Here is a 121,896-nt window from a genome sequence, read left to right as displayed (position 1 = left end):
GAGTAGAGGACAGGGGAGACCTAAAACTAATACATTCTTGTCCTTTTATCCTCGTGGGGGTGTCTGCTTCTCTCAGAGGCCACTTGAAGAAAAAGTTGGCAACCCTCGCAACTTCAGTCCCTTCCCTGGGACGCCTGAAGCCCGCTTAGAGCCGAGTCGCTCACTTTTGGCGCCCAAACCTGCCCAGTTATAAGCCCAGCGCCCGCATTACCTTGGCTAGTTTTAGCATTGCTTAGCCGGGCTCTTGGGCTGGGGCAATCCGCAGTCCGTGCCCGGAGCAAAATCCCACCGGGGCGCCGCGGGGGGGCAGCGGCTAGTGGGGCCGACGCGCGCCCCAGCCCCCGCCCGCGGAGACCAGCGCCTCCGACTCCGTTCCAGTCCCGCCCAGCCGGCAGCCTGGGTTCCAGGCCTGGTTTCCCGGCCGCCGCGCGGGCGGTGTTTCCTCCTCCTGCGGTCGACTCAACTGGGTCTCCTGCCCAGCCTGCCTCGGCGGCGCCTCGCTGAGAAAACCCAGCCCGGCCGGGCGAACCAGGCGCGCTTCTAAGAGCGGGCTTCGCTTCTCCTAGGAAAGAGCCCCAGCCAGCCAGCCAGCCGCCCTGCTCGCCTCGCCTCGCCTCGCCGCCCGCGACTGGGGCTTGCAGAAAGGGAGGGACCCCACCTGGCCAGGTAACGCGCGCGCTCTCCTTGCGCTTTCCCCACCTGTTGGCCCAAAGTTGGCGGGTTTGGCGAGGCGCAGAAAACTCGCCGGTTTGGAACATATGGCTGGGCTGGGCTGGGCGCGGAAAGCGAGCCAAGAGGAAGCCGTTGGCGGGCTGGCGCCCTGTCCTTGGGCTCTGCTGGCTGGCGGGTCCTGCTCCACTGTGCACACCTGGTGGGGCAGTGTCCAGCGGAAGGGGGCGTCTGGGTGTGTGTGCGTGTGCGCTTGTTTGGGGAGCGGTACGTGTGGGCACCCCATACGGACGCCAGGGCTTCCTGAACCAGCCACTCTTGGCTGGGCTGGTGCAACGCGCTGCGCCGCGAAGCTCCTGCTGGCTCAGCTGGCAAACCCAGCCTGAAGGGCCCTGGCAGCTTCTCCGGAGCTGCCAAGTCCGCGCCCCGCTCTCTTCTGCGGACCCCCCGCCGGCGCTTGCTGCGGGAGAGAGCGAGCGGCGCCCTTCCTGGGGATGCCTCCGCGGCGGGCCGCTCTGCAGCTCAGACCGAGCGAGCTTCGCGCTTCAGCGTTAGAGTCAGTAGCTGCCTTCGCTGCGCGCGTGGAACTTGGTTCCTCTGTACCTTGGTCAGGTGGCGCGAACTCAGTTCGGTCAGTTGGCGATTCAGTGTATAGATGAATTTCGTAACTAGGTCAATGCATCCGTCGGGGTCTTACGCATGCACCCGCACGCAAGCCTACCTACTCTTCAGGTGCCCAGGTGTGTTCTAGACAGCCAGCTCTGACCTTGACCCTCTCCTGCTCCTTCTGCACCAGAATGGCCCACTAAAAGTGCCCTGGCCAGGTTGTGCCAGGCCCCGTGTCAGCACCGTTAAAACCCAAGAGGAAGTAGAAGTTTGCTTGTAACTACTGTAAAGAAGATCAGAAACGGCTTCTTTAACTTTCTTTTTTCTTTTTTCTCTTTCACGGTTTCTAGCACTTTTTCTTTGATCTTTTTCTACTTTTTTATACATCTGTTCTTGTTTATCTTGCAAAAACTTTCAGTAAAAATTATTTTTAAAAACCCCAAAGGGAAGTTGCAAAGATGTGCAATAGAAAGGTTTTTCTTTTCTTTCACTGTGCTTGCCAAGTGACCTTCTTACAGGAGGATATTAAACAGGGAGAGTGGGCTGCCTCTCAGTGCAGGTACTGTCTGCTTCTGATGAATTTCTACCTGTCACAGCACAATTTTGCAGGATGCCCCTTATTTCTGAGAAAAGGTAGAACTACTTCTGTCTTGGGTACAAACACTTCCTCCTGTTTTCTTTCTGTTTCTTTCCTGTTTTCTTTCTGGAGGAACTTGACTTGTGTTTTGTAAACCCAAAACAAATCTGTCTTTCAAAAGGAAAATATTTTTTCTTTTTTTAAAAAACCTCTTTGCCATGCTAAACAAACCTATTAAAGGTAGAGCAACCCTTTTTCAACTCAGGACTTGCAGCTACATAATTGTAGGCTTTGAGCTTAATGTTGTTACTAGAGCTTCCTTTTTATATGTATATTACTTCAAAATGTGATACGCCCTGGAGGGGGAGGAGGGAGAAACTACCTGCACAATTTGCCTAAAGGGAACCTATTCTTTACTTATATCCAGAATTTGCATTTTTAATTTAAAATATGTATACCCTTTCTACTGTCCCAAGGCTCTTGTAGCTGGTTAAGAAAAAAAGAGAAAGGCATTCTTGAGTGGTGGGCTACATACAGGCCGTTTAAAAAGGAAGATAAGCCCAAGCACATAATAATTAAAAACAGTCATCAACATAGCAACCCCTGCAGAGAGGCATTTGAAGGCAAGAGGCTGAAGATGCTATGTCCCAAATGCAGGAGTGCAAAAAATAGGTGGTTTCTTGATGGCAAAAGTTGAAGAATAATGGAGTCAGTCTGACTTCCAGGGAAAGGTCATTCCATCTCCATCCCCATATAAAGCTGTCTGGAGGACCATTGGAAGCTAAAATTGCTTTGCTTCCTTTAAAGCATGACTGCTTTGCCCACTTAAAAAGCTTGATTTTACTCCAGAATCAGCTGTTATTAAGAGAAAGTACAAGGCCATTGCAGAAGCTGGTCAGCTCATCCGAAACATTTTTATTTCTTCACCTTTGCTTTTTATTTCTGAAGTTGCTTTTAGGAATTTTGTTTAGATGGTTATATTATCTTGTCTTTAACTGGGGGTGGGATCATGCACAGCTATCGTTTCTTTTTGAACAGTTCCTTTTTCAAAAAATGCTCTCATCTTTACTCGGTTGATAAAAACCTCAAAAGCAAAATAGATACCCAAAGTAAACAAAGGTGCCCTTTAGCATAGTTTCTTTGCTTAAGTCACCCCTCCTATTAAGCTACCAAAGTTTTAAACCCATTTGATACATGCATTGAAGTGGGCAGTCCTCAGTTTTAACAGCGGGTGCTCAGTTGCATGATATGTGCATGCAAATAAATCCATGTGGTCAAGGGGTTTTATTTGTTTAGAAAGGGAGTGTCTATGTGTAAATTTACAATTTACACTTGCAAATATATAAAGAGGAACTTTCAATGTATCACCAGGATATTTACAGATTTTTCATCACTTTTTCCGCCCCCCACAATTTGGGTTTCTCTGTGTTCTTATACACTTTGGGCAGCATGCTCTTTCTTTCTTTCTTTCTTTCTTTCTTTCTTTCTTTCTTTCTTTCTTTCTTTCTTTCTTTCTTTCTTTCTTTCTTTCTTTCTTCCTTCCTTCCTTCCTTCCTTCCTTCCTTCCTTCCTTCCTTCCTTCCTTTCTTCCATCCATCCATCCATCCATCCATCCATCCATCCCACAACTCCAGTCATGGTACTTTTGGGGAGTTCCAGTGGGGCCACAATTAGCACAGGGTGGAAGCCACACTGAACCTCTGTCAACACTTTGGTTCTGTGTTTGAAGGTGGAAGAGGTGTGTGCATGAAGGCCTTAATTGTATTAAAGCAGAACATGGGCGTTGGTAGCATCTCACCTTGCTCTGAAGGTTATGTAAGAGTATCTTGCAGTGTCACCGAAAAAGATGGTCTAACTGGACAACCAGCTTCTCACAGTGGTCATCCAGAAGCCTCAGGGAAATCAGAGAGCAGGAGATGTTCTAACAGCACTTTCCCGGTTGGGTTGCTCAGATCTGGTGTTTGGTACTATCATTGCATTAGTCAATATTCTTCTTTTCCATGAATTTATCCAATCCCTTTCTAAAGATAGCCATTTTCACCTCTTCAGATGGTGTACCTCACTATCACAAATGATTAGACTTACAATTCTTTCTCCACACTTTTGTTGTGATATTGCCATCCCTGTTTTGGAAGGTAGTTTTCCATAGGGTCATGTGATGGTATGTGGGAATGACCTTGGGAGACAGGGGGAAGAGCTGCAGACTAGGCAATGGTCAGATAAGCTGAGTCCACAGAAGGAATGGGGACGTGACAAATGTCTCAAAAGGGACCCTCCCTAGTTTCTTGGACTGTAAAGGTGAGGGGGGAGAGATGTCCTTTCAGACTTGCAAGATTCTGTTAATGTAACCTTACAATAAAGATAGAGCTAGTAGTCCTGGTTGTGCTTCTTATCTGGACTACCTTGAAGGGCTGACAGTACAAGACATGCTTTGCTTCTTAAGCTCAAGTATATAAATACAAAGGTATGAAAACTAAAATATGCTAAAGTAAACACTGCCTAGTTGTTGCTTTTAAATCAGGGTTCCTCAACCTTAGCAACATTAAGATGGGTGGACTTCAACTCCCAGAATTCCCCAGCCAACCGGCTGGCTGAGGAATTCTGGGAGTTGAAGTCCATCCATCTTAACGTTGCTGAGGTTGAGGAACTCTGTTTTAAATCATGTGATTACCATAATGTGGCTGAGTGGATTTTTTAAAAATGAGCTATTTTTTGAGAATGCTTTTATCTCCCCAAAAAGTCTCTGTGTTGAAACTCAACATTCCTTTAATGTTTTGAGTTGCATTAGAACTGATACAGCCATATCTATTTTGTGATTAGAACTGCAGTCCTGTATCTAGACATCAGTTCCCGTGAACAGAGAGGGACTTGGTCCCTGCAGATTCGTGGAGGATTGCTAAAGATGCTTGCATTTCTAGTGGTGAAGGCACCAGGCAACTTTAAGGAGGCTGTGAGTTCTAGTCCCGCCTTGGGCACGAAAGCCGGCTGGGTGACTTTGGGCCAGTCCCTCTCTTTCAGCCCAACTCACCTCACAGGGTTGTTGTGGGGAAAATAGGAGGAGGAGGGAGTGTTAGGCACTCTATGTTTGCTGCCTTGAGTTATTTATAAAAAACAATAGAGGCAGGATAAAAGGATCTAAAAAGTTTTTCTTGAACGATCTGTGATAAGCCAGCTTCAGAAGCCAAGGTAAACCAAGACCTGCCAGAGGAGTTGCAGGCAGCTTGAAGTTTTTTGCAAACAAGCTGCTGGTAGTCAATATGCATGGAGGAAGTAAAGGTGTGAAGATGAAGATAGAGCTGTTACAAATATAGAAGCTTGTCCATATTTTTGCTCTGGGACATATGAGGGTATAGGATATCTGAGAATACAAAACCTTGTTCTGCAGCTTTATGGCAATAATATTGTTTCCCTGATGCCTAGCACAAATTTCTGTTGCCGTTCCCCGTGATCGGTCATTTGTGTGCGGTAGTACTCAAATAAGCAATTCTCGTAGTGTTTGGGGGAGGACTGAGCCCAGGATATTTTGGACAGTAGATGCTCCTATATTGAAGAGGCTGGTCAACAGGTGTTCTGATACTGACGGAAGTATAGTTGGGCTCATATTTTTCCTGCTACCCATCTGACCTGAAGCCAGCATGATGTAGTGGTTAAGGCAGTGTTTCTTAATCTCAGCCGCTTTAAGATGTGTGCACTTCAACTCCCAGAATTCCCTAGCCAGCACTGACTGGGGAATTCTGGGAGTTGAAGCCCACACATCTTCAAGGTGCTGAGATTGAGAAACACTGGGTTAAGGGGGTGGACTTGAACTAGGTCAGCTGGGTTTGTCCCCACTCAGCCATATTACTCAATTGATGACTTTGAGCTATGCACTCTCTCTCACTCTCTGAACCCATTCCTACCTTACAGGATAGCTGTTGTGGAAATAAAAGCAGGGGGGATCCCCGTGTGCACCACTTTGAGTTCTCAGAACAACACAGGATATCAGTGCAGTCCTCAAGGTACTTCCTGCTGTCCTCCCCCTCACAGCACACTTCAAAGTCCAGTACGCACATTGTCTCTGCAGCACGCCTTCGGCTTCTAGTCTGCGACAGAGTGCGTGTTTTATTTATTCATTATTTTATTTATTTATTCAGGCAGTGCAGCCGTCTATCGCACGTTTGGGTATTTGATTGCAGATTAGTGGTCCGGTGGACTTGCTCTTTTGTTCCACGCATTTTGCTATTCGGGTTGAAGGCAGGGTTGGAACGCTTCTGAATGAATACAATGGCTTTATTTCATTTATTTATTTATTTCACTAGATTTATAAGGCCGCCCGACTCAAACTACGTGACTGGGGGGTGTACAACAGGAAAAAAAAGCAATGAACCAGAAAAAAACCCCAAATAACATAAGACAAACAGGTTACATAAATATGTAAATACAAATTATAAAACAGCAACGAAGCCCAGTAGTAAAACAACCGAAAGGGTTATTTTTTGCTCCTCTGAGCAACTACTGAACATTCCTTGATCAAGAACTCAGACTTCTCAGAATGCATCTGCTTGGCTTGAAAGTTTCAAAACGAGAAGCTGATTGGCGCGCGATGGGACTGTCCTCTACCCACGGCCTTGGAAAACTGCTCCCTGTCTCTGGTGGACAACGCTCTGACTAGGGTTGCTTCTGGGTGGTGCCTCTCTTGATCAGCAAATATCTTGGATTTGTTCCACGTTAATGAGCCAAACGTGCATTACTGGAATATTCCAGCCTGGAGAGGCCCATGTAGCAGTTGAGATACAGTGCTGCCATTGGGAAAAATCTGAAGGCACTGGAAGTCAAGCACCCATGTTTCAGATGGCTGGCTTGGAAGCCTCTGGAGCAGTGTTTCTCAACCTTGGCCACTTTAAGAGGTGTGGACTTCAACTCCCAGAATTCCCCAGCCAGCATGGCTGGCTGGGGAATTCTGGGAGTTGAAGTCCACACCTCTTAAAGTGGCCAAGGTTGAGAAACACTGCTCTGGAGGAAGCAACCTGGCAGCTGTCACATCTGATAACCCAGCAAGGTGGGAATTTCTCTCTTTTTCTCCCCGATAAAAGAATATCCAAGATGGGAGGGAGCATTGGCTTGGTTGAAGCTGATTCTAAGTTCCAACCTCCTTTTTTCAGAGCATATTGGGGAAATCCTGGGCTGGATTTTTGAGCTGGAGTAATGTACTATACCTATACTGTACTATACAGATGCTACTTCCTGCATTCATAAAACTGTCTGTCATTGCATCCTGGTGTTTGATATTGTACATCTCCTTGTTCTTTTGTTATGCTTCTCCGTTTTCAAACAACACAAGGAAGAGGAGCACCTTCTTTTAACTTTTTTTCACAGACCACAACCAGTCTGTGTGCCTGCTTGCGATAGGTGTTTGCAAAGTGAGATGCATGTCAGAGAATCCTACAGCTGGAAGCCCACTAAGACCAACCCCAGTGCTCAGGGCCAGAATCCGGATTAAAGCTTTCCTAATGGGTGGTTGTCCAGCTTGGGCATGAACGTTTCCTGCAAGAAAAACCCACCATCTCCTCCTGTCATTGCTTCTTCTGCCAAACAGATGGGATGTCTTCTTGTTCAACAGGAATCTCCCTTCCCATAACATAATCATTTATTCAGGGGTTTGCGTGCATTTTTTTTAATTTATTTTTTAAAACGTTTGATTGCAAAAAGAAGAAGAAAAAATACAAAAAAGGGCTTTACCAAAAATACAACAAATAGGAAAAAAGTGTTAATCTATCATTACATTATAACAATAATCAGTTACAGTTCTATATATATGCGGGGGTTTGCATGCACGAGGGCCCTTGTACTGCACGAGCTTTGCAGATTTTGAATTTTGCACCGAGAACAAGCTAGAAACACAGCAGCTTGAACTCTGAAGTAGCAGGAGATAACAGGGATGCGAGGGGAGACCAAAAGGGGCAACCTGATTGAATGATTGATTGATTAAATTTATATGCTGCAACTAACTTCCAGCAAATCTGGGCAGTTTACAACTTGTTAACAAAATTAAAACAAGAAAAAGACACGAAGCAGAAGGTGGCGGAGATAACAAACTCAGGTGGGAGCAAAGGAAAAGAAGAAAAGGGGGCTTCAGTCACCCTTGCCAAAGGCCTGGGGGAAGAGCCAGGTCTTCAGGGCCCTTTGAAACACCAGTAGGGTGGGAGCTGTTCAAATCTCGGGGAGCCTCATTCCAGAGGGCAGGCGCTGCAACAAAGAAGGTGCACTTCCAGGGTCCCAATCGATGACAGTGTTTAATAGATCAGCCTGGATTGTTGGAAAAGGAAGAAAGGGACTGAAAAATGTGGTCTGTCCATTGGTTCCCAATTTCCCTGCTCATTGAAAGGGGCAAAGACTGATTCCTTCCTTGATGGAAAACTAAGGAGTTTTCAAGCTTAGCCAAGATAACGTCTTTGGCAAACTAAAGGACGTCCCAGAAGGGACAACTCGGTACAGTAATAAATTTGGAAAGTAAATCAGTTGATTGGGTTATCAGTCTCTGTGGCACTTGTGGTTTCCAGCCTCCCTCCCTTTTTTGGGGGGGGCGGAGTTCCTAGACCCCCTCCCCCAGCAGCTGAAATCTGGCACAATCTGCCAGATTTAAAGCAAATTTAAATCACATTTAAAGGATAGGAAGCAGCATAGTAGGTATGCAGAATGAATGAACTTATTTTACTTACCCCCCCCACCCCCCGACAACATCACACATTTCAACTCTGCTCCCTCCAACAAAATCAATGTATCACTGCAGTGCAATTTTGCAGCTCCTGATAATGGGAAAAGTTGGCAAGGGGGTTGGGGAGGTGGTCGACTTGTGTCAAACGAGGAACAACTGAAAGAACCCAGAGAAGAGAAAGTTACGGCGCAGCATAATGGTTGCGTTCGTCTACATCCGTGTTTCTTAAACTTTTTTCTCTCAGGACCCCTTTCCAGTTTTAAAAATTATGGAGGCCCCCAAAAGAGCTTTTGTTTGTACGGGTTATATCGATCAATATTTACTGTATTAAAAATTAAGATTGACACATTTGCTGCTGGTACTGCTTCTCATGAGGGTTTGATGGGATTTTAGTATGCATAAGTGTTCAACGTAGGCTGGCAAATAATTCTGATTCCACAGACCCCTGAAAGGGACTTGGGGGACCCACAGGGGTGCTCAGACCACACGTCAAGAAATGCTGGTTTATGTTAAAGTGTGGTTGACAAACTGGAGTTACTCTGGCAGGCAACCAACCAAAATGTCCTTTTCTGGACCAATTTTTAATGTTTGTCTTGTCTGCCATTGACCAGATAGCAGTTATATTACCCCAACCTCAGGAAAGAACTCCTCCACTTGTAGATTTGCAAAAGTTGTGTTTCCTGTTCATTATGAGGTATGTGTTGTGCTTGTGGGTTTGAAGGTTAGCTGTTGCTTTTTATTGAGAGGGGAATTTATGTAGGTAGATGACAGATAACCTCTTTACGTCTTTAGGAGCTAGCTGTTTTCTTTTGGGGTGTACTTACTTTGTTTTTGTTTGGTATGGGATTGTGTGGGATGGTTGTGAGGCTTTGTGGTAGGGTGTCTCTATTTTTTGAAGGGTTACCAATTTCCTTTCGTTGAAGTTCTTTTTGGGGGCAGGTATGTGGCTTGGCGTTTAGAGTCCCATTCTAACTTCTGCTGCATACTCCAGGAGACAAGGGTCCAGGTTGGGGAGGGTCCAAACCAGTGTTTCTCAACTTTGGCAACTTTAAGACATGTGGACTTCAACTCCCAGAATTCATCAGCCAGCAGGCTGGCTGGGGAATTCTGGGAGTTGAAGTCCACATGTCTTAAAGTTGACAAGGTGGAGAGACACTGGTCCAAACAGTCAAAATGGTGACTGCCACCATGCTCTCAAAGCCCCCTCCCATGATGCATGTTGTGATGCACATCAAAAAGGTATAGTTATGGCTGCCACCTTGACTTTTGGGAGCCCTCCATTGTGGTCACCCCTACAGGGGTGTTTGGGCAGGCAAGAGGTGCTGAGACCCCATCTCTTGGAATTCCCCAGCAGTTTGGCCCTTGTCTGGAAATTTCAACAGTTGTGGTTGCGAGTGGGAAGAATCTTGCTAGTCCTGTGAGATGGCTTTTAGAGCACTTCAGGGCTGTGGAGCAGTCGGCTTCATGCTCTCACACCATTCTGTTGCTTCACACTGCAGATCAAATCTTTCTAGCTGTTTCTTTGGCTGCAGTCTTCCTCCACAGATTGCCCAAGTATCTGTGTCTTTCCCAATCAAAGTTGCAAAAGGCAATGCAACCGAGTTGCTTACAGTAAGGTGTGTATGAACTGGCTGACAAGTAGGGAAACTATGTCACTTTTTATCCAGAGATGCCTTTTCAAACCTGGCACCTTTCAGATGTGTGGAACCATTGCTCTTGTAGGATCATTCTCCTACTGGAACAGAATCATTCTCCATCTGGAACAGATGATGGGACTTGTATTCCACTATGGATTTGTAAGACCCCAGGCTGAGGAAGTCTTCTCCAGATAAAATTCAGTTTATTTTGTCCCACTTTCCCATACTTGGTGCCATCCAGATGTGGTGGCCTGAGACACCGCCCCCCCCCCCGAATTCCTAGCCAATGGCCATACTAACTCCAGCTTTTAGACATTGCAGTCCCCTTCTAAATCTCTAATAGAACAAGATAGCAAATTAGTCAACGTAATTCAATAAGAAATGTGGTATTTTTATATTGCTTTCATATCAGCCAAAACACTCAATGCTGACTCCAGGCAGTTTGCTTCTTGAAGCTGAGAACTGCATCAACCCCTTCACGTGGCTCTTATTGCATCTTATTGCACCCTTCAGATTTCATTGCATTTAGATACTGATTAATTTTTCAGTTGAAGTAACAGAAAAATAACTTGCTCTATGTTATCTTGTTCTTGCATTAAAGCCCTTGATGATCATTGTTGATCCCAAGGGAATGTAGCTTCTCTAAACTGTTAGCATCTTGTGATCTGAGACTAAAAATCAAGTCTTCTGTAAGTTGCCCTGGACTCTTTGTGAATTTATGGATGTGTCACATGGTTTTCTTGACAACAACACAGAAGTGGTTTGCCATGTCTTGTCTGGAAATTTTGCTCAATTCCCCAGTCTAGACTACAGCCCTGGGATTTCCTGGTAACCTCCCTTCCACGTACTAACCAGACCTGACTTTGGTTAACTTTCGAAGGTCAACCAAGTTCCTTGGGCAGAAACTGAGCTTGCTGGAATCCTTGGTTGTGGCTAGCAGAGGCTTCCAAAAATTGTGGCTAAATTTTAATTTCTAATGTCATAGGAGAAGTGATTAAAGATATGATTGAAGAGTAATCATAGAAACTATACTGAACTGTAATTTGATTTCCATGTAAAGAAAAGGTTTTATGGTACACTCGTTTTTGGAACGCTGCTCCCAGCAAAACACTCAAAGCAAACATGGTCTTTGGTTCAGAAAGAAGGTGTTTCTAAGCTGGGATTGCTCCTCCTCAAACATCAGGTTTTGCCTTCACGAGCCCTCCCCTCCAAACGGCATTGTTTGAAGCAGCCTGTTTCAGTTTGTTTCACGGGTGTGGCACCCCGTCTGGAAAAGTTGGGCTTTGTAGTTAGCATTTGTGGCCCAGGTGCTCCAATTAGAGCAGCGTCTGAAGTTGCAGCAATACCTTCTCACTCTTTTAACATGCCTCTCTCTTAAAAATTCTTGCTGGAATCACTTTAGCCTCCACCTTCAAGTGGTAACAAGCATGGATACACCTATAGTTTAGTGCCTAAAAATGTGTTTTAATAGTGAAACGTCATGGCAGTTTTAAAACATGGTTTCAGGGTAAGCAACCAGGCACAAAATAATTCTGGGAATTCTTTAATTATCCGGTAACAGTATGTCATCCACAGATTATGCTTAAATGTTGCCACTGGATTGATGTGAGAATGTGTCATTTCATAAAGGCAGGGAAAATGTAGAATGAATTTAGCTATGCAGGAAAAATTAAACTCCTTCATCATCGATACAAAGTGGCCCCTGCAATCAAAATATTACAGTGCTCAGTTGAGGTCCCACTCATTTTGTTCTTTCTCCTTTGTACTTTTCTGCTCTATTCCTTATACTGGTAGTCCTCGCTTAACAACCATTTGTTTAGTGACCGTTCAAAGTTACGAACGAAGGTACTAAAAAAGTGACGACCAGTGCCCGAAGTTCCCACTGCCCCAGCACCCCCATGGTCATGTGATCACGAACTGGGTTCTTGGGAAACAGCTCACACAACAGTTGCAGTGTCCCAGGGTCACGTGATCTCCATTTGTGACCTACCCAGCTGGCTTCCGGCAAGCAAAATCAATGGGGAAACACGTGATTCGCTTAATGACCACGGTGAATTGCTTAACGACCACCGCAAAAAAGGTCATAAAATCAGGTCCAATTTGCTTAACAATTGCCCCACTTAACCAATTTTCTGGTCCCTATTGTGATTGTTAAGCAAGGTCTACCTGTACCAGTGTTTCTCAGTTCCCTGGTACTGGCTGGGGAATTCTGGGAATTGAAGTCCACACATCTTCAAGCTGCCAAGGTTGAGAAACACTGTCTTATAGTCTGCATTTTGGAGCCTCTGAGCATAATTGCTCAGCTGTTGGCCAGGTCCTGTCCACCTGAAGGTTTTTTCCCCTAAAGGTTTTATTTTGTTTTAGTCATTTCTGCAAATCATAAACCTGCTGATCCTGGATGGTGGTCACATGTTGGCTACATGAAAGTTGGGATTCAAAGCCTGAACACTAGAAAAAGAGGGAAGGGTGATGAATTGATATTGAATGTTCAAACCTTTATCTTGATGACTCTGTTACATAGATCAGCATTATCACCAGTCTTCCTAAAGGCGTGTCTTATGTTCATGGTGGAGGTGAGGTTTATAAGAAAGTCTCCCTCACGTTGGGCTTACCTCCTGCAGACGTCAGGACACATCCATGCTGTTTTCTTGTCAACAGTACCCCACTGGCTTGCCATTGTCTTCTTCCAGGATGGTTTTTCACTTCTTCACTCTAGCCTACAGTTCTGATATTTCCTGGAGGGCTCCCATCCAGGTACTAACCGGACTGGATCCTGCTTAGCTTCCGTGCCCAAACAAGACCATCCATACATGGCCACTTGCTGAGATGAGGATCAACTTAGGCAGGAGCTTTTAGAACCAAAGCTCAGCCTTTCAGTTGCCTACCAACCTGATCTTCTGTCCTCCATCCATTCATCCACTCCTTTCACCCAGAAGCTCAAAGTAGCATCTATGGCTTACCCCATCCCATTTTATCCTTGCAGCAGTCATCTGAGGTAGGCTAGACTACTGAGTTTATCCTGTGTGCATCATGGCTGTGAGCAAATTTGAACCCCAAACTGTGAAGGTCCTAGCCCAATGCACCATTCACTTTACTGCAGTGCCAAACAGTTTTTTTGGTAGTTCTTCTAGGACTGGCCACTTTCCAAAGTTGGCACCTTCCCCAACAAAATGCTGATTGGTGGAGTTTGGTGTGTTTTCATCCCTCCTGCTAACTATAGGTTTAGAGAAGGGACCTTGGAATGATTTAGTCCCCCTTGTTCAGTATACAATTGATAATACAACATTAACTTTAATTAATTAAGATCTCACTGGATCTCCTTTGCTGGAGGATAGGCAGACTAAGGGAAACCATGTTTGGATGTCTGTCCCCAGTTGGATCCAGCTGGACTAAATGTTCAGCTTACTATTAAAAAAAAGCACCCTTGTTAAAATTCCCCTTAGGAAGTAAGCATGTGTTTTGCAAGGAAGAATGTCCTGGAACTCTCTCCAGCGTGATGACCAGGCAGTAAATGAAGAACGATGCTTCTGGCCAGGTGTCCATCCACAATTTGGCTGTGCTATATTTAGACATAGATAACTGTATCCCGTTTTGCTCAATTAACTTGGTTTGTATGGATTAGATTTCATAGCACAGCAGAATAAATTGTGGCTGCTTGCTTTGTGATGCAAGGTGTTGCGTGGACACAACTTTTGGGAGTTAAGAAACAACAGCCTGGTTGTGATGGAGTGGTTTGGTGAAGGCCGCGCTTGGGGAGATAAGCATTTCCTTAGCCCCCAGCAGGAGCGTGGGAAGGTGAGGAGGATGAGGCTGGCACCACCCGAAGGAATTCGCAGTGTTTGCTCGCTGGCTTGGGAAGTTTAGATTCAGTCTGGCGAGATTGATGTCAGGTTCAGCCCAAAGAACTCACCGAGACAGTACAGATACAGTTTTATTGCATTTATTAGCTTCCACCTACAGGACAGAATCTCGCCAGACTGAATCTAAACTTCCCAAGCCAGCGAGCAAACACTGCGAATTCCTTCGGGTGGTGCCAGCCTCATCCTCCTCACCTTCCCACGCTCCTGCTGGGGGCTAAGGAAATGCTTATCTCCCCAAGCGCGGCCTTCCCCAAACCATTCCATCACACTGGTTGAGATTTACCTGCTTTCTGGAATGTTTTCTCCCCAGAGAAGACAAGACCTTGAATCTGACACAGGCTACTATAAATATATTTGAGCAAACCACACCACTTCCTGAGAGCTGTCAAACCAGTTTTATTCATGTAGCCCTCCCCGATTTTTTCTTTCCTTTTCTTTCTTTCTTTTCTGGGTTTGAGTGTAGAAGGGTGACACAATTCTTCACCCAAGCTTTTTTTCAGCGAAGTGGCACGTCTTTCCTGTTGCTGATAGATGGGTAGCTATCTTAGTTTGTTGCAAAGCTTTTCGGCACCTAAGATGCTATATTTATTTGAGTCTCAGCTTTAGATTGGACCAGAGTTTGTTGAGTGCTGAAGTTTCCCATTTTTTAAAAATACTGAGTCTTTTGAAAGATTAGCTGCTTAATGCGGCTTGAGATATACAGTGGTATTAGACACAACCTCGATTAACAGACAGTATTTGATCACTAATGCGCATTAGTGTAAAACTGATTGGGATATCTCCTATTTTCATCCTGGAGGTCTGGACAACTTGGCCATGGGCCCAATTCCTCTTTTTTAAAAAAATGTTAAAAATGAAATAAACAGTATAAATCACTGAAGTGTCTTCATTATATCCCTTTGCCATTGACATGGCAGTATTTTACTGAATGTATGCTTTGCAAGGAACAGATTTGCCTGCTTAGGATTCATACATTTTAAAAGGAATGTAGGTCTCCAAGGTTGCACAGGGTCATTGAAAATCTTGGCGCAGCCCTTCCCTCCAAAGGTTGACCTGCAATTTTTAATATGACAGAAGATAATGATAAATAGCATCACGGGAGTAGAGTCATATGAACAGCTAGTCTGATGTAGTGGTGGAGGAGCTGACTAGGAACGGGGAGACCCAGGTTGGCATCTATCTCCAGCCATGAAAACGCATTGAGGACTTTGGGCCAGTTATCCTCCCTCACCCGGGCCTCCCTCACAGGGTTGCTAATGAGCAGGCAAATCATTATAAATAGCTACATCTATTGAGTATATTATTACGTCCATTTTAATTCCAGTGAAATGAAATAAAAATGAGTTTTTATCCTGGCCCCACTTTTTTTGGGGGGGAATGTGACCCCGACCCACTCAGGCTAGAAGGTTCTGTAGGCACCAGATTAATCAATTGGGGAGCTGTTGAGAGATGGCAGTCTTGTTAAGAAGAACGGACTTGTTCCAGGTTCCCTTTGCTTATCTAAAGCAGCAAGAGTTTCCCACAAACCTCAGCACGAACAAGACTGCAAGGTGCATATAGACATGTAAGTAAAAAAAAAAAAATCTTAAGCACACTGCACCAGCCTACTATATGTGTGCTTGACATATGTGCACGTGTGTAAGTGCATGATAATACATTTAAATGAATAAATAAGTGAATTATTATTTTATGGTAACATCTGAGGAAGATCAAACTTCTAAGGAAGGCTTGTCTTGTGTATCAGGGCAGGCCCACTGCCTGGCTGAAATGAACTGGGACATCGGCAGGATACTTGGAGTAGCCTTCAGAAGTGGTTATATTGGTATAGGTGGCACAGGGACTGCTAATATTGTTTGCGAAAAAAAGCTCCTGGATTATTGTGACACAAGCACTGGTTGCTCAAAGTCTCTTTCATCATCTGCAGGAAGTCCACTAAGAAACTGGTAGGTTGTGGGATCCTGCCCAAAAACAGTCGACAAGGAGAGGAATTGACATAGCAGGAATGCAAAAGCTGTACACTGCCTTTTTTTTTTAAGTACTTTAATTTTGTATTTTTGCATTTCTGTTAATCTTTTGATTCTAAAAGGCATCTTTACCTTTCACGAACAGTGTCGGTCTCTGAGTTTTGTAATACCATGCCAAAGCATTTTAGCAGGTAGAGTAGGAAGTCTATTGATCATCAAAACAAACAAGAGTTTTTCAGAACTTTCATTCATTCTTTTGAAGTGTGCATGAAAGAACCTTTTAAGGGATTGCCAAGTTATTCAAGCTTATTTCTCTTCTCTTCTTGAGTAATCACTCTGTTGAAAGGGGATTTGCAACAGACATCAGTACAATTTTCCATAATGATGAGAAGTCTTTACAAAACGAACACAGAATTAAAGATGAACAAAATACAATTGTGTAGCCAAACAGCCATTTATTGTACTGAAATAAAAAATGTTATGGTGGAACTGAGTGTTAGCAACTCACAATTGTTCCTACCTTTTAAGGATGAATTCAGATGGTGTGAGCTACACAGACCAGGAGCAAAACAGGATGCTTGAGAAACAAGAGTAAGGCTTTGACATGTTCAGGGAAATGTTGAGATTGACTGAAATACAATAAAAATCTTTTTCTAGAAATATAGTCTCACAGGTTCCAAAATAAGCAAAGCTTTCCCCAAACTACCTCTCTGTTGTGCATACTCTGTAGTCACAGTAAGTTGAATGTTTGCTATAAAAGAAGAATAAATATGAAGGGAGAGGCAGTCTTCCTTTACAGCTGATAGAGGAATGGGCAACCCCAGCTATTCATGTGCAGCTCCCCCCCAAAGCTGCTGGTGTGGCAAGCATGTCTCGTAGTGCCCACCTCAATGTAGCTGAAGATGGCTGGGTTCCTGCTTCTCATTGGGAAGAAGTTTGAAGCTTCATTATGGCTTCTCCATTTCTCCCAGTGTGAGATGCATTATCTCCATTGGACATTGCCTGATCTTGGAAGCTAAGCATGGTTGGTCTCGGTTAGCTCTTGGCTGGGGAACCATCTGGAAAAGCCAGAGCTGTAGGCTAACTTGAGAAGATGAAAAAACATCCTGGAAGAAGGAAAAAGGTATGGAGTTGAGCTCCAAGGTATCTTCCCCTTTACTAGAGTGGGGAATGGGGTGGGGAGGGAGAAGGATAGACACTTCTATTTTGCAGAGCCTTATATTGCTTTCATAACCTTTTTTTTCCTCTCAGGAATAACTGGGAATTATAGTTCTGTGGGAAAAAACCTAGGAAGTCTCTAGCAACATCATACAAAGTGCAGTAAGAAAAAGAAAGCCAAAGAAATTAAAGGTGTGAGAAAAGAAAAGAAAGCATAGCTAAATCTAGCTTATACCAATGCTATTTGCTCTACCTTTCCATTATTTTTTGTTCTTACAAATCATCCTTGCTTCCATGATATCCATCCACCACCTCATCCATTGACTTTTGTTCTTTAAACTTTTCATCTTTCTTTTTGAGGCTCTTATCAGCTCCATCCATCCATGGCTTCCTTGGTGTTCCTCTTCCTCTTGACCCGTTCACTCTTATTTCATAGATTGGTTTTGCAATAGGATTCCCATGTATTCTCTCTATATGACCATACCACTTTCTCTAGTTGTTTCTGCTTGTCCCACTAGATCTTGCAAGTTGGGCATACTCCAGGTCCCAACTATTAAACAGTGCCATCTGGCGGGACCCAGGAAGCATGCCTTCTCTTTTCCAGGTCCTGCCTTGTGGAACATCATACCCCCTGATATTTGCTTGGCACTGACCCCGCTGGCATTTCATAAATCCTTGAAGAACTGGTTGTTCCTTCAACTGTGAGGTCTGGAGTTTGGGTGAGCCCATCGATATAATGTTTCTTACTATGATTATTGTTGTATAGATTGAGTCAGATTGTTCTTGGGTGCCATTATGATGATGATGTACTGTTGTTATCATTACTTTCTTACGTTGTTTCTGTTGTTTTGTGATTCTGTGTTCACCACTCAAAGTTGCAATTGTGAGATAGGCAGCTATATAATTGATATTATAATAAAGAATAAATAATAATGTAGTCCTTTCAAACTAGTCACACACTTTTGGATTCAATCCACATTTATTCAGCAACAATTTATTTGAACCCTTTCTCTCATGCTTTATCACATGCACTTCTTAAATATCACATTCCTATTGGATTCGACATGGTTTTCTTGACAAATTCAACCCTCATATAGCAAAATGAACAGAAGCACACAGCAATTTTTGCATCTTTCAATAAGCATCATTTTTACAATAGACCATATGTTAACCACTACCTTTCTGCCAACATTTACACATCATAAAAATTATCTATCCATTTCCCCACTTTCGTAAACTACTTTTTACTAAAGTAGTCACCTACTAGTTTTTCATCATATCTATCAATCTGCCTGTCTGTCTGTCTCCATCGTCCCTGTCAAACACAACCGTCTTCCTCTTTGGTGCATTAATTTTCAAATCCATACTCCTTTTTTAAATTATATTTTCATTAAACATTTTTGAGAAAGGCAAAGGCAAACAAGGAAAGAGAAAAAAAGAGGCAAAAAATAAAAATAAAACACCAAGCAAAGGGATAGGGAAATGACAACCATGATAGAATTAGACTGGACTAAATTTTTTAGGTTAGACTTCACTATTTCATTAGTTAATTGTACATGCAGAATATCTTATACCATTATAAAAACTGCAAGTCATTATTAAAATATAAGTAATATATAAATACCAACAGCAGTAGTCAGCACAGTATAAATCATAGAGTAAAATGAAGAATTACAATAATTTCTTTCTGAACAGTGAAAGATCCATCCAGATTCATGCAACTCATTACATCATACAATCTAACATTCAGTGCAGATTATTCAGAGTCTCAGCCAGTACCTCCGCTACATCTCTTAACCCTGCAAGAATTCCTTAAACTACATTTATCCATCGATACGTTAAATGACCAAGTGAAGATCAGACATGCACCAATATGACCAGTGAGGTACATACACACACACAAATAATAAATAAAATCTTGGGTCGGTCTTGACTCCTGGCGTCTGCCTAGATAAGTCCATGCAGTTTTCTTGGCAACATTTTTGGTCATAGTTTGCCCTTGCCTTCTTCTTCTTCCCAGGGCTGAGAGAGAGGGACTGGCCCAAGGTCACCCAGCTGGCTTTCATGCCTAAGGCGGGACTAGAGCTCACCATCTCCCAGTTTCTAGCCTGGTGCCTTCACCACTACACCAAATTGGTTCTCACAGCCAGTTATTAAGCATTTATTCTCATGCAGCCGTTACTTCCATCATCTACTGTTCTTTACTGGATTGAGCTACTGACCTTCAGTTCAATAATCATTTAGAACTTTCCATACTGGCCAAAGTGGACCCAAACTGTCCAGTACTGCCCTTCCCATGAGCAAGGAATGCTGCATGTGGCAAGACTACAGTACAAATAGGGCTGGTAAGCCTACTGTACACCATTGCTGAATTACTAAAAAGCATCATATGAAAATGATCAAACTACAGTTTCTAAGGCTTTGGGGGAAGATCCATGAGAGTTAGTGTCTTTGTCTTTTCTTTTTTTTAAAAAAGCTATCTAGATGTGCATCAATTTGAGTGGGCCATGGGCCCACTTCTTAGCTTCTGTGATTGGGTTTGAAGTAAAAATCTTTCCTTTATTTTTCCCCCACTAGGTTGCACCTTCTCTGAAGGCAACCTGAATGGAGAATCATCACCCATGGCTCATCAGGTAGAACTGGGTACTTCCTTCTTCAGAATTGTTTCTGTACCTATGGCAACAAGGAGAACAATAACATTTGTCTGCTGGCTGGACCTTCCAGTTCCACAATGAGGATGTATCGCCAGGAAGACATTAATGTTTAGCCAACACTGGTGGGATTAGAACTGGATGGTGTTGATTTGAAATATTCTTACCAAGTACTTTCCATGGATCAAGACATTGGCATTGAGGCCCTGCTGGACTTCAGCTTCCTGACCGAGGAGGAGCAGAATGCAATTGTGGAAGTTTTGCAGAGAGACTTGCAGCTCCAGATGTCCGAGGAGGGGCGGATCAAGTGAGAACCTGCTCTGTGGTTGTTGTTCCAATAGGCTGAATAACACTGGAAGCTTGCTTAAAGTGGCCAGATTAGGATTATCTCTTTTTCTGATGGGGCTTCTCACCAAGATGTTTTTCATGGTTTCATTCATTGAAGCCATAGATAGGCGATCCATGGTCATCAGGCCACATGTGGGACCTGGTACGCCTTTTGTATTGGCCAAGCCATTCTGGAGTGGGCAGGGCAACATCTGGGTGGGACATCTTCCTGCCCACACACAAATGGAGCAGCTCAGGAGGGTGTCCAAGACATTATTCTCCCTTTCATTTTTGTCTTGCCATACCCCACCCTGGGGATTAGCAAGTAAGTCAGAGCCATTGCTGCTTAGACTTGGGCTGCTTTGGCGTCCATCCGCAATATTTTTTTTTTTTTAAGCTTTTACAGGCATTGGCATCTCTTACAAATCATGATGATGTCATGTACAGCATAATTTATTGATTTGATTTGATTCAAGTTATATGACCACCCATCTCACCAAGGGTGCTCTGGGCAGTGAACAGTTAAAAACATCAATATAAGAATAAAAAGATACATATACAGTACATTCTCTCTCTCTCTCTCTTTCTCTCTCTCTCTCTCTCTCTCACACACACACACACACACACACACAAACAAAAGACAGAAAAATGGAAATTGAGGATATACCCATCAACAGTAGACTAATAATACCTCACAGGTTCAACTAATCTCCCGACCCCTATGCCTGGGTGAAGAGCCAAGTCTTAAAAGACCAGCAGGGACGGGGCATAATGACAGTATGCAAAAAGATCCAAATGATAAAATTGCAGCAATATCACCAGAAATTGCATGTTTTGCACCACAACATCTAATGTCCCTTGTCCTCCCTTGCTACCTCATGAATGCAGATGTGTACGGGGATCCTTAACCAACCTTGAGGCTCCTCCTGGTTGATAATGCCTCCTTACAAAGCAATAATGCAGGTTTGGTTGTGTAACAATCTGCACAGAGTATTAAGTATGCTATTAGTATGTATTTGAGTTGGGAGGAGGTATATCCCTCCTAGATTATGTTAGCTGAAGACTTTCAGCTTCTCAACCTTGGTCATGCCAGCTGTGATTTATGTGAGTCTGACAGACAATACATTTCCTCCCTGGCATATGGATTACTGACTAGTCCAGTGTTTCTCAACCTTGGCAACTTCAAGATATATGGACTTCAACTCCCAGAATTCCCCAGCTAGCCAGGAATTCTGGGAGTTGAAGTCCACACATCTTGAAGTTGCCAAGGTAGAGAAACACTGGACTAGTCTTATGCCTACTCAGAAAGTAGTCACCTTGAGTTCAGTTGGATTTACTTCCAGGTAACCAAACATAAGGTTGCATTTAGCTACCATGGTTTCAGCTTTTCAGAGAGGCATTGGAATCTCCTTTTCCCAGTTCCTTGTTGGGTTGAATTAGTAGTTTTAACTGTTTTGATTCACTTTTAACTATCTGTGTTTTGTTAGCTGCCTTGAAAGCTTTATGGGCAAAACAGTTGGATTCCAAATAGATGATAATGAGGAGGAAGAGGAAGAGGAGCTTCTGGCACAGGGAAGCTTTCCAACTTGTCTGTTTCTCTTTCCCTCTTTCTACTGCCTCAAGCCAACTGCGCAAGTCTATCTCTGACCCAAACTGGCTGAAGCTCTTGTCCGGCGAATGGTTTCGTGATGTCCGTTCCAAACGGCACCAGCGCAATCTCTTCGGGGCAGACATTGTCCGAGCTTCGATCCGGCGGAGAAAGAAGCCCAAAGGTAAGAGGAGAATACAGTACTTGGCTTGACTGTTCTCTATTCCTTAGGTTCCAAGACTAAGGAAAAAGAAACAAGAGAATCAATCTTTTGGGAGCTAACTAACTTACGAAGATGCTCCTCAAATCATCACAGAATCCTAGGATTGGAAGAACCTTGGTGGTCTTCTAGTCTAACCCCCTGCCCAGTGCAGGGATCCTCATCCCATTCTGGACAAAAGGCTGTCCCATCTTTTTTTGAAGTCCTCCAGTGATGGAGCACCCACCGCTCCTGGAGGCAGGCCGTTCCGTTGCTTAACAACTCTCACAGTCTTTTAATCTAGCTTTTAATGTAGCTTTTAGATGGGAGGATTGTCTCAGATTGCTCAGAATGTCATGAGGATGGTGGATTTTTTTTTTCTGTCTGATCTCCCTTTTTTGAGGTGGTGGGGAGAATTGTCTTCAGTTCAGGGTTCTCATCCTTTTGGATTCATGTAGTACTGTTCCTGAAAAGAAAGGTACCTTTAGTTAATGTTGACTTTGTGATGATGCATAATGCCAGGCAGTAAAAGAGTTACTACTTTCACCCTATCAAAGCACATGAACAGGAATTCAAACAACAAAGCAGCCTGGAGAATATAGATGTGATCCATGAACCTGTGCCAGAGGATGAGAACACGATGGAGGCTCTGGATGTGCCAGAGGATGAGAACACGATGGAGGCTCTGGGTGTGCCAGAGGATGAGAAGACAACAGAGGCTATGGATGTGTAAGCAGCTTTCATATTCAGGTGGAAGGAAGGTCTGTCTTTGCTCTGAAAATGCAAGCTTCTCCAAAAGTGTTCCAAACAGCTAAAATTTCATTCTTAGAGCAGAAAACAGTCCCTAAATGATCAAGGAAGAAGAGTTATTTGAGAAAGCTGTAGACATTTTTCTAAGGGTGATGACATAACAAGGTCTTGCAACAGAAGCTCCAGCAAAGAGCTAGAGCTAGGAAATGTGCCTAAAATGTGCCTTGCAAACAAGTTTGGTTCAGCAAAAAGAAATGTCAATCCAGGCATTGTAATCCAATCCCTGGATTGAACACGTGGTTTGAAGAATTTCAGGACAAGGTATTTCTTCTGAGCCCAACTCAGGAATTAGAGCTGCTAGAATTGGAGCTTGATCTAGATCCTTTCACAAGTAAATCTGTTCCTTTCTTTGATTTAACTAGATAGAATTATTTCTGCTACTGTTAAACTTTTGGGTATCAGAAATCTTGCTGATCATCTGTGTATCACCTGGGGCTCTGCTTTCCCCCATTCATAATCCAGCGTTTTTGAGAAAATCCAAAAGTACAACATTCCCAGGACAGAGTAGTCCAACCTCTTCTCGAAGGCCTCTACTGAGAGGAAAGTCCCTGAATCCCTTATATTGGAGAGGGGATCCTGTGTCCTCCAGATGAACTACAGCTCTCAGGAGCTCCCACTGGCATGGTCAATAATGAGGGAAGCTGGGAAAGTTAGTTTAGCATCACCTGCAGAGCCATGTGATCTCCACTCCACTCTTAACTGCTTTTATCATCTACACTTTTCAGTTGAAATTTACCCTTATCTGGGGCAGTAGAAGACAGGTTGCCCTCTGGAAGGAGCTCTCTTATGAGCAGCTTCTGGAAGGCAGTCCAGGTGGAACCCAACCAGATGTCTCCTGGGGACTGAACCAGCAAGCTTGCTATGAAATTATAATTATAATCACATCTCCATTTCCTCATAGGCTGCTCCCTGAGACCATCATGCCTCAGTCACCCCAGCTAACAGAGACCCTGGTAAGTGGTTTATTGTGGCTAAGGAATCCATCATCCAGAGTAGATGGTGGTTGTGAACATTTGTGCCAGTTGTAGATGACAGTGATACCAAGGAGGTGGAACAGTAGAGTCCAGATGCTGGAGCTGAAGAAGGGCCAGGTCAGCTGCCAACATACTCATTTCTAGTGCTATCCCTGCCAATATCGCACTGGGAGCAGAAAGGGCATAGCTGAGTATCACTCCTAAAATGGAGGAACATTAATTTGGCTCCGGAAACCAAAATGGGCAACCTCTAGATGCTTCTGAACTTCCAGTTCCTTCTTAGCCGTCCAATAATGAAGGATGCTGAGAGCTGCCGTGTGGCAACATCTGGAAGGCCACCATTTGCCAAATTTGCCCTTTGGTGTTAAAAGTGCCCCCTTTGAAAATCTCGATTCTTCATTTTGAGAGCAAGAACCTTCCCAAACTACAGGGTGACATTTGTGCAAATAACATTTGTAAAATCCAAAGTAGAAGATTTTAATGTTAGAAATCTCCAAATAGCCCTGGAGACTTGTGGATCCAGAGTATTTTGCTGTTGTTAACTCCAGGCTGCTTTGACAAACGGCTTGGGCTGTGTAGCTCTGGATGCAGTTATGGTCACTGATGCAGTTTGCTTATGGTGAGAAGGATCTGAAGATACGTTTGGGCTCCGATCACCTACATCCAGGTCACGTCTCTCTCTCTCTCTTTTAGGAGGTCGATTTGACGTCCAAGGATGCAGTCTGTTCCCAAGAGTTGATAGTTGAAAACATTCTAGGTAAAAACACCTAAGAAATGTGCATCTGTGCCAGGATGTGAAGCCTGGGGCAGCTACAAGACATGGTGTGAAATGTATTCAATGGTGTTAGTGTGCGGGTATTTCTTTTTAGTGTAATTAACCACGTAGGTTCCCTCTATGTAACCCTAGAGCAATGTTTGTCAACTTTAAGATGGGTGGACTTCAACTCCCAGAATTCCCCAGCCAGCCATGCTGGCTGGGGAATTCTGGGAGTTGAAGTCCACCCATCTTAAAGTTACCAAGGTTGAGAAATACTGCCCTAGAAGAAGAGTTGGGGCTGCAGGGGTCAGAGGGAGGCAGCACACTCTATTTCCCCATAGCCATTATTCTGATGAAAATTCACTCCTTCTCCCAATGAGGGTTCTTATTTCTACAGGGAGAATTCCCATTAGTACTCCAGAAGCTATTTCCCAGTGCAAAGATCAGTGCTGGGAAGGGAAGAATAGCTAAGGTCCCGGGAAGGACAAAGATTAATTCAGCTCTCCCATCCCACTTGGGGTTGTCCTCGGACCTCCCCTCCTCTATCAGCTGTTTATTTGTTTCCACAGCATAAAGCAAACCATGTACCAGAAGCAATAACCCAGCTTCTTCCTCTCCATCTCCAGGGTGCGTTAGACCCATCAGCTCCCACCCTCATTTCTCCCCACCCCTCCCTCCTCTTCTGCTCTTCGTAATAGCAAATCATGCCATCCACCTAAAGAGGTAATCTGCTGCTCCCCAAAGCTTTTGCCCCCATAATTTGGTTAGTCTTGAAGTGCTTCCACACTGTGCCTACTTTTTAATTTTCATTTTATTTATTTATTTATTCAATTTAAATGTATTAAATTTATATGCCCTCCATCTCCCCCAGAGGGCGACTTTAAGTTGAAGTTGAGGCCAAAGTAGGATATTTCTGCAAGTGGCATGTATATTCTCTGCAGTGGTTAGGGATCACCTTCTAGGCTGTGGCTTCTGCCTTCCTTGTATAGACTTTTTCGGCCACTTGAGGTGCAAAGGCTCAATTTCCACTTCTGCGTGTCCTTCCTGGTTCAAGGGATGTGCCTTTGAGATTAGATGGGATAGGCATCTTGTATTTGCTCTAAGGGCAGTGTCATCTTTTGTAGTAATTGGTGACCTTAGATCAGTGTTTCTCAACCTTGGCAACTTTAAGATACGTGGACTTCAACTCCCAGAATTCCCCAGCCAGCATGGCTGGCTGGGGAATTCTGGGAGTTGAAGTCCACGTATCTTAAAGTTGCCAAGGTTGAGAAACATTGGCTTCGAGGAACCCACTGTGCTCATTTGTCATTGTTATTTCTTTGGAAAGATAAGCAAGGAAGTTGTTAAATTCTACTTCAAGCCTGGAGAACACTTGCAAATAGGCTGTGAAAACAATTTTAGCAATGTGTGCATGTTTGTTTATGTTATTCAATGTTACTCAACATTGCTTCTGTTGGTCCTTTAAACGGGACAAACAAGAACATTGAAAATCCTGTTCCACTGGCACTTTGGAGATTTTGGAAGATATTTTCCAGTGATTCCTGAACTTTAGTCATGAGGACTTGAAGTCTGCCTTTAAAGCACTCTAGCACAAGCCATGAACTTTGGATTCTCAAGCGCCTGGACATTTTTCCTCATGCCATTAAGTGTACTAAGACCCTGAGCCAAAAATCAGGAGGAACTTGGTTTGAATCTCACTTTCTTGCTGGTTGATGACCTCAATAAAGTTTGACTGATTGCATCTCACTTTGATGCAGTCATGGCAATGTGGCTCACCTTCATGCATTCAAGACCACGTTCTTTTAGTTCCCCCCACCCCCACAAGTTACCTCTACTGAATGGAGATGTTTAAATTATTCAACTGGACTGTTGACAGAATTACTGGATAATAAATGTAAAACCCTGTGAGCCTTAATATTCCATGGTCTTCTATACTAATAGCTGACTGATCTTCTGATGTCTGTCACTCACCCAAAAGCAGACTTGGGGGAATTCCAAGGTCAGTGGTAGTACAAAATTGCTTTAGGAAAACAATCTTCGAAGATTGGGGGAAGGGCTCCAAAATCACCTAATGAGGAATGAGCCTGCTTGCTGCCTCTTGAGTGGGTGTCTGGGTGGGTGGGTGGGTGCGAATGAGATGGAATTGGCTGGCTGGCATTTTGAGCAGGAACACCCCATGCTGTGACATTTTGAGGCAGTTCTCATTTGTGCTGCATGTTATGACTTGATGCCAGCATTAAATCTTGCACGGAATTGCTGGGTTTCCAAGTCTCATGACTCATTTTGTCCTTACCCATTAACCCCGCTGCCCATTGTAGAGAGAAGCAGCTCATTTAGCAGCCTGAGTTCTGAGACGGGGGAAGTGGAACAAGAAGAACAACCTGGATCTGACCCAGCCCTCAAGGACGTGGTCCAGGTAGGAAGGCAGCGAAGGCCCCTTGACCCCACTCCAAATGAGGGCCTGAAGAAATGCATGCTCAAGGGAAAAACACGTGTCTTCTTGGGAAAGGGACTTGGGACCTTTAGCTGAAATTCTTGCTTTATTCCAGACAGACTGGGTGATTGCGCATCCTTGAAGACATTATTCTTGAGGATCTATCTCTTTTAGTGACTGCAGTTTATATGGCCCTCGTATCCAATCAAAGTTCTAAGCAGCTTCCAAAATAATATAAACTTTACAGTTAAAACAGTGGTAAAACAGAAAGCGAAGTATCTTGAGGTACAACAGCATCCAGAGCCTGAGCTATTCCTAGGCTTACTAGAATAGATTTGAATCCAAAAAACCCCAACAGAGTTGAAAATGATGACATCTTTTCATCTGAATCTACACAAATGGCATAAATTAATTGTCCAGACCAGTGTTTCTCCACCTTGGCAATTTGAAGTTGTGTGGACTTCACCTCCCAGAAATCCCCAGCCAGCATGGCTGGCTGGGGAATTCTGGGAGGTGAAGTCCACACATCCTCAAGCTGTCAAGGTGGAGAAACTCTGGTCCAGACTGTGCCTGAGATAATGGACTTTACCTTTTATTCAGAAGTAAAGTCCAAACTAAAATTTTGTCTGTTGTGTCTTCACTCCCTGAATGGGGATCCATAACATTGAAGTTTTACTGTGTAACCCTGAACTGGGAGTTCACATCCAGAAGGACATACTGAAGCTTTGAAGTAGGATCTCCCTTTTGTACGTGTCCTTCTGCAGCTGGAATTTCAGGGATTGATTTTCAGGTTTGGCGATTACCATGTTGCCGGCAGGTTATGAGAACAATTTTTCCTCTTTTCTTCCCCTGATTATTTTGAAACCTTAGAATAACAAAGGCTTGGAAAATGGACAAAGGTCCACTTTGACTTCATTACCATCAAAGGAGAATCCAGTGAGCCCCCAGTCTAAAGGGGTGAATGCTAGTTCCTCTGCCTCCAGTTTGAGTTCATCCACGGTATGTGATTTCACGGCTGGAATCAGAGCATAACGGGGGAAGCTGGGAAGCTAAAAGCTGCATTATACAGGGTTGGGGTGCAAAGCATGGTGCTGGGGTTGTCTGATTTTCCCCCGATTTATGGTTAGAACTTCTTTTCCCTTCCCCCCTTATTTTTATCTTTTATCTTTTTTATATTCTATTGATTGTATTGTAATGTCTTTGACTGTCATGAGCCTCCGAGAATTGTTGAAAGTCGAGCAGCATGCAAGTGTTATAAATTATTATTATATTTGTATTAGACTTAGAGGTATAGTCAGAGGGAAAACAAGAGAAAAATAGACTGGACAAATAGGATATAGAAAGGAGATTTACAAGCATTTTAAAATTAATGGAAACAATTCCTAATGGCATTGATTAGAAATCTGCATTTTTCTGCCGATCCCCTATTAGAGTATGTTATATCAATTGCAAGTTTTAAGTCAATATGAAAATAGATCACTATTAAAATCAGGTTATTTTGCAGCCGTTCACAACTGTAACCAGTATGATTCAAATTCTAAGTTAGAAACTGAAATAAAAAATTATAATTTCTGCCTAATCTAAGGAATTTGGTGAATTTAAAAGATCATAAAGAGTTCAATATTGTAATCTTAATTACTGATCTTAGGAAAACACCAAATTTTGGCTACAGCACAAACCTGTTCACAAGTTTATAGTCGAAAAACGGATTCCACATTGAATTAAATTCTATGTCAGATTTATTTTTTCAAATATGAAATTAGGTTTGATTTCAGTGCATATATTTTGGGGTGAAACCTAAGGGTTGTCTTGGCGTTTAAAAAAATGGGCTAAACCTAGTTTAGGGCTTCCATTTCTCTGTATTTCTTCTCCAAATGGCAGGAAATGGTGTCATCAGTTTTTAACAGTTATGGTCAAAGCAGGTTCCAAGAATTGCAAAAATGGTCCTGGGGTGAAAGCAGTCCTAGAGTTGCAGGCTGCTTCAGCAGAAAATGCCCTTCCCTGATATCCTTCCCTGAATAGTTCTGAATCCTAGAATCCTAGGGTTGGAATGAATGTTGGGGGTTTTCTAGTCCAACCATCTGCCCAGGATGGGTATCTTCAGACCATCCCAGACAAATGCCTGCCTAACCTTTGTCTGAAAAGCTCCAGTGATGGAGCGCTCATAACTCCAGGAGGCAGGCTGTGCCACTGCTTAATAGCTCTCAGCTCAGGACGTTCCTCCTTACTTCAAGTTTGAATCTCTGCATGCAAATCTTCCAGTTGTTGGTTCTTGTCCTACCCTCTGGCACTGCAGAGAATAAATCCACACCCTCTTCCTTGTGGCAGCCCTCTAAGTATTGGAAGACTGCTCTATCATGTTTCCCCTTAGCCTTCTCTTCTTTAAGCTAAACATACCCAGTTTTTTTTTAACCATTCTGCTTAGGATTTAGCCTCCAAGTCCCTCACCATTTTTGTTGCTCTTCTTTGCACTTTTTCTAGCCTCTTTACATGGTATGTCCACCCGTAAGTGGAGGGAATGACTTAGATGCAGGAAAACTTCTCTGGGTCCCCCAGCTTATTTGGAACTTCTCCCTTCCCTTCCCTTCCCTTCCCTTCCCTTCCCTTCCCTTCCCTTCCCTTCCCTTCCCTTCCCTTCCCTTCCCTTCCCTTCCCTTCCCTTCCCTTCCCTTCCCTTCCCTTCCCTTCCCTTCCCTTCCCTTCCCTTCCCTTCCCTTCCCTTCCCTGATGATGAGGGAAACAATTTCAGTAAAGCAATTCTTTGGTTTGGGCTGGGTGTAGCATGGCTATTGAACAGCTTTTGCTTTTTTTTTTTCTTTCAAATTTCCATGAAAGATTTCACACTCTTGAGGACCAAAATTTTGTCCTTGCCCTGTATTGAGATTCTCTCCCTTCCTTCCTTGATTCTTGACTGTTCTTATCTCACTGCAGATGAGTGGGAGTATGATGAGCATGTTCAGTGACAATGACATTGGGAGCATAGATGTCCGTGGTTGCATCCAGTTCTCCCTGCGCTATGACTCCTCCAGGAAGGAACTGCATGTCCAGATCGTTCAATGCCGAGACCTTGCTGAAGCTAAAAAGCAGCGGTCAGACCCGTACGTTTGGGGAAGGGGCTGGCTCTGCAGACCACCAGTTTCCACATCCTTGAACTGTCTGAAGGGCACCTGGGTGTGTGAATCACAATTTCGAGACAACAAGCTTTCAAGGGACTTGTGGCCACCACTAGCATGATGATACCATAATCAAACTTTGGTTTAATGGAGCTTCCTTTAGTAGATTTTTATTAAAGGAAATCTGGATTTGGACATCCCAACAATAATGAATTAAATCTGGATAGTCTGATAGCTTTTGCACTGCTATAAAACTGCAGGGGTTGTTATTTGCATAAATTGAAATCATTTGCATAACCATGTAATATAAATTTACATAATTATATCCTTATGCAAATGATGTCAATTTATACAAATCCTGTGAACTGATTGCTTTTCTGTAAATTTATATAATTCGTGATTGGCCAAAGGCCATAATAAAAATCTGTTTGTACATTATTTGGGACAGGAATGGTGTACATTATAGAAATGTCTCAGATGATGTAAAATCTCATTCCAGTGCATCAAGGTGTCAAATTAGGGCATCACTCTCATAGTGAGTTACACTGACTCTGTAACGTCTTTCTCACCCACCCAGGTATGTCAAAACCTACCTGCTTCCTGACAGATCCAATCACAGCAAGAGGAAAACTGCTGTCAAGAAGAGAAGTCTAGATCCTATTTTTAATGAGTCCCTTAAGGTGAGAGAGAAGAAGCAACTTCTGACATTAGTACCTAGTAATCAAAAGCAAAGTTGTGCAAAATTCGCCATTCCAAGGACAGAGCCTTCCAGCATTCTCAAGACGTTCCTTCTTTCTCCTGGAATTGCTAATTCAGCCATTCCCTAGAACACTGATTTGGTAGTTGTTCAGAAGTAAGCTCTCTCTGGCACACCCTAGAACTCAGTTTCTGTCCCAGACAATTTACTTCTAGAAAACTATTGAATCCCTCCTGCTTAGTGTGGTTCTGAAAGGAGAACAGAACATTCCAGGGAACATCAGAAATATTCTCTTAGGAATGGTCAACTTGAAACCCAACTAGTCTAAAGCGTTGTACATAAATGGATGGAGACAGAATGAAGCCGGCGCAGAGGAAGGTGGCATAGAGGTCTGGAATACAAATCCTATGGTAGGGATGAGCGGCCTACGGGGTTCCTTTGTCTCCCAAGTCCTAATTTGCAGTCCTCCTATATTGCCACCAATATTCAGCAATCTCATCCCACAATAAAGGTGAAAATGAGAATGGGAAGACATGGTCTTTCAGATGTTACTGAACAGTGGCTCTACATGAATGTGGGTTGGACCATTGGACTGAACCCCTAAAGTCGTTCATATTTTCTCTTTCCTTTTTCTCCTCTTTTCCCATCAATCTTGATCTGTAGTATAAGATTGAGAAGGCTGAACTCCAGGGCCGGGTCCTGAACCTGTCTGTTTGGCATCATGATACTTTGGGCCGAAACCTTTTCATGGGAGAGGTGGAGATTGCCTTGAATGCCTGGGACTGGAGTGACACAAGTCCAAAGTGGTTCAACCTGCAGCCCAAGGTAAATGACCCTGGTTTGTACCAGATTATGGGAAAATTGTGTGTACTGGTATTAGTTTCCTTCAAACATCTGTAGCATTGCATCCTGTGTAACAACAGAAAAGAAACTCTTGTCTGTGGGTGATGGAGATTAGCTGTATTAGATACCTAATTCTCCATGAAGGTGGGCATTTGCATGATCAAAATTTCCTCCACGTAGAAAATTAGATGCTAGCTTTCTCCTCAATGTTTTAGTTCAGCTTTATAAAGCTAACGGATTTTGTATGGAGAGCAGTTGAATTCTTTGAGTTCTTTCTTGAATTACTTGATAGAATTCAAGAAAGGTCAGGTATAGACCTACTATCTTGATGCCAAGTAAATGCTTTATTTTGCAAACTCTGGAAATATCACTACCCCAAAGTATTTCCGCCTCTTCTTCTGATTAGCTCCACACATTGCTTAGGTCCTGTTTTTTTAACCATGGTTAATTGAATAAATGCTTGGACTCGGTGCTTGGACTCACTCTGCCAGCTATGCCAAAACCATGGTTTCAGCCAGATTTGTTTGTTTAATAGCACTTCAGTCCCACTGCTGAATCTGAAAAGTTCCCAGAGCTGCTTATAATAAAAACCAACAATGTGCCAGTCCTCAGGTCTAAATCTAAACAAGGCTTAACATGAAAGGAAAAAGGGATGAGGAGGGAAATAAAGTGAGTCAGGCACCACTCCTTTTTTTTTTAAAATAGTTTTTATTAAAAGATTTTACATGTATAATAAGAAATACATTCAAAGAAAAAAATATAGTAAATGTGAAAAAGGAAAAGAAAGGAAGAAGCAAAGAAAAATGGAGATAGAGATAAGAAAAAGAAAATAAAAGAACAGAAAACATGAAAATATATATATAAAGAACACCAGAGAAATTATCTAGAACATATAAAGGCATTCCAAATGTATGTTGGAAATGTGAACAACATGAAGGGACATTTTACCATGCTTGGTGGACATGTAAAAAAACTAAAAAAAATTGGATTCAAATACAAACATTGATACAGAGGATTTTAAAAATTAATATTCAATTGAAGCCAGAACTTTTCCTTTTAGGACTGATGGATACACAGTGAGAAAAAAGTCATGGAAAATTATTTCAGTATATTATTACTGCAGCGACATTATTATATACACAAAGATGGAAAGATTTGGCATTACCCACCATGGTGGAATGGTTGGTGAAATTGACAGAACTTGCTGAGATGGCCAAATCGACTTCTTTGATTAGAGAAAGGTCATTATTGACATTCATCAATGACTGTAAACCTCTTATGGGCTTTTTGCATAACAAAGAAAATGATTGTGTGACGTATGGTTTTGATGGTTAGAAAGAATAGGTTATAGAAAGAAGGGAATTATGATGTAATCTTAGAGAGAGAGGTTTGATCGGAATTATATGTATAACTGCTGAGAGGAAGATCAGAAGCCACTTATTTATATTTTACTCAGGCGCCACTCTTAATGTTTTGTCATTTCTATAACGGCCAGCTATGTTGGAAGTGGACTGCTCAGATCACATTGTCATCCAGAGTGGGCAATCCTTTTGCTCATCCTCAGAGAATCATTGGTTCGGTTAACCTTTGAATCTGATCTCCAATTAAGATCAGCTGATAACCATAGGAACTAGTGCTGATGACAATGCCATCTTCTCTGCTTCTGTGGAAGGTCACGCAGTGCTGAGACAGGAATCAATTTTCTGTAGGCGTATAGGCACATGTGGCTCTTTGAAGTGGAAAAGTCCACTGTGTCATAGAGCCACTGCAAATTGTTAAGGAGGGTCTGTGGTTCAATGCAGAGTGCAAGTTATATGTGGTGAAAACTCCCAGCCTCAATATCTTACCATAGAAGCCAACCATTGCCATGCTTTGTAGTCTTACTCCTTGAGGGCAGTGAAATAGAATCACTTTAGGTATATGCTGAATCTGAAATACAGAGAAAGGCCGCAAAAGATCTCTTATAGTTTGGTAACTAGTTAAAAAGAGAAGAGGGAGCAAAGGCAAATGTTGGTTCTCACAGTAGGGGGGACGTGGAGTCTCCCCAGACATCTTTCTGCTGGCTGATGCTCTTTTTAAGAGTTTGGGGTGAGCAGTGAGAGGGCCAACATTGCTAATTAATGGTGGTCAAAATAAAAAGGAAGGGTCCTCCAAAAGCTATCTTCAAATTGCTGGATTTGGCATAAAATGGCAAATGCAGTTCAGAATAAGCAGATGTAAATAATTAATACACATTGAGGCAAATAGGCTACTGCCTTGGTATTCTGACTGACCAAGAAAAAAACCTTGTGTTTGTGGAGATGTCCTTGGTTTAGCACAGCTGACTTTTATAACCCAAGGGACTGTGTGGTTCCATAGCCTAAAGGAATATTATCTTCATGAGTGTGACAGAATAGAGAAGGTACACACTGTTTGCCATCTTGTTACATGTTCTCCTAGACAGACATACTATACTTGTGGTGATAATTGAAGCTGGGAAAGAACTAGGAGAGAGGTTTTTCACACAGAGAGAATCTCTCACAGGGAAGGGAAGTTGAAATGTGTTAAGAAGCTAACAGTAATGTTGAAGTTGGATTCGGAGAGGGAGGAGAATGACTAGCAAGCAAAGATGGAATTAGGCAGTCCTGAGCTGCTGAACAGAAGCAATTTCCAGGGCAATTCAAGATCACTGAAAAGGAGTTGACATCGAAATCAGGAGGAGAATGACACGGCATGGGATCTGTCTATTTGGCACAGATGCCCAGCAGGAGAAGAAGATTTGAAGACAGTGAAAAGAAGATCAAGGTTGCCTAGCCAACGGAAGGTGCTAATTTTTATCTGAAGCCCTTGATTAACTCTTTGGGGAATGTAATAATGGCTAGGTATTTAGCTTAGCTTAGGATAGGCATGCTTTCATATTAGGAGAAGCAATTCTAATGCAGGCAGGAAGATAGTTAATCTTAAAATGGTAAAGGAATTAGGCCATAAAGTGGGGGGGGGGGGGTAGAGGTCTCTTTGTGTGCATTAGCTGAATGCTGCTTGCATAGTTATCTGACTGAATGAGTCAGTCTCATATAGAGAAACTTAATATCTTCTATCCTTGATGTGTTATGAATTAAGAAAATGTTACCCGGTTCACAAGAAGGGCCTTGCATAAGAGGGGCATATGTTGCAATTGATCCTAGAGAAATATTGCACACACACCCCTACATGTGACTGTTGTAATCTTCTCCCACTATGTAAAGCTGCTTCTTGAGCATTTCACAATCTGCTTGTGAAGAGACCAGAGAACAAGGGAGGAATCTGCAGTTAAACCTCACCGTTGCATCTTTCGACAGAAGGAAATTATACTGTGTAGGTGCCACACAGCTGGAATTCTGCCTGCTAACTTTAACACAACACAGTTCCACAAAATTCCATTTTTCCCCATTGCTTTTAGCAATTTGCTATCATGGGGCCTTCCAGGATTAGATGGCAAGGCATATTGCCTCATTTGCTAGGGACAACATAGGGCAATATAGTAGCGTAGAATGAAGGGTAAGAGGACTTGTAGACAAGGCATTCTCTAGGGCAAAAAACACAGAAGACTGGCTTATGTACCAGATCAGTCCTATAGCTGCCAAGCATCTAGGCAGGAAGTCTGTCCACCACCACTAATGCAGTCCTTTTAACTGAAGAAGCCTAGGTGTGAATCTGGGTCTCCCCACATGCAAAGCTAATGCTTTACTACTGAGCCTCAGGCTCTCCCTCTGAGGAATGGAATGGAGTAGAATGAAGCTCTAGGTTTTTGCCTTCCATTCTTCACTAAGGTTGCTATTTTTCTTAGGGTTTATCCTGGATGGCTGCAGACTCCGTTTCTTTTTGCACTGCACTCACCTAGTTTTTACAGGAAAGCTATTAATGCATGATGTGACAAGGGAGGTTGTTTTTCAGAGAGCTTCTTGCAGAGCCTGGTGCTGATTAGGATTGAGAGGGAGGGACTGGCCCAAAGTCACCCAGCTGGCTTCTGTGCCTAAGAAAGGACTGGAACCTGAGCCTCCCTGTTCCACCTTCATCACTATATCATGCTGACTCTTGCTCTCAGCCAGCGTATCGTCCAGGAATTCTGGTTATTGAAGAATTGTTTTAGTTTATCTGTTAAAATGATTTCTATATGATGCTTCTCATAGTGGATCTGGTGCTTTTTCTTCAGCATATTTCCCTTTCCGATCCATCTTAAGAATGTGTTAATATGTCTGGGCAGTTGTATTGTTTCTCACTTTGGTAACTATTGTGATGTGTTATACGTATCTGATGTTCTGCAGGCCAGCTGCTGGGAGAGCACTATATAGGTGTTTTGAATCTAAACTGCTAAGTTTGCAGTGCAGGATTCTCCTTTGTGGATGATGTTGTGTGTCAGAAAGAGATACACGCACGTCATTGCTCTCCTGCTCCAGGTTTGCATCAGCACCAGGGACAGCTCCCAGACCGCCGGCTTTCCAGCCTACCCATTAGGGCTTCCCATAGAGTCCCTGTTCAATTTCCCATCATATTCCACAGCAGCCTTTCCCCAAACTCTCACCCTGCTCAGAAATACTAGGATTGCAGCTCCCAAAATTCCTGTGCTGGGTAGTGATTCTGGGAATACAATTCCAACATTTTCAGTGAATGCCTGGTTGAATAAAATTACCCTATAAGCAATGCAATGTTGTGGACATTGCCTATATCATGCTATTTAGAGGCCACCAGTAGAGAAGTGTACAATTCGCCTGGAGTCCCTTCAAACCTACAACCATTCTTTGGAGCAGGGTTCTCCTAGAATCGTATAGTGGGAAGGGACCTTGGAACTCATGGTCCCATTCCTGCTGTTGGCTGAATCTCTCTTTCCTGCTTTTTCAGACTCCTGCTACACCAGATACTGTCCCCGACCATGGCAAACTCAACCTGGCACTGAAATTCATTCCAGCTGGATCAGAAGGTGAGATTTAAGGAGCCCTGCTTCTTTTGGGGCCTTCTCCCTTGCCTGCCATGGATTGGGGTTGGAAGGGAAATTTCCATTCATACTGCGACACCCATCATGATGACTCCCAGAGAAAATATATCCTTAATGAACCTCAAACAGGGCCATGAAAATGAATGAAACTAGTATTTCAAATGGTATAACCCAGTTTTATTGGGGGGCAGGATTTTTTAATTTGATTTTAAACTATCCTATATAGGCAGAAATATTGTGATAAGAGGATTCTAAGACTTACTGTGGGGGATGGGTACTCTAAATCAGAATGGGAACATGAAAAAAATAGAATCAAAGAGACCATTCTTACTAGTAGGTGGGGGTGGGTGAAATTCAGCTGATCCATCACTTAAAATTCTGATACTTGGGGAGAAGGGGAAACAGTTCTATTTGGCTGGATCGGGGGTCTTTCTCCCCAATGGCTTTAAAGGGGAGGAAACCCCTCTCCCAGTTCCAGGACAGTGCAAGAAATGGCTGATTCTGGGGCTTCTTAGAGCAACAGGTTTCAGAGATGTAGCTGTGAAAAAAAATCAAACAATAACTTCTGGCACTTGAAGACCAACACATTTATTACTGCAAAAGCTTTTGCAGACTACAGACCACTGTCACTGGCAGACATTTATGCCAGAATAAACTTGTTTTATGATACCTTAAAGAATAACAGTTCATTGTTTTGGGAGGAATCCAAGGGACTTTGACTCCAGAAGTCATTAGTTAATCAACTGTGGGCGACAGAAGCAGCTGAAGTCTTAAGTCAGACAGAAATTGGGCTGAATCTTTTGATGATTTTGGCTAACAGGGGTATTGAACTAGAGGTTGGTATTATGTTGGGGGTGGATGCCCCCTTTCTTAACATAGCTTTATTTCAGAGCGTGGACTCCCTCCCACTGGAGAGCTCCATATGTGGGTCAAGAATGCAGAGAACCTTGTGCCTCGGTGGGGGACCACGGTAGATGCCTTCGTTCAATGGTAACTATCAGTGGTTGTAAGACTCTTGTAATGGGGGAAGACTTGGGTTGGCTGAGCAACCGAAGGTCAAGCTGGTTCAAGTATTACGTAGCTTGATGTATATCTAGATGTTCCTTGCTTCTCTCAGCAGAGTGATCAGAATTATTATTTGTCCTGTCTGTCTTTCTCTCCCTCCCTCCCTTGCCAGAAAGACCTGCAATAGATTTTCTTTTCACCTTGTTGTTCTTTCTGCAGAAACTCCTTTTGCTGACAGGGAAATACATGTATTTAAAATGAATCTACTATCTGTACTTTGAAGGGTTTCAGTCCATTATAGAGATAGAAGGTTTTGCTCATGATGGTTTATTCAGAGGTTCCTTAAAAAAAAAAAAAAAGAATGGATGTCACACTGGCTATGTTTGCATGATACAACTGGCCAGGTTTGTTGCTTCCCCAGGATAAACACCATAGTGAGTGGCATCAAACAGCCATGGATGCCCTGATGATAGGTAGCATCTGGTTTCTTATGGCTTCCTAACAGCCATAAATGTTGTTTGCAGGCTAGCTGTTTTTGTTTTTCTATTTTTTATATATATATTTTTTGGGGGGGGGGGGAGAATCCATGGTGACCCAGTCAGAGTCATAGGACAGAAGTGGAGGAGCATAGGACCATAGGAGCATTCTGACCATAGGACAGAAGAGGAGGTCTCATCCCCACCATTTTTCTGCCCAGTTTAACCCCCATATGCCTGCAAAAGGGAAGGTAAAAACTTAAAAAAGAAGGAATTTCTAGAGTGACCTTATTCTATTGTACCAGCACCTGAAAGAGGGTTAACTGTGGAGTCCTTGGGGTTTTCTGAGCTTGGTTGTTTTCTTGCAGATGTTTTGTTACCTGGCTAGGTAACATCTTCAGTGCTAATAACTACAAAAGTCTTGTAGAAGAAAAAGAACTCCCAGATCATGACACAGTTGTTAATTGGTTTTTTCCCCAGTGTCATGGACGCACAAAAAAATCCCCCATTCATTTGGGCCTAAATGGAAAAGAAAAAAAAAGCATATGGACACACCGGGTTGTGTCCTTATAATTTGCTTGTGTGTATCTGATGGGCTGCTGCATGACATAGAATGCTAGTCTCGATGGGTCTTTGCCCAGATCCAGCTACTGGTACACTTGGGTAATTTCAAACTCTAGACTCAATGATCCAGATGGAATTCAAACACCCTTGCCAGTGGATGGGCCCTTCTCTTTAGATGTGATGTGTGTTGCCTCACTAGTTCCAAAATATGGATGGGCTACATGGTCTGCAAATGGAGGCCCTGCTCAATCCGTTGATTGGACTTCTGGACTTTTATCTTAAGTGTCTTCCCCTGAAGACACTTCATTCAGGAAGATTCCTTCTATCATTTTATAAGGTTTCCTCCACAACCTAGTAGCAGCTCTGGAAAGCCAGATGACTTTTTAGGCAGAAGGAGCCTGGGGAGAAAGGCGTAATCCCTCCCTGCCACAGTTCCAGCTCATACACATCTCCCAACATGCAGCTGCTTTTTGTTAAATAAAAGACGTGATTACTTTGGATCACAGCTAGTTTGATCCCTGATTTTTCAGTGTTCAGCCCTCCCTGAAAAAGGCTGCTGTAGTCAATGGACTAAATATCCCTGGAGAGGGGTCAGTTTGCACTGTCCTGGTTTGATAACAGCAAACCAGGAATTCGGGGCTTAGCCATTATCAAAAGGATAGCTGAGCTGAAGTCCTTCCTGTCCAGTTCAGGACAAAACTTCAAAAATATCCATCTTGTTGCCTTAACTTCTTCCAGCTACATCCTCCCTGATGACACCAAGTTGAGCCGCCAGAAGACCCGAACTGTGAAAAAGACTCTCAACCCCACTTTCAATCACACTATGGTCTATGATGGCTTTGAGGTTAAGGACTTAGCAGAGGCATGTGCTGAATTCACTGTCTGGCACCGTGAAACCTTCTCGAAGCAGCGGCTTGGAGGCATCCGATTGAGTCTTGGCACAGGTGAAACACTAAAGCACTAAGAGAATGAAGGATGGATGTACAAAACCTATTGTTCTGGAAATGGAGTACTGGAGAACTTCATTATGTTCCATTCCTCCTCTGACCCATGTCAATTTGCAGTAATCTGTCAGTTTTCCAGAAATCAATTCTCCAACTTCTTCAAGATGTTCTAGAGCAGTAATCCAACCCCAAAGCAGGTGTCATCTAGTACCTAATGTCTGGAATACCTCAAACCACAGGGTTTGGAGGATTAACTTCTGGAAAACTGGTAAAGGCCTCCCACCCCAAAGTCAAGGTGACCCAAAGGGGGAACAGTAGGTTTTCCACATCCCTAGGGGGTACTTAGTCAAATAAGAGGAGGCCTACAGCTCCTTCATGAAGAGTGAATAGACAGTGCTCCATACACCCAGGTTTATGTCCGAGGCTGCAGTTGTATGCACAGGTCCTAGGAATAATGTAGACATTCTGTATTGTGTTCTTCTAGTTCTTGTCTAGAGAATTTGTTTTAGAAATCAGATAGCCTGCCTGCAAAAGACCCTGCTGTCTCTTGCTTATCATAGACAAGGTGACCTCTGACTGAAGACTATGTTTTTTAATGCAGGGAACAGCTATGGTCTACCAGTCCCATGGATGGATTCATCAGAGGAAGAGCGCCACACTTGGGAGATGGTGTTCAAGCACCCACGTGAGTGGGTGGAAGCTACTCTTCCCTTGAGGACCAATCTGAACCCAAGGACTTCATCCTAGCCTTTAGTTCAACAACAGTAGGATGCCTCTGCTATGAGGAAGAATTAGTCTGGTGGCAAATTGATGACTGTACATTATGGAGGCCCTCATTACAACCCCCTTGGTTTGCAGAGGTTAGTCTGCCTAAGAACAAGTTCCTGGTGCTGGGAGGAGCCATGGCCACTGGGACTCCTCTTACCGACTTAAGGAGAACATAGCATGGCTTCTAGAGAGACCTCTTGTGAAAACTCTGCACTGGGATGACTAGGTCACCCACTTCATTTTAAGGAAATAAACTGCCCTATGGTTACCTTTGCCCACCTCCGGTCTTCTCCATGTACACTGTCATCGATTTATAGTTTCCTCTATTTTTTTTAAATAACCATTTTTATTAAACTTCTCTGCACCCCACCTTCATTCCTTGTAGATATCCAGAGAAAGTTAAACAGTCCCTTTAAGTAAGTCCTCCATACTTTCTATAGGTCCCTTAAAGCACGGCTTGCAGTGTCTCTCACCACTGCACCACCAATGCCTACAGCTGCATCACTTGGTTTGTGCTAAAGACTGCAGGGTTGGATGGGGGAAGAAGAAGAGCTGTCCAAACTTGCTGAATTGATTTTAGTAGCCAAGATGGGGCTCCAGCAGGGAACTTCTAATCCTGGAGCAGCCTCTCTTGTAATAATTGCAGGGTATCACAACATTCTTCAGTCTCTTTTTGTGACATGCAGCAAGAAGAGAGAACGTTTTCCGCTTCCTCGTAGTCCATAATGCGTGCTGCTAAATTTAGCAGAAGTCTTCCATGGAAACTGCCTCTGTGAGGTTCTCCCCAAATTTATTTGCTGTGAAGATGATTTTTGGTCACTTTCCTGGACAAAGGAAAGATGAAAAGCCAGTATCTGACCTCAATATGAGGACTGATAAGTTAGAAATTCTTTCCAGTCTTCTTTCAACTGCTGGTGAGAAGATGGGCCAAATGGACCAGACCCTGTTGCCTTGCAAAGAAATCTGAGGCTTCCTTTCCTCTTTCTTCTCATGGTTCCTGGTGTAGCTGCTGCTGGGACAGGTTTTGTCGGTGGTCTATGATGGCTTTCCAAATACGGCACACCATTCCCCCTCTGCCAAGAGAAGACAATCAATCGATAACTATGGCTATGGGGATGAACCTTTTCGGTAGGTCAAAGTAACAGGTCATGATCCAGAACAGAACAATAGATAGCTTCCTCCTTATTGATATGTAACAAGCCCACAGAGGAATTGTTTGACTTGCAAGTTTTTTTTCCCTTTCTATTCTAGAGTCACCCGTTGGGGGATATAGGCAGCATACAAATTTAATAAATAAATAAATAAATAATTACAGGATCACAAGTTCAAGCCCCAGGAATTCCCCAATAAGGGGGAAGAGAAACAACACACGCTTTGAAATTTTAGAGATATTCTGCTAAATATGTATTTTTTCTTAGTCACCAGGACCAACATGGTACTAAGGATAACACCATGTTATCTGTAGCAACTCTAACTGGCATCTGCATGTTGATTATGATGATACTCAAATCTTACATGCATAATAACAGTACCCCAACTTTTCAGGATTTTAAATCATTTTTTAAAAATGAAATTATTTTTGGAGCCTTGCTACCATGCAAAATTACATGCTGATCCCTGAAATGATTGCCACCCTCCACCCTACCTGATGCATGTGTATCGGAGGTCATCGATTGTAGCCAAGTTCAGCAAATCATTCAGGGTGAATCCATGGTGCAAGAACTGAAGAGAGGAGGGCAGTGTCAATTATTGCATGATTTACATCCCAGGTTTCCTCCAAACTCAAGTGTTGAATGTGGCATTTCCTTTGTCTAATTGTTTCTTAAAACCACCATCATCCACCATCAAATAGGTTGAGTTGCAAGCAAGAGAGGATGAAGGGCCCCAGAGTCATCTTAATAAGCTCCACAGTTGAGTGGAGTCTTGACTCCAGGCCTCTCTTGGTCTTTGTCTAACCCTTATGCCACCCATCCAGGGAAACAGAACCTCTGCCTCAAAATGTGGGCATCAGTAGAGGCAAGTTTTCTGCTGCTACTTTGAGGCTAGAGTGGCCTTTTGCTTGAAAAACTAAAGTTTAGCTCAGGGTGGTCTTTTCTTCCCCACCAGTCCCACTGAAGCAGAGGCAGATGCTGATACCTTCTGCTGAATCAGACCTACCTCTGCCACCGTGGCTTTGTCTGCACCATGTTTTTCTAACCATTCTGCAAGGAGGGGATCTCCACCATCTTCTTGCTCCCAGGAAGTTGGAGAAGGAGGGATTTCTAGCAAAGCAGATGGAAAAGAACCAAGTCAAAGCTTCTTATTGGACCAATTCTGTTTTCTAAAACTATACTCTACAGGTTCCCCACAATTCCTTGCTTCAGGTGGTTTTTTTGTTGTTGATGCACCAGTCCGAATATGATCCTGAATGCAGAAGAATTCAGCTGACGGCCAATCTCTTGCTTCAAAGAGAAGCTTCTGATTCTTCTGTCCTCAAGGGTGCATAACATGAAGGATTCCAGAGCCACATGTAGACCCCCCTCCTATTTGCTACTGAATTCTAATTTTAATGTTATCATACAATAATATTAAATATATGGAGTTCTCACAACACACTTCAAGCTGGAAAGTTCAAGACTGAGGAGACACATTGGCCCAACATGATGGGCTTGATCAATTTTAACTACGAAGGGTTTTTGTGGGTTGCTGTGTTCTATGAACCTACCTGAAGAGTTATATTAAACTGTATATAAAAGTAAATCAACATTCATTTGTTGCAGCTTGAAACGAAGAGGAGAATCCTGTTTTGGGGAAAGACCATAGCAGAAGGGCAAAGCGTATATTTTGCATACAAAAGGTCCCATGAGCCACTGCATGGCAACTGTAACTTGAAAACAAGCAGATGGCTGTGGATATGGAACCCTCCTGGTGCAGAATTTGTCCTGATCTAAGACAACTTTCCACAAAGAAGTATCTGAAAATGTACAGATTCTACTTTTAGAAATCTCACAGAATAGAGATTCCCAAGGAACAAATGATAGGACTTTACTGCCTGAACTAAGTCCTTTGTCTCTTGCAAAATTGGAATTATGTAAATTAAGTTGACCTCCATGCAGGAGCATCTGCAAGGGGAAAAGGGGGGTCAAAAAAATCAAGATGGCAGGCATGACTATGCAGTTGAAGCTCTGCAGTGCATATAAAAAAGGGCCAAGGCTTTGATCTTGGAGTCGTAGTCACATCTTGATTTTTTTTGACCCCCGCAGATGCCTTTGTCTCCGTGCCGATCTACTCAGCTTTTCTTGGCATATGAATAAAATATGCTGATGCAGAATTACTCCTCTCAGCCACTGGTTCTACTTTAAGCTTGCTGCTGTCTGGAAACCCACCTATTATCTTTGGCCTTCTCAGAGACCAGGTATCCTGTTCCATGTTCTTCAGGGCTTCTTGTAGGAGCCTCTGACATTCCTGTTGCTTCTCCAACAATTTCCACTGCAGCCTGCCAGAGCCAAAAAGATCAGGGTAAGCTGGCCGTGTTCCTAAATTTAAAAACTGATTAGTGAGTAGACTTAAACCAGGGCTTGGTTTGTACCTGTTGCTAAGCCATAATGTGGCTTGATTCTTTCTGACCTAGCATGATGGATGAGCCCACCCATGACGTTTTAGTGTTATGTGCACACCACCCACCGTACCTTGTTCAACAAACTAGGATTTAAGACTCCTGTCTTAATGTCATGTGTGGCTACAGCTTAATGAAAAATAAACAGGAAAGAGTCATGCCCCAAGCAGCCAATGGTGGTATCTCTCTCCTGGAAAACCTAATAAAAGTATCAACAGCCCCTCTCTAAACAATGTGGTACAACAACCCTATTTCTGAGCCCCACCTAACCCCTATGTCTCACAGCCGCTCACTTTCAATGGACCCTTTTGGTTCAGCTTCTACATAAACATTTCTGCCTCTGAGCCCAACAAATTGTACATGTTGTGCACTAGGGCTTGCTACAGTGTGAGGCACATGCCCATCACATCTTCAGTGTTAAGAAAAAGAAGGGCGGAAATGGGAATTTCATGAGACACTACACAGCTTCCCTAGCCCAGTTTTGCAGGATGGAACTTCTATGAGCCAAGCTGACAATGGTGTGGTGCAGCTGGGTCTTCTTGTCAGCCCCTACAAGTTAGACCAGATCGGGAAACTGACTCTTCAGGAAGACTAGAATTATATTTGATTGACGTAGGTGATGGTAATAGAAACAGCGAGAGCCAGGTTGGTGGAGTGGTTAAGGCACCAGGCTAGAAACCAGGAGACCGTGAGTTCTAGTCCCGCCTAGGCACAAAGCCAGCTGGGTGGCCTTGGGCCAGTCCCTCTCTCTCAGCCCTAGGAAGCAGGCAATGGTCCACCACTTCCAAAATCTTGCCAGGAAAACTGCAGGGACTTGTCCAGGCAGTTGCCAGGAGTCAATACTGACTCAAAGGCGCACACACACAAAGCACCCACAAAAAAACAGAATGAGCCACTCTGATTGTGCTTCTTCTCCCCTCCCCCTTACACCCCAGTGAGTCGGGGAGATATCAGCCTGAGTCTTCTTAATACTTTCCCCCTTCCAGGACTTAAGAAATGCTTCTAAAATGCCTTTTTGCTTATGTAATGGATTCTGAACACCTGCCTCAGGGCCATCCCCCTGGCTCTCTATGCCTGTAGCCAGGAGGATCCCCACCATCCACCAGGCTGATGACAGAGGCCTGAGCACACAGACATAGGCTGACATAAACATGGGGGTGCTCTGCTCCCCGGGATCTGCTATGCTTTTAAAAAGAAAAAAATGGCTGGCTGGCTTGGGATGCAGAGGCTCACATCAGATGCTTACTTGCTTTAAAGGCTCTATACTCAACCAGCTGCACCACTGTGCAGTGGCTTAGCGTGGCTCCAACCCGACTGCTTGTCCCAGCCCGCCCAGCTTCTCAGACACAATCCGGGAAGAGCTGACCTTCTCGTCTCCTCCTGCAGATGGTTGAGTTGAGTCATGAGGGGCAAATGGCTCTTGAAGGGAGGCTGGGAATCCAGCCAACTGTTGGTGTCGGTGCCAATTCCGGAACTTGGCGTATCCGCACTGTCCTTGAGGTCGCTCTCCTCCTTTTTCAAAGACGGGGGCTGCTGAGGCAAAAGTCCCTCCTCGTCTTCTGTGCTGGTCAGGGGACCATGTCCTTCCTCCTGCGAATTCTGCAGCTTCACGAGTTCTGGAAGAGCGAGAGAGGCTTGTGAGCAAGGCAAGAACCCAGAACTGCAGGAAGAGGCAGTGGTTGCTAGCTGACAGGCATGTAGTAACTGGAAGCCTGGGATGGATAATCTCGCAAAATGGCTGCCAATGAAGGGGGATTATGGCTCCACAAAATGGCTGCCAGGAAGGGGATAACAGGAGAGGCGGTCTCCCGTCACTTCCTCAGAGGCTTTTAACCCTAAGAGTTTACCTTTATTTGGGCAGATGGCACCGAGCTGCATTCCCCCACCATTTTAATTCTTTTCTATAGAATTCTATAGAATTTGGGCAGGGGGAGGCACAGAGGCCCCCTCAAAAATAAGTTGTTGGAAACAGCGCCTGTGCTTTGCACCAAGCAGCATTCCACCACTATCACCACCCCCCTTTTTTTCAAATTAAATGCTTCTAAAAATGAATGAACAGAGGCAGGAAACCTGGCAGAGGCCAAAAGAGGTGTCTGCTGATACACCAGTGCCCATAGAAACATTTTGTTTACTCCTACAATCTAGGAACAAGTGAACAATCTATTCTGCCATAAAGGAAATATTCCAGGATCAATCCAGGCATCTCCAATTCAAGGAGCAGAGCAGCCAAAAATGGGGAGGGGGGGGAGCCTCCAAGATTTTAGATATACTTTTTGCACATTGATCCTAAATGCTCTTGGTGAATTGGGTGGCTGGAATCGCAGGAAAAAACAGTCCTTAAGATATGCAGAAGAAGGAATTTTAGAAGATAGCAGTTCTTCCTACAGAGATAGAAGCCAAACTCCTCTCCTTGGCAGACTAAGCTACGTGCATCTTCTCACCCAATCTGTTTTCCTAAAAGAAAAATCCTTCAACGTAACAAAGTGACTTGCTGTAAGTCCCACATTCATCAACCAAAGACCAGTATTATTTTTTAAAAAATAAGCAGTGTTCTACACCTTATAATTACAGGAAAAGTTTGTCCTATCAGCTATCCTCCAGAAATTCCCTTTAATTCATGTATGTCTCCTGTCAATAATGGTTTCAGCCTTACTTTAACAGACTCTTTGTTCTGCATTTAGCATTTAACAAGCTTCATTTCTCTAGTTATGCATCTAGATCAGCTTTTCTCAATCTTAGCATGGCTGGCTGGGAAATTCTGAGAGTTGAAGTCTGCACATCTTAAAATTGCTAAGGTTGAGAAATGCTGATCTAGAGAAAAGCGCATAACCTCATATAAAATGTCCTAGATCAGAATCATGTCACCTGACCAAAGAAACTGAAGACCTTGGGTGTTTCTGAAAGGTGATGGATTTTAGACATCATCATTTGTGGCCAGAGCACAGCTTCTTCTCTCCACTTCTCAGCTCCAATGGCTCTTGTCCTTGTATTCATGACTAAGCCAACCTTCTTCTCCCTCCCATTCATCCTACCTGGTAAGAGGACGGTCAAGGCTGCCTGGACTGCTTGACCCATGAGATTATCCAGGGCGAACACCCAGTGAGGCTTAATTTGGAGCTTCCGCAGCGTGTGCTTTACCTAGAGAGGTGGGACAGGACAAGTGTGAGATGGATGGGGCATCCTCACGTGATGCAGCACCAGTCAGTTTCTCATTAAAGATGAAAGGGACTGAAACAGCCCCCTAGGGCTAGATCCCCATATTTCACAGAGAGTGAGTTCACACACTGCCCTGAATCACAGCATGGGCGATAGGAGCACAACCACTGTACCTTTCAAAAGGCATGGTTGCTCATTTGGATTTTCTGTGAACTTAGCCAATTGAACTTTCTCCAATAAACCATCATTAAACAAGTCATGATTCAGAGCCGTGAACTGAATCCCAGAGAGAGACCAGATCATCTGTATCGGTTTTTCAGAAATCTTCCAGTTTGAGAAGAGATCCCAGTTGTAGCAAATGTTAAGGGAGCTAAGGACTATGTGGCATGCTAATTGTAAGGCGCTCACCGTGTCTTGGAAGGTGAAGAGCGGAGCTTGCACCTGACAAAAGCTCAGCCCATCGGCCTTCAAGCGAACCTGCAGCTGGAGCAGACTGTGGGCCAGCTGTTTGCGGCTGGGAGAACGGATGTAGCTCTTGAGACAGGATACCAGTTCAGCAATGTGCTCCAATGACAGCACTTTCTGTGGAGGAGAGGAAGAGAAAGACAAGGCCCACATGGAAGATCGGTCCAGGAGTAGCTGCAGCAAGGTTGCCATAGCATATGCACAAAAATGGAAGGACAGTGAAATACCCACAGGGGAAGATGGGATTATAAAATTGACAGAAAGGGCAGAAAAGGCGAAGCTGACCAGTTTGGGCAGGGAAAAAATGATAAAGACTTGTTAAAAGACTGGAAACCTTATACGGACTTTCTGTTGAAAGAGGAAAAGACTGAATGGATGATTTCTGGATTTGGTGGCTAAAGCCCAAATCCATAAATCGTCAATTCAGTCTTTTCCTCTTTCAACAGAAAAGAGGGGGAAAAAAGAGAGAGGCGAATGAGTAAGATGGTATTTACTCGATAGAAAGAAGGCCAGAAGTCATAATACTACCTTTTTTCTTTCTTTTTTCCCCTATCTTTCTTTTGGTTCTTTATACTTTTATTGTATGTAAAATTGTAATAAAATACATTAAAAAAGAAAAAGAATATACATCCAGGAAGAACAGAAAGCGGGCCTTACAGCCTGGTCCACCAACTCTGCCCGAGTTCATTCAATGGCAATAGGTTCCCTGGGATGTGGGTTTGTAACCAATATTAAAAATAGGGGACGCTTCTCTTGGTTTTAAATAAATGCCCCATATAAGAACTGAGTAATGAAGATGAACCAATGAATACGGGGAAGTGGATTTCTTTTTTCATTATCCCTTTTCTACCCGTTTTGTTTCAAAAGCCACCTTTTGCTTTTCCTTAACATCTACCTTGATCCAATAATGCTTAACATTCTAAATAATGTATCATGTTGGAAAGTGGCTAGTTTTTGTTTAGAAACATACTGAACTATTTAATTTATAATGCTGCAATTTAGGAATGGAAGCTGGGTTGGGAAGCTAGAATGCAGCCAAAGATCCTCCCTTACGGACGGTATTCCTTTATAAGTGTCAGATAAGCGGGGCTTGACCTGGACCAAGAAAATAACTCAAGAAAACATCTCGGACAAGCCCCTCCCTAATTCACAAAGAGATAAAATGAGGATGGGGGAAGCATATTCAGACTGGCAAGTTTCTGTTCCTATAGCTGTTACAATAAGAGTAGTCCTGACCTGTATGACATGGGTTTCTTAGTCTGGTCTACCTTGTTGGGCTGGCACACTGTGAGGAGAACAGGAAGGGAAGGGAAGGTACAGCCAATCCCATCTTCCCTCTGAGCTCAGGATTTCATAGCACAGTACTTGAGAGCTGGAGGAGATCACTCTCAGCCTTCACCTGTCCACCTTCAAGCCACATCTCCAAGACCCAAGTAGGTCTTACCTCTTCCTGGGCCTCATGTATGGCCGCTGAAATATTTGGCAGTTCCTCCGTCAGGACTTTGTGCAAGGTAGCTCGCCTCTCGCTGTCTTTCTTTAGCAAGAACAAGCAACTGCTCTCTTCGTGGGAGGAAGCAGAGAGGTTGAGATCGACATTGGTCAGTCCTTCAGGAGTCCTGTGCACATATATTGGAGGAGTTGGACTCAAGCATAACAATGGTTGGGTGACAGTAATTTACTCCCCCCCCCTCAAAAAAGCACAATGGGTGACATTCGGTTGGGAAACTCTCCGTTTAATAACAATCTTCTTGTACATGACAAAGTGAGGAGAAGGGTAACGCAATCAGTGTCTCGTGGATGATTGCAAAAATCATAAGAGTATGACCAATTTGACAAAGGACATCAGGTCATATATATATATTCTCTCCAAAAAGAGCAATATTGGAGATTCCCTGTACATGTGAGCAATGGTTGGCACTAGGTGGCAATCAAACCCTTTCTTACTTTCCCAGACCGTAATGCATTCTGGACAGATCAGTGCAGATCTAGAAGCAAACACCAACCAATAATTTAGATTGGCCACGCTCAGCTCTTCTTCGTTTGTGGTCACTACTGTCAAAACGAACAAGAAGAAATCCTTCCCCTCTCTCCCTCCTTCAAAATTAATTTGTTATGGTAACTTTTTTTCAAAAAAATTCAGCATCATGTTACCTTAGATAGTTGGTCTGGTTCACTTCGCTGGCGCTCCGGGCTAGAAAGATGTTTTCCACTTGTGTTTTCAAGGGCTGCAAGGAAGAAGAACGATTCCTGGGTTCTACTACACTTTCCGATGAAGTGGACCTTTTGGGCTTGTCGGGCACTGACAGATCATCTGAACAAAGGAGAGAAAAAGAGGCTGGTAGCTGAGAAGAGAAGCTAAACTATCAGGAATCTCAGCCTGGATTGGCCTCTCCCCTCACCTGGCACTGCTGGGCTTCTGCATTTCTTCCTGCTCCTCAAAAAGGGTTCCTGAAGCAAGGCAGCAGCAGTTGCCCGCTTGTCTGGATTGGCTTCAAAACATCTCAGAATAAAATCCTTGGCTTCATCAGACATGGAACTGGGCACCTCCGGATGGATCTTGAACATGCCCACCTGGAGAAAACAAACTGACTAGCAATAGTGCACCAACCTTTACCAGAACACCCACCATGAAGTATCTAGAAATTCGCCACCTTTCTTGAGTTCAAAGGAAGATGGGAAGCAGAACCCTTTGCCTGCTTTGGCTGGAGATGGTGGGGACTGAACTCAACAGCTTCCACAGCCAAAGTAGATGCTCATCAAGTCAGTTCAGGACCTTAACCCAAGAGCAGTTGCAACCTTGCCTTGGCAGCAGCTCTAATGATGGACTGGAAGAAGCAATCAGCTATTGAAAGAGCTCAGCAAGAATGTTGTTTTATTTATGGACTTGCAGGAAAGGTGGAATTCAGTAAAGTGCATGAATATTTAGAATAATTATCACAGTATTTTCTGGCTTGTTCTTTGTTCATAGAATTCCAAGCAATATGCATGGTCATACCCTCCCATTTTTCTTGACTTCACTAATCTGTAAAGTAGGTCGGGCTGAGAGGCAGTATGACCAGCGGGCCCACAGATACTACTCATTTGAGGATGAGTAGGGATTTGAAGCTTTCATGAAAGTTTTCATTCATTCTCGCTCCCTTACAGACCCTAATCCATTGGTTAAAGGAAGGAAGCAGCTATGTTTGGTCTCAGATACCGTCCCAGACTGACTGCCCCCCCGCCCCCCCCTTTCTTGCATTCCCACCCATTCCAATCTTGAGGAAGAGACCCAAGGCAGGGCCAGTCAAGAGTACTGACCATCTGCATTAATCTGAGGGACCAAAGAAGATTTCTCATCACCTGCCCAGCCTCACCTTGAACATTGCAGCCTGTGGGCTGCCCAGCTCGAAGAAAGGGGGCTTGCCTGTGGCCATCTCAATGATGGTGCACCCCAGAGACCAGATGTCAGCAGGCTTGCCATAACCTTTGGGCCCCTGGTCAATGATTTCTGGGGCCATGTACTGCAGGGTACCTATGGGAGGAAAGTCAGGGGAGGCAAGAGTGAGCACGCAACAGCCACACAACGTCCCTTTCCTGTAGCAGTGCAAGTAGACAATATTGGGCTGTCTTTCGATGGTGTTGTGTATGATTGCATTCCTTTCCAATTTTGGTAAGCTAGCTAGCTGTCAGCAGCTAGAAGCAGCTTCTGCTCATTCTCCTGAGCGAGACCCTGGAAATCTGCTTGCTGGTCACAACGGTTCTTGCCCTGGGGCAGCTCGTAAATCTACCCAAGGCTGATTTCTCTTTTTGCTAGCTCCCAATTATTGATTGCCCAGACCACTCTGACACGCTGATCTGAACTTAATTATTTTACCCTGTTCTCTCTCCTATTCTTCCTGCTCTTCCTAGCTGTTCCTCCTCATCTGCCTGGTGAGCTGAAAACAGCTGCCAGGGTTTTTTAAATGCAAAATTGGATCCGACTTCAGAACACAGCAGAGGCGTCTGCAGAAAGTTTGGTTCTAATCTGTATCTTCAAAGATGAAGACAAACATTCTCTGATCTTAGGCTTATGGATTGCTGGAATTTTTAATATAGTTGTTCAGCTGATTATATTGCTCCCTCTAATGGTGGATTCAACTGGCAGGTGCCGAGAGAAATGGAACTAAATGGGGCTATTGACAAACAAGAGGCTGCTGTCAGCAACCCAGGGCAATTAAAATGTTTGCAAAGCAAATACTATTCACATGGAATGTTGAATGGCAGTTGAAATAAAAACCGTGTGCAAGTGTGCACATGCACGCTCACATGCATATGTAGAAATATGTGTGCATGTATGTGTGGGTTTATGCACATGAATGTTCTTGGGTAAACTCCAATGCAGTTGGAGATGGCGTACAAATTGCTAATAACCTGCACTTGGATAAGAGCAATTAAAATGTTCATTCACAGACCCAAATCCCTTACCTGTGAACGTCTCAGTGCTTGGGCTGATCCCAGCCAGCCTTTTGGAAGTGCCAAAGTCTGAAATTTTTAATACTCCACTATATGTGTTGATCAAGACGTTATCTCCCTGTCAATCACAGAAATTGCTGCTTTAGAGGACCGGAAGGTGTCCAAGATCTCCAGAGCAGAAAACATGGGGCAGCAATACCAAACCATCCCCAATGTGGGGTGGTTCTCACCTTGATGTCTCGGTGGATAATCTGATTATCATGGAGGTAACGTAAACCCTCTAGGATTTGCTTAGTGTAGAATACAATGGTTGGTTCGTTGTCCTTCAGCGGACCCCACATGGAACGTAAAAGAGAAGAGAGGCTTCCTATATGGAGAGATGCAGGGAGAGGAAGAACCATGGGGAATTACAGAGGCTACTTTCCACCAGAAATAAATCTTTGAGGACCAATTGCCCAGAGACCACCGTCTGCACAGACAGTGTGACTTTTGACGGCTGGGGGAGAATACTCAGTATGCCACAGTGAAAGGAACAATGTCACACAGGTGGAGTCAGAGTTTTCTGTTGGGTTTTGGGGGAAGAGTTTTGTAGAAGTGTGTAAAACAGTCTGAGCTTGACATGTTTTGCATTTCTCTTAAGAGTTTGGGGATTTTTCTTCATTTTATAACCCACATTAAATACAAGTTAGGGTCTATATTTCAATGTTCATGTATTTCCCATGGCAAGACAGCAAGAAAATGTACTGCTTGCTTTGATAATTAGATCTGGAAAGGGTTCCAGGAGGCAGAACAAAGCGCTCAAGATGCTTACCCAGAGAGTGACAATAAGCATTTACTTTCTGATCCTTAGCATAATTGATCCTTGCGTGCTGTCTTCCTAAGGGCCCTCATTTTAATACTCACAGTAAGATGGTGAAGGATGATCAGTCTGCATCTGAACATGCATTTACTAAAAGCTAATTTCCCAAACAGGTATGAGAATCAGAACTCAGTTTATGCACCTGCTTTAACACGTTCTAAAATTTTGCAGTGCAATTCACAGCTCCAAAAGGTGTATATGAAAACATGAAAAATACAACAGATGCCAACTCATCATGTCAGAACCAAAACAAATGGTTTAAGAATACAAAGCACAGATAAATGCATACTGGGAGAGAACGGCACACCAAAACAGGCACAGATTTTCACATGGACTTTTGAAAAGAGATTCATGGGGAAAAGATGGTTCATACATCCTGTTTGATGAAGTCTATTTCTAGTGTAGTGACATAAAATCATTGGCACAACAACTCCTCGTTGCATCCCTTGTTTCTCTTCCTACACCCAACCATCCAGTAGTTTGTTTCTATGTTGCGACACATCTCACCTTTATTTAAAGAAAGATAGTGGGAGCAACTCGAAAACTCTAAAAACCCAGAAACATCCAATAGTAGAAAAAAGTAAACAGCAGAGAAATAGTCTATAAAAGGGCATTGGGAAGTGGCCAAATGGAGTTATCATTACAATTCTAAGTAAAAAACATTTAGTGGAGAAAAAATAAACAGGGAATTAAGGGCAAACTAAGCTTTTCTTGGAGGTGAGACTTGCTCTAGGTTAGACATCAGTGGTGAAAAAAACTCTTTCTTGTCCACAAGAGCTGTGTTTCTGCTGTCAACAGGAAATGAGGCAACCTGTGAAATTAAATACAGCTCTCAAACTAGTTTATATGGGCGGAGGTGATTCCCAAGATACCTGGCCCCACACTGAGTTAAGAAGCAAACTTGTAGCTTCTGACGCTGGAAGGAGATGGGTCAAGATGATCTTTGCTGCTACCTGGACAAAAGCCTCCGGCCAAAGTTTCAAGAGATACCCAAAAACACTGCATTACAGTTGTCCAACTTGAAAGTGACTGGGCATGGTCAATTGAAGTAGATCTGATTCTGCTGAAAGGAAGGAATACTCACTACAGGGTTTCAGAATTGCATCTGGCACTTACCTCCAGGCACTTCCTCCATGAAGATTTTGAGGAAGCCATTTTGACTCACAGACCCCAGATAGCGGACAATGTTCCTGTGTTTCAGGCGCTTGTGGAGGGCAATCTCCTCATGCAGAGGCTGTGAGTATCTGGGAAGTAAATCCAGCAATGAATGAAAAACCAATGTAGAGCCTTCCAAGAATAGTTCAAAAGATCTGTGCCAAGGGAGGGGAGGGGAGGAGAAAGCCACAACCTCCCCCTGGAGATGTCTTCTCTGCCCACAGCTCCTACCTGCTGTCCCGCTCTGGGATCTCTTTAATGGCAATGCGCACTTGGTTGCTGCGGTCTCGTCCAGCATAGACCACACCGTAAGTCCCTTTTCCCAGAATCACCCTGTCACCTGCTTCAGTGTATTCATAGTCATACTGTGAAAGTGAAAGCATGGAGAGAATGTAGGGAAATGCAAAGCCTAGTCAGAAGACCTTTGATACACAGACAGCCCTATCATTCGTTAGAGTGAATTTTGATGCCTGGGACAGACAGTCCAGGGGAGTGTGACAGATAGTGGATCCTGGGCCCCTTAAATTAGCTTCTTGACCTCAAATATGGTAGAGGAAGTCAGTACTCAAGATTCAACTGCCAATCCTGTCAGCTTCCATAAACGGAATAGGGACAGTCACACAGGGTTTTTTTCAAGCAAACTTGTACTGTGCTGAAATCTGTCTCCCAACATCATGTTTCTATGTTATAAAGCATCATTCTCAGATGCTTTAGAACAGTGTTGTCCAAACTTGGCCACTTTAAGATGAGTGGACTTCAACTCCCAGAATTCCCCATGCTGGCTGGGGAATTCTGGGAGTTGAAGTCCACTCATCTTAAAATAGCCAAGTTTGGACAACACTGCTTTAGAACCACTGTTTCTTAAATATTCTGTTTGCAAATAATTTGAAGTTATTACACAAACACTTTGAAAGGCACTGAAGTTCCACCCTGCTTTTCCTTCAAAATGGCTTTGTGAAAAGTGGATTTTCAGCACCCTCTACAACCAAGACCAAATATTGAAATAAGCGCAGCTAAAGACTTTAACCAATCTTACTCTAGGCACTGATTAAATATGCAAGGTCATGTATCCCATGAAATGTATAACTGAAATATTACATTTAAGGGAAAATAGGTATGATTGGAACAGGTTTTCTTTCAGTATTCATTCTCTCCTTCACTTTTTATTTAAAAAGTATGCTGTTCCATACTCTTGAAAAACCGCACTGTTTGGGATTTCTTCAGGATTTCTTTTGGTGATGTTCTTGAGATTGTTGCAAGATGAGTAAGCAACCTGGTGCTGCTATGTTTTTCCTACACTACCTCTTTTTATCCCTTTTCCTGTTTGGAAAACTCTGCCCAGCTGGAGTTTTCTCATATTTTCCAGTAGTATTTAATGGAAGCAGAAGAAGCCAAGGAGGTTGCAGGCCAGCGTAGGAAATGTACACAATAAATACATTCACTCATAGCTTTAGCTAACTCATTGCCAAGACAAGTACAAGAAGCTTGCGTTCCATCTGGGAGAATTTCTCCAGTTTTCCCCATTTGAGAAAGACATTGAAAGCAATTTCTTTTCTGCTATAATGCAAATGGTTGGGGGAAAGATGTAGAAAAAATTTCAGCCCAGCACTAAACAGGACGTCTGCATGGTGGCTATTTTTATACTAGTCACCGCTGCTGCTGGCTAGATTTGTTGTTTGTTCCCTTCTTCACTCATTGTGAAATGCTTCCTCAGAAAACTAAGGCCTGATTCACAGTGCCTTTCCCCCCAACTCACCTCTAGCTCCACTGGAGAACTGCACCAATTCCCTTCTTCACCCATCTCTGCCATGAAAGAATGGACCAGGTCACAAAACCTAGATAAAAGCGTAAGAGAAAGGAAAACCTCGGGGAACAGTACCAGCTTATGAAAACACCTTCTTAATGACTGATACAGTTTTAAAGCAATCTAAGTGTCTGAGAAACTTAGAGAAGCCCATCCCAACTTCTCCAGAGGTGCTGGGCAACAGCTGTCATTGTCCTCTATCAGCGACTTTATGGCTTACAGTGGTTAAAACTGCTGGATGTTGTAGCCCACCCATTAACAGGGACACAGGTTGGGGAAGGCTGCCTTAGAATAGGAAGATGGAACCTGTGCTCCTCCAGATACCTTGGACTATAATTTCCATTGGTCTCCAAACCACTGCTAGATTTAAGCACTGGCAGGTAATCTGGTGTCCAACCTGCATAAAGCCACCACCCATATCTTTTTTTTTTTAATGTCATTAGCATCCTGAACAGCATTCTATATTTGATGGTCATCTATTCGACCATCTGGAGTTTTCTCATATTTTCCAGTAGTATTTAATAGAAGCAGAGGAAGCCAAGGAGGCTGCAGACTAGTGTAGGAAATGCACGCAATAAATACATTCACTCATATCTTTCGCTAACTCATTACCAAGACAACTCCAAGAAGCTTGTGTTCCATCTGGGAGAATTTCCTATATTGGACAGGATTTTTTTTCCTGTCAAAACTTTAAAAAAAATGCAAAAGTGCAATCCTTCTTTAAGACAGTGTTTTTCAAGGCTGGCTGGGGAATTCTGGAAGTTGAAGTCCACATATCTTCAAGTTGCCAAGTTTGAAAAACACTGCTTTAAAATTACAATCCCATTGGGAATCAATGGGAAACTAATGGAGAATCTGATTTTCTTTCCGTTTATTGTCTCTGCTTTTTAAAAATGTCTTCACCCACCCATTTTCAAGCCCCACAGCAACCCTGAAGCTAGCTCCCATACTTTTAAGGCCCACACTGAAATAATCAAAACAGTGGCAATTCGATGCCAAAATACCGTTGGGTGGTACCTTATTCACATCCGGGCTACCGGTATCTCCCTTCCTCAATTAGGTCTTTGAACTTTGCAATTCCTAGCCACTTCTCCTATCAGGATTTGATGTTACACTCATGATAAATAGCTAGTCAAACCGTAGCTTCTGAAGCAGAAACACAGTTCTTCCTCCCAATGCGCTCACCACCGTGTCTTTCCTTTACAAAACATGCGTCAGGGAGGGAGCAGGAGGCAAATAAAAAAGATAGGTATATTTTCACGGTGACCATTTCTGTGACTTTACAAAATGATGCAACCCTCTTGAAACTGTTGCTTGTGAAGCAGATCACCCAGTGGGTGCTGGTCCTGCTCATATTGGAGAGAACTGGACCTTCGCTTTCTTGGCGTCCTGGCTTCCATTAGCCCCCCATAACTCACCAGCGGCAGTGATTTTGGGTCGGGAAGTATAGCTGGAAATCTTCAACTGTATGCCGCACATACAGGAAACAGCATCGTTCGTCACACTTGGAAATACTGATGCAAAAGACAAAGAAGGAGAGAAGAAAAGAATTCAACCTGGCACATAGAAAACAGGCCCTTCAGGGAGAAGAAGGCTAGCTTTGCAGGGGAAGAACTTCAGTATGGCAGAAAGATCCATCCCCTCTTCTCCCCAATAAAAATCCAGAAATTTGACTGATGGTTTCCAGATCCCTTCACCCCTTATTGTCTATGCTAGCCTCAAAACTTTCCTGATCAGATGCTATTTTTCTATCTGCAGGGAGTGTCGTATGAGCTTTCGATTTACTTTGCATGAACGTGTTTTCTTATCGTTCTTTAATGATGCCAGTTTAAAAAGCATTGGGATGTGAACGCCTCTTACAGCCTGAACACAACTTGGACAGCCTGTTAGAATTAAGCTTAGGGGACTCACAGGAAGGTTTAAAAAGGAGGAGAGGTCACTTTGCTTTGCAAGACAGATGAGTGAGCCAGTTGCAAAAAACAGGAAAGGAAGGGGAGGATGACAGCTAGGTGACAAGTCTCCCCTTTATTTACAGACAGTCCCACTTCATTTGAGCTTAAAAAGATTCCAAAGCAATGGAGGAAATCTGGACTTGAAACTCTGAATAATCCCTATAAGACAGGGTTCCTCAACTTTGGCAACTTTAAGACGGGTGGACACCAACTCCCAGAATTCCCCAGCCACCCTTGCTGGCTGGGGAATTCTGGGAGTTGAAGTCCACCTGTCTTAAAGTTGCCAAGGTTGAGGAACCCTGCTATAAGACACAGTATGGAACAAGATGGACCAAGCCCCCTCTGTATCTGCTCTTCTTGGGTGTATTTCTTTCCCCCTAAAATCCTTGACATATAATAAATTCAGCTCAAAAATTCAGTTCAAAAAATTCAGCTCAAAAAAAATATATATATAATAAATTCAGCTCAAAAAGCTGACATTCTGCAGAGCAAAGCAGCAGTTTATAACAGAGTGGTGGGCAAACTGCAGCCCCCTCAGGAAGCTTCTCTGACTGTGATGGTTGAAAATTGAGGACATGGTTTGCTCCCATTCTGAGATGGGCCACAACAGCTGGCAAGCCTAACACAAGCCTGAAAAGATGCTTCATGCAACTTTTGAAAGAAAGAGAAGGCTGCTCCTAAAAAAACAAAAAAACAGGAAAAACTTCAGTCCCCCTCCTCTTTACCTATGCCTGCTACAGCTCTTCCGGATGCTAATTGCAGCCTTCAGCCGCCAGACCATTGCCCATTCTGGGATTGCTGTGATTTGTGTTTAGCACTTGAAATCAGGCCTGGAAAATGGAGCCTCTTTTTGCTGAATCAGTTGACTTTGGATGAAGAATCGGGCATTAGCTGCAAAGGGAGGGTCACGACTGCATGCCTGAAGGTGGCTTTACAAGTAGGAAGTCCCAGTTAAAAGGCCTGGCTGAGGGCTGGGGTGGGTGGGCAAGTGATGGGAAAGGTCCCCTAGGTAAGGATCCAGACAGCTATTGCTAGTTGCGTGAATTCAGAATTGCCAACATGGCACCTGTGAGTTCTGACAACACATCCTCTGAATCCCTAGGGCAGTGTTGTCCAAACTTGGCCACTTTAAGATGAGTGGACTTCAACTCCCAGAATTCCCCAGCCACCCCAGCCACCAATTCTGGGAGCTGAAGTCCACTCATCTTAAAGTGGCCAAGTTTGGACAACATTGCCCTAGGGCTTTCTGTTCCACCTGATTCTTCTTCTTGTGATGCTTCAGACCAGTGTTTTTCAACTTTGTCAACTTTAAGAGGGGTGGACTTCAACTCCCAGAATTCCCTAGCCAACCAGAATTCTGGGAGCTGAAGCCCACGCATCTTAAAATGGCTGAGGTTGAGAAACACCATTTTAAATAAAAATCAGGAAGAGAAAATAAAACGTAGCGTGGTGCATAGCAAAGCACCTGCTTCTAACAGCAACTTCATTTCCAGGAGTGCCTCTGATTTCCAGAGGAAGGTAAGGAAATCATCTTCCACAAAGGTTTTGTAACTGACCGCACTGTTTGTCGTTACCATTGTTTCCAAGATACATTCTCAAACATTCAAATGCATTCGCTGGTGCCAAAAGCACAGACAATACTGGGTTAGACAGGCGTTAACTCCATTCACACAACACACTACACCTGATTGCTGAATTAAACAATTTTCTGGATTCATGGAATACAGTGAACCATAACTTAACCAAATGGGTTGAGTTCCCAGAATATGAAAAGTCACAAAAATCTGATCCAGGTGGGCCCTAACCAAGCTTAGCAATTGTGGGAATATCACCATTCATTTTGTAATGTGTGGTTTTAAGTGTGACACGTGCACAGTAAGCACAATGCAGGAATCTGCTGGATTGCAGTTTCTTGAGTTAAGCAGAAGCCCAGCATTTAAAATGTGCTCTCTAAAAATGGCAGAAATGATCATCACCTGATTCCACGGATAGAGGATGCTTGAAAGGTCCAGGTGGAAATTCCTTCCTACAGAAGCCGAGAGAAAGACCCACTAAGCAAATAACTCCAGAAACAAAACTCCAATCACTGAAAATTGGGAGCACAGATCGTCCTCGCTTAATAAGCACAATTGAGAACAGCAACTCCATCGCTAAGCGATGCAGTTGCTAAGCAAAAAATCACATGACCTCACTGGACTTACAACCTCATTTCTGCTGTGGTCGTTAAGCAAATCACCCATGATCATTAAGCGAGACATTTGCGATTTTACTGCCAGCTTCTCCATTGACTCTGCTTGTTGGAAGCTGGCTGTGAAGCATGCAAATGGTGATCATGTGACTGCAGGATGCTGTCATGGCCATAAACACCTGCCAGTTGCAAAGCGCCTGAATCTTGATCACATGACTGTGGGGATGCTGCAACGGTCATAAGTACAAAGACCGGTTGTTAAGTTACTTTTTCAGCACCACTGTAACTTTGAATGGTCACTAAACAGGGCAGTTGTTAAGCAAGGACTACCTGTATCAGGGAACAAGCAGAAAAGGAAACTGAAGTGGGACAAATATCTGAAAATACCTCCTCCAGGGAACCGATGTGGCTTAGCGTCACTGATTTTTTGATCTCCTGGTTACAAACAGTGAGCTGAGACGGTTGCAGCACCTTGCTCAGGTCGAGAATCAAAACCTGTCAAGAAAAATAGCAGCCATCAACTCTGATGGTTTAAAAAGGGAAGATTAAATGAATTGCTCGAAAGCTAGGCGGACTATGTGAAACCTCCAGGTACAAGAACAGTATATCCCTAGATTCCAGTTACAGAAAGGGAAGAAACACCACAAATGCATTATTCTGACTTCACACCCTGCTTGGGGGCTTCACACATTTATTTGGTTATGGGACTGGAGGACAAGAAGGGTCCCAGGCACACCTCAGCCGGGCTCCACAGAGACAGCATGGCCAAGTGGTAACACAACTGGGGTGAGGGTTGCACTGGCACTGCCTGAGGATTGCTGCCTCTATAAAGCCACCTCCATGCATTATATTTTAGGGTATTCTGAAGGAAAAAAAACTGGAGGGGCCCTTCCCAAAGGAACTTACAGTCCCCATTTCTACAAGAGGTGGTGAGTGACAAAAAGAGGGGAATATGAGGGAAGCAAAGCTAACAAGCGATGGATTGTAAAGAAAGATAATTACCTGAACTATCGCTACAAGCAGAAGCAAAGGGAAGGAGAGAGAAAGCAGAGGTCCCCGCCCCAAGGAACTTCCAGTCCAGGTTTCTACAACATACACTGGGACAAGAGAAAGGGGAGGAACACAGGAAGCAAAGAGAACAAGAGATGAATTGCAGCGAGAGGCAGTTACCTGGACTATAACTTATTTCAGGAGTAACGAACCTGTGGTCCTCCAGATGATGTTGGACTGCAACTACCATCAGCCCCAGCCAGCAGGCCAGTGCTCTGGGGTGATGCATGCTGTAATCTGACATCATGCAGAGGGCCCTGGCTTACTCAGCCCTGACCTAAAAGAGAGAACTAGGAATCGACATAAAGAGAGGCTTCTGGGAGAACATCGCGTCCCACTTTGCTCTTGCACTCCGCAAATGCCATCTCCTTTCAGTCAAGCCTGTTCTGCAAAGCTTGCCCCAAATTCAGTTCAGCTTGAGGGAGGGAACACGAAACAGCAAAGGAAGTGGAAATTTCCTAATATCTGAAGTCAAGCTGGGTAAAGCTTTGCATCATCTGCAAAGAGTCTCAGGTTAAATCCGAGGTATCTCTGGTTAAAAAGGATCTCGAAAGAAGGGTTGTGAAAGATCTGCCTGCAATTGTTATTTTTATTGTTTTTAGCAACACAAATCTCTATGTGAATATGTGTATGCATTTTCCATATGTAACATTTGTGGCATTTTTGCAGGCAACCGTCTTTTATATTTTATATATATATATATTTTTTTGCAAGCTTGTTTTCCAACCACATACATTTTTCTCATGTTCCCCCATCACCCCATTACATGTGTTTTTGTAAACATGTTGTGTTCAGAGAATTGCAGGGCAAACTTGAGAGAAGTTAAAAGAAAAAAAAAAAGCAAATGCTGGTTCATAGTTGAGTCTAGAAAGCACAAGTTAAGATCTGCTCATATTCAAATGGGATCCAAATCAGTAGCTCTCTCATCAGTTTCAGGAGGACAATCTGAGTTCAAGAATGGCACTGCTTAACAACCAGGATTCGCAGCTTCCTTACCAGACAGCTCTCTGTGGAGACAAAGGGCTGGCAGGACTCCATTAAAAATGCCAGCCAGAAATCAACCAGCTCTTGTTTGGGTGACCATATGTCGGGGACTTGGTTGAAATGATTATAGATTGTGTATGTCTCCTTGATAGAAGTCAAGTACCTGCATCGATTGTAGAGAAAGGGGGTGATAAGAAGTGGAGAAAAGAAAAGGGCCGACAGACATTGATTTATTTATTAGCAAATATCCAGAACAATAGAGCAGTTCACCTTTCCAACAATCACTCTCATACCAAACTCGAAAAGGGCCAACATTAATTAATTAATTAATTCATTCATTCACTTGCATATACCAAGAAAAACAGAGCAGTTCACCCTTCAAACATTCACTCTCATACACTAAACTCAAGGTTTCAAGTCCAAAGCAACAGCAGCCCTTCCAAGGTAAAAAAAAAAATTGTTCTATACCAAACTGTGGGTTTCTCTTTTCTACTATTTTCAAACTCTTGCCAGAAATAATTTTTGAATTATTTTTCCCAAAGGGGGAAAAAATCAATGCATTTGTTCCTGCCAATTGTATAAGAGTGTTGCACCAAAGGACATAGGGGAACAGGCATGACCTGTTATGGGAACTCAACCATTGTTGGAAGCGTGTCGCATAAACCGGGCCATTACATTAAGCCACATTAATTATGTGAACCCAGCAAATGTGCTTTGTTGACATAGGTTTACCATTTATTACGTTGTGTGGATCCAGCCATTAGGATTCAAGAAACCCAATTTTTCTCTAAGACTACAAAGATGGAGTTAATATCAAGAACTTAACAGACCAGGCTATATAGCAGCAAAGGTAGGAAAAAAGTTAGTCCAGTTCTCCAATTCAAAAAATCCATTCCAGATGTGGCTTACATGGAAAAACAATCCCCAAATTGTACCTAGGGACCAGTCTACCTTCTGATTGAATCCTATTTTTCATGAATAAGGCAAATAACTTATTCAGTGGCTCAGATCACACTTCCCACTATGCCGCAATTGGTTTTAACCCCATTTGTTTTGAATGAGCCACAAAACTTATGTTCATCACACAACACAATAAACGAAACTGAAGCCAACCATGTAATGGTTTAGTGGAGCATCTGAAGTGCCTGATATGCCCTCAATGTTTACTACAAGATTTTCGCTCTTCAGAAAATGAAAGTAGGTTATGCTTACTGATTTCAGAGCCATGCCTGTCCCTGCACCCACTGACTCTTTTCTCCTGGTCACCTCATGGTATTAGCAAGTGCAAAGTCCCTGTCCCCCACCCCCAGAAGATGCAAAGCCACCACTACATACCACACAGGAGCACTGAGCTTGTACAGCTTCTCCGAGGCCTGGATGATTTTGTCAAAGTCCCCGGTTAAGATGCTAGCGCCCAGGTAAAAGCCTATATCCCAGTAGTGCTGCATTTTTTCCAAACTCCCCTTCCGCCCCAAAACACAGCTCACCTTCATCCCTGCCAGGAGAAAGAGGCAGGAAGGTTATTTCATGGGGAAGGTTAGGAATTTCTCAGAAAATCCTCAGTTTGGTTCCAGCCTTTGGGCTAAATCAGTGTTTCTCAAGCTTGTCAACTTTAAGATGGGTGGACTTCGACTCGCAGAATCGAAGGTTGAGAAACACGGGGCTAAACAATATAACTGTACTGGATTCACAGCTGGATTTTTGTTCAAATGCATACTCATGTGATTTCCCAGGTGTAATACTGCATTTGATGCAGCCGGATTCTTAACATTAGGGATGTGCAAAACTCACTGATTCAGAATAAACATGTCTGGAATGCTTAGAACCCACTTCTGGTTCAGTGGATCTCTTTGCGTTAATCGCTAACCTGGCCTGAAGCAGTGTGAGTTCTCCAGGTTGTTCCGTTTCTGAATCACCGAGTTTTGGACATCCCTGCTTAAGGGTATTAGGCTAAAATGATCAATCAAGAAGAACTGCATTGCTAAAAAACTTGCCATTCTGTAGCACTCCAGGACCAACCATTTTATTATACAATCAGACTTCATGGAACTTTGCAATATAATATTCAGCCAGGCCTTTTAAGACCAGCTACTGTTTTAATTGTTTTTATTCAGGTTTTAATTCCTTAAATTTAATTTTAGATCAGGGATGTCCACGAGGGAGGGGATGTCAAAAAGTCAAGATGGCAGAAGTGACCATGCAAACGAACCTCCACCCCCTTTTTCAATGTCACGAATAAAAAGGAGCTGGGATTTGATTGTGTAGACATGGCCGTCATCTTGACTTTTTTGACCACTTCCTATGGATCTCCCTGTTGTAGATTACATTAACCACTTGGAGTGTCCACTGGGAAGGAAGGCAGGATATGAACTGAATAATGAAAGAAATACAGGTAGTCATCACTTAACGACTGCAATTGGGACCAGCAACTCCATTGCTGAGCGACGCAGTCATTAAGTGAAATATCATATGACCATGGCAGATTAATGATGTCAGTTCCACTGCAGTCGTTAAGCGAATCACCCATGGTCATTAAATGTGACATCATGTGATTGTGACCTGCGACTTACTGCCAGTTTCTCCATTGACTTTGCTTATTGGAAGCTGGCTGTGAAACTGGCAAATGTCAATCATGTGACTGCGGGATGCTGCGACCGTCATAAATGTGTGCTGGTTGCGAAGTGCCCAAATCACAATCATGGGGACACTGTGATGGTCATAAGTGCGAGGACTGGTCATAAAATTACTTTTTCAGTGCCATTATAAGTTCGAATGGTTGCTAAACAGGACAGATGTTAACCAATGACTACCTGTATTGCACATAAAGAAATCCATAAAAAATCATCCATGAAAGCTTATGCTCCAATAAACATTGTTCAGTCGCCATTGTTTTTGCCACAAACTATTAACATGGTGACCTCTCTGTCAAGCCTCACAAAACTCTATACCCAAGTTTATTCAGTAAGTTACAAAAGAGAACAATCTCACACCAATCTGCCGAAGCTGCATTGAGGTTTCAAAACTATGGCCTGCAGCGATGAGGAACACAACAGAATTAATTCCAGCATGAAGACTTGGCTCTGTCAGAAAGGCCTTATGGTACCTGCAGAATTAAAAGCATAAGGATCAAAATCTTTTCAGAATTTTACTACATATCATTCTTGGTTTTGGCTTCCTTGAATGGATTCACATCAGTGTTTCTCAAGCTTGGCAAACTTAAGATGTGTGGACTTCAGCTCCCAGAATCCCCCTTAAAGGAATAACTGTTTCACTTATGGGAACAGAGTGCAGACACCAACCCATCTTTCTGTTTCCAGTTTGCCTCAAAAATCCTTATTTTTTCCCCTGATTGCCCCCAAGACTCATCTGACTGTCAGTTACAGCTTTCATGAGCTGCTGAGGACCATGTGTTTCAAAGCTTCAAATCAATATCACCCGCGACGTGCTGCTAGGGAAAGGTGCACAATACTCACATAAGCAAAGAAAATTAAGTCTGGGAGCTTTTATTGGGGTTGTAAAAGTGAAGGTAAGAGGGTATAATATCCACGTAAATCAGTGTTTCTCAAACTTGGCAACTTTAAGATATGTGGACTTCAACTCCCAGAATTCCCCAGCCAGCATGGGAGTTGCCAAGGAACTTCTGGGAGTTGCCAAGGAACTTCTCCACTTCTCCAGAATAAACAGTTGCCAAAGGACTTCTCCATTGACCAGAATGATTAGCAAGAAGCTCAGCTATCTTGGTTGGCTGACAAACAGGTTTGCAGGCAACTCACCAAGGGGCAACCCCTGCCTTTCCTGGCCCCACTGCTGCAGCCCTTACCCCTCCCAAAAATATTGAGTGTATCTGTCAACTGCCAAATGTTTGACCCCTCACCCAACAATTCAGCAGTGAATCCAATAAAGTGCTGGATGAACATGGTTTCCTGCCCAAAGTTAAGGGCAAGATGGCACTCCTTCTTTCATATACTGGCTTTCTGTATATCTAACTGCAACCCTGGCAAAGGAGTTTGGACCTTTCCATCTCCGAGGAGATGTAGGTCTGCTTGCCCTCCAAGAGAAGCAAACACAAGGGAATTCTTCTAATAAATGCCCGTGGAGGGTTAGACTATGATCTGAGATAAGTGGTTCACCTTGCCTGTTGTTAAGACTGACACCAAAATGCTGCAGGCCTTCAGCCATATTTAGATTGATTTGGGAATCCAGGTGAGCCCAGAGGATTCCTTTCTATTCCTCACCAAAAGAAGGCCTTGTCTCTCTTCTCAGTATCCGTGAACCCAGAGTCGATGAACATGTCTTTGTAGATGCGGCCACACATACAATACAGGTCAGGTGCCACCCCTTCCGCCTTCTCCACCAGAGGCAGGAGAACGGAGAGAGAGCTTTCTCACGGTCCCCAGGTCGGTTCCGCCTGCAGATATATCATGTGCTCAAGTACGTAACGCTGACAGAGAACAGGTTCACTAACAGAGAAGAATATAGGCACAGCAGAAAACATACCCTGTGCTTACTACACGATGGGATAGGGTTGTTTTGTAGATGAGTCTCTTGTCTCCAACATCTGTGGGGATTTTCTCTCCCACAGATGTACCTCTCAACAGTGGCCAAAAGTCAGAGAGCTCTTTTACCATTTGGCTTGTTCTTTTCCAGTCTGGCTACTGTATAATAAAATTTGGTGGTCATGTTTTTTGTGGTTTATAAGAATGAGGAAAGGAACGGATTGGTTTTTATTATTATGTAAACCACTAGGGAAAATATCCATCCACCTGGTTATTCCTGCTTTGAATAAAGTTAATTGGCAGGGGGAAATTTTGAAGTACAGGAGCTTCTGAGATCCCCTGGAGCCTCTTCCCAAGAGGAATCTACAGCAACAGCCCAGTTTTTGTTCTAAAAACATTGTAGAACTGTGCTTTCCTTCCATCACATTACTCCTGTCTCCACAGCTGTGTAAAGGAATTCTGGTTGCCCAACAGAGATCCAGTGCCCATGGGCATCAAGATGATTAAAACAGGAGATCTGTCTTTATTCACGGAAAAGTCTCACCTGTCAAGAGCAAAGGCATAGTGGAAACAGATGTTGTGCTGCTCAGCCACACTGCAGGTTGGCAGGTCTTGGAGAGTCTCCACCAGAGTGATGATAGCATCACAGTCCTACAGAAGATGACACCAAGTGACCATTGTCCATGATGATGCAGGATGACAAATATTGTAGACTAACAACATCTGGAATCTCAAAGTTTAAAAAGCCTGGAACTAAACACAAAACCAGGTCTACCCAAGTCACATTTTATTGAGTCCTTAATGTGAAGCCAACCAAGCTCAGAAATGCAATGAGGTCCATATGGTGTATCAGCCATTTCATATATAGAAGACCTATTCAATCCTTGGTCCTGTCAATAAAACTTATATTTAAGGTCTGCTTCCCATTAACTTTCCCATTAGGTTATACCGGGGATGGGGAGGGTGGTTAGCAATGCTGGCTGGGGAATTCTGGGAGCTGAAGTCTACACATCTTGAAGTTTTGAGAAGGATTTTGAAAGATAATTTATCCATTGGAATTGACAGACAGTGTCTAGGACTGTTGGGTACTCACAGGTCCTCTGTTGCTAACACCTGGTCCCCAGGAACTTTAACAGCAAGAACAAAAATAGTTTGACCTTTACCACTGAACAAAATCCTCCCTGACCAGCAACTAAAATCACTGCCAGGTAAGAGTCTGGGCCCCATAACATGTTAACCCTTATGGTTTGGGGGGCTTTGTGAGCAATTGTGTGGAGGATGAGAAAGCAGGAGGTTTCTGCTTTTGACAGATTATTTTATAAACAGCAAGTCAGCCCAGGCTGAGTGACATCTAGCACAAAGCATTTCAAAGAGACTCTGCCTTAACAAACTCCCTATAAATAAGGTTAGGGAATTCTGCGTTTACCCAGGTGAGCATTAAAGAGACTTTCCTGAAATCTGTGTAAGTCTTGCTTCCTTGGTCCTGCCAACTACATGGCACTTGACAAGCTTTGGCACAGTTAAGGAAGCTATGGGTCAACATGACGCTTGAATCCAGTTCCCATATAAGGCCTCACTACGTTTCTGATGTCAGTCATGAAACACAGAAGCAAATGAAAACACAGCCACAAAGAGCTGCTGTGTTTGGGAGTACAACAACCTGCACAGTAGAAAGGTAAGATAGGTACCCAATGGAAGAACAAAATAGTTGAGAAAGGATTGCTGTCATGGTGTTGTTGCCACCAATCCTACTTGTTTTCAGTTACCCATCAGGACGTGAAGCCCAAAGAGCGTCAAGAGATGAGCTCACCTGAGCATCACGGTAGGAGAGAAGGAAGTTCATGACAATATCAAGGCTCAGGCACTCCACGCTGTCCAGGCGCTGCTGAATGCTGGTCAGCTCACGGCTCAGTTGTTCCCCCTGGTACATTTCACGAGCCCTCCGGATGTCACTCCGGATCATCTCCCGGAAGTAGCCACTGGAAAAAGCAATATGTATTTTGGGTTTTAATTCTTCCATCTTGTACAGGGAGGCAAGTGGGTTTGCTGAGGGTCCCTCCTCTCTCCTGTGACTCCCACATCAGCCTTCAACGGCCATGCCCAGGGGCAAGCAGAGGAAGACCAAAAACTAAATTTGGATCGAATGTAATTAAAGACATATTTAATTAATTAAATGCAGGCAATGTAGTTGCTAAAAAGATGGGGAGTAATCTTCTTCTCCCCCCACATAAAAATCACAATACAGTGGCAACTTTTGCAGGAATGCCGTGGGCTCAAGGCAACTACAGGAATGAGCTTTTGTGGATGGAGGCGTGCAAATGCTCTGAAAAGTTATTCCTAACAAATATTTTCTTAAATACAAGGAGAAGAAGGTATGCCCACTTTTCCAGATATTCTGTCTGGGGCAAGAACACAGCATCTGAAGCAAATCCCTGGTAACACATAAGTTTTGCTGTGATGACACTAGTGAGGTTTACCACAACTTCCTGCCATCTTGATTCCAGGACATTTCTGAGAACAGGAAGTAGGATCAGCAAACCAAAAAAGCTCCTTCTGTTTTCTTTTGGTTGCTTCTGCTTCACAGTAACCTGGTCTAGGGTTCCTTTTCTGTGGAACTAGACAGAATGCGGTCATAAAAGCTGAGCAAACTAGAAGTGGACAGCTGGTGCAGCTGGTACAGAATGTAGCAGCACGGGCAGTTATGTGCGCTTCTCGATCAGAGCACATGGCACCTCTGCTCCACAAGCAGTGTTTGCCAGTACACTTCCGGGGTTAACGCTAGTTGGAATTCTTGGTGCTCTCTGAGCTCGGTTGTTTGCTTGGAGACCTTTCAGAACCCAACTAGGTAACATCATCAGTACGAGTGAGTGCAGGGTTGGTTACCTCTTTATATCAATTCTAGGTGCTGGTAATTATGTATAAAGTTCTTCAAAGTATATGGCCGGGTTATTATAGACCACCTGTCCTCAATTATATCTACCTGTCCCATCATGTCCAGCAGAAAAGGCGTGCTATGGGTCCCATCTATTAGGGAACACCATCTGGCAAGGCCCAGAAAGAGCCTTTTCTGTTTTGGCATCCACCCTTGGGAACATCGTTCCCCCAGAGATAAGATTGGTCCCAATTCTGCTGGCCTTTTGCAAGGCCTTAAAACATGGTTTTGCCACCAAGCTTGGGGATGTGTGATACAGCCCATGCAGTGGTTATGCTGATTTGTTTGTTGTTTGGTTTGGTGTTTTTGTCTTTACCTTGGCTGCTGATCTTGTATGTATTATTTTTACTGTTATATGGTGTTATATGGTGATTCCAACTGCTGTGAAAGCCACCCAGACTCATGAATTTGAGATGGGTCGCCATATAAATATAAATAGGTTCCTGTAAGTCCCTTCTCTCCATTCTTGGCCTTCCAGAACCACATGCTTGACTATCCTGTGGATGATGATGATGGTGAACAGCCCCGGGTTGAGGGTGGCAAAGGAGATTTCAGTCATGGGTGCCATTTTGCTCTGGAAGGTAAGAAGCTGCCATACGCTTCCATTCAGTGGTCAAACTGATTCAAAGGTGGCACGATGGCTTCCATCAGTGTAAATGGTGGAGTAGCAAGACCTTAAGCACTCCTGGAATCGTGCTGCCAATGGGTAGATTGTTGTGGTTAATCAAGAAACAAGTTTAGCTCTTGGTAGGGCTGCTCCAGTCCAGCAGCAGGATAGCCAGTGTGATGTAGTGGTGGAGGTGTAATTAGAAGATCCAGGTTCTAGTCCACCCTCAGCCTTGGACGTTCCCTGGGTGATTTTGGAACAGTCCCTCTCTCTCAGCCCAATCTAACTCCCAGGGGTAGCTGTAGAGCAAAATAGGAGAAGGGAGTTGCCTTCAGCTCCTGAAGGAAAGTGGGGCAGAAATGTAATAAATGCATAAATGTGCTACTTCTTTCAAGGGTTAGCCTACAACGTTCCTTTGCTTAACCTACTGTGACTAGGTGTGGTGGAGCCACCAGTATGGTTACTTGGCTGGGGGAAGAGGCTGCCAATGGGGGTGTAGAGTATCTCTGCCTACCTCCACAATTAAACTGGCACCAGCTACTGGGGAACATGGGCAGAGGAGACTGCCCTTCTCATGGACATCTGTGATGGAATGGAATTATGAAGGCCAGGCTCAGAGAGAGAAACATTTTCTTAGCTCGCCAGAACAGCATGGGAGGAACAAGAGGATGAGACTGGCACCTCCCTGAGGAATTCACACTGTTGTGGCTGGATGACTTTGGGAGCTGGGGTTTTAGTCTGGGAAGATTCTTGCTAGAGGTTGTAGCTAATAAATATAGCTGGACTGAATTGGCATTGTCTCTTGGAGTTCCTTGGGCTAGGCCTGACATCAATCTTCCCACGCTGTTCTGGCAAGCTAAGAAAATTTTTATCTTCCTGAGCCTGGCCTTCAAAATTCCATTCCATCACATCATCCTAGGTAGATGCTGCCGGTAATAGAGGGATGAAGTGCAGAGGCGTTTGTCTAAAGAAGCAGGGATGTTCTTCAATTAAGAAGGCTTCCAGGGCAGAGAAACAGACAGACACTGAACTACCCATGCAAATGATGGCTCCTTTCCACAGCGGTTGCTGTGCCAACATACCCACATAAGGCCTGCCATAACCATGTGTGGCTACACTACCCTGATTTGCTGGGACATCCTGTTCTCTTAATCAAGTTATCAACAACTCAAGTAGCAAGGCTACCCTGGGGCACAAGAACTTTTGGGTCTAGCCAACTCCACATTCTACACCCGTCAACAAGAGCTTTTGCTGTTCTGAAACTGCAAGTTTGTATGTATATGTGTAGATAGTGGATAATAGATACAGATGATACAGATATATAGATATAGATAAGTTATAGATATAGATTGACCTGGCAGTTCCTTGCAGTCTGCTATCTAAGCACTAATCAGTTACAATTTTTCTTCAAGTGTCTGGACTCAACCAAGGACAGCTAGTGCTGTCACCTATTGTGACCCTCTTCTCCCCTACCACTGGTAGGGTTGCTTCTTTTTCCAAGAGCACTGAGTTGCAGAGTCACATTCAGCAGATGAGTTCACAAAACACATTTGGCCAGGTCTGTTAATTCAAAACTGCCATCAGCTTGCAAAGGAGACCAAGGTTTTATCAGCCCAACAAGTAGACCAGACTAAGAAACCAATGCCATAGAGATCAGGACTACTTTTATTGTAACATCTACAGTAACGGAATCTTGCAAGTCTGAATGTGTTTCCCCCTCCCTCACTTTATCTTTGCGTGAACTAGGGAGGAGCCTGCCTGAGACGTTTTCTCACATTATTTTCTTGGCTGAAGCAAAAGCCCCTCTTATCTGACCCTTGGTAGCCCTTGGTAGCAGCTCTTTCTCCTGTCCTTCAAGGCCATTCCCTCTGCCCTCTACAGGTTTGCACTGTAATATTAACAGCTACATTCCAAACTTGGGCTGGGACAGGGACTGGTGATGGCGGGGGGGAGCTATACAGGGGCTTTTCAAAAGTTATAAAGGGCAAAATGTATTTCCCATTTCTATTGATTGACATAGCCACTCATTTTGCAATCATGAATATTTTGATTTGGGAGCTGAATTGGTGAGAGAAAGCTGGTGCCCTGTTGTATGTGGTTGTATGGTTTTGTACTGTTTTTATATTTTGTTATCGTAAACTGCCTTGTAATAGACAATATTCAAAGACTTGTAATACATAAATAAATAATGAAAAAAGGCATATTTTTAGCTAGCACTCTGGGGCCACAAGAGGAGGTGCTACAGGTTCCCAATGGCTTCCTTTGTCCAAATTTTGCCCCTTGACCTAGTCCTTATATTCGTAAACCATGTTAAACTTCTTTGGTTTTAACCTTGGTTGTTGTTTTTCTAATGGTTTATTTTACTGCATGAACCCAGGTTATTTTCTTAGTTCAATATATCGTGCAAATCTGGAAAATGGGATAATATAGTAGCTAAACATGTATGAACTAATGGTTGAGTTCCAACATCACATTCAGTCATAACATAGTACATTTGCTTTTTGGTTTATCCTTTAAGACTTAGCACAAAGTATCCACCAAGCAAATGTAGTTTGTAAATCATAGTTTATACATCATACAGTATGTTGTGTGGCTCAAAGCCAACTTTGTTTTTTTTCTATAAACGATGGTTAAGCAAAGCACTTTGGAACCCCTTGCCATCTGAAATAAGGAATGCGCCTAGCCTGCCTTTTAAGGAGGATACAGAGTGTTTGGCTGCTGATGGTATAAGGGTTACCTTACATTAATTTTTTAAAAATAATTAATTTATTATTTTTATAAATAACTTAATGTGGCAAACATACCTAATACTCGATCTTCCTCCTATTTTCCCCACAACAACAACCCTGTGAGGTGGGTTGGGCTGAGAGAGAGGGACTGGCCCAAAGTCACCCAGCCGGCTTTCATGCCTAAGGCGGGACTAGAACTCATCGCCTCCTGCTTTCTAGCCAGGTGCCTTCACCACTAGACCAAACTGGCTTAAAACAAATTTAAACAAATTTGCTTAGATCATTGATTTTATTTAGCCTGTTGTTATCTAGTCTGTTTATAAACTTGCTTGAGTCCTCAGAGATAGGCAATCTATAAAAATCTGTACAAATCAATCAATCAATCAATCAATCAATCAATTAATCACTATTTAACATGGAGTATGAACCAACTCATTCTGCTAAGCTGTAACATCTTTTGCTTGGTCTTGGCCTAGTATGTTATGTGATCTCAGCTAGTCTAAATAAACAAACCATGGTTTATGGATTAATATTGTATGCATATCAAACCACTTTGCTTCATTCAACAGACTGTGGCTTTCTACAATGGTATAAGATAGGAAGTTATCATCCTAGTCATGCTGCTACTACTTCATTATATTTCTTCGTTAGAATTTTCCTTCTCCATTGTCCAACCTACAACTAGTAGCAAGGTGGCCGGACTCAATTACAACACCAATGGGTGTACTGTTGGAAGACATGAAGGACCAGGTTGGGGACAGATCATCCATCTATGTGGTCACTAAGAGTCACCACTGATTTGATGCATGTAATCAATCAATAGTCCAGTTGGCTGGGGATGCTGGACACTGAACTCCCACATTGTTGGAAGATTAGCCTATTTTCTTGTCCATATGATCTCCATCAAAGCAGCTAGTACCTGACCTTGGGTGTTAAAGGAGCAATCTTCAGGATGACAGAGTTGGACTCAAATATGAACAAAGAACATGGAATTGGGAACAGCCCCATCATTCAGTCTCCATTTCTTACAGGCAAAGCAAGAATGCATGATCTACCACCAAAGAAACGATGGCAGAACTTTGTGATAAGGAGAAAAGTGGCTTCCAACCCATTTCCCCATTTGACTTCTGCTGATGTTGTACTACTGAGCTGGGCATCTTAGATTAGACTTTTGATTTCAGAAATCCACATGAGAAGTTTGAGACAAGTTGAAACTTGATGCCGTGGGGAAGGTGTAGATTTTGAGGAAATGAGAGAGAAGGCTTCGTGGCAGTTTCGTAAGTAGTCTCCCTCACTTTAATAGTCTTCCAATAACCCCAGGAACTGAGATCAAAGGGTTCAAAAACTCTTGCTCTAACTGAAGTTCAGGTTTGGGAGGTACACCTCCTTCCAGAAATAGAAGCCTGTTCATCTTGTTTGTCAGATTAGATTCCAAAGAACTTTGAAGGCAATCTTCCTGTTTTCCATCACCAGCCTTCCTGCTTAATTCAGACAGATTTAAGACTAGTCAGCATAAACTATTCCGGGAAACCATTCCTTCCCAACTACAGTTATTACTATGAGTTGTAAGGAGCTACAGATTGCCATCCTGTGTATCCAAGTATCTGGCCGAGCCGTAGTTACAACATTTTCAAAGACTGGGGTATCTTTTGCAGCCCCTCTCCTTAAATCGGGGGAAGTTCCGAATCTGGTGCCTTTCAGGTGGGTTCGGACTGTTTCAGAGCACTACAGCCGCTAGGAATTCTGGGAACTGGAATCCCAGGATGACTGGAGGGCACCAGACTCTTTTATGGCGCTTTCAACCTTTTGGCTTTTTCATTAAAAAAAAACAAACCTTCATAGTTACAAAGAAAACCAGGACTGCAATTCCTTCTCCATGGGGAGGCCTTTGAAGACCATCAGGAAACTTAGCGGGTGCAAAATGCAGTGGCCCATGTCCTCACTGGTCAGCTGGGCTACTGCCACATTACGCCATTGCTGCATAAACTGCTCTGCGTGTGTTTCCAAGGTCAGTTCAAGGTCCTCATTGCCACTATTAATGCCTTATTAGGCTCAGGCCCCAGCATGGCAGTTTCCATGGCAGAGAAACAAAGGACAAAACTCGTACTGCAGTGTTGCAATGCAAATTCTGCTCCTCTTGCACGTGGGCTGTTATGGTACCTGGATGTATGTATGGGGCGGAGCTTGTATCACAACATCACAACACCCGTTTGGGCACGCCAAGAAAACCTCCAGATTTAACAAACCTCTCTGCCTGGGTATTTTAAGAGACTGCCCTTCCCATGATTCGCCCTGCCTGATCTTAGCATCTGCTAAGAGTCTCTAGCCACCATGGGTGACACAGCATGGATTCTCGGGGGAGGGAGGGGGAGGCTCACTTCCTATGGGCTCACCCCCCTATTTCATATGATAGAGTTAATTTTTTAACTCTATTTAAATTTTTTTTTTTTTTTGCTCATTTTTACTTCTCTGCTATCTACAAATACACGTAAGTATTCTGCAGGTTAAATACACATAAGTATTATTCAGGTTAAAGGCCTATCTTGTCTGTTCTCTTTCCAGAGTGGGCAGTAAAAGGCCTGGGGAAACTTCCAACTGCTTCCGTCTGCTGACATTCCCAAAGATAGGTATTGAGTTAGACAATGCCAGAGATACTGACAGTAATAAATAGCCGTGAGGAATCACAGGCATATTTCTCAGAGCATATCTAATCCCTCTGAAAGTTTTACAAGTTGTCCGCCATGACTGTCATATTCACAAAGCCCTGCTTCCCATCCCTGTTTAGTCAACTGAATGGGCTGAGTTCACCCATCAGGCTAATCATTACACATTTAAAATAACACAACCCCGGCACCAAAAAGTTGCCTGCCCCTGCCTGGGATTCTTGCCTCTGAAGGCCACTGAGTCTGGAAAGGTTCCTCTTGCTGCTCAAGTCAAGTTCCTGCACTGAAGAAAAAAGGAGGAAGAAGGGAGCATTACCTGGAGCTGATAGAAGTGCCTTCAAGCAGTTTAGTGAGTTGTCCGGTTAGTGGAGTGAAGAAGGCCTCCATGTTGAAGTTGGTCTGGTAAAGCTCACTCAAGCACATCATGGTGCTGACATTGCAACAGAAGACCTTCTTCTGGTTTGTCACCACATATGGGATGAAGGTATAGCTCCCGTTGCTATCCTAGAAGAGGTACAAGCGATATTGGTACAGAAACCGCATCCACCTCCTATTCTTCACTTCTAAAATGCCCCTTGCATTACAATGCCCTTGTTCAATGTTTCCGAATCATGGCAACTTCCAGGTGTGTGGACTTCAACTCCCAGAATTCTTATCAATGGACATTCTGGCTGTGGAATTCTGGGATTTGAAGTCCACACTGGACATTGCTAAGATTGGGAAACACTGCTCTTAGCGATTGAACGCTTTTGAGCTTTGCTGGGAGCTCAAAACTACATAGAGGATGGAACTTGGTTTGGGCGAGTCTTCTTTTCATTTTACTTTGGCCATAACTGTCTTACAAAAGAGGTTGGTGAATTTAGGATTGATTGAAGGTTCAAACCGTCCCAGCCAGTCCCTCACTTCCATCCTACACCAGCAGTTTTTCACTTTATGTGGCCCGTGACTTCATCATCAGAAGATTTTGCAGACTCTCGCATAGGCAATCCCTTTTCAGTGTTTGTTAATTTATCTGAGTGCCTGCTAAAGTCCAACTTGCACATTAAAGAGTTTTAAAGCACTGCTATTTCTATGATTTTTTTAATGGTCCTCCATTAACCAGCTGCCAGCAGGGGAACCTCAGTGAAGCAAATTACACTACAAATAGTAATGTAACATAAATATGAAATGTAAGAGGTCCACACAAGGGGCAGACTACTTGGGGCACATAGGTCGGATTGGAAACCATTTCATTCTCCTGGCTCTCTCCCATTCTTTAGCTGCCCACACATTCACAGTAAATGGTGCACTTATTTCATCCCCAATTGGTGTTGGCCTGGAATCTTTGGATTGCCAGTCCTATGTTTGCATTGGGGAGGGTGTCAAGACAGTGGCCATCACTATATGATCAAAAGCCCACCTCTTTTTTATGTTCAGGGCTTTGATTATATAGTTATGGGCACCATCTTGATTTCTTTTGATCTCCCCCCCAGGCAATGGCCAATGATCAGAGGTTGTAGGAATCCTAATCCATCTGAGGAACTCCAGGCTGGAACACTGGCTCAAAATTATGCACAAAGGTTTGTTGGTTGGGCTGGGACAGCAGGGAATATGAAAATTAGAGCTGTAATTTCTTCTTCATCCATGTGCCTGATGAGGAAAAGATTCCTTACTATCAACAGTGGTCTAACAGAGGAGGAATGAAGGAGAGAAGAGGTCCTGGATTGTTCTTCAGATAGGAATATGGATATCACTTGCTGGAACACCAGAAACCTGATGGTCTTTCCTCTCTCAAGCAATAACTTAATAAGACTTTTCAAACTTTACTATTGTTTTGACAGACTAATACTGAGGAAGTCAAAGAACCAAGAAAATAATTAAGCGGTGGCAGGATACGTCTTCCCCTTTCTAAGACTGAGTTTTTAATTCATGCCTGTGATAAAAAGTTAAGTTCCAGCTGCTTGATGATCTTTTGTTAACTGTGTTTTAACCAACTGACAAGGAATGCAATCAAAATTAAGCACTACAAGTTCAAGGAAGTGGATTCCCAGATAACTATGCCTAAGACTGAAATCATGCTCAGTAAATTTAATGTGAGATTTGCGTTAGGGGCTAACTTTGGATGCCTGTATTTTATGATGGAATTTCTAACCACTATTTGACAAGGAGCTTCTGTAATTCAAAGCTGATCAACAGACCATTGGCTGTTGCATCCATTTGGCCCAGGTCAACTGAAATGAAGAAGTTCTGCACAATTGCCAACTTTACAAATGACAACCTTTTGAATCAACAGTTCAATCCCAAGAATAGAAAATGAGCATGATGTCATGAATGACAGATAATAAGCTAAACTTACTGAATTCTTCTGAAAGATCACTTCCTAGAAAAGAGAAAAGCAGGAAGGCATATTAGAAAGTTGCCCGTTGCAAAATACACTTGGAGATAAACGTTGTGCAGAAGAGGGGATTTCAGCAGCTGTAATGTTATACTAAGGATCCTTTACTGAAGTTAAGTCCTCTGTCCATCAGTTACAAGGGCAGGATTCTCATCTTCTTTATCTACTCTACAAGTTAGCCAAACTAGAGGTAACAATAACACCTGAATAAGAAAAGTGTATGCTGATTGAGAAGGAAGGAATATAATGACCATCTTGCTGGGCAGAGTAGCCTGCCTTGACCAAACCCAGCCTCTGTTGCATTTACAGGGAGTCCCCGGGTTAAGAACGTGTGGGTTACCGACGACCCATAGTTAAGAACGGAGCCTACTGTAGCAAAATTTGAGTTAAATACACATGATTCGAGTTAAATACACAACGGTTTGAGTTCATTACACAATACTACTTATATAGTATTATACAATAATACTGTTCCAGCTTACGTACAAATTCAACTTAAGGACAGACCTTGGGAACAGAACTCGTTCTTAAACTGGGGACTACCTGTAAACCAAAAGACCAAAAGCTTGAAGCAGCTGCATTCTCACATGCTGAACCCACCCACCCACCACCTTTTAGCCTAGTCTTTTGCGCAGACAGAGTCAAGGTGGCTAGTTTATTGTTCATCAAGTCACCGAAACCTAGAAAATGAAATGAGGCAGAGTTAAGCATGGGGAAGGGTGTTGTGCAAGTAGAGCTAAAGAGAGTTGAAGGAGCGAAAGCTACAAATCCAGACTTTCAAGTGCTGTAGGGCTAGACCAGCCTCAGAACAGTTAGAGAGTTATTGTGCATCTTCTGTAACCCAATGCCGTCTAGATGTACTGGACTCCAATTCCAGTCAGCATAGCAAGGATTCAGAGAGTAATTGAGTTGTAGTCCATCAACATCTGGAAGGTTCAGGTTTCCAATTGGTTTAAAGCAGTGTTTTTCAACCTTGGCAACTTTAAGAAGTGTGGACTTCAACTCCCAGAATTCCCCAGCCAGCATGGCTAGCTGGGGAATTCTGGGAATTGAAGTCCACACCTCTTAAATTTGCCAAGGTTGAAAGACACCAGTTTAGAGGAAGTTCACTTTTCATTTACTGATTTCTTTCCCCAAATGATTTTTCCTGGAAGCCTCTGGTGCCCTTAATTTTAATAGGGAATCATATAGCCACATCTCAACTTCTCCCTTATGATGCAGGAGATTTTAATCCAGTTTTGAGTCTGCATGTCTTGAAGAATATATTTAGCACTACGTAACACTTTGGAAATAATTAAGAAAAGATCCTTCAAAATGCTTGGGAACACTCCAACACTCTTTTTCTGAATTCTTTCCAAAGCATTGCACAGCAGTTGTTATTATTCACATATGGTACAAAGGGCAGAATTTTAAATCCTGTATAGGTTATCTTGCAAAAATAACCTATTAAGTAATGCACGGAGGAGGGGTTCTAAAATCGAATGACGTCTTGATCAATCAATGATTATTTTTATTTATTTAAGAGATACAAGACTGTTTAAAATCAAACATTAGCAAACAAATCTGTACCCTAAATGTCAATTTTAAATAGCAATAGCTTGACGATATAGGGTGCAACTAAGATTACTCATACTGGAAGCAGGTGGATAGAAATAAATGGAAACAGATTTTGTCCTGATTTACTTCAGCTTCACTAATTTCAGTGGGTCTAAGGGTGGATCTAATCAATTATTAACCACACAGAGCTGAAAATTGGTCTGCAGCAGCTATAGAGCAGGCATGATCAACCTTTTTGCAAGCTCATTCCTCCCCTGAAGATTTCCACATGTGCATGCATCAGAATCTATTTGCGCTTCTGATTTCAAGATATAACATTGGGTTGAGTGGGTTGTAATTCTTTCTCATCCAAAAGGAGTGGGTACAGTAAGAGATGCAGATAACGTAACACCAATGAGTCCTCCGATAAAGCAGCTGCAATGTTGTAATTGCCCGAAAACGCTACAACCACAGGATGCTTTGGTTAGCACAAAAGATAGCACAAGACAGCAGCGACAGAGACAATAAGCTATTCCAGCCTCCTACATCACATACTACACTTCTGGGTTATCCAGGGCCTGTAAAAACATCTGCCATGTTAAGGTGTGTTGGGAAGAGATCGCTGAAATATTGAAAGCCACTGCCCATGGGTGGGGATGACACTGAGCACTAAGAGTGTGACTCAGTAGAAAGCAGTTTCCTATGTTCTTAGAATACCTATTTGTGTTCACTCTATGCAAATATTCTGAGAAGTTGCTTGGAAAACCCCACTCTGGGACAGGAAGCCAATACCCCCCTCCCAGCCCCAGTCTTGTTATTAAATATGCTGCATGAAGATGGGGGAAAGGTGTGCTAAAAATCACTGGTTGTGAATCCACACAGGCACTCTTGGAAGAAAGAAGCAGAACCTCTTCCATGCCTTAGGCCAGTGTTTCTCAACCTTAGTAACCTTAAGATGCCTGGACTTCAACTCCCAGAATTCCCCAGCCAGCGTGCTGGCTAGGGAATTCTGGGAGTTGAAGTCCAGCCATCTTAAAGTTGCCAGGTTGAGAAACACTGTCTGAGGCAGTCTTACATAGCAGATTTCAGGTATCTAGTTCGGCCTTCCCGCTACAGATATGTCAAACCTATAACTCTCTTCTTCAAATTTACATTAGAAATGCAGAAAACATGACATGAATCCTCACTGGAAGCTGATAGACTGAAAATAATTTTGCAGGAATTTATTCATGAGGATCAATGTGGGTTTTTACCTGAAAGACAGTTAAAGGACAATGTTACAAATGTGTTGGACATTTTGGAATATTTGGAGCAACATAATGAAAAACAAGCTGCATTGATCTTCTTAGGTGAAGAGAAGGCCTTTGACAATTTGAACTGGGCTTTCTTGTTCAAGGTTTTGGAAGATATGAATTTTGGAGAGAACTTTATAAAATGGGTATGATCGATTACTCTTCACAGAAAGCACAAATAATTGTTACTGGAGATCTAACAAAACCCTGTGAGATGCAAAAAGGAACCAGGGGTGCCCACTGTCTCCTCTCTTGTTTATTCTGGTTCTTGAAATACTGAAGAGATATAAGACAAGATGAGAGGATTGTGGGGGTAAAGAAAAAGAAACCTATAAGTTAAGGGCTTTTGCGTTTTTGAGGGGGGACTAAGTTGGTGTTGGTTCTGGAAGATCCTTCAAAGGGAATTGAAATATTAATTGGCAAGTTAAAAGAATGTGGTGCATTAGCAGGTTTCAAGATTAATAAACAGAAGATGAAGATGTTAACAAAAATGTGAAAATAGAAGATCAAACAGAATTGATGAATAAAAAGGGTTTTAAGATTGAGAAGAAGGTAAAATATCTGGGTATCGCTATGACAAATATGAACTGTATGTTATTTCAAAATAACTATGTTAAGATACGGAATGAAGTTAAAAAAGAGATGTTAAGATGGGAGAAATTACAACTGTCATTGCTGGGGAGAATTTCTGAGATAAAAATTAATGTTTTGCCTAGAATGATGTTTTTGTTTCAGACAATACCTGTTTTGACAACTGATGCCCCTTTTAAATAGTGGCAGAAGGATATATCTAAATTTGTGCGGCAGGGGAAAAAAACATGAGCTAAATATAAGGTGTTACAAGATGCAAAGAAAAGAGGAGGATTGGGTTTACCTGATTTGAAATTGTATTTTGCAGCTTGATGTTTAGTTTGAATGAAAGAATGGATGTTGCTGAGAAATAGAAGTTCTAACTTTTGGAGTTAGAAGAACATGACCTGAGATTTGGGTGGCATGGTTATTTGTGGTACGATAAAGTCAAGGTTAAAGTGGATTTAAAAAATCATTATGTTAGATGTGCCATATTGAAAATATGGAATAGATACAAGCCAAGGTTGTGCCCAAAAACACCTTTGTGGATCTCAGTACAAGAAGCATTTTATAGATGAGAAGTAATAGGCAGACGCAAATGGCTAACTTATCATGAGATACTAGAATTTTGTCAAAGGGAATGTAAAATAAAATCAAGAGAAGCAGAGAGATATAGTTGTCAGTGGTTATAAAATGATGTACCATTGGTACATATCACAGAAATTGTCTAGAACGCATAAAGACACTTCACATTTATGTTGGAAATGTGAACAACAAGAAGGGACATTCTATCATGTTTGGTGGACGTGTAAAAAAGCTAGAAAATTCTGGATTCAAATACATACACCGATTCAGAGGATTTTAAAGATTAATATACAATTGAAACCAGAGGTTTTTCTTCTGGGACTGATGGACAAACAGTTGGCAAAAGGTTACAGAACTTTGTTTTTTTACATGATAACTGCAGCAAGATTATATGTACAAAGATGGAAAGATTCGGCATTACCCACAATGGAGGAATGGTTGGTGAAGGTGATGGAACGTGCTGAGATGGCTAAATTGACTTCTTTGATCAAAGAAAAGATAATATCTGTGTTTATTGCTGACTGGAAACCCCTTTCAGACTTTTTGCGAGAAACAGAAAAAAAATGAAAATCTGACTTAAGGTTTTGATGATGAGATAGGATACATTATAGAAATAAGAAAGTTATGTTGTAACTATAGAGTAAGAGGTAAATTTATAATTGTACTTATAATTGCTGCAAAGAAGATTGGAAACTACTTCTTTGTATCTTTTTACTTTGTTTTTTTTTTTACTTTTCTTTTTTTTCCCTTTCTTGCACTTTTAGCTTTCCCTTTGATATCTTTCTTTTTCTTGTCTTTTTCTTATTTTATATTAGTTTGTATTACTTTTTAATCTTCCTTTTTAAGAAATCTTTAATAAAAATTATATATATGTTTTTATATATATAAAACACACACACACACACACACACACACACACATATATATAAAAAGAAACGTGGAAAACACAAAGGGTCATTTTATCATGTTTGGTGGACTTGCAAATAAGCCAGAAAATGTTGGGTTAAAATACACATAGTGATACAAAGAATCTTAAAGATTAAGTTGAAACCAAATATTTTCTTGTTGGGACTAATGGACAATTAGGAAAGAGTTATTTAAGATTGTTTTTATATATGGTAACTGCTGCGAGATTATTATATGCACAAAAATGGACAAGTCTCGTCCAGTCTTCCACCTCCCCTTTTTAGGGAAGGTGGTGGAAAAGGTGATCGCGCGGCAGCTTCAGAGGATCCTGGAGGAAACAGATTATCTGGACCCCTATCACTCAGGGTTCAGGCCTGGTTATGGAACAGAAACAGCATTGGTCGCACTTTTGGATGATCTCTGGCGAGAGCGGGATGGGGGTAGTGCATCCATCCTTGCTCTTCTTGACCTCTCGGCGGCTTTCGATACCATCGACTCTGGTATCCTTTTGGGTCGGCTGCAGGAGTTGGGGCTGAGTCGCACAGTGTTGTGCTGGTTCAGTTCCTTTCTCCAAGGCCGAACCCAATTGGTGTTGATAGGGAGCGAGAGGTCCAGCCCCCGGCCCTTACTTTGTGGGGTGCCTCAGGGTTCGGTGCTTTCACTGCTCCTATTTAACATCTACATGAAACCGTTGGGTGAAATCATCCGGCACCACGGGATGAGGTATCATCAGTATGCTGATGATACCCAATTATATATCTCCATCCCGGTGTCTTAAGTGATGCTGTGACTGCCCTCTCGCAGTGCCTGGAGGCTGTGGGGGCCTGGATGGGGGACAACAGGCTTCGACTGAACCCTGGTAAGACGGAGTGGCTGTGGGTACGGGGAGCCTCAAGATCTAGGAGTTTGTCATCTTTGGTTCTTGACGGGGTCGCACTACCCCAGACAGACCCGGTGTGTAATCTGGGGGTCCTCCTGGACTCACGACTCCTGCTCGAAGAGCAGGTGGCAGTCGTGGCTAGGAGGGCCTTTGCACGACTTCGTGTTGTGCGGCAGTTATGCCCCTTCCTGGATCAGGAGGCCCTCCGCACGGTCACCCATGCCCTGGTCACCTCCAGGTTGGACTACTGTAACGTGCTCTACATGGGGCTACCCTTGAAGAGTATCCGGAAGCTACAGCTGGTGCAGAATGCGGCGGCGCGGACAGTTCTCAATGCCCCTAGGGGCACATATAACACTGCTGTTGTGTGAGCTGCATTGGTTGCCAGTTTGTTTCCGGGTCCAATTCAAGGTGTTGGTCATCACCTTCAAAGCCCTTCATGGCACAGGACCCGGTTATCTGAGGAACCGTCTCGCCCCAGTCATCTCAGCCCGCCCCACTCAGTCCAGCAGAAGGGGCAGGTTGCAGACCTCACCGGTCAAGGAATTCCGATGGGTGGGGTCTAGGCAGAGGGCCTTTTCTGTTGTGGCTCCCGCCCTATGGAATCTCTTGCCTCCCGAGGTCCGGTGTGCCCCCTCCCTCATGGCCTTCAGAAAAGGGGTTAAATCCTGGCTCTGCCAGAAGGCCTGGGGGCCGGATGGGGGCTCGCATCTGTGGAGATGGCTGGTGGGGCGATGGGTTTTGACTCCCCCCCCCAGCATCTTGAAGGTTTTTAGCGCTAAAATATACGGGGGGGGGGGTTAGGACATTTTTAATGTACATTTGTATTTTAATTATTTATGGATTTTAGTCACTGTTGGAGGGATCGGTGTGTTTGTTCTTTTTGTTATTGGGAGCCGCCCAGAGTCACCCGTTGGGGGAGATGGGCGGCATACAAGTTTAATAATAAATAAAAAAATAAAAAAAATAAAAAATAGAAAGACTCCGAAATACCCACAATGGAGGAATGGCTGGTGAAGATGACAGAATTAGCTGAGATGGCAAAATTGACTTGTCTGATTAGAAAAAGGACAATAACTACATTTATTAGTGACTGGAAACCCCTTTTGGACTTTTTGCTGAAAAAAGAAAAAAAATGAACTTGTGATTTATGGGTTTGATGATTAGAAAGGGTAGACTGTGGAAAGAAGGAAATTATATTGTAACCTTAGAGAGAGAAGGTAAAATATAAATGCACTTATAATTACTGTTAAGAAGACCAGAAGCCGCTTCTTCATAGCTTTTTCTTTGCTTTTTGCTTTCTTTGTTATTTCTTTCTTTGTACTTTTTTCACTTATTTTTGTGTACTTTCTTTACTTTTTCCTTTTAGAATTGATATTGTTTTTATTCTCTTAAAATTTCTTTCATAAAAGTTATATACGTATTTTTAAAAACCATAACTCTCAGAGGCTGCTCTGAAAGTGGTGGATAATTTCAGTTGTACTTGATTGCTCACTGTCAGTTACAGAAGAATCTCTTACAACTTTCCGAACTCTGGGGCTCGAACGTCACATTAGGGAAGATGGCCCAGATCAGTACGATCTATCCAATCCCACAGAAAGATGTAGAACATCTCATCTGCCTCTTTTACAATATTCTCAGGGAATCTAAGATGACCCCTCTAATTTTAAAAGCAAGCTATTTTAGGGGAAAAAATTAGCCTTCCTTTCAGGTCAATACAGTCACGATAATGGCATTCTTTCCCCCTAAATTATAACGCTGAAATGAAGAATGACCTGGGGGAAACCAGGCGTGGGATTTTGTGCACAAGCATCAGACCTTCAGCTTTAAGCTGACACAACAGTACCTTGATTGTGTACTCAGATCCACCTTGTATTTTAATGCAACGTCTTCCTCATTATCACCATCAGCTACTGTTCTGGATCTGATGCTCTGGGGCTCCTGTTATTTCAAAAGCAGGTGCCAGATGCTTGATACCTGCTTCCCTCTGCCTTAGAAACAGTGGACAAATCTGAACAATGGACTCGACTCACTCTAGCCAAGAACGTGAGCTTCCTAGTATGGCTGAATCTCCAAGTGTGCCTCCTGATATCTGCCCTGTGGAGTCCTTGATCCTCTCTCAGCTTGGTGGTTTCCTTGCAGACATTTCATTACCCAACTAGGTAACCTCATCAGTGCATGTGTGTGCAGTGCATGATCAGGGCAGTGCATGATCAGGGCAAGCGCTGATGAGGATACCTAGTCGGGTAATGAAATGTCTGCAAGGAAACCACCAAGCTCAAAGAGCACCAAGGACTCCACAGTTCAACCCTGAGCAACTATATTCTCTTCTACTGAAATTGCATTGTGACCGTACTCACACGGAGAGTTTGCACTTCTGGAAGATCGGTGTAGCAGCAAAGGAGGATATTGTTGGTCATACTGAAGCTCTCACGTACTCCCAGGTGATAGAAAAGGGAAGGCTGGCATAGGCTGTGACTCATCTCCACAACCACCACATCTGCAGAGATAGAAAGGGCAGACAGAAGTCATCAACCACAGAGCACCAGCTCCTCGACTTTTCCACACCTGCCCTCACCTGGTAGCCGGCCAAGGGCTGGTAACTGAGGCCACGGGCCATTTGTCTTGAGCAGCAAAAGTGCCACCTCTCGCACAGAGAAGAAAGCACTCTGATCAGGGACACAATGTTCCACAAAAACTTAAGAATCCCCAATGATCGTAACGTCCTTAAGACCAGACCCTGCTGCTAGTTCACTGTCCACCAAGACCCTTGAGGTTTTGTGCAGCTTTGCAACCAGCAACCAAACCCACCCACGCAAGTCATCAGAAGGTTAGAGCTCCTTCTTGGAGAGAAGGCGAGAGGAGCCGATTGTCCCAAGGACAATGAGCAAAACACGAAGCTCAACACTAAAAGCCACACTGTGTGCTTTGCAGGCAGAATTTCCCAGGATATCCTTGGAGGAACTGAGAGGGAATCCAGGCTGAAATCTTGCAAAACTGCTGCTGCTCAGTCGAAACAATACTGAGACAGAGGAACTAACAGCCCTAGGGCAGTTTATACTGATTAGTTACTAACTTGCAAACTTTTTTCTTGTTCCTTTTTAAGTGCATGTACAATTATTGACAGGAATTGTTTTTAACATTCTTGTTCTTGAAAATTGCTGCTACGCTTGTCTAGTAGATAAGCAGATGTGTGTGTGTGTGTGTAAATATAGGCATTTGCATGGGGAGATGACTGCGATTATCTTTAAAAGGAGGACTTGTAAAACAACCCCCCCCCCCGCACACACACAAAATGTTGTTCCAGCACCCATTTTCTCTTTCTAACAGGAATCATCCTGTTTAAAGTTCTGGCCAGTTTGTTAGGCCCTTTTGCTATGGCAATCTGACTTACTTTATATAGGAAACCCCTTTTTGAAAAGTTGCCCAGTTCAATTTAAAGATTAAAGATGCACGAGGAGGAGACTTACAATCAGACGCTGCTCAACAACCTGATGGTAATCTTTCCCAGTATTGTAAGTAGGGTCTACTGCATTGTTTTTTTTAATCACAGCAATTATTTTACCTATAGGAATTACCATGTGTATATTTTATCTATATCCATGACCACTTTTTCCTCTTTTAGAGGGGTGCACCAAGGGTCACCTAATCCTGGGCTGTGTTTCTTCTTGAATTCTTCTGAGATGACAACTCTAGATTTGGATGAAGGTCAAGAAGGTCAATCCTGTTTCCTTTTCCTCTCAGAGATCAGGCTTCTAGAGACTGAAGGAGGAGGCTGAAATCTGAAGATGGCCAAACTCACTCTGGGGTCACCGACAAAGATTGAAAAATGTTATTTCCAAATGACAACAGGTGAAGAGTGACTGGTCAGAATAGACTGCAAGAAAAGGAAGATTGTCCCTATTCAGGGTTACCTCTAGTCTGGAAGGGGCTCCAGGCAAATAATGCTCCAGAGCAGTGTTTCTCAACCTTGGCAGTTTGAAGTTGTATGGACTTCAACTCCCAGAATTCCCCAGCCAGTATGCTGTCTGGAGAATTCTGGGAGTTGAAGTCCCTACATCTTCAAACTGCCAAGGTTGAGAAACACTGCTCTAAGACAGCTTCCTCTTTCTTCAATGGCCACATTAGCACATTTAGCAAGAATGCACTAGCAATGCTCCAAATACATTCACTAAGCTGTCAGGTACATTTCCCACAATGCTCAGAGCAAGGCTATATCAGATACACTGCAGGAAATGAACCTGTAGGGAAGTCCAGTGAAGTCATAAAGGTTGGTGCGCCTGGAAGGCAAACCGTAATTAAAGGAGGCATTCCAAGGAAGGTGTGTGTGAAGTTGGATGTTGATTCTCTTGGACACATTGCATGAAGTGTGGCAGTTTGACAAGTGGTTCTCCAAGTTTTAACTTACTCAGCTTGCCAGGCATGAATCGATGAAGGATATGTTCACTCTCATATCCTTTGTGGCTGCTCTGGTAATTACATTGCTTCTGACCTGGCCCCAGCACAAACTTCATTCATTTCCATGAGTTCCTCTTTCTACACTGGACTCCTTTTGCCTTCTTGAGAAGCTCCATTTCACACTTCCCTGCAAGGCACACTGTAGAATATCAAATCTGACGCGGAGGATTCAGGCACTCAAATGTTACCAAGGGCTGAGAAGTATTAATGGTGTTTATGATATGGGTAGATTAAAACCTTTGGGATGTCTACTTGCTGATGTTGCCATGCAGGAAAAGAAAATCCAAGGTTGTGAAGCCAAAAATTATAGTTGCAATATGGAATGTAAGAAGCGTGAACTTGGAAAACTCAAATAGAGAAAGAGAAAACGAATCAACTGCACATTGACATCTTAGTGAATTGAAATGGACTGGAATTGAATGGTTTCAGTCCAAAGATTTTACTGTTTGCTACTCAGGACACGAAAAAGACTTTGCTTTCATAGTTAGGAAGGATATAACAAGAAAGGTATTTGGATGCAATTCAGCCAGTGACTGAATAATATCAATTAAACTTTGTGGACAACCCGTTAATATGATGAGTATCCAGGTTTATACTCCAAGCAGTGAGTTTTATGGTCAAGTTCGATCTGAAATTGACAGAACTTGCAAGCTACATCTGATGCTTGTGGTTGGAGGCTGGAATGCCAAAGTTGAAAATATTAAGTAGGAAAATGTAGTTGGCCTAGATCAGTGTTTTTTGAACTTGGCAACTTTAAAACGTATGGACTTCAACTCCCAGAATTCCGTAGCCAGCATGCTGGCTAGGGAATTCTGGGAGTGGAAGTCCACACATCTTAAAGTTGCCAAGGTTGAAAAACATTGGTTTGGATGGTGTAGGAAACAGAAATGAAGCAGGAGAACCACTTATCTAACCAAATAATGGCAACAAATTTGGAGAATGACACACTGGACAACAGATTGGAAGAGGTCGGTCTATCTACCAATTCCAAAAAAAAGAAGACTTAGCAGAGTGTGTAAAGTACTGCACAATATCCTTAATTTCATGTGCTAGCAAAATAACACTCAGGATCATACAATGCAGATTAGAACCTTATATGGGAAAGGGAAATAGCAGATGTTCAAGCTGGCGTTAGAAAAGCTGGCCTCTAACCATGTTCCATATACACTATTACTATTTCCTCTGCATCTGCTAAAAACAGAAGGCTTCAGAGAGGCACCAGCTCAGGGGAAAAGTACCTGCTTTGCACGTTGAAGGTTCCAAGATGAAGTCCTGCCATTTCCAATTTAAATTAAAATTAAAATTTAATTAAAATTAAAATTAAAATTAAGGCAATAGGTATTGTGAAATAGCTCTTTGCCCCTGAACTCGAAAACCCATTGAATGAGATGCACTAACAGCATTCAATGGCTTGTTTTCTACATGATATTCACTCAATTCATTCTATCTTATAGTTGGATTACAGAATAATTAGTTTAGATTTCATTAACAAAAGTCTGGAATAACATATCCTCCAATATCAACACCAAAACAATTGCTTTACTTATTTGTTCTTTACTTCCTTGTGATCATATGTTGTAATTATTTCTATTGCCGATTTCATTTTAAATTCTGTTCACTGCCCAGAGTCGCCATACACCTTGGAATAAATAAATACAATCTAATGGCACGCTTCTTTATGTGTTCAAGGACTTGTACATTAATTTTCCATTGGCTCAAAGTAATTTAATAATAATTTTAAAAAGCTGCAGCAATTGCAATACCGTATAAGACTGAACAGCTTCTAAAAAACTGAAATTCTTGATGCAATCTGAAAGCTTTTTCAGGCATCTGAAAAAGAACTCTCCGGCCTCTGATCTACTTAAATGAATTTTCTCCAGACTGCTGCAACTGCAAAGTTTCTGTAAAAACTCACTATGTACACAGGAATGTTCACCAAGTAACAGGTAGAATTGCTTTTCTACCTTTACTAAGCTAATTTAATTCCCATATTTGAAAAGAAAGCTCTGATTTTACTGAGTCCGAAACGAATAGAGTCAGACTTGCAACAAGTTCAGGAAATTGCAGGAAACATTCTGGCTGGATCTACACAATACATTAAGCCTGCGTGTTTAACCAGGTTTTCAATAAAACCATTAGGTTTACGCAACTTGCTGGATTCACATAAAACCCTCAGACAAAACCAAGCCTGCCACATTATGCCTTAGCTTTAAAGTAGACCCAGCTTTTAACCTGCATTTCTCCCACCCCAACCAGTTCTTGGTGAAGTAAATCAACTGGTTGGGTGTACACCTTAAGCTTGTGTAAATCCAGCCACTACAATTAGTGGGATGGGCGGTGTCCAAATTTGAACTATAAACAAACAAACAAACAAACAAACAAACCCACCGTCTCCAAGTTGGCAGTCGAAGTCCAACGCACAGGATGGGCGGAGAAAGCCTGGGTTATGGTTTAGGGGGTTGCATGAACCCACTTAGAGGGGACCCCTGGCCAAATCAAAGCCCCGCCAGGCAGAGCTTAGCGCGCGATCCCAATCGACCGGGGCAAGTAGCGCGGAGCGAGCGACTCACCTGCGTTATAGAAACGGTCCAGCGTGTCCGTGTCCCCCAGCATCAGGGTGCCAAGGGGCACCGTGACCAGCTCCGTGCCCGGGACCTCCCGGCAGGCTTCCTGCAGGCACAGGAGGGGCAGCGGCTTTTCCAACTCCTCGGTGAAGACGTAAACCACGCTCAGGGCTCGGGTCCGCCCGCCGCCCTCTCGGCAGCCGGAGCTGCCCGCCGAGGAGAGCGGCTTGCTGGGGGTGAGCGCCATGGCCAGCGTGTCCTGCCAGAGGCTGCCGGCTCTGCTCGCCCTGCAGTCGTCCGCCTCCATCTCGCCGCCACGCCTGGCGGCCGCGGGTTCCAGACGCCTGTCTTCAGCCGTCCGACGGACCCATCTCGCGGGCAGCGAGCAGACCGAGGTCGGAGCCAGCCAGCCGGCGGGGCGCGCTCCCTCCCGCACCGGCTCTGGCGGACTTGCTCTCTCGCTCTCGCTCTCTCAACGGCTGTTTACAAACTTCCAAGGGTGCGCAATGACAACCCACGTGGCTGTCCCGAGTTCCGCCCGGGCGGGGGCGTCGGAGCCCAATTCCCCAGAACCCCACCGCGGGCCGAGGAAGCGGGTGCGGCGGCGGCGGCTGTCGGAAGCCTCCCGGATATTTTCTCCTTCCTGTGCGCTCCTCGGGGCGAAGGGGCGGGAGGGCAGGCAGGGCGGGCAGGCAGGCAGGCAGGCGGGAAAACGCCCACGAGCTGCTGGCGCAATCTGGGGAAAGGCCCCAGCTGGAGCACCGGCGCGAGTCTTTCCGCCGCCTTTCCTGCTGGCGCAGCCCGCGGGGCGAGCGACAGCGCCCCGATTGTGCAAGACCGAGCACGCAGAGTCGGCCAGCCGGCCGGGAAGAGCGAACCCCAGCGATGCGGCGACTCCGTGGCGGCGGCGCACGGCCCTGCCTCTTTTCCAGCCCCGGCCCCGGCCCCGGCTGGCAGCTCCAGCCTGGCATCCAGCCTCCCTCGGAATTCTCTGAAGTTCCGGGAGAGTTGGGCGTCGCTACCGGAGAAGGGGGGCTGTGGGAGCCCTCTTCGCAGGAAGGGGCGAAAACCACCGGGAAGGAACCTCTGGAGAGCTGCTGCCTTCTAAGTCTCATAATATGTATTGTCGAAGGCTTTCATAATAGTAAACAACTTCCTTCCTTCCTTCCTTCCTTCCTTCCTTCCTTCCTTCCTTCCTTCCTTCCTTCCTTCCTTCCTTCCTTCCTTCCTTCCTTCTTTTGCCTGCCTTCTTTCCTTCCTTCTTCCTTCCTTCTTCCTTCCTTCCTTCCTTCCTTCCTTCCTTCCTTCCTTCCTTCCTTCCTTCTCTCTCCTTCCTTTCTTCCTGCTGCCTGCCTGCCTTCCTTCCTTCTTGCTTGATCCTTACCTCCCAACCTGAATTACCCGACAGATCCCATTTTCACATGGCTGCTTTCTAGCCTTTATCTGCTGGATCTTTGCAGCCAGAACTGGCAGCCCTAAGTGAACTCATGTTGACGGTCCTCATGGTACATTTGGTTATAAATGAATCAAATGCTCCAGGTTCACACAACATGTAAGCCACCAAAAAACCCCTGGAATCCACCATCCTTAAGGTTAAAAATAACCAAATGTGAATGGAGTCACTGTGTTTATAAATTATTTGGTTAAGCTGTTGGGTGAATGCAGTCTTACACTGGCAATTTCTGTCACTGAGTAAATTATATCCCTACTTCAGAAAAAAAATATTTGAAAGGTCAATATCCATCTGTTTTAATGTTTAATGTTTGATTCTTCACTCTGGGATGAGAATGGGAGTGAAAGTGATGAAATGAGGCAGGAATGAGCTACCCAGTTCTCCAGATGTTTTGGACTCCACCTCTCACCAGCAGCCAGCATCACCAGTAGATAGGGAAGATAGAAGCTGTAACAAGTTGTTGTATCTCTAGAGTAGTTCTAGAGTCACAACTTTGGCTCATTTTAGCTCATTACAGTATTATTTTCACTAGCTGGGTTCACATTTTGCACTAAACCAGCGATGGCGAACCTATGATACCCATGTCAAAGGTGACACACCATGACTTTTGGGTGACATGCCAGCGTTCATCAACACCCAACAACTATTCTCCTTGTTTGAGTTACCAAAGAAAGTGAGTTTGCTTTACTCGTATTTCATTTTTGTAATTATTTGATGTTTCTTTACATAATACATAACACCACACATGATTGGACTGTATTTTTTTTTAATAAATGAATATGTAAAGAATCGCTTCTCTTTTGTTTGGGGGAGGGGGGGTGACATGCCAGCAAAGTCAAGTTAGGCATTTTCTGAATTTTTGACACTCCGAGCCCAAAAGGCTTACCCACTAAACCAAATCAGACCCAGCCCATTAGGGCTTAGCATGGCGGATGAATCTCGACCATTGAAAAGCAAAAGATTTGGGATCAGCTTTCAAACAAGCCCATTCTATAGCCAACCAAGTGGCATTTGTCCATCAAAAAAACAGACTTGCCATCACAGAAGATTTGGTGTTCCAGCTACAGACAACAAAGTGGGGATTCTTGAATTATTAAGTGTCAAATGAGGATACTTCCAGACTGAGGCTTTCCCAAGGCATTGTACCCCTGCATTGTCTTCACAGATTTTTAAAAAGCTTTTAAGTGGCAAACCCAGAATATGGAAGATGCTGGGGGGAAACACAAAACAGTCACATTTCCAAAATAGAAGATCCATGGGTCTTCTGTAATATTCTGTGAACAAGGTAATGTAATGGCCTCATCTGGAAGAATCTCAGGTTGCATGGGAGAGCATCTAACCACTGCTCCTCTAGGTCAGTGTTTCTCAACCTTGGCAACTTTAAGATGAGTGGACTTCAATTCCCAGAATTCCCCAGCCAACATGCTGGCTGAGGAATTCTGGGAGTTGAAGTCCTCCCATCCTAAACTTGCCAAGGTTGTGAAACACTGGTTTAGCTGGTAAGAACTGTGTATCTGTGCCTTCATTCATCAGACTTAGGTTCACCCTCACCTCTGTAGCTCCTTCAGTTAATGCAGTGTTTCTCAACCTTGGCAAGTTTAAGATGGGTGGACACCAACTCCCAGAAGTGCTGGCTGGGGAATTCTGGGAGTTGAAGTCCACCCATCTTAAATTCGCTAAGGTTGAGAAACACTGCTCTGGATACTTCAGAGAGGAAGAAGGCAAAATATTCATACAACCAGAAGGGGAAATAAATAGAGGGTTAACAAGCTTATTGGGGAAGTTAAATGCCATTAAAACAAGCATTACTTCAAGACAGATACATATGATTCCTAGATTAATGCCTGTAACATATTTCAGGCAGATTGGTATACCTGTGTCAAGGCCTATGCAGCTGGGCAAGACCAAGGAAGTAAGATCCTGGAATCTTCCAGGAAGGTCTCCTAAAAGCTCCTCTGGGGTAAATCCAGTATCTTGAAAACCACAACTGGAATTCCCCAGCTTCAATTATAAGGCATTTATGAAGATGGAGTCCCTGCAATATTTAAAATGCTTCTTCCCAAGTTTCTTGCCACGCGGGCTGAGTTGCCCTTTATGAAACAAGCTGACAACAGCTGTCCCAGCTGCCCCACACAGCCGTCTCTGACCAGGATCAACCCGTGTAAGGCGAGACTCTCTGGAAAAATGGCTAGTGATGGCCCATTGTCATGAGGTGAGGGGGGCTGAGACCCCCAAATGTGGCTTCTGAGTTATGGCACCGACTGGGGGACAGCCTCCGGCTAGAAGTGGAATCAGGGCCTTGCAGAAAGTGGTAAAACCGGAGTTTTTCCAAAGGGCCTTCAGAGACAAATTGTTTCCATTGCATCAACAGTTTTGGTTTATTATTCAGCTTAATTGGTATTTTTGTTATGGCTTGGGATGGGCGGAGGGGTTTTGGAATTATTACCCTGGATGTTTTAGTGTTTCATTGTATGTTTTCTGTTTTTGTGAGGAAGGAAGTGGCAACAAACAGTAAGTTACTAAGAAAGTTTTAAGGGGAGGGACAAACCTCTATTTAAACTTTTATGTAAGTTGCAACTGCAATTGTTATTGTTGTGTGTGTGTGTGTGTGTGTGTGTGTGTGTATATATGTATATATATATATATGTATATATATATATAAACATTACATTATATCATATCATATCGATAGATAGATAGATACAGATACAGATACATAAAAGTCAAGGTGGCCAACATACCTAATGCTCCTTCCTTCCTCCTCCTCTTTCCCCACAACAATAACCCTGTGAAGTGGGTTGGGCTGAGAGAGAGGGACTGGGCCAAAGTCTCCCAGCCAGCTTTCATGCCTAGGGAAGGCTTAAAACTCACCATCTCCTGTGGGGAGATGTACTATCAGACTTGCAAGATTCTGTTAATGTAGCCTTACAATAAAGTAGAATTAGCTCATCTGGCTGTGTTTCCTATTTGATCTACCTGGGAAGGCTAACACATGCCAGCAAATGCACAAGACATTTGGGTACAGGAAGAAACTATTAGAATATTGTTTATATCATCTTTATGGTTGATCATCACATTTGGGTATGTTTTACAATGTACATAATACACAAATACAATAATATATGTGTGTAGCGTATAAATGACAGCCAGTTTGGCATAGTGGTTAAGGAATTAAGCTAGAAACTGTGAGACCATGAGTTCCAGTCCTGCCTGAGGCACAAAGCCAGCTGGGTGACCTTGGGCCAGTCCCTCTTTCTCAGCCCTAGGAAGCAGGCAAGAGCACAACCACTTCCAAAATCTTGTCAAGAAAACTGCAGGAACTTGAGCAGTTGCTAGGAGTCAACTGACTCAAAGGCACACACACACACATACACACACACGTTTATAAATACACATACATACATAAGGGGTGATTGATTGATTACGTGCGATCAAGTCATTTTTGACTCCCAGAGACCACATAGATAGATAGACCACTTAGGGTCTATCAAAATCCTTTTACCAATAAGGGTGCGTGATCCAAAGAGCTCAGAGATGTCTGATGTCAAGAACTCCACAAATAAGGGCCTGCAGTTCAACAAGAGTTGTTTTCAAGGGGTCGCCAGTAAGGGCCGGCAGAGCACAGGTTCCCTCCATTTACAAGAATTGGGCTTTTAACAATCTGCTGTGTAGATTTCATTCCAAATGCTTATTTTCAAGAGTAAGCACATTTTGGGTAAAAAGCGCCAACCAAATGGGGAAATCACCAGCCAGTTTTCTGCCTGTCAAAACCTGTTCTGAGAAAGTAGGGCAGAGTTTTCAAACTTTTGCCGTTAATGGTATTCAACTGACCCAACAGAAGGAAGGAGCTCTGTTGCTTCTTATCACTCTGCACATGGCGGAATACTTAAAGGTGGTAGATCAGGGACATGGTATTCATTTAAGGAAATATGTTCAGTGTAGAGATAAAGGCTTAGGGACCGAATTTCCCCATTTTACCTGATATACGTTTCTAAAGCCAACAATTCACACCACTAAAAGGGCATGTATGCGTAGATAGATGCTCAGGCCTGGGAGTTGTTCTGGAGTTGCTTATTTTGTAGAAAGCCTTTGGATCTTGCCACTCAGCTGAACAAGGCTCTCACCTGAAGTCAGGGCCTGATCTCTGGCTTCAATGAGTCTGTACTGTAGATGCAACATCAAAGGAAAACAGACTGGGAGGGAGAAGAAAAAATGCAAACTCAGACATTATTATAAACTATTATACAGAGACGTTATTGCATGGAATAATTACAGTCCAAGAAGAGGACGAACCTGAACTTGCTGGCATCTCCTTTCCCCTTGTTTTCCTTTCTGAGAAAAATAACCCCCATCTGGTCCCTCGCCTGTACGAGGTGGCTGAAAACGGACAGGCTGCATTCACAGCACTTATTCCTGAATAAACAAGCAAAGGATGATCTGCAATGTGTCAGAAATAGTATGGATGCCAACAAGCTTGTTCCAAAAAGATTTTTTTCCAGCAAGGCTATAAACAACAGATGTTTATCGGGTGGAGGGAGTTCAGAAGTGCTTGTGAAGATGTGCTCATTCTTCCAGTTTCTCTTCCCTCTTTCCTGCTTTAGGTCACTTTTAGAAATGAAGTTTAAAGGAAACTGATTTCTGTGCAGTGGGGGGGGGGGTGACTGGGAAGAAAAGGGGAGGGGGAGATTAGAATGGAGCAGTCATCAACATTCCAAGTCACTATCCAATTTACTGTGCCATGGAGGGGGGGATCCCATCCCCGGGAGTCAAAAAAGTCAAGATGGCAGCTGCAAGTTCACAGTCCAAGCCACCCCTTCTTACGTGTGTCGATGAATGTTAAAAAGAGGCGGGGTTTCAAATTTACAGGTGTGGCCATCATCTGGCCCGCCTGGAAATGCCCCAGCCCATAGGTATAATTTGGGGCAGTGTTTCTCAACCCTGGCAGCTTGAAGATGTGTGGACTTCAACTCCCAGAATTCCCCAGCCAGCCTATGCTGGCTGGGGAATTCTGGGAGTTGAAGTCCACACATCTTCAAGTTGCCAGGGTTGAGAAACACCGCCTTGGGGGATTTTTTTTCTCAATGTTTTCTTCACAGCTCCCAGACAGATCCAGCCCATTTTTTAACTCAATCAGTTTTTTTGCCAGCTTCTCCCTCCACATCATATTTTGTCCTGTTCTGTTCAATTTTCTGGGAGTTATTCTGCTAATGGGGTCCCAGGTCCCTTTACCCAATTTCTTTCCAACTTCCAACAGGTTGGAAAGAATAAAAGCAAAGCAAATTCTGCTTGGTTAGTAATACAGACCTTTGTTGGCTCACAAATGAATCCTGCAGGGAGGATGTGCAACTCCTTTGCCTGTAAATATAGTTAACCGGTTTAGGTTCCAGTCATGAACTTCTGTCCCATTAAAAATCACAATGTGTTAGCAACTTCTGCTAGTCTTGGCAGGGGTGTATAAAGTGTTTTAGGGGTGGGCTTCAGGTTGTGAATTTCTGGCTTAGGGTCATGTGCAAGCCAGTGACGGGCCTGCTTCCCCCAGAAGACGCAACGGACTTTGGCTGCAAGTTGGCGTATTTAAACCGGGCTCTGCTGCCACTGCTGAGCTTGAACATCTGTAAATAAATGCAAAGATCACAGAATGCCAGGATGCCTCCACCAAACCTGAGCGAGTGTGGCACTCTGCCATTTTTCTCCAGCTGGAACAAGAATGGGTCGGCTTAGCTGTATGTTCAGCTTCACCAACAATGCGCCTGGTTCAAAGGGTCACCCAAGGGACCAGCAGCTGGCTTCCAATTAAGAGCTTCCTGATGGCTGTGCAATACTGCTTGAATCTCCCTTTTCTTAGAATTCAAGGCTGGCTCTTTCTTCTTTTGACTTGACCTCTCATGGTTTCCCACCATCAGGAAAGTTCTGAAGGTGTTGTTTGTTGTGACATCCCCATAATGGTTCATTCATTGTATGGTAAACTGGAGACAAGCAGTTCAGCCAGGGCTACCTTCAGCCCCCCGGCCTCCTTTCACTGCATAGAGCTGCCTTTGAATGTGATGCTGAACAATTGGCATTAGGAAACACATAAATCTGTAGCTTAAGATGATTACAAAACAAAGAGCAATCGTCACGCTCCCTGACCCTGCAAACACCTGTAACAATATTAATTTTATTTCTTCATTCCTTTAGAAAATGTATATGGCCACCTGTCATATATATGATCATCCTAGACAGCTCACGGTAACATCCAATAAAAACAGAATAAATATGACCAACCTATTCTAGCCCAATGCCTGGGGGAAGAGCCAGGTCTTCACAAGCATCTGGAAGGCTAACAGGGCGGGGAGGCTGTTCCAAGGGATCAGGGCAGCCATGAAAAAGATCCATGACCAAGATCCCACCAGATGGCAACATTTAAGGGAAGGCACCTCAATGCGCCCACCAGATCTAACCTGGTAGGACAGGTAGATACCCTCAAGCTGAGGCGGTCCTGCACGTACAATATCCAAGCCTCTTCACATGAATGGCATGGCCGTTCCTATTTCCTCATTGCTCTGCCCACCAGCCCTTACCACTCAAACCAATCAACGAACCATTGCTCTCCCCCCAAAAGATTGCTAATCTTTTTCAAATCATCGTTTATTCCTCTGTGAACAACCCACTGTCTCTCTGGGCTTGTCCATGGGTTAGGAGAGGTCCTGGGAAACCAACCCTATAACAAGAGACTATAATAAGTAAAATGTTCTGGGTTCGAATGGCAATATTCTAGATATGGCTGAAAACCTCCCGTTTTGAAATTCTGGAGAGTTAATGCCATTCATGGTTACGTCTCAGGTTAGACAGACCAAGGGGTTGATCCAGTTCAAATGCTAAGCCTTAATGTGGTTTGTTTGTTTCCAGTTTAGCATCATCTCCGTCCCCTAAGACTCACATTATGGCTGAATTAGGTACACCACATCTAGAGTACAAAAACCTGGACCGCCACGAGATGTTGGCAAAGGGGGATTTTTGTATCCCTTTTAGGCCAACTAATGTTTGTCTGGATTTCGGCAGCTCAGATATGGCGGCCCCAGCTCAGCATCATGTACAAACCAGACCAATGGATGGAACCCTCCCTCTGAACTCTAAAACTTGGAAAATGCACTCAGCTGGCCTTGGATGACTTACAGTCCTGAGCCTGTGCCATTACACCCCATATGGCTTGGATTTGGGTGCCATCTGTGCGCACTACTGACGTGAGGCATTTATGTCCTGCCTTTGAACCGGCCTGCCAGTTGGCTTACCAAATGGAGGCAGGGTGCGACGATGAAGTCAAAGAAATGGCCCTCCCCCAAGAACACTGTAATATTTAAACGGTAAATGGCGCACTTGCCACCCTAAAACAATACAAAGGAAGCGTGGCCAGAAAAAGTAGAACGGTGTATTTTGCTGGCGTCTCTTCCTCGCGCATCAGCCAGTCTGTCACTTAGTGAGGAGCAGAACAGAGTCCACCTTAAGAGATTCAGAACCAGGTACCAAAGAGAGAGACCCTTCCACGTTTCCTTTTTTCCTTGTATTATTTCAGTGAGTTACGGCTTCTTGATATCATGCTTGTATGCATTGTTTGCTGCCCAGAATGATGTACTTAAATTTTTGAAATAAATAAATAAATAAATAAATAAATAAATAAATAAATAAATAAATAAATAATTTTTTAAAGAGCCAATATGCAGAACAAATCTATGTAGATCCCTCTTTATGGGACACCTGCACACTTTTTTCCCTTAATCTCTCATTCTGTTCTCCCCCTTGTGTGTGTCTGTGTGTTTTTTACCCATTTCTCTCTTCTCCCCTTCCCTCCCTCCCTAGCCCAATGGTTGCATTCACACAGCATGCTTAGCCTCTTTACTGAATAAATCCATTTTCTCCCTTTGTACAATACAGGTAGGTCGCAATTAGTGGGAGTTTGAATAATGTGATATTCGATTCAGTGCGAATCATAAATTGATACCAGGTTGCGTTTCATGCGGCCCAAAATTCAGTTAATGTGTAGCGAGAAAGCTACTTGTGAACAGCCTTGTAGATTTTGTTGTGCGGACCACTTAGTCATTTTAACATACCTTCAGTTGAAATCAGGTTTCTTACAAGCAAGAATGAAAACACAGAGATGGAGATAACCTGATTAACAGAAAAAACAACAGAAACCTTTGGAATAAACACATGTAGTATACAGACCGTTGTCTCACACCTGCAGAAGCAGCCAGAAATGACCCCAGAACAAGCCGGTAGTTCTCATTTTGGATCCCAGCTCCCATCAGATCCAACCAACATGATCAGTGGCAAGGGAGTGTGGGTGTTATTGCCAAAATATCTGAGGGCACTGGGTTGCCTATTCCTGCCTTAGCTTGTTTTGTAAGGAGGTACAACAGGTTACAAGAACAAAAAATCCTGTTGCATGATTATTACTGTACAATGAATCTGTCAGGTCATGTATCCTGATTTTAGTGCCAGCTAAAATTCCTGGAAATTGTTGTTTTGACATATCTGGAGTGTGTCTGGTTGGGAAAGGGCCATAAAATTACGGTAAGGTTATTCGAAGTTTTTGTTGCCATTGCAACACACTTTCACTTTTCTTCCAAAATCTGTAGAGTTGAGCCAGTTTTAATGACTGAAACATCTACAGCTCACTTATCTTTATAAGATTAGCCTTTTAAGGTAGATAGCAATATGAGGAGTCAGCAGTGAGCTATGGCTGTTTTTATCTGTTTTTTTGGTCATTTTTATTATTGTAAACTAAAGAGTAGGTGGCATATAATTGTATGAATAAACAGACAGACTGTAATGGTGCTGTATATGGGAATGACCTTGGGAGACAGGAGGAAGATCCGTAGCCTAGACAACAGTCGGATAAACAAAATCTGAGTTTGAAGGAGGAGGAGTGGAGAAAGTGTCTCAGAAGAGACCCTCCCTAGTTTTGGGGAGAGTAAAAGTGAGGGACGGGAGCGATACTTTCAGACTTGCAAGATTTTGTTAATGTAAACTTACAATAAAGTTAGAGTTAGTATTCATTGTGCTTCTTGTCTGGACTACCATGAAGACAGAGTCTATGGACCATAATAGGCTAAGATTTTTGTTCATTTCATTCAATATGAATTACTTTTAGATTGTAAGTCCCTTGAGATAGGGACTTCAGCCCTCAGATCTACTTTTGTTCTTATCAAGAATCATGCCCCTAGACAACATGACACCATAACACCAACAACTACAATAACCACCACTATGGATGATACCAGTAACATCTATTAACTGTTGAGCTGAGGAGTCCTCCTGATTTAAATTTAAAAAAGCAATACAAACTCTTGACAACCAGCAACCATGCTAACAAGGGAAGACCAAAGGGAAGCATGGAAAACCTCTTCATAACAATAACTGGCTTTGCCTAGTACAGTAAGCCATGGTTTATTTAAATGTGGTTTGTGGAATAAGCCTCAGCAACCAGGTTTGCAGAACACGCTAAACCTGGGAGGTGCAATTTCCCATCAGTTCAGAACCACAACAGGCTTTGTTCTGCATGTTGAAAGCTGCACTTCAAAAGTGACCTGTGAAGTGTTTCAGGAGCTTTACATGTTTCTTTGCTTCTAATACACCCATTTATCCCGTAAATGTATCTAATCCCCCTGTGAAAAAGCCCCTCCCTTTTTTGCCCTCTCCAAAAAATTGGGGGAGCTCTGAGACATCCCAAAAGGATGCTGGTGTACCACACTTTTCATACTCCTATGCTAAGTCACAAACCATACTTTATAGTTCACAAAGATGGTCTTATCATTTAGTGCAGGGTTCTCCAGCGTGGTCAAGATCGACCCCCAAGAGTCGATGGGACTATCCATGATTGTTGTTGCTGTATTATTAGAAGTAGTAGTGCTATTAAAGTAGTATTTATTAAATTCTTTTCATATAATAAATGTTTGGGGGTCAATGAAGAATCTGAAACTTCAGGAAGGGGATGATGAGCTGAAGAGTTTGAGGACCCCTGGTCTAGTGCTTAGTAACCAACATGTCCAGAATCGCCACCTTCAGTGTCCCAGCATATATATGACTACTCCCAATCCAGCCTCCTCCTTCTCTATCCATGTCACAGAAGTCTCTCAGTGGCTGGCAGATGGACAGGTAGATGGTGTACCAGCCGCTCAGAAATTCCACCTTGCTTAATAGCTTGTTGCAGTTCTTTGGCCCTGGAGATTAATCCAAAGGACATCAGAAAAATAGCAGAGACAGGAACACAATTGACTCAGTCCTGACATCACGGCCTCCATTTATCTCATATGTCAGAGTGGCCTTCTTGACTTTTGGATTTCAACCCCCATCAATCCTAGGCAGCAGCACGGCCATGGCCAATGACATGAGACTATGAGACAGTAGTCCAAAATATCTGAAAACCATCATATATCTTGTGTGAAAGCCTTTCCCATATCTGACTGTGGATCAGTCAAGTCCATAGCACACAGATAAGCATATACTGTATTGACCAGGTCTTGCTCAAGATTTGAAGGCATAGTGGGCAAAATGCCTTCTGGTGAGCCCCCTCCCCTCTCTTGGTGGGCTCCAGCAAGCAGCAGGACAGCATCAATGATCTGAACATCCCCAGAGAGGTAGACCTGTCCTTCTGATGTAGTTCTGCTTGGAGGGATTGTGGGAAATTGAAATGGTCTGATGGCATTGTGGGAAATTGAAATGCAGCTAGATGCTAAGCCAGGAACAAAAAAGCAGTTAAGGGGAGGCATGACAGGTAACAGCAATTAGCTGGCCGGGCAGCTTTCCAAGGATGCCAGATGCTGACATTGGACTTGTTTGGAAGTTAAGTCCATTAGATAACTTACATATTCATCCTTAATAGTTAATAATCCTCTCCTCAGGCTTTCCAATGCTCTAGATACCCATCTGAATGTCATATCCTCTTTTCCTCTTAATTAGTAAACTTCCTGCATTTTAATTATGTGGCATTTTACTTTTCTTGCTCCCAGTATTTTTTCAAATTTTGTTTGCTATAAAATTGAGAGCCAGTTTGGTGGAGTGGATAAGGCAGTGTTTCTCAATTTTGGGAACTTTAAAATGTGTGGACTTCAACGCCCAGAATTCCCCAGCCAGCCAAGGTTGAGAAACATTGGGTTAAGGCACCAGGCTAGAAACTGGGAGACCATAAATTCTAGTCCCACCTTAGGCACAAAGCCACCTGGGTGACCTTCGGCCAGTCACCCTCTCTCAGCCCCAGGAAAGAGGCAATGGCAAACCACTTCCAAAAAGCCTTGCCAAGAAAACTACAGGGACTTGTCCAGGCAGGAGTCAGCACTGTCTCAAAGGGACAAAAACAACCAAAAGGAAACCATGCAAATAGAAAACAGAACTTTTGCCTTTTTCAACTGGATTCATCCCTGAATATGCTCTAATAATTAAACTTAAATGGCAGGCAGAATTTGCACACCTGCCCTGATTACAGGACTGCTGAGTGTGTGCTAGCATGGTGTCAAACCGTCACTGCAAATTTAAGGATGGGGCAGGATGGATTAAAGTGTATAAGGGCCATTCTTCCTGCTAGGTTCACTGTTTGCTTCCATTCTGCTCCCTCCTGTCATCTGCTAGATGTGGTACCTTAGCTCCCAAGCTTCTTTCCCTCATTCCAGAGGTTCTTTTATTGATAATTTTATTAATAACCATTTTATTTATACGGTGCATGCATTATCATTCACTGGTGCTCTTGAAGCACTGATGACAAGATGGCTTCTGCTGCTGTTGATGCCTGCATTCAGTTGTGCTTCATACCTTGAAGAGGGAATGTTGAACCACATTTGGGATGAAAGAAAGAAAGAAAGAAAGAAAGAAAGAAAGAAAGAAAGAAAGAAAGAAAGAAAGAAAGAAAGGAAGGAAGGAAGGAAGGAAGGAAGGAAGGAAGGAAGGAAGGAAGGAAGGAAGGAAGGAAGGAAGGAAGGAGACAGAGAGAAGAGAAGAGAAGAGAAGAGAAGAGAAGAGAAGAGAAGAGAAGAGAAGAGAAGAGAAGAGAAGAGAAGAGAAGAGAAGAGAAGAGAAGAGAAGAGAAGAGAAAGACCCACTTTCAGTGAAAGGACTGCTGATTGTCTCAGGCTGGGAGAACTCACAACAGATCAGTTACTTTATTCTTGCACTCTGGCATTGTGCTGTTAGTGGAAATCATCAGAAGTGAAGGCATTAAACAAAAGAGAGAGGCAGACATTTTCTTGTTAAAGGAATAAAGAAGCTCACCATTTTGGCAGAGAGAAGAAAGATCCAGAAGTTCACCTGGTATGGGAAGAAACTGAACATGTTACTAAACAAACCATAGCAAGTAGGTCATGTGCTGCGCAATGTTTGATTTTAGAATCAAGTCAGGCTTAGAGAAAGACCTAGATGAAGATGAAATTTCTGTCTCTGTCCCCATGGAAGGATTTTGTCTACCTTCTCCTGTATTCTCCCAAGCAGAGGGGATGGCCTTCTACCTTCCTTGGATTTGAAGCTAAGCTTGATATTAGACCAAAGAATACCCTTTAGTTTCAGGAGAAGCCAGTAGGTAGCACAGAAGCAGAATATGAACTCAATAGCACACACCTAGTTTCGTTCCCAGGAATGGTAGGCATATCCTCCATGAAGTTATCCACCCAACCTTTTCCAAATGTCCAAGTTGGCCAACTTCTCTTTATTTGCCAGTAGCTAATTCCATAGTTCAATTATGCTAACAGCAAAAAAAAGCTTCCCTTTGTTGGTCTAGAATGCTGGCTGGGGAATTCTGAGAGTTGAAGTCTGCACATCTTAAAGTTGCCAAGTTTGAAAAACACTGGGTCTAGAATTTCCCACCCTTTAGCTTTCTTGAGTAAAGGTGGGTTTCCCTAATACGTATAAAGTGTTTTTTCCTATTCCCTTTCTGCACCCTATTCTCAAAGACTTTGCCTTCAGAGAAAGGATGGTCATGAAACTCTGATGGCTTGAGGCTAATTGTGACTGAATTGTAACACCCAGTGTTTTTAAATAAGTCAAACCTTGGCAATCATTTGTAGGCACCATTGCAACCAGTGAAGTTTACTTCAAGGTAACTATGCATTGCATTGCAAACATGCCTTGTAAATTTCAGGTGCGCTTTATTTTGGCGATCTTTGTTTTAGGACGTGCATCAATCCATTCCTGAGGGTGCAGCTATGGATTCTTCTTGGAGGCATTGCCATAGAGATTCTTTTGTTGGTCCTCCATTTCAGAAATGTACTGCTTTCATCCCTGGCCATATCACACATCAAACAATGCTCATCCAATGACTTTTGAGAATTCATTCCTTCTCCGAAGAGACCTGCCATATTTGGATCACCAGTTGCTCCCATCCAAGTGGGACACCAGATCAAGACTGCAAAAAGAAGAGAGAGAGAGAGAGAGAGAGAGAGAGAGAGAGAGAGAGAGAGAGAGAGAAAGCCAGCCAGCCAGCCAGCCAGCCAGCCAGCCAGTCTTGGAATTTGGCCTGAATTTATCGCAGAAGAGCTCATTCTCCTCCCCTCCCTTTATACTTGCTGGAAACAATGAAATTGCAGGACACTTATCTTGGGAAGTAAACAGGAGATTTCTCCCCATTGTTCAAATTCCCCCAAGCAGCAATAATCTCCAAAGATATGGATTTCCTACTTCTTGAAGAGGCCAAGGATAGACAGAAGTCAAATATTTGTCTCAACCATGCAACATTTCCCAAATTTCAGACAAAGAGCCATTCCTTATTTCTCTTCCAGTAAATTGCAAAGATCCTGCAGATCTTGTACTACTCCAGCATGTGTGAAGAATTTATCCCGCTTCTCTCTGTTTGTCCAATGTAGGGCTATCAAAACTGGGGTGCAAAAATCCTGATGACCTCTAGTTGGCAGCAAGAAGATCTTTGCCGCCACCTAGTGGCTGCCTGGTGAGAGAGAGAGTGTGTGTCTGTGTGTCTGTGTGTCTGTGCCTGGGTGTGTGTGTGTGTTTTGCAGCCTGAGATGGGAATCCAGAAGCAAGTTCAGTCGAGAGGCCTTTTGCCACTGCTAAGCATAACGGCTCTAGTCTCCACCCGACCTCGAGGCAGCCGAAAAATATGCTGGCATGACATTTGCTGTTCACAGTGTTGCTCCCTACCCTTCTTCTATTGTCTCGGTTCCCATTCACGGCTGCTGCCCGCTTTCCCTCCCAAGTAATGGGTGATTAAGTCTAACAGCTTTCACACGCCTTGAGGCTGTCCTTGGATGGTGTCAGAGTAAAGGGGTGGGTGGGAGGGTGGGCTGCTACTCTGACACTTGTACAGTTAATGAAGACTTCAGCTTGTCTCCCTTGTAAGCTGGAGACAAAACGAGGGGAACAAGATGGGAACCCAGCAGAAAAAAGACCTTGGCAGGGCATGCTGGTCAAGGGTTGGGTGCAAGTTGTAACAATTCCTTGGTTTGGTTGTTAAAAGAATCCTTTCTCATTGGGCACTGCTTGGGGTCCCGTCTTTGGAAGCCAGAGGGTGCAGATAGCATTTTGAGCAAGCAAGAGCTAAGGGGAAGGGTTGTGTTGGTGGGAACAGTTTGCCCTCACCCAACGTGTCTGCCGAAAGGGGTTGTCAATCCCAAAATAAAAAGGCAAAAGCAGGAATGGCACCCTAAGAGCATCAAGTTGGGGACCCCAGCCTTATCCAATATCAGGGGTGTCTGCAGGGTGTGGTCCAAAAGTGGTCCACAGGGTGGCTGTGACAGTGCAATGGAAGCTCTGCCCATTTTTATGTGCATTGCACACCCAACCCACATGAAAAAAACAGGCAGAGCTTCCATTGCACCATTGGGGCCGCCATCTTGACTCTTTGGATTATTCCAAAAAGTCATCCCTGCCTAGGGCTCCAAATTGCAACAGAAAGCAACCCTGTAAAATTAAATGAAGTTCTCATTATATTCTGTAATCGAAGGCTTGAGCGAGGAAGATACTGGAATGGAGGATCAAGGTTATCAGGAGGGAGGGGGGACATTCCAGAGCAAGAGCTTTCTCAGTCCGCAGCAAGAGGAAGAGGATGAGGCTGGATGAGGATGAGGCTAGTCTCTCACGGGGTATATCCACTAGTGGCTTTAGCATAGGTTTAGCCTGGCGAGATTCAGTCTCTTAGGAGTGAGCTAAGAAAGGAACTATATTGGGCTGGACTGTCTCGTCATTCATCTTGGGCTGGACCTGACATATTCTGACATAACAACTTTTTCTTTCAAGGACAAGAAACTGATGATCTTCCAGTTGTTGAACTGTATCTTCCACCATTGGCCAAGCTGGCAAAGCCACAAGTAGTTGTCATCAACTGGTGGCGTTTGTGTGTGTGCATATATGTGTGTGGGCCTTCAGGTCAGTGTTGACCCTTGGCTGCCTGGACAAGTCCCTGCAGTTTCCTTGGCAACATTTTTGGAAGTGGTTTGCCCTTGCCTCCTTGCTAGGGCTGAGAGAGAGGGACTGGCCCAAGGTCACCCAGCTGGCTTTGTGCTTCAGGCGGGACCAGAACTCAGGGTCTCCCGGTTTCTAGCCTGGTGCCTTCACCACTACCCCAAACTGGCTCTCAACTGGGATAGAGGGCACCATTCTCCTTCCCCGTGTCATAATAGCAAGTTCAGTTATATCTCATGTAGTCTAAACACTGAAGACCAAGGGCTCATCCCAAGGTTCCCAGCAGCAGAGAAAATACACGGGGGAGCTACAACCACCTCTGCCAAAACCGATCAACCCAATAAAGAAAGGTTATGCTTAGTTAAGCCCTTTCTTCCAGCATCCATTCTCACAGTGGCAATCAGGATGACCTCGAGGCTGCAGAAACGGACTGGGTGAGGCACAAGTTGGTCACCTTTTTTTAAAAAATTTTTTTAACGGGGGGACAGCCATTTGTTGTGGACAAAAGCACCTTCTACCTCCAGTAAGCCCGTATCTGTTTGTTCTAGGCTGTAAAAAATGGGTGTGCAGGCTCGACTTTGGATTGACATGCAAATCGAACAGGAGCCTTTTTTCCTCCCCCCCCCATCAGTATAGTACTATTTTGGACACAAGGTGGCAGTGAAAGGCAGTTTAATTCTTCCATTAGGAGTTTAAGAGGGGAGGGGAGGGAAAGGAAGGGAAGACTTGGGGGTGGGGGGAGAGATTTGCTAAAAGACAAGCTTCTCACCCATCACTTTAGGGTTGGAGCAAGGCCATTAGCTGCTCTCATGCTAAGCTGGCATCAGTGCACAGCAGCTGAGGTCTCCCTTTAAAAAAGGGATAAGAAATTCTCTACCTGCATTTACCCTTCTCTGAGCTTTTAGTACAGACTCAGAATCTCTTACCATTTTGCCAGTCCCAGCAGGTGGAATTCAGTGGCCAATCTCACAGCAACCCTCTCTCCACGTTTGTTAGTTATGCAACTTCGTTAAAAGTAACCACTTAGGAAAAAATGGCCAACAATATTTGAAAGTGCATTACTTAGAGATGAACTTTATTATTTTTTTTTTTTAGAGATGAAGATCGCAAGGCAATCTTCAGGATCACTTTGGATCTTCTTACTGTTTTGAGTGGCACCGTTTTTGTCTTTGCTGAGGTTCCAACTGATGACCAAACGTGTGTAGATCTGGTTTCAAACAATTATGTTTAATGTTAAATTAAGTTTAATTTAAACCAAATTTAGCGCCCCCCCGCCAAAAAGGGTATATGTGAGAACATATTACCCTATCTGCTACAGGTTTTATACATCTCTCTTGGCATCATTGGGCTAATAAACTATTTCAAAAATAAAAGATTGGAGCATGGGGGAAAACAGCTGGGTTTTGGAGCTGTCATTTAAACTTACCCTGGTGTTTCAAGAGTATTGCACCAGGGCATTCTGAGAAATTAGAACAGCTTCATGCCTGAGCTCAGAGGCTGTTCCATCTTTTCAAATTTAAGGTGCCTCTACTGCTAAGTTTTTACCTCTTGTTTCTGGAATTCTTTGAAAATAGTACAAGATTATTTGAAATGTTCACATGCTTGCCTATATTTTAGAGCAGCGTTTCTCAACCTTGGCAACTTTATGATAGGTGGACTTCAGCTCCCAGAATTCCCCAGCCAGCACAGTTGAAATCCACCTATCTTAAAGTTGCCATGGTTGAGAAATGCTGTTTGAGAGACTGAAACCCAATCAAGGGCCCAACAACCCGTTAGATTTCACATTGCAACTATTCTAAGAACCTTTATGCCTGCAAACGAACAAATCAAGTCAAAAGAGTTAGCCATTGCTTCTTAAAGTCTTCTCTGCAATCTGTTGAAATGGTTCGAGTAGATTCTTTCCTATTTAGTTCTGTGGATGATGTCAGCCAGCGAGCCACACATCCATTGTCTTCAATATGTATAAGAGCGTGTTCATCATAAAGAGGGCCAGGCTTATATCAAGGCCTTGTTTATTAGTTAGAGTGCTTAGTAGCTCCCAAAGCTATTGTCACTGTGCAAACATTTACTAAATGCAAGTCCAACAGGATGTACTCAAGCAAAGTATGAGTTTGAAATAGCATGACAAATAGGGATTATAGAATTTACAGACCAAAACAATTGGACAGCAGCAGAATGCATACCCTTACTTCAAAACAATTTTTCCTGATGTACCATCTTACCTATGCACTAAATTACTACTCTCACAGCCCAATCACACTATCTGGAAATGGTACAGTCCCTGATACATGAAAACTGGGGAGCCTGTCCTAAAGTGTCCAGGCAATCTTGGATAAAGATCAAAGCTTCAGCTAAAATAGTATTACAGGTGGTCCTCGCGGTACTGGGTAACAGTAACTGGGACTGGCAACTCCGTCGCTAAACAACGCAGTGGTAAAGCAGAAAATCACATGACCATGCTGACTTACGACGGCAGTTCCAGTTGCTGTCATTAAGCAAATCCCAGGTGGTCATTAGGCATAGTGTCACATGATCACCATTTGTGACCTCCTGCTGGCTTCCCCATTGACTTTCCTTGTGGGAAGCTGGCAGGGAAGGTTGCAAATGGCAATCATGTGACCGTGGGACACCGCAACCATGCTGTGAGCCAGTTGCCAAGCACTTGAATCGCAATCATGTGACTGCTGGGACGCTGCGATGGCCAGAACATCGAGAACCAGTTGTAAGTACCACTCGTTCAGCATGGTTGTAACTTTGAACGGCTGCTGTATGAGTGGTTGTTAAATGAGGATTACCTGTATATTTTCATTTAGATGTTATCAAGTTCATCTCACAAGTACAATCTGGGTTGCTGAAAACTACAACTTTTACCATGTCTCAATACTGAACTGGCTTACTGGGAGTTGCAGTAAGCAACATCTGGAGATTCACATGTCCTCCTTGGTGGAATGTTCTAATGGCAGCTGGTCAGCATCAAAACTATCCTTATATCTATAAAAATAAGCACACGCTATGTCCATAAATATTGCATTTTATTTGAAAAGCCTCTTGTTTTTTTCCTGTTTTCACTCCTAGTTTGCAGCAAAGGATTCTCCAAAAGCACTGATGTCTTCAAGGATTCATTCTTAAACAGGCAGACAATTTCAGAGAAGTTCAACATCAGTTCTGTTTCACAAAACCTGCTATGTTTCTGCTCCTGTTGCCTGCAATTCCTCTATCAGAAAACAGGATCTGGATACGTGTGAAGGAGACCCCTTGCCTCTTGTGCAATCAATTTAACATCAGGAACCAAGCATGTTAACATTTGAATAAGGTACCAGCTTTGAAAAGGGACCTGGCTAAACCAAAGGCAGACATGTATTGAAGCAGTTCAGGTTGCACAAATATTCCACATTTGGTGTAGGATTGAAGAACAAATAAACACTGAGTAATCAAGGGAGAGACTGGAGTGGGGGGCCCACATTTTTTTAGAAACAGTTTTATGCTGGGATAACAACTAAAACTAGCAGATCATGTTGCTAATCCTTAGGGCTGCCAGGAATTAAAAAAAAAAAAAAAGGATTAGCAAATTAGTCTGCAAATGGATCAGCTATACTATACTGTTCTGTTGTAGCACTGCTTACAACATCAGGAAAGAAAAAAGATCAGGGGAAGGGTTTCAAAGGTTAAAGGAAATTCTTAAGACACGGGGAGGCAGAGTTCAGGGCTTGACCCCTCGTACCAAGAAAGAGATAAATGGCTTTTTGTGGGCTTAGAATAATTCACATAAAGAGAGACTATAAAGAAAAAATCCAGTTGGCTGAAGAGATTCTTAATCTCAGTTACATACATCCACAGTCAAAGCAGATGAAGTTTCTTGCAGTTCGAAGTTGGGTCTTGTGGATATACGTTAGTCTAAAGGAGCCATATATCCATGCCAAGTGCCACTGGCTTGGCAACAGGTTGCTAGGTGCAGATTTTTGGATGGTCTCTTTCAGCAATTCCATCAGATGGAAAGAGAATGCCTTGGCTTCCAACCGGGCCAGACTGGCCTCTTCTCCAAGTATTCTTCCAGCCAAAAGACATATGTCAAGACAGCTCCCTGGAGATCAGCCTTTAGATCCTAATGCGATGGAGCAAATGAAAGTAGAGGAAGGAAAAACACTTCACCAGGCCAGAATACAAGGGGGAACCTTAACTTAACTAGCTTACATGCCAACAAATGCTCCTTCTCTTGAGTTGGCTAGAAATAGAACCTGTATCTGCAGAACAGAGAAAGCACAATTTGCAACTCCCAACGGTTGGACAGCAAGAAGCTCGCTTCCCCAAAATGTCCAGTTTCACTATTCAATTCTTTATGTGCTGAAAAGGCACCTGTGAACTTCCTCACTGAAATAATTGCTCCAGGAAGGGGAAAATCTCACTTGCTTGGATTCTGGCAAAGTACACGGCCTAAAAGGCCAATTGCCAGATTCCAAGCTCAAGAGCATTTTGTTAAAGGCTCTGTCAGGAATCCCCACTTCTGCCTATCAATGATGAAATCCATCAATTCATCAATATTATTGGTTGTCAAACCAAATTCAAAGATATCACGTAGTCAAATATTTAGAGGGTACCAAGGGGAACAGCATGGTAAGAGAAAAATGGAACTGGGGCAAGTCAGCTCAATATTGACTATCCTCAAATCAGGTTATTTTTCCTTTCTTCCAATCAAGAAGAGAGAACAGCATGATTGGCTGTATTTTGGGTGGGTGGGTGGATGGGCTAACACAGGGGCATCCATGGGAGGGGGCATCAAAGTAAGATAGTAGCCACAACCATGTGATTGAAGCCCTACCCCCCCACCTTTTTTAACATGTACTGTACCCACCTTCTTGACTTCTTTGACCTTCCCCTTGTAGGTGCCCCTGGGTCCGTGTGTTGTGGGAAGCAAAACCATGACCTTAGCGTGTTGGGTGAACTAGTTTATCATGCTGAGCGATAACACAGTTTGTTTGGAGGCAGCATGTTACGGAGCACAATATTTTGGTGTTGTTACATTGGTTTTACATTAACTGGTCTTAAGGCACCATTCTGCATGTGTTGATTCTGAATACAAATCCCTCTGATTTTAATGGAATCTACTCCCTAAAACAAAGGATATCCATCTCCACTTGCAATCTTAAATCTCGTTTCCTTAAGAAAAAAAAAATGGTCTAAGGGACTGAGTATATCTTTGTAGGGCTGCGTTGTCATGTACACAAGCTTAGCTGTCACTAAATCCCACGGATTCTGTATCAGAGTAAACACAGCAAACAGAAGTGCTTTGTTTAAAAGTTAAGGGAGAGTCTCCTGTTCATGTTTGTCCTTATTAGCTAAACCTTGTGGAACAACCTCCACCAGAAATTCCAGTTGCCTTTCTCTTGGCATCTTTAAGAAGGCTTGAAGATGGAATGCTTCTGCAGCATGTTTGAACCCTAATGATTATTAAGAGCAACTGGTTTGGTGCCATGATTTTTACAGTTTATCACAGGGTAATATTGCTTTATGGTTGAGTCTTGATGTTCCATTGTTTGTTGTAAACCACCTAGAGTTGATCCCGATTTTGGCAATATATCAATTCTACAGACAACATGCAGACTCCCTTCTTAGTAGCCTAGGGTTTTAAACTTGCTTTCCCTTGCAGTTATTTTTTGTTCTTGGTACTGATTTGACTTTAATTATTAAGTGTTTTTTTTCTTTTTGTTTGAAGTTGTACATCAGGGTTCCTCAACCTTGGCAACTTTAAGATGGGTGGACTTCAACTCCCAGAATTCCCCAGCCAGCAAGGCTGGCTGGGGAATTCTGGGAGTTGAAGTCCACCCATCTTAAAGTTGCCAAGGTTGAGGAACCCTGGTGTACACCACTCAGAATCCTTTGGGACTGGGGTGGGTTAAAAGTATTGTAAACTACATTAAATAAATACAAAACAAATCAAGTACAGGAGCAGGGATGGGACTAACAAGGTTCTTTCTGTTCTCCTCTTTGGCAAGAAACATGCTTGGGTTTTTGTATGTTCGAATTTCTTTCTCCCTAGCAGGGGGGAACTTTGCTCTTTGAGGATCTGTGGTAGTTTGGGACACCGAAGTAACATACCTTGCTTTCTCCAGAAGCAAAGACAACTGTGGTCATTTTCAAACTGCTTTTGAGGAATTGAGAAGAGTGGAAATGGTGGTCTTTACCAGCTCAGATGGTAGAGTTCCATCCAGATTAGTATTACCTACTCTGGTTGGCAGTGGGCTTTTCCAGATTCTTGAGAAAGAGATTTCCCCATTACCTCTTACCTTACCTTTTTAACTGGAGAGGCTGATGATGGAACTTGGAGCTGTCAGTCTAGAAAGCAGCTGATCTTCTACTGAGTCATGGCATTGCTTTACTACCAGCATTACTATGCTGCTGTGAACTAGGCAGAGAAAGTAATACTGGGAATAGTTAGAGGCTGCACTCAGCCTAACACCATGCTCTGAAGTGTGACTTGCTCTTGTGCTCACAAGCAGCTGTTGAGGGCCCCCCAACTGTCTTGAAGCCAGCTGTTCTGCAAGAGCTTTCACTTTATCTCCACCAAGAGAAAGGTGGGCAGCAAAGGCCTTTCCTAAGGGAGGGACCCCATATGCAGCTTCTTGGCTCTCCTGGAAAGCATCACTACCAGGGTTGAACTTTCTCAGCAGGAGAGACCTTACAGAGTGCTCTTACTCACTGCACAATGCTGCCACAACAATAACACTCAGGAGCATCAGAAGCCCTAGACCAGTGTTGTCCAAACTTGGCCACTTTAAGATGAGTGGACTTCAACTCTGGCTGGGGAATTCTGGGAGTTGAAGTCCACTCATCTTAAAGTGGCCAAGTTTGGACAACAGTGCCCTAGACAAAGAAGCTCCCACAAGCTTTAATTCAGAAGTCAGGATCACAAGTCTTCACTCGAGATGGCATATAGCACTCCATTAACTTCTCTCCCTCCAATCTCCTCCACTGCCCACCCTCCAAAGAAAGCTTCAGCAACACAAAAGTCACACAGCAACACAAAAGAGACACAGCATGAAGACTCAGCAGTTCTCCACTGGTTGGATACAAGAGCAGCCAGCTGGAACACGTCCCCATATCTATTCAGCGCAGAGCCTGCAAACTTTTGGACTGAGAAAGGGGGAGGGAGTATGTTTTTAACTGCTTTGTAATCTGCCCAGAGAACTCTGGCTATTGGGAAGATTAAAAACATGAATTAGACAAGAGACTGAAAAGAACAACACTTTTTTATATTTTTAAATGGCCAGTTCCTGCAATTGGTACTTCTGCCAAATGGAGGAGAAAGAATTGGCTGCTTCTTGTTGGTATTCTGAAGTCAGACTTATGGCTTACTTTTTAAGCTGGTGTACTGTCTCATATGTGCTGGTTTCAGATCTGCCAATTTTTAGAAACACAAATGGCTTACTAAGGAATCCAGCTGCTGCCAGTGATGGTTTTAAAATGGATGTTTCTCTCTCACAGCTCTAGTGGTAATTCCTCAGTCCGAGTAGCAGTTAAAATCCACTGTACAATTCTTGTTATTGGAAAAGGAAGACTACTTCCAATTCTGGAAGATTTCAAGAACAAAGGGTTGATGCAGGAGTCCATAAGGGCTTACTCCAAGGAAGCTTTGATAGTTCTTGGGAACATTTGCGTGCACCAGGTTGTGTGCTTATGAACATGGCCTAGAAGTGCTACCACAGATTCTTGCAGTAGCTTTAGGGCTAATTAAGCAACTGGGTATTGAGTCAGAAAAAGTGACTAAGAAGTTGTATAAATAATATTTGAAACTAGAAGGGGAAAGGTAGGAAGAATTCTTTAAGGCTCAAGAAACATATTGGGTGAGATGCAAAAGAGAACTTGAAACTCCTAGTAGACATGAAGAAAGAATGCTCGTGCATCCATCATCATGTCATCGAATACAGCCTGGCTTATTTTTCAGATGCAAAACTGAATCACATCAACTGAAGACAGTAAGGAGATACATTTGGCCCTCCACATGTGGCAGGATGTTTTAACTGGGGCTGGTGGGAATTGAACTCCACCATCTAGAAGTCTACCCCCTGCTTTAAGTATACCCCATCCAGAACCACTACCACCACTACCTCACTTTAAGAACATAAATGTCCCTCTTTCTAAAGCATAGGACCTTATAGTCCACCACTTTTGTCCTATTCCTCAGTTAAATAGTTATGAAAACTGAGTGGGAAATCAACCAGCTGAGAATAGAACTCAAGAGTCACCATGGAGACTCTATAACATCTTATTCTCAGCCGTTTACTTTGTAAACCACACACAAAGGAAACCATACACCAGCTTTCCCTAAACTGGCACCCTTCAAACATGTCAGATGATCATTTTCATGATGGGAAACATGGTAGAACAAGGTGGGGAACATGTCCTCTAGGGGTTGCTGGACTACAACTCACCACAGGCAATGCTCATTGGGGTTGCTAGGGTTTGTAGTTCAGTACCACCTGGAGAATTCCCCACCCCCAACACAATCAGAACAAATGTCTTGTCTAGGAGCAGAATGTGCAATGGTGCCTTAATAGTCTGAGAGGTTGGCTATTCTTCAAAAATTAAATGAACGTTCTTAATGTCCTCACTAAGTGGCAGAGAAAGCTGAATAGGATAGAACTTATACTCCCCACCTCAGTGTTATTTATGTTCCATTTCTCCATTCATTTTCTCTTCCCGGGGGGGGGGGCAGCAGCCAGTGGCTTCTCCACTCAGTGATCAATTCACCTCTTTCCCATCATTTTTGGTAGCAAAAAAAGCCAGCTTCCTAGCAGACTTGTCAAGTTGTGAACCCTACATTCAGGTTGAACAGGATACAGAGGCTGATTCTGATCACCTCTGAATAGTTCTTTTCACCCTATACTCTTGATTTTGGGCAAGGAAGACCCATAATTTCTAAAGACAACAGGATGCTGATTATGTGTTTTTACACACGTACACACAATTGATCAAAAGGTGAACTGTGTTGGATTGAAAATTGTCCATATACTTCTTCACTCAGAGCTAGACAGCAGAGTAAGAGAGAACAAGTTAAAGAGAGTCTCCAAAGATAAATTCCTCCAGGAGAATGAAAGAATATTTTGTTATCTGCACTATCATATATCTCTGCAAACAGGTTGAGGAATTCAGGCTATTTTCTCTCCTAAGACATGGTATTTTTCTATGTGAACACTTAAATATACAAGTCTGTCCCCTGTCTAGGAAATGCACCATCACTGGATATTCAATGTGTTCAAACTGCCCTACAGTCTTTCTGATTCTGAAGGGTAAGCATAAATAGTGGACTAAACTATGAAAAGAGTTATAGGTTTTCCTTATTCTGGAAGCAGCCCTTAACTTTCCTAGTGTTTTTTTTTTTCACACACAAACACACACACTCTTCTACACCTACTGCTGGTTCTCCTCCCTTATAGGCAGCATGCAAGGAAGAAAAAAAAAGTGGGAGAAAATGGAATCAAGGACATGTTAGATATAATTCAAAAAACAAAACCTATACCCCTTTAATCCTACTCTCTATACTTATTTTTTAAGCAAATGGGAGCATAGGTTGATCTCAATGTGATAAACAAAGGGGAAATTCTCCATAGCTACAATTATCATAGAGGTTAGCAGGAACAGCAGAAGAAAGGAATTTAAAAGGGGCAAAGTAGATTTTTGTAAACTGAATTTCAGAATCAACGTTAAGGAGTTAGGAGAAGGCACTGGAATAGCAGATCAAATTATTTTGAAATGAGTAAGTTAAAACTCCAGAGGGTAAAAGGAGACAGACAGGAGAATGGCTACCATTGCCCTTCTCTGTGAAAGGAGGGAAAGGTTTCAAGAACTCCCAACTGGAGACATGTTAAGGAAGTCCATTAGAATGGTCCTCCTCTTCATTTTTATATTTTAAGGGGAAATGCTCAACCTGTGAAATATTTGCCTTGTGTAGGGTTTGAACAACAAGACAACCACTCTTCCTCTTGGAACGTGATTGATCTTAAGCCATAGTTGAGGATATCTCTGATGCTCCAGAGATGACTGGACTTCAGCATCTATAATTCCTGCCCACACTGCCCAGGATTGATCCAACAGAGTTCCATCACCAACTCTGGAGAGGAACAGGTCCCTTATTGCTGGGTTAACTTATTTATTGCAAAGAGTATACTAGGACAGGCTGGGATGTTCCTGATAGAAAGACATCACTGATACTATGACACCAGCTAGCTTCCTCCTTGCTGGAATCTCAGACAAGCTCCTTCTGAGGTGAGCCTGCAATGATTCAACATTCCATTCAGCACAAACGTACCATGGACCTCATTTAGAAACCGGAGAAGGTTTACATATGGCCATGATTGTGCCAGTTAGTTATGCATGATTTCTGTGTCCAGGATCTAAATTCACAGAATGGTTTTGCTGGGCTGCCTCTGCAGCAAAATCATCTGCTTAAGGAGGCTGGAAAGGAAGAGCAGCAAATCTCATGGAACTTTAAAAGCAAAAGAAATCAGGAGCCACGGTTTTGGGGAAATGATTACATTTCCTTATCTTGCTGCAAATTCCTTCCCTAAGCCAAATTCCTGGTTGGCTCAACCTTTAGCTCAGGGTTAAAAAACAAAGGACACCATTACATTCAATTGCATGTAAGTAAGCAACGGTATTTTTTTCAGACCAGTCTTCCCAGTCTGGTGCTGTTCCTGAGAATTGGACTGCAATGGTTAAAATTCCAGACCAACTTCTGGAACCTGATCTTCTGAAAACTGTAGGGAGCCGACACTGTGATGTCACTGGAAGGGGAGGGTTTTTTTGAGTGGGTTTTAAAGGTGAGGATGGGCTGGGAGGCTTCCTACAAGTATATCACTCCCATCTCACCCTTAAAGGGGAGATATTGTGCCACTGAAATTTTTCCCTGCATTTCTTCAGTGCAAACTTCAGGCAGGGGAGCAGAAACAGAGCACCAAGGACCCACATGCTGTCCGCAAACGGTCCACCCCTGTTCTAAGCCACAGAAGAGCCACAGTACAATGAATGTAGTTCAAACAAACAAAACCATGCTTAAAAGCCTTGACATTTTTCCCAGTTCCTATGCTTCATCTTAACGCAAGCCACGCGCTGCAGAGGAGGGCCAAAAGAAGGGGAGAAAATGGAGGGGAAGCGCAGAATGAAGGGAGCAGAGAAAGTAGGCAAAACTCTGAGCTGAAAAGGAAGAAGGAAAATACAGAAGGGAAGCAAAAAAGACAGGCCAGCAAGCGGGGTGAGAGGTCAGGAGCTGTCTTGTGGAGGTGGTGTGAAACGTCAAAAAGCCAGTTCTGTGAGCAGGCAGGCACAGCCTCTCTGTGGTGTGAACACGACCAGAGCTTTTGAGGCCCCAACGGCACACAGAACCACTATGTGTGAATGGGGAAATGCTGGCTGCAGCAGGAAAAAAAAAGAAATTGCTTGTGGGGATAAGGGGTGGGAGAAGGAGGAGGTTTGCCAAGTGAGAACTCCCCCTATTTCTGTGCTGAGAGAACAGGAGCTGATCCGCCTCATTTCACGCCTTCTCACGCTAAGGCAGCAGGTGGGTTAAAAACTGGCCTATGCAGCCATTTTGACACTGTTCATCTCAGGCCCACAATGGTTGCTTCTCCCAAGAAAGGCTGACATCCCACATTTTGAAACCTGGTCAGCTGAAAAGCCTAGCGGTTCCTTTCTGCCCCATCTTGCTACCCCCAGCGGTCCGTAGGGAACTTACAGCATCTGATAGGTGTTGTCCTTCGATCGGAGGAACTTCACAACAAAGAAGGCAACGGCTTGGACGCTGAGCACCAGGACGATCCCGCCAATGAAGCTGGCAGAGTCGAAGCCAGGCGGGTGGAACTCGGGTGGGAGAGTTCGTGGTGGGTTGGGGGTCGTACCTAGAGGGTAACCAAGCAAAGGGATGGAGGGGCACAAGGCAAAAGAGCTCATCTCAGACTTTCCCCAAACTTTATTGCAGATAGTAGAAACTATGGGCGTTGAAATCTTGCTTCTTTCAAGGGCACGACAATATGGGAAGGTTATTCCATGAACTTCATAGTTTGGGGTTCTTTTTGCTGTTTAACCCCACATGTGAACTGCACATCACAGCAAACTAAACCCTGATAAGGAGAGATACATTTATACTGCAGGGTTTTGTTGTTATTGTTGTTTTTGGTGCCTTCCAGTCAGTGTTGACTCCTGGTGACTGCCTGGACATGTCCCTGTGGTTTTCTTGGCACGATTTCAGAAGTGATTTGCCCTTGCCTGCTTCCTAGGGCTGAGAGAGGAGGACTGGCCCAAGGTCACCCAGCTGGCTTCATGCCTAAGGTGGGACTAGAACTCAAACTAGAACTAGTCTTCCGGTTTCTAGCCTGGTGCCTTGACCACTAGGCCACACTGGCTCTGCAGTACTGCAGTTCATATCGTCTAGCAAATCCTGTTCCACATCTGTACTTTGAAAGCATGTGAACATGGAAGTGATGGGAAAGCATCCAGCTTCAAAGAAAGAGAGAACCTCCTTTCTGCAGAAGTCTATGTTAGCACTGTTAGAATTTGTTGGACCCTTACAAGCAGCCAAATCCCAGATTGGGTGGGATCCAAGACTCATTGACACATACCATTCAAATGGCACACACCCGTATACCCTCAAAACCTTACCTTTGCATTCGGAAACATTTTTATTTTAAATTCCAAGCAAAGTTTTCTCCTCTCCTTCTCCCTCTTTCATTTCCTTGGAGAACAGACACTGATTTCAAAATAGATTTAGCCTTCTTCTCCCAGGCACGTTTTGCCCAAAGTGAAGAAGAATGACAACAGACAGGATGGCTGACGTGGCTTCTCGAGGATGGAGTAACAGAAGCTGCGCTAGAGCATCTCTAAATGGGTTCAGTGCGGGAGCCTCAATGCCACTGTGCCTGCATATAAACCTTTCATTATATGTGCCTCCTGTATTTCTTAGGGTATTTGTGCATGGGGTTTCTTTGTTGTTTCAAATGAATGCTGCACCTGTTGTTCTCATTATGTTAGCTGTGTCCAGGAGCGGGGCTGATTTATCGGCAGCGATTCTGATATTACAGCGAAGTTGGACTTTTCCCCTGAAACACTGCAGCTCTGAGAGCTCGTGGGCAGCCTGTTCTTCCCTTAGCAAGAACTCTTGCTTCTGTGTTTCTCTCTCTTCCCCCCTGTAATAATGTCAGGATCCTGTTAAATGGTTCATATTTTGCATCCTTAAGTGGGGGGTTTCTGAATCAGCAATAAGACCTTTCGAATGGAGTAGTTTTATTCTGAGCTGTTATACACCCAAGTAACAAAACAGCAACTCATGTTAAAGAAACACTCTTTTAAAATCTGAAATGGTAGTCTATTGAATCATCTCAGGATTCTGCCACTTTATTCTGCTGAACATGTCAATCCAACATAAAGCTGTTCTCATAGGGAAGATTTGCCTTGAACACTAAGCAAACGCCTCTGAATTCAGAGTGTGACAGCAGTTAGCTGGTGTCATAAATCAAATTTATTCAGGCCAGCCACCAGGTCCCCCAGTCCAGCCACCTGCATGAGACCTGCTGATTGATCTACCTGGCCCACCCAAGTGAATGACAAAAACACCTGAGCAGCAGAGTGACTTTACTTGCCATCCCCAACTGCACCCATGCAAGTAGGCATGTATTTACTGATTTCTAAAATTTCTACCCTTCTCCATTTCAAGCTGCAAATATATTACTGTATGGGTACTTGCATCTGCTGCTGCTTATTTAAAATATTTCCATCATCACAATCTTACCGTAACAATATGAATATCATCTAATCTTCCACCCATTGCATAAGGAGGATTCTGACAAATTGGAGAATGCTCAGAATAAAAGGGTAACTGAGATGGGGAAATCAAGTCCTGCAAGGAACAGTGGAAGGGCTTGAGTTTGTTAAGCCAGGAGAAGAGACACTTGGGGAGAGAAGAAACATGGTCTTCAACATTGTGAAGGGATGACATGCAGTAGATGGAACCAATGTGTCTTTTTGTGCTTCAAGGAAAGGATGAGAAATAATGAATGAGGTTGTTGGGAAGCTGATTTTGGTGAGACCTCAGGGGAATCTTCCTAATTGACAGAGGAACAAGTGCTTCAGAAGACAGGATGACAGTGGAGCTCATTCTATCTGGAGGGCTATCGGTCAGGGATGCTACAGTTGTGTCTAGGCTGTCAGAGGCAGTATGGGGGGAAGGGGGTTGGACTATTCACCCTTTTTCATCAGGTGCTCTCCAGATGGGTTGAGATGGGAACTTTTCAGCCAGCATGCTGCAGCTGGCAGTTCAACACACAGAGAGAGCAACAGATTAAGGAAGGCTTGGATGAGTTAGTGTGATGGAATGGTTTGATGAAGGTCGCGCTTGGGGAGATAAGCATTTCCTTAGCCCCCAGCAGGAGTGTGGGAAGGTTAAGAAGATGAGACTGGCACCACCCTAAGGAATTCACAGTGTTTTGGCTGGCTGGCTTGGGAAGTGTAGATTCAGTCTGGAGAGATTTTGTCTGAGAGGCTGGAGCTAATAAATGCAACAGAATTGTATCTGTACTGTCTCGTGGA

General features: G+C 43.5%; 3 protein-coding genes across 5 annotated transcripts in view; 1 reads left to right on the top strand and 2 right to left on the bottom strand.

Annotated features, from left to right (window-relative positions):
* Positions 1 to 379: 379 nt before the first annotated feature.
* Positions 380 to 40,245, top strand: SYTL1 (synaptotagmin like 1). Of its 2 annotated transcripts, XM_088140153.1 has the most exons (16): positions 380 to 666; positions 17,770 to 17,884; positions 19,743 to 20,123; positions 21,767 to 21,915; positions 22,488 to 22,659; positions 23,642 to 23,693; positions 24,408 to 24,471; positions 26,790 to 26,887; positions 27,776 to 27,904; positions 29,837 to 30,003; positions 30,596 to 30,698; positions 31,379 to 31,540; positions 36,416 to 36,494; positions 37,400 to 37,499; positions 39,293 to 39,498; positions 40,100 to 40,245. In XM_088140153.1, the coding sequence occupies exons 3-16, from the start codon at positions 19,996 to 19,998 to the stop codon at positions 40,243 to 40,245; spliced, it is 1,755 nt and encodes a 584-aa protein (XP_087996279.1). In that variant the 5' UTR covers positions 380 to 666; positions 17,770 to 17,884; positions 19,743 to 19,995. The 2 variants fall into 2 exon arrangements, with proteins under 2 accessions (XP_087996279.1, XP_087996278.1); XM_088140152.1 differs by lacking the exon at positions 17,770 to 17,884.
* A 957-nt stretch (positions 40,246 to 41,202) lies between these two features.
* Positions 41,203 to 91,614, bottom strand: MAP3K6 (mitogen-activated protein kinase kinase kinase 6). Its single transcript, XM_007435518.4, is given in 30 exon segments — positions 41,203 to 41,339; positions 41,912 to 41,988; positions 42,424 to 42,527; positions 43,632 to 43,741; positions 45,228 to 45,477; positions 46,894 to 46,999; positions 47,426 to 47,599; positions 48,927 to 49,098; positions 49,634 to 49,793; positions 49,882 to 50,053; positions 50,836 to 50,993; positions 51,926 to 52,031; positions 52,144 to 52,280; positions 53,889 to 54,016; positions 54,159 to 54,292; positions 55,684 to 55,762; positions 57,150 to 57,245; positions 59,660 to 59,709; positions 60,259 to 60,366; positions 61,918 to 62,068; positions 63,241 to 63,400; positions 64,896 to 65,008; positions 66,141 to 66,280; positions 66,283 to 66,313; positions 66,946 to 67,052; positions 68,212 to 68,380; positions 75,649 to 75,836; positions 77,668 to 77,691; positions 85,836 to 85,975; positions 90,504 to 91,614. Coding segments are annotated over 30 exon segments (3,930 nt in total). The 5' UTR covers positions 90,805 to 91,614; the 3' UTR covers positions 41,203 to 41,254.
* An 18,726-nt stretch (positions 91,615 to 110,340) lies between these two features.
* CD164L2 (CD164 molecule like 2) overlaps positions 110,341 to 121,896 on the bottom strand; it is a 25,985-nt gene continuing 14,429 nt past the window's right edge. For both annotated transcript variants that reach the window (XM_088140150.1, XM_025171359.2), the window contains exons 5-6: positions 119,051 to 119,213; positions 110,341 to 111,427 (exon numbers count right to left, since the gene is read on the bottom strand). In XM_088140150.1, coding sequence (XP_087996276.1) covers positions 111,421 to 111,427; positions 119,051 to 119,213 — 170 coding nt within the window. In that variant the 3' untranslated portion in view covers positions 110,341 to 111,420. The remainder of the gene's footprint in view (positions 111,428 to 119,050; positions 119,214 to 121,896) is intronic.

The sequence above is a fragment of the Python bivittatus genome, unplaced genomic scaffold (assembly GCF_059951505.1).
Source record: "Python bivittatus isolate LINGU-HERP-01145 unplaced genomic scaffold, Pbiv_v1 ctg000310_np1212, whole genome shotgun sequence".
NCBI classification, from domain to species: domain Eukaryota; kingdom Metazoa; phylum Chordata; class Lepidosauria; order Squamata; family Pythonidae; genus Python; species Python bivittatus.
The sequence above is the reverse complement of the archived record's forward strand: the minus strand, read 5'-3'. Positions and strand labels throughout refer to the sequence as shown.

What these genes read in the sequence shown, in the direction of transcription:
- SYTL1 (XM_088140152.1), top strand. Translation starts at nt 19,996, where the DNA reads ATGGATCAAGACATTGGCATTGAGGCCCTGCTGGACTTCAGCTTCCTG. An exon ending in CCCTCAAGGACGTGGTCCAG is followed by an intron (nt 26,888 to 27,775) that starts GTAGGAAGGCAG and finishes TTGAAACCTTAG; the next exon opens with AATAACAAAGGCTTGGAAAA. An exon ending in CCGATTGAGTCTTGGCACAG is followed by an intron (nt 39,499 to 40,099) that starts GTGAAACACTAA and finishes TTTTTAATGCAG; the next exon opens with GGAACAGCTATGGTCTACCA.